The sequence below is a fragment of the Sciurus carolinensis genome, chromosome 1 (genome assembly GCF_902686445.1).
Source record: "Sciurus carolinensis chromosome 1, mSciCar1.2, whole genome shotgun sequence".
Classification (NCBI taxonomy): domain Eukaryota; kingdom Metazoa; phylum Chordata; class Mammalia; order Rodentia; family Sciuridae; genus Sciurus; species Sciurus carolinensis.
In genome coordinates, this window is record NC_062213.1 from 90952322 (window position 1) to 91054099 (window position 101778).

At 38.8% G+C, this 101778-nt stretch overlaps 1 protein-coding gene across 6 annotated transcripts; it reads left to right on the plus strand.

Annotated features, from left to right (window-relative positions):
* The first annotated feature begins 20708 nt into the window (after positions 1-20708).
* Positions 20709-87727, plus strand: Aim2 (absent in melanoma 2). 6 transcript variants are annotated; one of them, XM_047564501.1, is made up of 9 exons: positions 32051-32159; positions 36511-36667; positions 37018-37049; positions 73749-73869; positions 76991-77272; positions 82004-82155; positions 84628-85053; positions 86356-86544; positions 87374-87726. In XM_047564501.1, the coding sequence occupies exons 5-9, from the start codon at positions 77011-77013 to the stop codon at positions 87392-87394; spliced, it is 1050 nt and encodes a 349-aa protein (XP_047420457.1). In that variant the 5' UTR covers positions 32051-32159; positions 36511-36667; positions 37018-37049; positions 73749-73869; positions 76991-77010; the 3' UTR covers positions 87395-87726. The 6 variants fall into 6 exon arrangements, with proteins under 6 accessions (XP_047420488.1, XP_047420449.1, XP_047420457.1 ...); XM_047564512.1 differs by having other exon boundaries at positions 32054-32159; positions 36597-36667; XM_047564493.1 differs by lacking the exon at positions 36511-36667 and having other exon boundaries at positions 32042-32159.
* Positions 87728-101778: the final 14051 nt, after the last annotated feature.

Sequence of the window (101778 nt, forward strand, 5' to 3'; positions counted from 1 at the left end):
TGAGATTGGAACTTGGAAAATACTATTCTTGTTATTGACTTGAGGTAGGATAGGATGGAATTTAGAGCTGCCAGAACACTGGAAGTAGAGCAGGAAATCCCAGGAAGGAGGGAGGCTAGGGTGGAATTTTATCCAGTGGTGTCCTGGCAGCTCCTCTTCCTGTTCCTTCTTTCATAGCAATTAGCTATGTCATGGTAGAGAACTGGGACAAAGGGAAGGAGCTGGATATTTGAGAGCACAGAAATGTGGACTAGTTATTGTGGAGAGTGAGAGGATGATAATATAGCTGAGAGATGCAGAGTATTTACTAGGCAGTATTAAGGACTCATTTGGAGGGGATAAATGGACTCTGAGAAGCAGATTCAACTCACATACAGTACGTGTCCTCCTGTATGTCCAGCTTGTCAGTGTTAGCCTTAATAACATAGTGCTCTTGTTACTCTGTTCCCTAGTGGAGGAATGTTTCCGTGTGCATATAAAAGTGCATGTTCTACACAGGGTGTGGATTCCACAGTCTTCTGAGTTTGTGGTCAGAATATTTATGTCACAAAAGGGAGGTGGTTTTAATCCTTAGAGCGTAGGTGTGTTGAGTCCATTGTCACTTGTTTCTCATTAATTGGTTCAGGGCGCCACCTGCTGGAATGCTTGCTCATATTTACCAACCCAGACTTAACCGTTGCAGCATCTAAATTCTGTATTCTTGGAAGTCAGTGTTTTCACCTACAGCATCCTCCCCTGTGAATTGTGAGTTTCATATTTTGGCATCTATATTTGTGGGTCAAAGCAGTAACATTAAAACATGTTTTTTTCTGACCAGATTTTTCTCATTCAGTCAAATACCACATTTACCTTGTTTAAATTCTTTTGTTGTCTATAAAGTTTATCTGCAGTCTATTATATGCAAGAAGAGAAATAAAGGGCCATTATCTGAAATGGTATGAATAAGAAATAGGTTATCAGGTAAAGATATATGAAGTACCAATGGTACAGAGAACAGCCTTGCAAAGATTAAGTAATGTTTTATTTAGCAATATCTCAAATTTGGATTTGGTTGTCCACTTGATTTTTACCCCCAATTTTTCTCCGACAGGTTCCTTAACTACAATGTGTACTTTTTCAGTTTCCAAGCTGACCCTCAGTAAACTAGACTGCTATAAATGTGTTTTTAATAGTCTATATTAACCTGAATGCAGTGCTATTAAAACCTTTTCTCACAGGTCTTTAGGCCACACTACTAGCTCTCTCCATTTCTAGATGTTCACTAAGTCGTTTCTTTCCTTCTAATTTACTCATGCTATAAGAACAGGGAGAGATCATTCTAGCTGCTTCCTCTCTGGTAATTCAGTCAATAACTCGTAATTATGATCATCTTACATATACAAATTCAGTCACGATTCATACTGAATTTAGAGGCATACCAGTACAGAGTCTACTGAATCATTCTCTAAGAAAAAGAGCATTAGTTCATTTACCCACTCAGTCTTTACAAAGTGCCTGCTGTGGGTCAGGAGCTTTGAGAAGCTCCAGGTACCCAGGGGGAACAAGAGGAGCGTGACCCTGGCGCTTACTGGGGTTCTGTACGGTGTGGGAGTCAGGTGTTGATGAAGTTGTCCTGATACATTAGGGCAAACTCACTGTTAAAGGAAGTACTGGGGGTCCTCCTGGAGAAGTGGCATTAAACTATGAAGGGAAGAGAGAACAAAGACATGCCTGGCTGGCTCTGAGACTAAAGCCTAATGCCAAGAACTAGATAGGGTGGGGTGGGGTGGGGGCAAAGGCTAATAAATCTTTTTAAGGAGTTTGGATTTTACCCTAAGAACAAATATCAATGAATGATTTTAAGTGGGTGCATGCGGGAATGATGGGGGTGTCCAAATCAGACTTCTAGCTTAGAAAGATTGTTCTAGCTGGAATTGAGAGAGGGGCTGGAGGAAATCCAGTGTGGGGACTTGTGCAGTCTGGCATTGGCACATATTAGGTAAGTGGAGAGGGAGAAAGGGAATGAATGAGAGATATTTAAGATGTTGATTGAAGACTCCCTGGAAACTGCAGTGAGAGGTGAAGGGAAGGACAGAGTGCAAGATGATTCCTAGCTCTCTGGCTTGAGCAAATGGGAATTGCTCTTTGATGAGACAAGGAATACCACAAAAGAAATAGATTCTCAAAATGGTCAGGAAGGATGAATATTTTCACTTTGGACATATTGCATCTGAGGTTTTTAAGATGTGTGAGTAGATATAGCTCATAGGCAGCTGAATAGACGAGCTTGGAACTCTGAAGAGGAATCTAGTCCAAAGGTACAAGTTAGGAATGATAAGTCTGTTGAGGGTAAATTGATGTTATGGTCGATATCTCATAGAATCTAGGGTGAGAAGAGAAGAATGGCTAAGAAGGAACCCTGTGGAACCCATCATTTAAGAAATTGTTAGAGGAGGCAGAAGCCAGGAATTGAGACTGGCCAGGGAGACAAAAAGAAAGCCAGAGGACTGGTGCTACAGCCAATGAGAAGCTTTTCTCATTTCTGTTGCATGTGCAATAGAATCAAATATTGCTGATAAAGGACTATGTGTTCTTTTGAATTTAGTATTATTAGTATTATGTGGCTTGTCAAGGTATATCACAGTGGAGTGACAGAGTAGATTTCAGTGAGTTCACAAGAGAGTGGGAGATGAGGAAGTTGGAGGCATAAAATTAAAAAGTTTGTCATGAAATGGAATTTGGGGGTAAGGTAGGGAATGGAGGGAACAGTATGTTTAAGTAATATTTTTTCTTTTATTTTTTGCATAGGGAGTGGTTTGGAATGCTTAAATGCTCATGGAAATTATCCCGTAAAGAAAAAAAAAATGCTGAAGGAACAAGAGAGGGGATAGTCAACAGTTCAGTCCCTAAGAAGGCAGCCAGAGATGGTGATAATAATGATGATGATGATGATAATGATGATAATGATGATATTAATGAATTATTATATCCTTCTTTGTGCTGGTACCATTTTAAGAGCATTATCTTGAATCATTCTTACACAACCTCTCTGAGAGGGGAGCTACTGTTATCCTGTTTTTTGAAAAGTGGGAATAAGCCCAGATGGGTACTAAGAAGAACCAACACTAGACAGAGTGGGGAACTAGGATTTGCACCCAGACTGTCTAGAATGAGCCTTACACTATTAGCCATGGTAATTACTGTGGGATCCACAGCCTAGTTGGAGACTAAAATTGGAGGTATTCCCTTTTGCTACTGCCGCTGTTAGAAGGTTGATAGGGCACATATGGATATAGATAAGTGACAGCTTGGCTAGTTTTATTAATTTCATAGGAATGCCATAATAAATTGTGGTTCAAAAATAACAGAAATGAGCTGGACCCAGTGGCACATGCCTGTAATCCTTGTGACTTGGGAGGCTGAGACAGGAAGATTGCGAGTTCAAAGCAAGGTCCAGCAACCATGAGGCGCTAAGCAACTCAGTGAGATCCTGTCTCTAAATAAAATACAAAATTGGGCTGGGGTTGTGGCTCTGTGGTTGAGTGTTTCTGAGTTCAGTCCCCGGTACCTTCCCCTTGCCAAAAATAACAGAAATATATTTTCTCAGAGATTTTGAGTACAGAAATCCACAATGAAGATCAAGGTATAAGCAGGGTCTCATTCTCTCTGAACAGGTTCCTTGTTTGGGACTGCAAACCTTCAGTCTTTGTGTACATCTTTACATATCTCTTCTGTTTCAGATCGCCTTCTGCCTTTCTTCTATAAGGACACCTGCCATTCAATTTCAGGCCCACCTTAAATCCCTCCATTCCCTACCTTACCTTCCTGGCCAGTCTCATCTTTAGATCCTTGAGGAAATCACATTTGCAAAGATACTTTTTCCAAGGTTTTTCCAGCTTTCAAGGATTAGAACTTTGTTGGCGTCCACCATGCAACACACTATAGTTAGGAGACTAAGGAAGTTTCTGTCTTAGTGGAATCTGTTTTTTGAAGTAAGAATTTGAGTAGTTTTCTAACAGTGAGTCCAGATGTAGAGAGAGCGAATGTATGAAGAAAACGAAGAAATCTTGAAGTAATCACTGTTGAAATTGGGAGAGTCAGCTGACTAGGAAACATAGTTTGTGGATTAATGTGGAGAAACCAGATGAAGACTGTAATCATGAATTTATAGTTGAGTGATTTTCTGTACAGCGATTAGCAGCTTGGGTACAAACAGAGAAAGCTGAAGGTTAAAGGGCTTGGGGCCTTGGAGGAGGAGGTGTGAGTGGGAAGGAATGACAAAGGCAGAGGGGATTTAGGACACTGGCAACTGTTTTTTCTATGGAAGGCCAAGAAGTGAAGTTAAGTGGCCATGAAAGTCAAGTCAGGAGCCAAATAGCAGTGAAAACAGCGGGAGTAACTTAGTAAGCTAGCTGTAATGATACAAGGCTACTCTCTAAGTATGGAATATTTGATTATATTATTTTAAACAAAAAAAATCTGGATTAGTGATTGCAGTAGAGACAAAAAGAAGTTTAATGGATTTGGAAGAGTTGAAGAAAAGAGAAAGCAGGATATGGACAGGCCAGCCATGTGATGCAGTCATACAGAGAAATGGCAGGACTTGGGATGGAGAAAGCTGCTAATGGTGTGTGTGTGTGTTTATTATACACACACTATACATTTGTGCACATATATATGCACATACATATATAATATATATATGAGAGAGATTTATGATTTATTATAAGGAATTGGCTCATGTGATTATGGAAGCTAACCAAGTCCAGATCCGAGAAAGCTGGTGGTATAGTTCTGGTCTGAGCCTGAAGCCTTGAGAACTAGAAGAGCTGATGGTATAAGTTCTAGCCCAAATCTGAGTCTGAAGATGAGAGCAGACCACTGTCTTATCTTAAAGGCAGTCAGGCAGAGAGAAAGAATTCTTCCTTATTAATCCCTTTTCCATTCAGGTTTCCAACAGACTGAGGAAAGCAATGTGTTTTACTCAATCTACTTATTGAAATGTTTTTCTTATCCTGAAGTACCCTCAAGGACAAACCCATAAAAAAATGTATGACCTGGGCACCTTGTTTCTGAGGCGAATTGAAACCAAAAGTTAACCATCACATGTATTTCAATTACACATATGGTCTTAGCACATTAATATTGTCTCAATTATAAAATAAAGGGGTGAACCACATTATTTCTGAAGATATGCCTGATTTTTTTCTGTTTATTTATTTATTGCTTGTAGTACTGGGGGTTGAACCCAGGGGTGCTTAACTACCATTTTTATTTTTTATTTTGAGACAGGATCTCACTAGGTTGCTTAGGGCCTCACTAAATTGCTGAGGATGGCCTCAAACTTGTGATCCTCCTGCCCCACTCTTCTGAGTTGCAGGGATTACAGGCATGCACCACCAAGCCCAGCATTGGTAGAGCAACTTTTAACAGCACATGAAAAGAATGCTGCTGTTGCTTGAAATAGATATGTTGTAAAGGTGGGTCGCATATGTTTTGTAATGTAGAGTGCTCCAAATAAATAGTCAGTACTTTTGGAGGTAGAGGGTGGGGAGGAGGTGATGTGTGGAGGTATGGCATGTCTATCTAGCTTTGGGTCAAGGAATGAAAAGTGTGAATAGAGCAGCGAGTGGAGCCTTGGTTTAAATACTTCTGGTTGGAGGAATTAGGTAGAGGGAAGTCTCGAGGATGAAGATCTTCTTAGATTTGCACATTACAACTTCTTGGATTTTCACACTGTGTTCACTCTGCTTGGAGTGCTCTTCTTCTATTTCCTCATTAGTAACTTCAAACACCCTGTGTGACATCAGCTCCTCTGGGTAGCCCTTCTTGACTTAGTCCACCCACCCTATCTAGATCAGGAATCCACCAGTCCACCCATGACGTTCTTTGTGGCCCTCTGCCTCGGCACTCACCATACTGTGTTTACTTGACTACTATTTCTGTCTCATCAACATAGTGATTGGCACAGAAGAAGTGACAAATTCATTTATAAGAAATCATTATTTTTTTGCAAGTTTATGATAAATTTGTTATTGTCTTGCTCCTATCACCATATTTAGTAGCTGTTTTATTCCAGGCACGATCCCTAGAAACGAGGACATCATGATACAAAGTCTTGACTCTCTTGAGGCACCTGCTCTAATAGGAGAGATGGGATGAAAAGGAGAGCAATAGAATAAATAAGTGAATGGATGAAGTGGTTGCAAGTGGTTTGTTATGGAGTGAACAGAGGCGATTGCAATGGAGACAGATAGCTTTGGGTGGGATAGACAAAAAGTTTCTTTTGACTGGTGATGTGGGAGGGAAATAATACCATGAGTGAGGAAAATATTACTGTCTTGGAATAATCAAATAACAATGAAGCTAGAAGAATGTGAATTGGAGATTTGTGTTAAGATACATATTGATCAGATTCATTGATGATTTGGATATGGGTAGTGAAGAGAAGAAAAGAATCATGAATATTTCACTGAAGTAATGAATTCCCCAGAACTGATCTGAAGAAGTTTGGAAGAGGGAGAAAAAAACAGTCTTGAGAAAAAGTTCAGAGTTCCATTTGTATTTGGAATGTATATAAATTATTTAAGAGAAGTTTCCAGATGGACAGTTGGATATGCATTTCAAGTTCAACTCAGAGGTTTCAGATATAAACAAAAGAGATCTCCAAAGATTATGCATAAATCTCTGAGATTGATGGATCATTTAGGAAAAGAATGTAGGGAGGAGGGCTCAGAGTCACCTCTTTGGATATCTGATATTTGGCATCTAGGTAAAGGAGGAGGAGCAATTAAAGAAAACTGCAGAGAATCATTCAGTAGGAGGGAGATTTGGGAAGCAAAAAAGAAGGTTCCAAATTAGAGGGAGTGCTGTTGTTCACAGGTTTAGGAAGATGAAGATAGAGAACTTTACATGGCACGGAAGTCAGTAGGTGCTCTGGCATGTAGTTTCAGGGAGTGGTGGAGTATGCAGTCAGGTCTGATGAGGGTCAGAGTACAGGAAGTAGACACAGGATGTGTGAAGAACGGTGCTTATAAATGAGAATAGAGAAATGAACTCCTGGTTTTGCAGAGCTGTGAGTCAGTGAAAGATTGTTACTGTTGTTATATTCTTCATGGAAATAGCAGATTAAGCTGTGGCTCATGAAGATAATTCAGGAAAGGGATGATGTAAGAGTTGAAATCCTCTAGAATTTTAAGAAAAGGTGAAATCCAGAACCAGAGGGGGAGGATGAGCTTTTGGTGGGAAAGTTTCCCTTTCCTTCTTGTCACAGAGGGAGGAAGCAAAAGTTGAGTGGATATAAGGAGGTTAGTTTGCAGGTAAGAAGCTGTGGGGTTTTACATGCAGGGCCTTCTATATGCTCACTGAAACACAAGGTGGAATCATTAACTTAGAATAGGTGAACAAATTATGGGATCTACTCTTCTGATGACGATGAAACTAGTTTTTTTTATTACTAAGGTAGTCAATACCTATGTTTTTGTCTGTACTCCTTGAATTTTTTACTCCTGTTTAGTATGGATGGATTTCTATTCTATGCTTTTTTCTTTCTAAAAGTACTTTGTTGTGGTAGTCAATAGTTTTTTTTGATGAGGTTCAAAATGCTTCATCCTTTTTGTGGCAATAAATCTCACAAACCATGCTTTTAGGACAAGAACTGGTCAGAACAGTTGAGGAGGTAAGCTGGGAACGGTTGATGATTCTAGTTTATAGAGGGGCTTTTAAGAGGCTTTGGAAGAGATGGATATTTGAGAAACAGAGTATTTTTAAAAACAGTATAGAAAGAAAGGAAGGATGTAGGTGACATAATGGAAAAGTTTAAGTTTTCTATGCCTTTCAATATAAAATACTCATTTCCATTTTCAAAAAACTTTGAATGAAATTTATGTTACTAGTTGTCTTCATCTATTTTGACTGCTGTAAACCAAGTACTATAGACTGTTGGCTTACGAACAACAGAAATTTGCTCCTCATGGTTCTGGAGGCTAGGACATCCAAGGTCTAGATTTAATGTCTAGTGAGGTCTTGCTTCATGGCTCATAGATGGCACATTCTGGCTCTATCTTCAGATAGCAGAAGTGGGAACAACTCTTTACTCTCTCTTTCATAGGAGTCCTGGTCCCACTAGCAATCCCAACAGAAAATGGAGTTACTGAGTCATGAGTTACAGTTCTGCTCAGCTTTACAAGGGTATGCTTTATTGCTTTCCAAAATGATTCTATCGATTTTGTATTTTCATTACTACAAATACAAGAGATTTTGCTTCCCCCAATCTCCAGTCTCCAAATACCACCAATTTGTGGGTTAGGGTTTCAACATGTGAATTCCAGGAAGGCATAAACATTCAGACCACAGCATTCATTGAGGCCGACCCTTGCGATGTTACTTGACTCAGGGGGAGTCAGAGCAGATGCTAACCAAGGGGCTCCATGCACATTTGTTTACGTTTTTTTCAACTGTGAAATAGATTATAAAGACCCAGGGGTGTATATAATGCATATGAACAGTTTAAAAATATAATTACAACCACAAAATGAGCACTCCAGGTCCTACAACCAGCTTAAAATGAGAACATTTTCCTTTCCTTTTAAGACTGTTGGGCGAAGCTCCTCAGTGGCAAATGTCTCTCAGTTCCCAGGGCTAACTAGTAATTCCCAGGGTTAACTAGTTTTATCTTACCTATACCTATCCCCAAATAATATGCCACTTCTTTTTGCTTTTTATTTTGTCTTTTGTGGTACTGGTAATTGAACTCAGGGGTGCTCTACCACTGAGCTACATTTCCGGTTTATTTTGAGAGAGTATCTCACTAAATTGTCCAAGGTTGGCCTGTGAACTTGTGATCCTCCTGCCTTTAAACTTTAAATAAAGGGAAATGTATTCTTGCATGAGTTGTTTCTGCTCCCTTCACCATTATATTTTTAAGAGTTATACGTCTTCTCAGGTGCACTGCAGTTTGTGTTCATTGATGTATAGTGATCCAAGGTAGGAGTTTACCACAATTTATTAATGCATTCTGCCTTTGGTCGACCAGTGTTTTGTTTTCAGGTATTTTTTTCTATTATGAACAATGCTGCTGGAATGTATTTGTATCTCCTAGAGCAACTTATTTCAGGGTATATACCTGGGAATAGGATTGCTGAGTCATAGATTATATTCCTGCTCTGCTTCACCAGGTATGTTTTATTGCTTTCTAAAGTGATTCTGCCAATTTCAGGTGTTATTTTCATTACTGATAATACCAGATACTTCACAGACTGGAGGTAGAGCTGTTCCCTAGTAGCTCCTGTGGAGATAGGCAGTGAAATTTTGGTAGTGCATTTTCCTCTTTGTTTTCTTTCCTCCTTCCCTGACTTATTTTCAGATGGGATATATATTTTGTCACATGAATGTGTCCAGGAAGCTTCAAGGAAACTGATAATGTCAAAACCCAGAAAATTCAAAGTTAGAGACAGAAAAGAAGGGGTTATTCCCTGGCACCCATTTTTTTGTTTGTTTGTTTTTGAGGGTCTAGAATGCCCATCAAGCAATGGAGGGGCAGGGGTTTACTTGCAAAATTCTTAGCCCCGGAGTTGAAATGCTTTTTGTGGTCAGGAATTCCCATAGTCACAGTAGAACTGATTGTAAGAACTGCATGTTTTCTACTGTTTTTTTCCAAAAGGCTATGGAAATAAGGATGTAATTCTGCCAGAAATTCTGGTGTCTTGACTCTCAGGTTGGTCCTGACCTTCTGTTTCCCAAAATAAGAGATCTCTACACCTTTTTATCTTGCCTCTTTCCCTCTGGAGGGTCAGCCATGATCCATTCCCATTAGAAAATGAGTCCCTAATGCTCACAAGACCCTGGAAAAGTAGGTATTATTCCAACATTAGAAATGAACCAACTGGGGTTTAGAGAGGTGAGTGACACAGCTTCTGGGTTACAGATTTGAGAACCAAAGCCATGCCCGTCTGATTCCATCTGTGCTTTCTCTGTGGATTGCTCCCTGACCCCTCTGTTCTTTGTAATGTCATATATAATCATGTGATCCTGAACCAGGGTTTTATTCTGTCTGAGCTTTTGGAAAATAACAATTCTCATATTTTTTTTCCACTTTTCCTTTTTATTCTTTCTTATTGGTGCATTATGAAGGACACATAATAATGGAATTCATTGTGCCATATTAATACAAGTAAATAACAATATGATCAGTCTCATTCCCCATTACCTTCCAGTTCACATAGTTTTAATAAATGTTTGTTAAACAATAAAAGTCACTATGTGGATTTCTTATATCCTAGTAGGAACACTGTCGTTGGCCTACAAAGGTCTTCCTCCTTGATGTTATTATTGTTTTTATATGTGTCTCCTAAATCTACCCTCATAGCTTCTGGTTAAGCGTGAGTGTTATTATTCTGTACCCAGTATGTATCTGCAATTAGGTGGGTCTTGGCCATAAAGCTTGCTTCAGTATATTGTTTATCTTTTACTTTGCTTTCACCTGTTCTGCTGACAGAAAGCATACTTCCTCTCATAATGGTCAGAGTTTTTAGTGGAGGCTTTCACAGTGTATGCTGTTACCAACTCATCGCATACTCTGGCTCTGATATTTGTCCCTGAGACGCAGTCAGGCTTGGCGGCACAACCAGCATGCCAATACCCGGCTCCCCGGGGAGGCTGCTATCACTGCCTCCCAGGCTGTTTACCTCTCTAGTCACACCTCACCCTGCTAACAGGGGAGTCAGAAGCAGAGAGAAGGTGGTGTTCCAGTGTGCGAAAAACAATAAAACCAGTTTCTAACTTGGTGTGGCTTGGGAGGAGGATCTATTGCCACCACCTAAGATGCATCCAGAAGGTAAAGTTTTCAGACCTTTCTCCTGCACACCTTCTTGCAATTTCACGTGCCATCAGCACCTAACCTGACTCCATTTTCTCCAGCACTGAGGAGACAGGTGTGCTGGCTGTCAGTGGAACACTGATACACAAAGAATGTAAAGGCCGTGGTCGGAGGAGTTGTTCTTTGTGACCCCCAATACTTTACCCTTAAATAACGAACTGGAACAAAAGGTGGTGTCATGCCACCTGAAGAAAAGTGTTAGGGCCTTTGGCTCCAGTTCTTCTTTGCAATTGGTTGCAATCTTGTTCTATCCTTTAAGTTAGTTAACTGGGGAGAAATTTTCAAAGAATAATGAAGATTACTGAGGATGGCCATAAGAGATCAGAGGGTCATAGCCTAGAAGAGGGACTGGCAAACTTTTTCCATAAAAGACCTACAAGCTTGTTGGGCCCTCTTTCTCTGCAGACTATTATTCTTTGTTTGATTTGCAATCCTTTAAAAATGTAAGAACCATTCTCAGCTCAGATCCTTGCAGAACTAGGCCACAGGCTAGATTTGGCGTATAGTTTCCAGTTCCATAATCTCATCCTTGATTTTACAGGGAAAAAAAAAAAAAAAAACAGTTAATATGGTAAGTTTTGAGAGGAAGCAATGAGCAAGCATGAATAATTAGGAAAGAATTTCTGGAGGACAAAATGAGCTAAGAAAAAGATAGGAAGGATGGAGACTATGAGAAAATTGTTGGGAGGAACTAGGGACAGAAGAAAGGAAGATATGATAGGGGCTAAGATCTGCGCAGTATCTTGAATAAAGAGAATCTGTGAAAATGGAGAAAACAAGTTAGCTTTCCTCCTAAGCAGAGCTAGTGGCAAATACTCCCCAGCCCTGCTGTATAGCAGAGCAGATTCAAATGGGCTTTGAGAGGGAATTTACTCCCATCTTTTGAGTCATAAGGACAGTCCTCTATAAACTCACATGACAAGTCATAGCCCTTCACTTGCCTTCCTGTCACCTTCCAATGCTGTGGCTTAGTGCTTGTTCCATCAGTTCTCACGATTGGAAATAAAAGGCGGGTAAGGTGAAAGCTACCTTTCTGCAGCTTGGCCATGGTGGATGTGAAGGAGAGCAGCAACAGCTGTGGAAAACTTCCTGTGGGCTGGGAAGTACATGCAATAATATCAGCCATGCCAACTTCAGTCAAAATGTGATCTTTTGCCCTCCAGATAACCCACCCTCAGGAAGCAGGCAAGGTGGTAAAAGAGGAAAATCTGAACATGGATTGGGAGGTAATAGACCTCAAAGGGAAAAGAAGGAAAAGAATCTCAAACATGAAACCAGGTTAGAGCACAGATAAATAGGCTACTGTTTAGCTTGAAGATAGTTGAAAAACAGAAACTTCTAAATTTCTTCACCCAGTAAGTCCCAAGTTTTCAGTGCTGTGACTATTTCAGTGAAATCACCACAGGTGCATTCAAATAGATTGGAAATCATAATTTAGAGTTCCATGTAAAATTTGTGATCATTTACATTATCATAAATTTGATCACCAACATAATTCTATAATTTATTATCATTAATAGTATCATAAATATTTTCACTAATCTTTCACCTATTACTTTTCTCAAAAGAGTAGAACTCTAAAATCTTATTGATTTATTTTAAAGTTACCACAAGTGGTATATTTGTTGCTCAATTTAAGCTTCTTAGGTGTCCCATAAATGGGACAATGGGACATATGGGTTAGAAAATATTAGGTATCACAAGAAAGGACCCATGTCCCCCAGAATTAGGAGAAAGCACTGGATTAGGAGTCAGTGTATCTTGGCTTCAGTCTTGACTAGCCTCTTCTTGACTAGCCTTGTGCCTTTCAGGAAAGTAATTTAACTATTCAAGTCTCAGTTTCCTCATGAGGAAAATACAGATGGTACACTATTCCTATTTAATAATGATGTTTTTATTTGTATGTGGATATTAAGGAGCTTTGTAAGCTATAAATAACTGTGATAATGACAGAGACTTTATTTGTGTTAGTATTTCCTCGGTGGGATGACTTTACTTGTGCGTAGCAGGCAGTTACCTATTTGCTGTGATCTGAGGAGTGCCTAAAGGATCAGCTGCCTGTCAAATTTCTTCTAAATTGGACTGTGATAAAATGACTAACTCATCTTCATGAGGTCCAAAGTTTTTACTCAGGTAATTAAATTAGGAACACAACATGCAGATGTTATTGAAGGCAGGGCTCAACTCAGCTGTGGACATCCTAGCTCTTGATTAGCCTGATTCCTGGGAATGTCCTGAGAGAATGGAGCAGAATTGCTATCAAATACAGGGCTTGAGGAACTCAGGGTGACCTTGAGAACATGTGAGGGGAGAAAGCCATAAGAAAGAAGAAAGGCCTTTTGTAAATGACTTCATGGTTTTGACTTAGGCTGGTCTGTTCTGCACAGATCCAAGAGATGGCAGCCTGTGAATTTTTACCTTTGAAATCCTTCCCAGTGCCATTTTTTTTTTTTTTTTTGCCCCCAAACAAGCAGCTCTCAGGATAGTATCCTGACTAATTCTCCTAGAGCTCTTGTGTATAGACAGCTAACTTTACACAACAAGTCATGTTTCCCTTTCAGGACACAACCCCTCATTCCAGCCTCCCCAGTCTGTAGTTAGGACTAGACACCTGGCATGGTGGATGTGATATGTGTCTCTTATGGGCCACGCTGGTTACAACACAAATGTGCAATGTACTTTCTCCACTTTCTTTTTTCTTTTTGACTTTCTGGATATTGATGCCAGTGCTAATGCTGGCAACCAAATCTTGGAGATAGAACGGCCATATGAGTGGAAGGAAATGGCATTGAGTCACTGCTTGGAGTGACGCCACCAGACCAGAAACACTACGTCTGACTGGTAGATGAACAAAAAATCATTTTTCGTTTTAGTGTTTTGCCGCTGGGATTTTTGAATTTTCTGGAACTGCAGTAGAGTGTTGCTTGGGTTAATACAGTGACTGATGTTTGCAGATTTTCTTCTAGATTTTTCTATTCCCTACCAACTCTGATCTGCTAGCCTTTTTTCTTGAGATGTCACTCTTATCCTTTATCCTCTCTCCCGACATTCTTCCTATTCTCTTTTAGATCACATTTTCAAATGAATAATAAAATCAACAAAAAGCAAAGAAAATAGAGGAATAATGACAATTATATTATTATTTTTTTCTTGCTTCACTTGACTGCATGGTAGTACCTTGAGAGTCTGGCAAAAGTCCAGAACAGATGTTCAAAGGTACTTGGCTTAAACTTCTGTGCTGGATATAAAAAAGGTATAGACACTGAAGACCATAAGCTTTAATGGCATGATTTTTAAATTGAGAGCCAAGAAGAGAGCTTTCTCCATACTTCGCTTCCACAAAATTTGTTTCGTTTTCATTTCTTACTCTCCAGTTGGCAGAGTGCCCTTGAAATGTGGACTTTGTTAGCAGAGCACCCTGCAGTCATTACCTGATTTAGAAAATTGGCAGAGGGAGCTGAGAGAGTTGTTTCTACCTAAAACCAAACTGTGGGGCTGGAACTCAGGTTGAGATGCTTGGACAGGAGGGAAAACTGAGAGCCCTGGATTTGAAAAAAAGACAAAGTAAGTTAAATATCTTAAATAAGTAAGCAAGCAAAAACCTAGACAACAGCAACAAAGATTGTAAGTGCTTACAAAAGCATACTGAATGGATGTCTGAGATCTCATAATTTTCCCATTTCTATAGATTGTTTTCACAGATACACTAAAACTATGATTCACAGAGTTTGTACAGTTGCCACCATATATTATTTGAAAAGTGGTATTGGGAAAGACTGTGGTTTCTTAACAAGAAAATTACGCCACACTGAACTGTTTGAGGACTCCCTCAATAGTTTCTGTAGGCAATACAGAAGCTCACTTGTCTTGCATAATTCTTTAACTTTCCACAGCCAAAGTCTTGGCTCTTGGGAAAGAGCTTCCTATGATGTAATGGATTCTGGCTGAGAATCTCTGGGTTTGAATCTTAGCTCTGCAACTTTCTCTAAAGACTTTGGGTAAGTCATAAAACTTTTCTTTGCCTCAGTTTCTCCATTATAAAGTGAAATAGGAATAGGATCTACCACATAGACTTTACAGAGGGATTAAACTTCTGCATATGTTATCTGTCCTTTCTGGTTGTTGTTGTTGTGAGATACATGCATTTCCTTTCCTTTGAACTTTTGCCTGAATGGAAATACCCTCAAGCATTTAAAGGTGGTACCATCTTTTGGTGGCATATATTCCTTCCTTCCTTCCTTCTCTCCCTCCCTCCCTCTCTCCCTCCCTCCTTCCTTCCTTCCTTCCTTCCTCCCTCCCTCCCTTCCTTTCTCCCTCCCTCCTTCCTTCCTTCCTTCCTTCCTTCCTTCCTTCCTTCCTTCCTTCCTTCCTTCCTTCCTTCCTTCCTACTTTTGGTACCAGGAATTGAGCCTACCACTCAGGGGTGCTCTAACACTGAGCCACATCCCTAGCTCTTTTAGTTTTTACTTTGAAACAGGGATCTCACTAAGTTGCCCAGTCTGGCTTTGAACTTGGGATCCTTCTGCTTCAGTCTCCTCAGTTGCTGGGACTATAGGCATGCACCACTTCACCCAGCTTGGCAGATTTTCTGACCCACATCTTCCTCCCTTAGGGATGCAAAGTGACAGGAGAATAAAGTAGAATGCTGTTGGTCACCATGACAGGGGAAAAGGAAGGTGCTACAAAACACGCCACAAGTCTGCTCAAGTTTCACAGGCCCAAGAAAGTTATGTCACCATACCCAAATTTAGGAAATAGCTTTCTCTTCTGGTCTAGACCAGGGGTAAAGTACACTTCCTCCCTTTACTGATTTTGTGGTTTGTTTTGTCCAATGCAGTGTGGGTGGAAGTGTCAGCATACTGACCCAAGCAGAGGTTTTAACAGACATTCCATGCTTTCACTCTCTCTTTTGCACTCTCTGCTATCCAGTAAGAGAACAGCAGACTCCTGGGAGCCATTGCTTCTTTTTTCAGAGGTGTGGTTTGAGAGACATGCGGTGTCTGATACAGACAGAGCCAAGCAGAGCTATAACTGGGCCATCAAAATCAAAGACCTGTGAGCAAGAAATGTTTGTTGTTACAAGCCACTAAGATTTTGGATTGTTTGCTGCTGAAGCAAAAGCTGACTAATTCACTCATCATATACTTAGAAAAAAACAAAACAAATTGGAACAGAGTATGGGTGAATAGCCCAAATAACTACCACATTGCTTTATTTTCCCATTTAAAAAATTTAAACAACATATATTGTCTGCAGATATCTATAGAATACAGTACAATAATTTGAGACAAGTATATAATGTGTAATGATCATAGTAGGGTAATTAGCATTTCCATCTCCTCAAACATTTATCATTTCTACAGTGTCTTTGTGTGTGTGTGGGGGGGGGCTAGGTATTGAACCCAGAGACACTTTACTACTGAGCTACATCCCCAGCTTCTTTAACTTTTTATTTTGAGATAGGGTTTTGCAAAGTGACCCAAGTTAGCCTTGAACTTGCCATCCTCCTGCCTCTGTCCCCTGAGTTGCTGGGATTACAAGAGTGCACCATCATGCCTGCTACACATTGTCATTTAAAGAAAGAACTCTTATATTGCAGAAGATTGCCAGCTAAAGAATGTGGAAGGAATAATACCAGTAGAAATTGCCATTTTGTCATCCTGAAATAATTGATTACAGCAAGAATTATCAATGAATTTTGGAATCATTAGATGAAAGGTTGTTATAAAATATGTTTGGAGGAGGCCCAACACCCTACAGATTATTTGCTCTTTGCCAAGAGTGAAGTGTTCTTTGATATAGAGAAGTGTTGTCAAGTCATGCCAAAGTGACAGTGAATGTCTTGGCATTGTGTGCTTGCTGAGTAATACCATATGAAGGAACAGTACTACCTTTGATCTACCTTACCTAAAATGTTTCATCTGTGTTTAATCAAGACCTTAGTTCAGCTGGGCATAGTGTTGCACACCTGTAATCTCAGCAACTTGGGAGACTGAGGTTGGAGGACCCCAAGTTCAAGCCAACTTGGGTAACTGAGTGAGACCTTGTCTCAAAATTAAAAAAACTTAAAAGTCTGAGGATGTGGCTTAGTGGTAGAGTACCTCTGGATTAAATCCCCAGCACCACATTACATTGAAAGATTTTTTTTTTTTTTTTTGGTACCAGGGATTAAACTCAGGGGTACTGAGCCACATCCTATTTTGTATTTTATTTAGAGACAGGGTCTCACTGAGTTGCTTTGGGCCTTGCTAATTTGCTGAGGCCGATTTTGAACTTGCATCCTCCTGCCTCAACCTTCCAAGCCTCTGGAATTACAGGCATGTGCCACCACACCTGGCCACATTAAAGATCTTACAGGAGACACAGGTACATGTTAAATAATACTTTGAGAAACAGTAATACCCATGTAATGGGGGGTCAAAGAGCAACATGTGGTTTATTCTGTTGTATTAAAAATTAACAAAAAAAAAGCAAAGCAATTAAATGCAGTGCATGGTTCTTGATTGGATTCTAGTTTGGAAGAGTCAACTAGGAAAGGATTTGTTGCTTAATTTGGGATATGTAGCCTGGATATTGGAAGATATCAGGGTATTTTTGATATTTCTGGGTCTGATAAAGGTATCAAAGCTAAACTGATTATTCTTAGTTTAGGAAATGTGTGCTGACATACTTTGTGTTACGCATCATGATATCTAACCTAGTTTCAAATGGTTCATAAATAAATTTATACAGACATAAACATATATATAATATTTGCAATTAAAGCAAAGTATTCACTTTTTTTAACCTAAGGGAAGGATACATGCATGTTCATTATGTCTTCAAATTTCAGTGTGAAATTTTTCATAAGAAAGTTTGAAATAAAATGAAGGAAGACATTGGATGAAGTGGGGGAGGGTATACATATGAAATTCAAAATGTCATTCTGATCCAGAAGTCTAGCAAGATGAACATGACCTCAATTTGTTTTCCTTCTTCTGAGCTGTTTTATTTCAGGGTTCTGAACCTGGATGGTTGCTCTCAACAGTCTACATCCTTCATATTATTTCCTTGTACAAAGAACGATCCATAGATTTAGGGAAGGAGATCATTAATCACACTTTATTTTACAGGGTCCACCTGCAAAAACTATAACTGATCAGATAGCCTAATGGTTCTCAGTTTGAGAAACAGATGTTATCTATACAAAATGTGCTTATTGGACTTGACATGTTATGTTTCCTATATTTCTACCTCTTCTGCCTGAGTGGGTGTTTCTTCTTTTCCCTAAGGTTATTTTCATCTTTTCTTTAGACCTCATCCTTTCTGGATGCCTCCTGGATCTTTATCTGATCTTCTCTTAGCTTCACCCTTCCTGTGATTTCTGGTGACTCTTCAACCTAGTGCACACTCCCTCTGATGTGTTCATGCACACACAAACATGCATTTCTGTCACCTTCATTTAAAAAGCAACTTATTTTTCTGCCACCCACTCAACCTCCCAAGATGTGTTGGCCTACCTGTGTTCTTCCCTTGACAGCTAAATTTCTGTTAACTACAGTCTATTGCCATTTTCTGGCCACTTGCTCATTATTCTAATTTATTCCTGAAACAACTCTCACAAAAGTCACAAAAAAAGCAACTTGAAAGTCAAATCCAATTTCTATTTTCTTTACTCATCTATCTCTTTCTCTTTCTGCAGTTTTTAAAGAACACTCCATACTTCTTCCTTTTTAAAGTTTCTCCCTGTAGCATCCAGGGAACATTTGTTTCTTAAGAGTACCTAATACCTTTGGGTCTTTTTTTTTTTTTTTTTTTTTTTGGTACTAGAGATTGAACACAGGGACACTTAACCACTGAGCCACATTCCTAGCCGTCTTATATTTTATTTAGAGACAGAGTCTTGCTGAGTTGCTTAGTGTTTTGCTAAGTTGCTGAGGCTGACTTTGAACTCAAAATTCTCCTGCCTCAACTTCCCAAGTGCTGAGATTACAGGCATGGGCCACTGCAACTGGCTAATACCTTTGAGTCCAGAAGAGTTGAGGTGTTCAGGCCTCTCTCAGCAGAACTGGTCCAACTGGTATTGGACCCTTTCCTACCAAACCCAAGGCCACAATGGTTCTAGTAACCCAGGCTGCTGCCTTCTTCCAGCCTCAATTTCCTTCCTCCATTTTAAACCCTTTATGCTCATGTATTTTTCTCTTCTACTGACTGATACTTGCACTCAGCATAGTCTCTCACAGTGAGATGTTTTGGGATCTGTTTGGGATGTTTTCTTAGCTTTAACTTGATTTCCCATTACACAGTTGTTATTCCCTCTTATCCATAAGGATATTTGCTAAGACCCCTGAGTGTATGCCTGAAATTGCACATAATACTGAACCCTACAAATACTATGTTTTTTCCTGTATTTGCACAGCTATGATAAAGTTTAATTTATAAATTAGGTACGGTAAGAGATTAACCATAATAACTGTTATGATTTAGATATGAGGTGTCCCCTAAAAGCTCCTGTGTTGATGCAGGAATATTTAGAGGTGAAATGATTCAATTGGGAAGCCTGTAACCGGATCAGTCTATCCTCCTTTGAATGAACTGGGTGGTACCTATAGGCAGGTGGAGTGTAACTGGAGAAGTAAGTCACTGGGGATGTTCCCTAGAAGGGTACATCTTCCCTGTGGCCCCTTTTCGCTTCTCTCTCTCTCTCTCTCTCTCTCTCTCTGCTTCCTGGTTGCCATGAGATGAGCATCTTTCCTCTGCCATACCCTTCCACCATGATATTCTGCCTCACCTGGGGCCCAGAGTAATGAACTCAGCCATCTATGGACTCAGACCTCTGAAACCATGAGCACCAAATAAACTTTTCCTCCTCTAAATCGTTCTTGTCAGGCGTTTTGGTCACACTGCTGCAAAGCTAACTAAAAGAATAGCTAGTAATAAAATAGAATAATCATAACAATATATTGTAATCAGGGTTATGTGAATGGGGACTCTTTCTTAGAATTTCTAGTTGTACTGTACTCGCCTATTTTCTGGGGTAGATAGAAGATAATGGTTGACTGAAGGTGACTGAAACTAGAAGAGCAAGGCTACAGATAAGGGGATCATTGCATTCTCTTTTTTCCACTACTCTAAATGCCAAACTCCTTTGAAATATGGGATATTGTGTTAGTTAGTTCTTTCTGTTTGTTTGTTTGTTTTAATTGCATGACCAAAAGATCTGACAAGAACAAAATAGAGGAGAAAAAGTTTATTTGGCTCATGGTTTCAGAGATTCAGTTCATGATCAGGTGGCTCTATACCTCTAGGCCCAAGATGAGGCAGAACATCATGGTGGAAGGACATGGAGGAGGAAAGTAGCTCAGGACATGGTAATCAGCAGAGAGAGCTTCACTCACAAAGGTGAGTCCCCAGTGACCTACTTCCTACAACCACTGTATATGCCTACAGTTGTGGCCCAGTTGATCCACATCATTGGATGAAACCACTGATTAGGTTACAACTCTCATAATCTAATCAATTCACCTCGGAACATCTTGTGTTGTCTCGTACATGAGGATTTGGGGGACACCTCATACCTAAACCATAACAGATACAATATAAAATAAGAACTTTTGGCTTTCACTTCCCTCTACTCTCTTTGGCCAAGATCAAGTTATTAGAAAAATTGCTCAGGCTTGTGTGGAAAAGGAAACAGAAAGTAATGAACTTTGTTGGGTGGAGTTTTAAAATCCTGTAACAATTGGGCCCTCTCTTTCCCAGTGCTTGGCACCCAGCTAAATAAGTGCTGTCAAGCTTCCATGTGAAAGTAGCCAATGGCACTTTTTCCTTATAATCTATCAAAATCTCTCATGAAGGCCCACCATTAATTAGTGAAAAGCTCTATATGATGTACATTTCTACTGTGTAAGACACCTACTCATCTCTGAAACTCTGACTTAAGGACTGAGCTGCTATGCAAAGAGATCCCAGAGAGGTAAGGACTGAAAGAAGTTTTCTAGAAAAAATTCTGGGTACTAGTTGCTAATCAGCCAATTGTGAGGAAATAGTACTTATGGATTTCTGTGGTGGAAAGACTATTGACTATATTCCAGAAAAGAGAAAGCTGTAGGCAGTCAGATTCTAAACCTTCAGTTGACTAAAAGAACAGAAGTCATCTTTTATTTTACTGAAACTGAGACCTTAACAAAAGGAAATGCATTTGGCTGTGGTAGGAATTAAAATACATTGTTCAGAGGGTTGACCCAGACTAAGTCTAAAAGGAATTCTGATTTTCTGGGTGTGTTGGTCTGCAGGTGTCTTATTGATAGGACTTTATATTTAGAAGAGGGCTTTTGATTTCTGACTGAAGGACAGAGAAACTTAGGAGTTGGAGAGCTGTTCCTAGATGAAAGATAAGAACAATGGCATGACAAAATGCCTATGATATAACATTAGGTTAAAAACATCAGAGTACAAAACTCTATTATGCAGTATTCTGTAGTTAAAAAAAAAAGCCTAGTAGGTAAAATTTCATCCCCAAATTTAGATATTCAAGTGATATGTCTTTTACATTTTTTCTATTACATATTTTAATTTATATTTCTTTCAATTGATTACATGTCAGAAAATATATTTCAGTTCATTCAACATTGGACCCCACTATTCCCATAGCCATAGCTAAATTTCCTAAGGTTAAGAGAACAAATTAGATTCTTAAATGTTCTTTGAAGTTTGTTGAGATATCTTTTATATACCTATTGAATACAGTAAAATTATTTTTAAGTATTCCATTTGGTCAGAGTTGATAATTATGTTGTTCAACTTTGCTATGTTTTTGCTACATTTTTTAGCTGTTTGAATCATAAGTTATTTTGAAAGAAGTGTGCTATAAGCTCTTCACTATCATGGTAGATTTGTCAATTTGTTCATAGAGATCCATCTATTTTTATTTATATCTGTTGAGTCTATTTAATGAGGTGCATACATGTTTAGAATTGTTATTTTGTTTTGGTGACTTTAACATTTAATCATTGTATAGCAACTCTGTCCTTAATGATGCTATTTATCTTAAAGTCCTCTTTGACTAATATTGATATAGCTATGCTAGCTCTTTTCAGTTATCATCTGACTGATATAATGTATTGTCACATTTTTTTCCTTTTCAGCTCTGCAATATTTTCACGATTTAGTATGTCTTTTGTAAAAAGCACAAAAACTGCAGTGTGTTTTAATGCAGTCTGACATCCTGTTTTGACTGATGAGTTTAGTTTATATGCACTGGGTTAATTGATACATTTGGATTTTGTGTTACCATGTTGCTTATTTTTATGTTATATTTATTTTTTCGTGTTTGCTTTCTTCTTTTTAAAATATTTTAGTAGTAATCTTTTTAAATGGTTTTTATTGGTGCATTATAATTATATGTAATAGTAGGATTTATTGTGATGTATTCATACATGCATATGCATATATATAATTTATATATTTAAATTTAAAATTTTGTATTTTATAATACACACACATACACATACACACACAAATATATATAGACACACCCCTGATCTTTCTTTCATAAATCCTATGTCATGAATTTTGTGGGGACATGTCATTTTCTGAAAGCAAGAAAATTTCTTTCAGGTGTAACACTTTTTAAATAAATGTTTAAGAGTAAGTGCTCTATTTAACTGACGTGAATTAATATAACAAAACTAACCACTTCAGAGTAAACAATTCTGTGGCACTTAGTACATTCAGTGTTGTATAACTACCACCTGTATCTAGCTCCAAAACACAGCAAGGTCTCTTTTGCTTTGTTCTGTAATGTATCTTGTTGGGCCCTGGGCCAGGGCCTAATAATAAATTGTTTTGACTGCTTCAACAAGGAGAATTCTCTACCAGCCACCATCTTCCAGAGGAGATCTGGACTGTCCTTGGCCTTACTTCCTGCCTACTTTTCTATTAGAATGATCATCAGTCCAACCTGACATTGAAGAGCAGAGTAATATGCCCAGTTGTACCTGAGCTCACTGAGGGGATGGTTGTGAGCTTATGTTTGATGAGTGTGGCTTTGTTGCTTACTGGGATGCGCCTTGTCCTGCTGTTTATTATAGATTCCAACTACTAGATTACAAGAGAACCATCCCCAGCCAGAGTTGTTGTCGAAGCTCTACCTGCTTCTCCCACTGCCTGGAGCACTTTGTCGCGAGGATGTCTAATTCCCTAGATGGAAACTGAATGTGATTGCAAGGGTCTGCCACCCTCCCAACCCCCAACTCTTCCTCAATGCTTTCTAGATGCTTTCTGGATTTTTGAACCTGTTTGAGAAGGAGAAGCATGTTAACAGGTGATGCTTTCTCCACAGAAAAAGCAATATATGTCTGGTAAAGGGCTTTATCATAGTTTTCCTCTTGGTACAGGCTCCATTTCTATAATCTGGAGGGGCAGGAATTGGAGGAGAGACACAGTGTCCTTGTAACTTTTTGATTTTCGGTGAACAGGTTTTGGGCAACAGAGCTAATTAAGGTAACAGATTACTCTTAATCAAGCAGCTTCTCACAGTCTGGCCATAGGTTGACTAGTGCTGTAAGATATTCTTTACATTTATCTTTATCATCCTATATAATTCACTTCAAAGTTGGAAACAGCTGCATCTGAAGTTAGTAGCTGGGCTACATTTTAAACTGGAAATACGCATAGTTTTTCAAATGGTACTTCAGATCCAACAGAGCTTGGTATATAGCAAGAGCACAGTGAAAGGGACTAAGGGAAAAAAGAATTTGAACCTTTTTTGCATAAATGGTGTTTCTAATATAAATATGAATATAGCTATACACTCAAGTCTGGTGGCAGCTCAGATTCTTGTTCTCAGAGTAAGATGCCATAGAATAGCTCCTGAGATAGAGAGTTCATGTGGAAATAGGACCATGGTCTTAGTTTCAGTCACTTGCTCAGAGATCAGGGAAGAGACTGAAGGGAGGGTCCTAGGCTCTGTGTTTACCTTTTTCCTAGAAGCTGGTCACTGACAGGTCCCATGGCTTAGCAAGGTTACCTGCCCTCCTGGACAAGTACCTGAAGGACTCTCCTCTTCATAACTCCTACAAAACAATTTTTTCCCACCCCATGGGCAATTTAGAGTAGTAGATCTCAGTGAATTTCTTGAGTCTTTGGAGGTCTGTTTGAGGCAAGTTGGTAAAACATTAAGAAAACTGTCAGTTTAAATGACCTAAATTCAATTTCAGACTCCATCATTTATGTCTTAGTTGTTTTCCCTGTCTTTCTTTTCTCATTGATATTATCATCACTGGACCTATATTTTTGTTTATTTTTCCCACTAGACTCTAAGTCCCATTCAAACATGCAGTTTATTTGCCCTTTCTGAACTGTATCTCGTTGCCTATCTCAATCCTGGCAAGTTGTCTTTAATTATTTATTACATTAGGACTGTTTTCTTTTAATTTTTCTATCATAAATAATTCTGAAGTAAACATTTCATGTTTTCTTTATACTTCACTGTAATGTGAACATCTTCTCTATTTCACAAGCTATATCCCTTGAGTGCAATTATTATGTCAAAATTATAACTATTCATTATGACTCGATATGCCATAAAAATGGCTTTCCAGTATGTCCTGCAAGTTATCAGAATCTATTTGTTGTTTTTAACTTTGCTAAAACAATGGCAGTCAAATTTAATTCATTTCAAGGTCTTTAATAATGTTTCTTGATGGCATTATCTGTGCTTCATCTAAATTACTCTTAATCTGTCATAGAGGAGGAACAGTGTTTCTTCCATTTCTCTGCACTTGATGGCTTTAGAAGCATTAGGTATTACGGACCTTTATAACTTCATGCCTAAAAGATATTTGACTGCTGAAGAAAAGAACTTCATGGACATCCCATTAAAAGGCAGAACCAAAAAACAAAATGGGTTGCCTTGCTGCTTTTCTGTGTTGTCTTTCAAGTATCTTATCTTTCTTCTGAAGTCTAAGCAAGGAGATGACTCAAGCCTAAGTAGGGAGAATTTTCACCACAAAAAGCATAACTTTCTGCAAGTTCTTAACCAATTCCAGAGGATGTAACACTTTCCAGAAAGAAAAGGGTTAAGGAACTTCTTAGAGGTGGGAGGAACCTGACTAAAACCTAGAGTTCAAAAGCAATGCTGTTCTTCCTGCTGGGTCAGGATGAGTGGGGGGGTGGAAAGCAAGGCCAAAGGTGACCCCTGGTAGTTTCAACTTGAATTCATTAGACAGTAACAGACTTGAGTGAACAAGAAACAACAAAAACATTGACCTAAACAGTCATTTGATCTAATGTTTTATCTTTCTTATGTTTAAAACACCGAGGATTAGTACAATAGCTTTGCAAAATTTTGTTGACCCCAGGGTACTTCTGTCTACTCAGTAATACTTGGTGTGTGCTTCACAGCCCTGGAGCATAAAGTGACTCAATGTCTTCCTTGGGTTCTCTTCAAAGCAGTAGAAGTAGATAAGCAAAAAGTAGATGAAGGATGATTTCTGTGCCTCCACCCCACCTTTTATAAGCTTTCCCAGAAGATCCTTTTTGCAACTCTTTCTCAGTTAGTGTGTTACCTGGTGTTACTACTTATCGGGAAACCTGAGGAATACAGGAACTGCTTAGTTTTATTTTTCCTCTGTTTGCTTGGCACATTGAGACCACAGGATGTTTTAGAAAAGGAAAGTGAAAATTAATATGGAGTTGTATTTTGTGATACTGAACTGTCACAGAATCCAAATCAGAAGCTTGTCAGCTCTGCAATTCATATCACTGTGTAAGAGAGAGGAAAGGCAAGAATGAACATTAAAATGCAATGGGAGTTGGGAGTGATGAGATGTCCGGGGAATAAACAGTAATGGTGGACCCACAGAATTGTGAATATGGCATGTTTAGTGCTGCCAATGTTTAAATAATATTATGTGATATATAAATTTTGTGTGGTATATATCCGGACCCAGTAAGGATCTGTGGTCATTTCTCCCATTCCTCTTCTGAGGAACTGAAGAGTATTCTCTTCTTGGATGTTGCTGCTGGTTTATCCCTCCTTGATTTCATGAGCCAACAAGTTGACCAAATATCACACATGGTCTGCTCCACCCATATGTTGAGTAAACCTGGTATACAACCTGTAGGGTAGGAAAAGTAGAGACTTTTGGAATCTAGATCAGAAGGATTATCAAGGAATTACTGACTTCTAAAAAATATCTAAACTCTACCCAGATTCATCCATAGTGCACACTGCTTTCTTGCATGTAACCCCTTTCTTAAGGATTTTTCTGTCTGATCACTTGACAGTTTCTGAATATTAATTGACTAGGTGTGACTTCCCATTTGCTTCAAAGTTAAAACCAGAAGCCAGACAGGGTCTTACTCTTCTTACTCTTCTGCAACCAGAAGAGGTTCTCTATGGTTTCTTGAACTCCTGGGTGTGCCCCTGCCCAGAGTTTTTACATAAGTTGTTTTCTATTTCTGTAATGCTCTTTCCAGATACCTCCAAAATCAGTTCCTACATATCTTTGCTTAAACATTACCTTCTCAATGAAGCAGAGTCTGTATACCTAATTTAAGTCAAGTCATTCACTTCCCCCTACATCCTAATCCCCCTTATCCTCTCCAGTGTTTATTTCAGTAATCTACTCTGCCATATATATTTATTGAATGAATGAGTTTAAGGACAAGTGGAAAATTTACATAATCTTTGACCCATTTCCTCAAAAACTTGCCAAGTCCCTGGCGAGGTATAAAGATCTGAAATGTTAATAGCCTATGGTAATTTTACTAGTTTATCCTTCAAGTGGATATCTTTTACATTTTTATTTTCCAAAGTAGTATCAGAATTTTTATAGCATAGAATTTCAGTATTTTATCATAAGACTGTGTATTATCTTTTCAATGCTGTAGTCAAACTACCGAAGAACAACTTAGAGAAGGAAAAGTTTATTTGGGCTCATGGTTTCAGAGGTTCAGTCCATGATTAGCTGTTGCCTTTGCTCTGGGCCCAGAGCATCACAGTGGGAGGGCATGGTGGAGGAAAGTTACACAGCTAGTGGCAGCCAGAAGCAGAGAGAGAGAGAGAAAGGGGAGAGAGAGAGAGAGAGAGAGAGAGAGAGAGAGAGAGAGAGAGAGAGAGAGCTCTCCCAAGGAACCAGCACAAAATAAAAGCCTCAAGATCATACCCCCCAGTGCAGTAACCTCCTCTAGCCATACCCTACCTGCCCCAGTTACCACCCAATTAGTCTATTCAAATTAATAATCAATTAAATGGATTAATCTACTGACAATATTACAGCTCTCATACTCTAATCATTTCACCTTCTGCATTAACATAGAGCTTTGGGGGAGATCTCATATCCAAACAATAATAGACCAATTTAGGGGAAATTTAGGCTAATATAAAGATGGATGACTTGACTGAAATTATAAAATCCCAGAGAAACAACAGTATGTTTTGTCTGGGAGGAAAGCTAATCCTACAATGGTTCTAAAAGTAGAAGGCATTGATGTTGGCAGAGTGCTGTGTAGTTTCCAGAGCTCTCTCTGTCCCACTACCTTATTTAATCTAACTGATAGAACTTTCTCTTATTTCTATTTCATTGTTGGGGGAACAGAACCCCAAGATACTAATGACTTTCAGTGGCAGAGCAACTTTTTATACTTCTGGTCAGTGCTGCATTTTTACTAATGTTCCTTTCTAAATAAATTTGGAGTACTTCTTCAACAGCTGTGCCTTTTGGAATCCTGGAAGAAGTATTGATGTGACAGAAAGACTTTTGATCCACAGGATGTGAGATGATGTCACTGGAGTCCTAATACATAGCTGGACACCCTGGGAGCAAGGCTTAGGCATATTTCACCCAGATCCAAATGGACATTTGGTACAAACCTTCCATAAGAAAGAGAAGTATTTTTTTGTTGTTGTTATTGTTGTGGTTTGGTTATGGTACTGGGGATTGAACCCAGGGGTGCTTAACCACTGAGCTCCACCTCCATCCCCTGACAATGTCCAGCGGAGTCAATTTGGCGCAGGAGACAAACGAATAGCGAGGTTTCTGAATTCGGAATGGTTTATTGTAGATTCAGGAAACCCGGGGACTGGGGACTGGAACCTGGAACCTCCAATCTCAAACCTGGGGCCTCGAACCTCGAACCTGGGGCCTGGAACTTCAAACCCGGGTGCTCGGGGAGAGCCGGCTTATATGCCCTCCAGGAGGTGAAGGATAGGGCTGACGCCAATTATGCAAAGATTAGGCGAGGAGCTAGCTGCCCAATCATGGTAAAGGTCAAAACGAGCAGGGCGATGGGGAGCACTCGGGAACTTCCATGCACCCGTTGTGTGCGTTGTGTGCGTGGACTTAATTGGATACGGCCAATGACAAATCACCTGGGTGTGCTTATGTTAATCAACCTCCTCACCTACGATGTGATCAAAGCAACCTCTGGCTAGCTGCCAGGCGCCGTCCACACGGCATAGCCCCCAACGATCCCCCCCCCCCCTTTTAACATTTTATTTAGAGACAGGGTCTTGCTAAGTTTCTTAGGGTTTCACTAAGTTGTTGAGACAGGCTTTGTACTGGAGATCCTCCTGCCTCAGCCTCTTGAGCCACTGGGGTAAAAGGTGTGTGCCACCATACCCAGATGGAAAAGTTCTTTCGTTTTGACATAGCACTGTCTCTTCTAGAATCTTGTTGTCCCCACACCATGACAACTATGAACAAAATAATAGTAGCATTCAATGAGGGCACTAAGTATGATGGATAATTCTTGAATTACATACAATAGTTATAATTTGCTTATACCTCACATTAATTCTGTGTAGTAGATACTATTAGGTAATTTTTTTATAACAGGCCAAGAAAATATTTTTCAGCTTGTATCATAGGTAGAAATTGGTGAGATTGTGAACCCATGTAGCTCATGCTCTGAAAAAGTACTATTCAACAGAAATATATATGAGCACACAGGCAATTGTGCTCTAGTAAATACATTAAATACATCTAGTAAATACATTAAAAAAGTAAAAAGAAACAAAGTCAACTTAAAATTTTTGATTAAGCTCAATATATCTAGACTATTATCACTTCAATAGGCAATTACTATAAAATTATTAATAATTTCAGCTGCACATTTAGAGTGCTTGAGAGCCATGTCTGGCTATGGCTACTATTGGGGGCAGTGTGGCAGTGGAGTCCATGCCCGTAAGCACGGTGCCATATTACTTCAGTTGCTTTTGTCACTGTAACTCTGCTGGGATAATTTCTTTCCATCTAATCCTCATAGACTTTTCAGATCATCTGACATGCAGACAAGAATATTGGCAGTTCATCCTCCCAATGCATTAACATTTAAATACCCCAACCCGCACAGATACTAACCCCTACTTGGAGAAGGGTGAAAAGCTTTGCAAAACAAAACAGGTAGGGTTTCCCTGTCAGCTCAGCTTAATAAATACAAAAATTCAGGATGAGAATAGAGCTATATGTTACCAATCCTGGGGGGAAATAGTAGCCAGAACAGATTTTATGCCAGACCTCATTGCTTAATGAGATTCCAAAATAGCTTCTGCAATTATTTTTGAAATCCTCTCACGTCCTCCTTTTGTTGGTGTGGGCGAATTTGAGAAAGAGAAATGATTTGTAAGAAATTCAAAGGAGAAAAATACACCTACAATTTCTTTTAATGCTTCAAGTTTGTTCTTTAGAGAGACTATCGAAGAGCAAATAAAAAGAGGCGCGACATCTGCAAGATAGTGAAAGAGGTTCTGGAGGGAGTTGTTCTGCAGAAGAGCTGCAAGAGCTGTAGGAAGTCCTCTGCCAAGAGGGTCATGGAGCATATTCCAGCCAGGAAATTTGGGGACTGGTTGTTAATTCGAGCAGACACCAACCCAACAGGTAGGTGTGGTTGTGGTCCTGCACTCAGTTCAAGCATGTGACCTGAAAAAAGAGATGCTGTTCCTAGAACTGGGCACAGAGTGGCATGATGGGTCTGGTAGTCTGATCCTGAGAGGAAAAACATCAACAGTCAAGCAGGTCTGTGACAACCTTGTGGGAAGCGATCTGAGTTGTGCGTCACAGAGTGAGTCAGAGCCTCACATCCTGGGGGTGTACACCTTCCTTGCCTTTCACTGATGTAACATTTTGTCCACCCTGTTCTATAGCCACTTTCAGAAATTTTTTTTAATGTGAACAATCAAATTTGGACATTTTACTCTGACCGTATCTTATCTGCCTCTCCGACTCTCACCCACTTGTCTCTGTCCTTCACCTCCTTCTGCCTCATTGATATCTGCAGTTTGAGTTCTATTTTTTCAGTGTGTATTAGCCCAACTTGCCTTCACTGCTTTTCTGTTACACTTGGATTCCATGGTCCAGAACTTCAACAACCCCTCCCTGCATCTTTAATTCTGTGGTTCAACCATCCTTCTGTTGCAAGACTTCGACTGTCTGCCTGTTTTGAACCTTCTCCAGGGTTACTGAGCACTGATGGGGAAAATCACAGAGCCATGAAGCTCCTGTCATTATATATTTATGATTCCCAAACTCAACTGAGTTCTGACTTTCAAGCAAGCTGAAGTAGTCTCTCTTTGTCACCTATTCTTTTCTTCCACAGCACTCATCATAACCACAAATCATCTTAAGAGAGTGTGCTTATTATCTTCCTCTGTTGAGGATCTCTGAGGAAGATCCTCTATGAGACTCTTTGCTTATATTATTCTTCTGTATTTTCAGGACATGGCATATAGCAGGTGGTACCTGGTAAGTACTCAGAAGATATTTGTTAGACAAACAAGTCTCAGGTCAGACTACTGCTTACTGCCTGACTCACATAGAAGCCAATACTATGACACTGGGTTTTTGCCAAAATAAAGAGCTTTATTAAAGGTCTACTTCTAGTTAGAATGGCAAATATCAAGAATGCAAATAATAAATGTTGGTGAGGATGTTGGGGGGAGAAGAACATTTAAGCAGTGTTTAAGGGATTGTAAATTAGTATGACCGCTGTGGAGATCAGTATGGAAGTTCCTCAAAAGAATAGGAATGGAACCAATATATGACCCAGTTATGTCACTCCTCAGTATTTATCCAGAGGAACTGAAGTCATTATACTACAGAGATACATGCATGGCAATGTTTATAGCAGTTCAATTCTAGTAACCAAGTTATAGAACCAGCCCAAGTGTGTGGCACAGATGATTGGATAAAGAAAATGTGGTATACGTCCACAATGGAGTTATTCAGTAATGAAAAAGAATGAAATTATGTCATTTGCTGGTAAATGAATGGAAAGGGAGAACATCATGTTAAGTGAAGTAAGCCAGACTCAGAAAGTCAAGGATTGTATATTTTCTTTCATATGGGGAAGCTAGAGATAAAAAGGGATTTCATGAAAATAGAAGGGAGACTAGTAGAGTAGAGGAAGAGGACTAGGGGAGGGAGGAGGAGAAAAGGAAGGTACTAGGGAATGAAATTAACAACCACATTAAGTTATGTGCTTATATGAATATATCACAATGAATCACACTTTTTTCGTATAATTACTATCTCACAAGGAGACAGGCGGCATGCTCATATCTGTCTTCCCAGTTGACTAATGGCAAAGGAATTTAAGCTCCCAGGGTAAGAGGAAACTGAAGACTCTTTGAATGTAACCAGAAGTCTGGGTAGAACAATCCACACCCAGTACGCCTATACTGGTAGAACTTGTGAATAATTCTGGTTGTCTTACAGTTGTTGACAGCAACACTCACCTCTAAACTTAATCCTGGAGGTCTTATTCTCATTTTCCAGGTTCTGCTGCTCATGAACTTTTGTTTCTCCCAGGCACCCAAGGTCATTTTAGGTCAGGTCTTAGAGTTCCAGGCCTGCATTCTGAAAACAGCTTGCACAATTTTTGCAACAGGGAAGTTGCCATTTTACGTCTTGGTTTCAATATCACTAAGAAAATTTCCCCAGATCCCTCTCTCCCTCCTGAGTTTGTATTAGAGGTTTTTCTTTTGGCATCCTATGTTTCTCCATCATAACATATTCACACTGCAGTGGTTTGAATAAGTGTTTTTCCAAAAGTTCATGTGTTAAGGGCTTGGTTACCAGCCTGTGGCACTGTTGGTAGGTGGTGGAACCTTTAAGGGGGGGTGCAGTGGAAGGAAGTTAAGTCACTGGGGGTGTGCCCTTGTAGGTGATATTGGTACCACTGCTTCTTCCTCTCTCTTTTACTTCTAGCCGCCATGAAGCAAACGAGCTTATGCTACCACACGTTCTTGCTATGATATAATTTGCTGCCACAAACCCAAAGCAGTGGGGTCAGTTAATCGTGGACTAAAACCTCCAAAACTGTGAGCCAAAATAAACCTTTCCTTCTTATAATGTGATCATCTTAGCCATTTTGTTACAGTAATAGAAAGCTAACACACATGCCATGTTCTCATTATCTGTTTATTTACTTTTGTCTTTCTCTAGGTTGACAATAACCAATAGAAATTTGTATAGTGTTAGAGCTCTCCCTTCTCTGTACTGTCTAATATAATAGTAACTAGGAACTTAAAACTATCAAACACTGGAAATGTGGATTGTACAAATGAGGAAAATTTTTATTTTTATTTAATTGTAATGAGTTTTAAATTTAAATAGTCACATATGGTTAGTAGTGACTGTATTGAAAAGCACACGATTCTCATTTTTAAGTTCTATGATGGAAGGGACTGTGTCTGTACAGTTTAAATTGTTATTTCTCAGGTCCAGCACTGTGCCTGGCATTTGATAGGCATCCAGTATAAAGAAAGTTGGGCACATAATCTGTAGATTGTATGCCTCTTAGAAGTTGATCTTTTCTGTGTTAATATGGAGGTTGAATGTGAGAAAATTCTCCTTCAGAAGGATTTGGATGTCTATGTTTAAGAGATTTAAATTATTATTTTGGGGTGTGTGAAAGGTCTTAAATATGAGCTAACAATAGATGATTGGCTTAAGGTAGCTGAATTAGCGATTGAAATTGCTTATTCTGCCTCAAGTATGAGATTTTTTAAAAATGTATTTTCATAAATTGTCTGAAAATCTAAAAAATAAGAAAAATGACAATGATCTCTGCTGGGAATGAAACACTACTTCAGGATGGAGTGGGTATTTCTACTTTTCTTTTGTGGCTATTTGGTTGCAGTGCCTACAATTCTCGAGTGAGAAAGTTGGTTTTCCAAAACTATGCTATGTGCATGTATGACTATATCACAATGAATCCCACTTTGATGTGTGTTTATGATGCATCAATTAAAAAATGAACAGAAGGGAGACCAGTAAAGTAGAGAAAAGGGAACAGGTGGAGGGAGGAGGGTAAGAAAAGGGGAGAGAAACTCAGGAATGCAATGGAACACTTATGAATATTATGGGCACTTGTGAACATATTACAATGAACTCCACCATTATGTTTAATTATAATGCACTAATAAAAAACATAAGAATAAAAAAAGAAAATTGGTTTGCCAATTTAGTGATATGAGGTAACTTACACTTGTAGTTTACGCCATACAACAAGCATTATCTAAATATTCTATACACATTAACTTATGTGGTTCCTCCCAACAACTTTATGATTTGGGTACTGATATTATCTCCATCTGACAAATCAGGAAACTTAAACGTAGAAGAAAAAGTGTCTTCCCACAGTTACTTAGCTAAGTGGAAAAATGACGATTTGAACCCAAGCATTCTGGTTCCAAAGTCCATGTTTACTTGTATCATCTCTTGTGTAATCACACTTAACTATTTCTGTGTGCCCATCATAACTCTAAACTTGTTTGCTGTGGTTGTCAAATTGTATATCTACTTGTGGTGGGTGTTTTCTGAAGATGATGGTTTTGAGATGCAGAACAGGAGGTCAGGTGACTGGAATAAATAAGGAATGGGATGAAGTAGCTATAGCCCAGTGGAAAAGAACTCACCATGGAATTAGAAACCTCTACTTTCTGACTTATGAAATTTGAGGAGATATCATTTACCTCATTTGGCTACTAAAATGACATAAAATATGTATGCAACAGGATTTTATAAAATACAAAGAACTTCATCCTAAGTAGGGGTGGGTGTCTGCCTTATACTCTAATGTATTGGAACAGTGGCCATTAAGGACTGTCACACCTTAGAGGCTTCACATTTATAGTACAGTGGTTTGCCTGAGATTGAGGGAGAAATTCTGACTTTTCTCTCCCCTGAAGTTTTAGGGATTCATCCTGTAGGATGAAAAGAGAAGCCTAGGGACTTCCTACTTCTAAATTGATTTTCTTTCTGATACTCCAAGATTTTCTGTGCCTTTGAATTGTCTCAGTCCCAGAGTAACCCAGTGTCCAGGAAATCACCCAGATCAGAACAGGTGAGAGATTTAAGGTAGAAAGTTCTTTTTTTTTTTTTTTTTCTCACTAAAGCCATTTCAGTCTCTATGTAGCCCACCTATCCCAATGCCCTAGAAATGAACATTTCCTCCAAGCCACAAGGTAACCCAGATTATACTTCTGCTTTCACGACTACTAAAACTATGAATAATCTCAGCTCCTTGGTTGGCTCCAGTTTTGACTCTGTGTGGACAAGCCATGGTGTGTCCAAGATCAGCGCTTGCTGCTCTTGTTGTGATCCTAACTTGTGGAAGAGCTAATGGGCCAGAGGATTATGAAACATTAAGAGAGGTAGTTTTGCCTCTCAGTGAATTTAAAATGTGTCCTAAAACTGGAAAAGGAGACTGGGGAAAGTATCATCAAAATTCATACAAACTTTGAAGAGGAAATAACCAGCAATTCATATATGTAGATTATTTCCCTGTCATACATGGCTCGACTGACATTCATTCAACTCAGACCACTAGCTTGCCAGTGTGCAAGGTGATATTCACATGTTATCCTATTTCTCTTCACAACATTCCTGCAAGGTAGGCATTATGTCTTTATTTTGCAGACAGGAGTAAGAGTGGATGCCCAAGGCCAAGTAGCTAGTGAAAATAAGAACCAAGATTTAAAGATGTATACAAATTGTAAAGTCCCTACTCTTCCTACTATACCAAGTAGCCCTCTTGAAGCACAAATGAGAAGGCTTGGGCAATTAATTAAAGGAGAATCTTTTGAGCATGCGGTAGCAATGGGGATGGATCAGAGTTATGTAAAAAGTTTCAAAGTTTATGTTGTTTCAGAAATCCATAACCTTCCTTTTGGTAATGGAACCTTCCTAGAGCCCAGACCTACTCTACTGAGACAATTTAAAAGTTACAATTGAGCTTGTAGTAACTGGGGAGAGTTTATAAAAATGGACATGTATGATGTGATGCCTCATATTTTATTGTGATTTAATATATGAGCTGCTGATCCAATTCCATACTTTGTAATTTGTTCTCAGTTTGGTTCCCTCTTCTCACCGTCATAGAACTTACATAAAATGAGCATCTGTAGTACTGAGTGGAGGCATGGATGCTTTCCTTTTCCAGGTTCTTCCTAGGGAATTCTGGATAGTATACAATGTACCGTATTGCCAATTAAGTCATTAAAATTTCAAATGCTACTGGCCATTACAGATTTCCTGGCATCCATTACGATATTTTAAGGGTAAGTTTTCCACTTCCAGGCAAGCTTGGTGCCTTAAATATCTCCAGTTATACAAGCTTTCAACATTGATCAGAGTAATCTAGGTACCTTTCAAAATAGGCTACAAAGGACAGAAACAAAAAGTGCAGAATATAGTAGTGAGTATCCTAGAGCACACAGCCAGAGAACTAGAGGTATCAGAGGAAGGTCACATAAGCAGAGACCCTGGAGACTGGGATGGCAGATGCAGGAGGCAGGTCCTGAGCATTCCCACCCTGTTTCCATCTCCTGTGACCTCCACACTACCGAGAACTCACAGCTCAGGTGCATTTTCATAAAGTGCCTCAAAACAGATCTCAAGCAACCAAATCAGCAATTGATTGGAATTGACACTTATAACAAAACTCCATCTAGGCTGTATTTTTTTCCTGCCTTGGGGTACCCATTGAATTATTTTACAAATCCTTTATGATACAGAGAAAATGAGAAGGTGGATTTAAAATTTTTCTTTCTTTTGATTTAGATTGACTAAATAAATTGTGGTAGATGATAGAGCATGTATTACAAAAATAACCATACTTCCTATAATTATATATGTAATATATGCATATAATGTTTTATTATATATATTTTTACTTTTTATTTTCATAATGGTGGGATTCATTATGCCATGATTGTTCTTACACAACATTTGATCAATCTCATTTCTGAGAAAGATTCCCTTTTCTCCTCCTTTCCCTGATCCGCTTACTTTACTAATATCCCTTCTATTATTATTATTATTTTATTACTTTAATTAGTATACTATAATGATATATATTAGACAGGAATCATTATGATATATTTCTACATGGACATAGCATAATTTAGTAGATTTCATTCCTGGTACTTCTCCACAATTAACTCAGACAAGAATAAAGATCATCTTTTCAGATTTTTACATTTTGAATAGTGGGGTTATGAGTGTTGTTGTCTTTTTTCTACTTGGACTATGTTTTCTGTTTCACTCTTTTCCAATAATGATTTAAATTGCTTTTGTAACAACAACAACAAGAGCAAAAACAAATGATCTTAATAAAAGAAATAGCAGAATAATTTTTGAGACTTATTTTTTTACCTTTTTTACTAGCATAAGTAACCTTGACAAGAATAACTAGCTGCAAATAAATTACAGATACAGACACTAAAATTTACTAATGTAAAAATATTCCTCAGTTTTGGAAAATTGATTTTAAAAATGGAAACATTCAAAACAGTGGCAAAAGAGCTGAACAACATCCAAGTTAGTAAGTAATGTAATTTTTAAAATTTAATCTGCAGCCTGTATTTTAAGCTTTTATTTCTCTCTCTTCCTGATTTTTTAGTGGTTTGCTCTTTCTAGTGGTGTTTATAGACATGGAGGTAGCTGCCCTACACGTCAAGCTGATCCCTTCTGCTCCGATTTGAAAATTACAAAATAGTAAATTTCATGTAATGTGTCCTTCATATTTTGTTGAGAATGTAATATGTTATGCAACAGATATGCAGAAATGTTCAGTTCCCTCTTCATTTACTCAAATATAATTTCAAAAGGAAAATTTAAAATTTTGTAAAATTCGTGTTTTTGGATTTTTATCAGTTACCTTTCTTTTTAAAGGTGGTTGTCTACTTGCAACAGCATTTTGACAGGTAAGCTAAAGTGATTTTATTTGTGATTTATCTGTTTGTGGTTAATATAAAAAGTTAGATTCCTCAGTAGAGCATTTTCAGCATATTGGCAACATTTGGAATGAAAATATTAAAACTAATTCTTCGTATGAGACCAAAAAATGAGAAGGGTGCTGATATCTGATGGTGATATCATGAAATGCCAAACACATAAATTTATAAATTGAAAATTTGTTATTTTACTTATTCATTTGTAGTACCCAGCAATTTGTGTCAACCAAAGGTGGCAGTGGCTACCTCTGCCTGTTAGAGCAGCATAGGTTACATACGTTTTCACTCATTGCCAAAGTTAATATTTGGGGAATGTTTAGGTTTTTGAACATAGGTGAGGTATTTCTGCCTTTTTTCCCCATCTTAAAATTGATGTACAATTTACTAATTAGGAAAAAGTCAAGGTTATTTGAAAAGGAAGTAACTTAAAAATGATAGCCAGTCCTTTTCTTTTATGCTGAAAACACTGAAGAAAATTTTGCCAAATAGACAAATTACCTATAATCCTCACCATCCTAATGCACTGACTTCCAAAGTTTGATTTTTATAATACTGTTTTTTCCTTTTTTTGTTTTGTTTTGTTCAGATAATTAGTCTCAAGTCACCTATACTGCTTTACTTTTTTTTAAAATCTGGTACTGGGGATTAAACACAGGGGCGCTCCACCACTGAGCTATGCCTGCTCCACCACTGATCTATGCCCACACCCCTTTTTAGTTTTCATTTTGAGTCAGGGAGTCACTAAAGTTGCCCAGGATGATCTCAAGCTTGCAGTCCTCCTGCCTCAGACTCCTGTATAGCTGAGATTAGTGTGGCCACTGTGTCTGGCAGGCACCTATACTTTCTGTATTGACAATTTTTGTTCGATATTATCTATTTGTATTTAGGTTTGATAATGATGGCTGTAATCCTATTCCTACCTCCTCATAATTTGTTTAAACCATTTTCCTCTGACAAAAAGTTTTTTGGTTTTATGAGGATAAATTCTTGGAGTGGGTTTATTCAGTGAAATTATTTGACTTTCATGGTTATGTTGTCTTATTGCATTCCTAGAATTGTAACACCTCACAGTGTCCCATTTGTGTTGGGAGTTTTATATGTTGTTATTTAATAAGAGAGAAATCAAAGTTTCCCTAAATTGCTTTTGTGTGATTTACCTGCGTACTTCATACATTTATGTAAATAAATGTCTTAATGGTTTCTTAAAAAAAAAAAAAAAAAAGAACTGAACAACATGCCAAATTACCAATATTAAAAAAATCGGGGCCGGGCTTGTAGCACGGGGTGGCAGAGCACTTGCCTACCATGTGTGAGGCACTGGGTTTGATTCTCAACACTGCATATAAATAAATAAATAAATAAATATCCATTGACAACTAAAGAATATTTTAAAATATCTTCCTTCATAGAGAATGTTTGACTTCCTAAATTTGTTGAAAATCACATGGCTACACAAAATAATATCAGTAAGCACATTTGTAAGATGTGGGACTGTAGCAGCCTATCAAATAGCTATGTACTGCCCACCTAATTTATGAAATGAAATCATGTCCATACTTCAAAAACTTTGAGAGTTCACTGGTCTCGTCTACTTTCCACCCCATTAAAATGCCTACCGAATATTCTGGGTTGTCACTCTGCTGTTAAGTTTTGTGTCAATGAACAATGTTATTTAATTTTTTTACATATTTTATACTTAGAGAATTGAATCATATTATGCATATTCTTCTGTAAGTGACTGAGATTCATGGGTATTGTTGTATCTAGTTCATTTTCACAGTTGTATCACATACCACTACATGAATAAACCATTATTCATTTGCCCATTTTACAGTTTCTCTCTCTCAGCTTTAACAATCAGTGCTATTAAAAATTTCCCCAGGGGATTCCCAGCTCTGGGGCCCTTTCTCTTCAGAGAAGTCTATCTGTATCTCTCTTTTACAATAAACCTAATCCTTGCTTGCTAAAAAAAAATATTCCCAAAACTAAAAGTTCTATGTATCTTCAAAATTAATAGAGAATACCATGTTTTTATATCAAACAAGTTGTATCTCTTTGTACTACTAGCAGTGAATAAGATTTAGTTGACTTGTAGTAAATAATAATCCAATTTCCCTCACAAAATTCAATGTGTTCTGGCTACATCATTCCATTGACCCTGAGGAAATTCAGATGCCTTTTCACATGATATAGAAGGGAGGAGGAATTAAAGTAGCATGCTAAACCTTGTAAAATTTTATGTGCCATCACCAATATTTTTTTCTTTAGTAAATATCATGAAATTTTGTGTGCATCAGTATGAGTTAATCTCCTTTTACTATTTATTTATGCAGAAGCTAATTGGTGCGTTGTTAACATTTCAGACTCTGGAGTCAAATTACCAGGGTTCAAATCCTCTCTCTGTTTCTTATATCTTAGTAACCTATTCCCTTTTCACCTGGGTTTCTCTATCTGAATATGGGTACACAATTTTCTAGGATTTCTGTTGGGTCTGGAGAACATGGGGGATATTCACTATGTTCTCCCCTTTCCCAGAGGAGACAGTCTGATGATATAGTATTGGGCAGAGGTTGGGAGAGTCTTTATTCTGTGAAATTGTGGGGTGGGATTTGGGGGCTTAGTGCCTCAACTACTATCTGCTATTGCAAACTCCTAATGCTCTGTAGTCATAAAGTTTAGGTCATCTTGTGCATAGTATGTAATAACTTAACTGTTTTCAGTTAAGTTGCAATAATTGTCTGTGTCATTTTGATGATTGGCTTCATAGTTTTGCATCTTCAACTAATATTTGTATATTTTCCCATTAGACTTTTGTCAAGATTTACAATTATCTATTTAAATCTGAGTTCATATCTCTATTTCTTTCCCCTTTTTTATTTGTTCTTTTTAGATATATATGACAGTAGAGTGTATTATGACATATTATACATACATGGAGCATAACTTCCCATTTCTTTATCTGTACACGATGTGGAGTTACACTGGTTGTGTATTCATAAATGTTATGTCTGATTCATTCTACTGTCTTTCCTATTCCCATTTCTCCTCCCTTCCTCTCATTCCCCTTCTAATCCAATGAACTTCTATTCTCCACCCCCACCATTGTGTGTTAGTATCTGCATATCGAAGAGAACACTTGGCTTTTGGTTTTTGAGGATTGGCTTATTTCACTTAGAATGATATTCTCGAATTACATGCATTTACCAGCAAATGGCATAATTTCGTTCTTCTTTCTGGTTGAGTAATAGTCCATTGTGTATATCATATCTCTATTTTTATGGTAAACACAAAGAAGTGGAATTGCTAGGTTATAATAATTCACTTTCTTTTTCCAAGAATTTTTCACTGTAAGATTATTGATCTAGTGGGACATGGTGACACACACCTGTAATTCCATCTACTCAGGAGACTGAGGCAGGAGTATTGCAAGTTTGAAGTCAATTTGGCGACATCCTGTCTCAAAAATTTTTAAAAAGTGGGAAGCTGGGATGAAGCTCAGTGGTAATGTACCCCTGGGTTCAATTTCCAGTACCACAGAAAAGGACTAATTTAAGCATCTATTTCAATCATTTCTTTTCTTAATTCGAATACCAGAAATACAGCTGTCTCAGGGGATGTGTGTTCTTGGATCATCATCCTCTTTGCTTCCTGTGGACCTGACATATCACAAAAGCCCAGGGATAGTTTATCCTCTATTCTAGGTGCTCTTGAAGCCTGCTTCATGACAGAACATTTTGATACATGATGTCAGTTTCAGTGTCCATGCTCTAAAGATGACCTTTGCAATGGAGAGGGACAAAGGTGCCTAATTTACTTTGACAATGGCAGGCGTTTTGATGAACACAGATGCAGATACACACTTACTCCCTCTCTTCTCTCTGTCCTTCTCACCATTAGTTAGCACTTCTTTTACATGTCAGCTTCCTGAGTTCCTCTCCAAATAAAAGGGCAGCCATAGAGGCAGACCTTGAACTGATTGCCTTGATCCGTCCTAGTTTAAATGGCTCTCAATACAGAGATGATGGGCACCTCTGTAATGATTGTATTTTACAAGTATATAATTTTATTCATCATCATTAGTTACATGCTTTCTGTCCTCAAGAATATAAGATGGGGTTCTTTGCCCATTTATTGATTGGGTTGTTTGTTTGTTTGTTTGGTGTTAAGCTTTTTGAGTTCTTTGAATATTCTGGATATTAACACCCTCTGAGGTGCAGGTGGCAAAGATTTTCTACCATTCTGTAGGCTTTCTCTTCACACTCTTGATTGTTGCTTTTGCTGTGAAGAAGCTTTTTAGTTTAATGCCATCCTGTTTATTGATCTTTGATTTTATTTCTTGTGCTTTAGGAGTCTCGTTCAGGAAGTCAGTTCCTGTGTCAATATGTTGAAGTGTTAGGCCTACCTTTCCTTCTAGTAGGTGGGTTTTGGGTCTATTTCCTAGGTCTTTGATCCACTTAGAGTTGATTTCTGTGCAGAGCATAAAGGGTTAACTTTCATTTAACTACATATGGATTTCTAGTTTTCCCAGCACCAATTGTTAAAGAAGCTGTCTTTTCTCCAGTATGTGTTATTGGTGCCTTTGTCTAGTATGAGATAACTGTATTTATATGGATTTGTCTCTGTGTCTTCTGTTCCATTGTTCTTCTTTTTGGTGGTAGTACCATGCTGTTTTTGTTACTATAACTTTGTAGTATAATTTAACATCTGGTATCATGATGTCTTCTGATTCATATTTCCCACTAAGGATTGTTTTAGGTATTCTGGGTCTCTTATTTTTCCAAATGAATTTCATGACTGCTTCTTTTTTTTCTATGAAGAACATCATTGGAATTTTGATGGGAATTGCATTGAATTTGTATAGTGCTTTTGGTAGTATTCCGTTTTGACAATATTGATTCTGCCTCTCCAAGAATATGAGAGATCTTTCCATCTTCTAAGTTCTTCTTCAATTTCTTTAGTTAGTGTTCTGTAGTTTTCATTGTAGAGCTCCTTTACCTCTTTTGTTAAAGTGATTCCTTTCATTGTAGAGCTCCTTTACCTCTTTTGTTAAAGTGATTCCTAAGACATATGAATGATCAACAAATATATGAAGAAATGTTCATCGTTTCTAGCAATTAGAGAAATGCAAATTAAAACCACACTGAGATTCCATCTTACTTCAGTCAGAAGTAATTATCAGGCAATTATCAAGAAAATAAGTACCAAAAAATCTTGGTGAGGATATTGGAAAAAGGGAATGCTTATACATTATTGGTGGTAGTGCAAGTTGGTGCAAACCCTCTGGATAGCAGTATGGAGATGCCTCAGAAAAACTTGGAGTAGAATCACCATTTGACCCAGTTATCCCACTCCTCAGTATATACCCAAAGGATTTAAAATCACCATACTACTGTGTCATCAATGTTTATAGCAGCACAATTCACAATAGCTAAACTTTGGAACCAACCTAGGTGCCCATCAACAGATGAATGGATAAAGAAATTGTGGTATATATACACAACAGAATATTACTCAGCCATAAAGAAGAATGACTTTATGACATTTGCCAGTAAACAAATGGATCTGAAGACATGAAATAAGATAATCCCCCCAAAACAAAATTCAAATATCTTGACTGATATGTGGAAGCTAAACCATAATACAGGTGGGTAGGGGAAGAAGAGAAGTTCAGTAGATTAGATAAAGGGAAACCAAAGGAAGGGAGGGGGAACAGGAATAGGAAAGACAGTAGAATGAATCTAACATAATTTTCCTATGTACACATATGAAAATACCTAAGTGAATCCCCATTGTAACCATCCACAAAAATGGGGTCCTAATTAGAATAAAATATATTTCGTGCTTGTGTAATTTTATCAAAATGGATTCTACTGTCATGTACAACTTAAAAGAACCCCTAAATATAAATACATAGGAAATTTCAGGCATAGTATAATAATGTGTACTCTGATATCTAAAAAATAAACTACCTCCAAATGTAAAATAAACGTATATAGGGTAGTTTTGTGAATTGTGAATCTTCAGGAATCACATGATGTTATCTTCCCCTTCCCTGATGGGAGTAGGTGGAAGGAACTCAGACTGTGAGAAGCAAAAAGAAAGGCAGAGCCTACCACCGCACCTCATGACAAAGTGTCCGTGTGCACTGACTGCTCAGCTGTCTTCATGGTCATAAAGCCACACATAGTATGAAGGTATTAACAGTCTGAAGAAAAGCCTCTGTCCTCTGTACCTGTAAGACCAAGAACAACTGAATGTAGAAAATCTAACCTTGATCACACCATTCTGTTTCCTGTTTAATTAACCTTATTAAGTAATTTTTTCTTTTAAAAAAAATCTATTGGTGCCTGTTAATTATATAAGTAATGGGTTCCATTGTAGCATATTTGTACATGCACGTAACATAATGTGATCTATTTCACTACCCAGTACCTCCCCTTAATTGAGTCACTTTTAGTTACTTTTATGATTTTTACCTTGCTTATGACCATACAAACCAAGTCCTATAAATCTGATGTTGAGATTGAGGTTTTTCATTTAACTATTCATCTTTCTGTTTTACAGACTGTATCTTTATTCTAATGTTTCCATCCCAAGAAGAAACCGAAAGGGAGGGAAGGTCAATGGGAATTTACTCGGGAAAAGGGATCACAGGAAACAGTATTAGTGCTGAAAGCAAGGAGGCAGTTTTAGTCAGTCTTTGAGATTGAGGTGCTTCATGCTCATGGGGTTAGTTAGAGTAAGTTTTCCCAGTGAAAGCTTTTAGCATTGTTTTCAGAGAGGTTTACCCCAAAGGGAAACCAAAAATTTATGTCCTAACAGTTTCCCAGAGTTGAACTACGACTTTCAATATGTTTGATCCTGGATCTGTCTCTAGTCACCATAACTAGATGAGCAGCTCAAGATAATGCAAAAAACAAAAGTAACCTTCAAATGCAACATCCTATAAAGACAGCAAGAGTTTTTACTCTGAAGATTTAAGGTGAAATTTTCGACTGTCTGAAGTGGTCAGTAACTGATCAAACCTCTTTATTTAGAGATTAAAAACAAACCCTAAAATGAAAGGTGAGGCATTTAAGTAACACAATGACCATCAACAATGACATTATGAAATTGTGAAGTGAACACAGACTCCTGGCAGCATACGAGAAGGGATGATTCACAGATTTCTCAATTCATATATTATATTATTTTTACCTTCTGGGACGTATCTGAACTTTATTCCATGTGCCTTCTGGTGTATATCCTTACAGTACATTCTTGCACTTTAGTTAAAATGATAGTATTTATGAATATGGTCGAGAGTTGAGTGTTATCTTAGGTTAAGTTCCCAAGAAACAGACCTGAGATTTGCCTGCAGGTGTGTTGGAGGGTGCACTCAGGAACACCTACAGAGGAGAGAGGGAAACCGGGCTGGGCGGAAGGAAAAGTTGAACCACAGTGCACTCATAGTGGAGCCTAGAGTCAATCCCCTGGACACTGAGAGCTTGGATAGCTCCAATTCTCCCTCATTAAGGCAAAAAGGCTGTGACCTTGAACGTGGCCCTAGGCCAATTCCTTGAATTCAGGCTGCCTATAGGGAGAGGTGTAACGTTGGGCCAGGAATTCCTTCAGCACAGGGCAACTCTGGGAGACAGACTCAGCTCTAGGCAGCCTGTACTCCTGGAAGCTGGCAGAAGCAGTGCTTTGGCTGTGGGGTCAGGGGATCTGGATGGTAACAGTCAAGCTACTGTAAGTAAATAGTTCAGTAACTAGAGTAAAAGCCAGTGGAATTGGTAAGGCACAGATGAAAGACCAGTGATTTATGGGAAACCTTGAAGAATAAATTCATAGTAGGAAACGATAGGTATGTTGTGTGATTTTTGTGCTTTGGGGCCTCAGGGGCCATGTCCTTGAGTGGCCACTTTTGTTTGGGCTGATACATAATTTAAAGAACTCAGCAGAGCATTCTAGTTTTGTTTTCATTCTGCTAACCGGGGAATAAATTAATTAAGAGAACTTCCTAATGAAGAACCAGATAGTGGGGCGGAGCAGGGAAAACGATGTGGATTGTACAAACAATCCAACAGAAGAGCCTCTATCAGCAAGGCATGCACTTGGTATCCACCTCCTGTTCTTTGTGCTGATCCACTTGGTTTTCATCCTTTTGATTACAGAGTTGAGCTTCTTCCTTTGGCCACTGGGGGGCAATGTTTAAGAGTGTACTCTGACTTCACAAGGCTGAGGTTCAAACACTATTTTTTCCTTTCATTATTTGTATCATCTTGGGCCTTTCATGTAACATACTTACACCTCTATTTGTTTATCTGTATAATGGAGATAGTAATGGTGCTTACTTTGGAGGTTTGTTAGGAATACTAAATTCAAGTTATGCTTGTTAAGCACTTAAATCAGTGGCTCAATGACAGCTGGAATCCTAGGCAAGAAAAGGCCTTCCACATCTCATTATATGTGACAACTCAATCCTGGCTTTCTTAGGAAGGATTCTGTGTTATCTTGACAACTCAATCCTGGCTTTCTTAGGAAGGATTCTGTGTTATCTTTGAATGGAGGTCAAAGGAAGGAAGATACATGTGGTGGGATGGACGATGGACTAAAATGAAGTGTGAGAATAGAGATATATATTAAAAAGTTGCTTTTAACCATCAATACATAGAAAAAAAAAGCTTAGTTGATATTTGGACACCTTAGTTTCATTGACATTGAAAGTTGGAACTGGAACATCTTTCACCATTATGGAAGTGCATATTGATATTTAATTGGGAAAACCAGGCTGAAACTATAGGTCATGACCTTGATGTCATGAGCCAAAAAACGTCAAGCTCAACTGACTGATGAGGCTTCTAGTGTCTGGAACTCCTTCATCCTATGGCTGTGGGGCATGTTTATTGATAAAGCATCATGGTCAGCGTTCAGGAAGATGATGGATCCAGGTGTCAGGGACACAGCTTTTATGTCTCACATATATACACATCATTCCATTCTTCAGAGCCAGCTCATCACCCCTGGGACCTCAACTAAACCTGAGAACATCAGGACAATCCTATGCCTCTTTATACTTCTTCTCCCTCTTTCTGCTCACTTGATTTCCCAATTAGGATGGCTACCTGACTTATCACCAGTTGCATTAATTCTTTTCATCATTTTGCAATTTCCCCTCATCTACTTTGGTAAATGAGAAATCAGAACAAAGTAAGAGTAAACTAGAAATTTTCTAATTATGTAGAAAACATTAGAGGTCAAAAGACCACTTTGGCACTTACTGCAAAAATCTACCCCACTGTGCTACTTATCACCATTAAATTCAAAAATAGACTTGCCAGAATGAAGGAAAAGCTTAGAGTTGCCTTTTATTAACATGCAAATAGCATGATAGATTATTATCATTAAAAGTTCATTAATAAATGATTAATATAAATGTTGGGATATAAATTAAAAAAGAAAACCCTTGTCATCAGGTACCCTTTTGCAGGTCAGCACAGGAATGGTTCCTTCAGCCAGCCTTCCCATTGATATTTAAAGGTTAACTGAGTCTTGGGTGTGATGGATCATTTTTATTTTATTATAAACTCACCTGACTGCCATCACTGCTATCACCCCTGAATCAGGCTTGTCACTTGTATTATCAATATGAGTGACATTCAACAGACGTGGTCAAGGAAGAGGGAAGAATTGCAGGCTATGAAGCCAGGTCATTTTTAAAGTTGTGGTTCTATTAACAGTAAAAGGGAAGTCTAGATGAGCGGGTGCTTAGAATCCTCTGACAACTGCTGATTTAGGGTGTGTTGACTGACCTCTTCATTATACATCTGGATAGAAATGCATAGCATGTAGTTTTGAATGCACACCTTGAGTGGTAGGTTTGTGGGTTGAGATTGAGTCTTTGTGATTTGCATTTAACAAACATGCATTTAGGTCTTACTGTTTCAGTTTCTGATGATATTTTTCTTTCATTCGTAAACATGATACAGTTTCTGCCCCTGTGGCATTTGCATTTAAAAAAAAGGCAGAGATGACACTGAACAATGTCATGAAACAATAAGATGATGGTGATAGTATTAATAATAGGCCATACTTACTGAGTGCTTTCCATCTTTCAATTACTTTGTTTAGTGTTTTTAACTGCAATTTTTTTTTTTTTTTTTTTTTTTTTTTAGTTTTCATAACACCCCTGTGGATTAGGTACTATCAGGGTCTATTAGTAGCTATCAAGAAATAGGTTGAAGGGACTTCAATAGGTTAAGGGACTTGCCTAAGGCCACACAAATTGATGGAGCAGGTATTTTAGCTTGTATGGAATGGAGTCCTATCTTGTGCACTTCCTTGTCATGACAGGAAGCTCTGAGTATCCTGGGAATAAGCAGTAGGAACACTAAATTCAGGTTCATGCAGAGAGGGTTTAAAATGACTTTGGAGAAAGTGAAATATAGAGAGAGACCTGGATGTGAATAGTAATTAACCAAAGGAAGGAGGAAAATGAAATGAATGACAAGATCTTTTGGGGCAGGTGTAGCTTAGTGTGTGGGAAAGGACTGACCATAGACAGATAGATGAGATCACAGCAGGAGACCAGAGACCACCACACACACCTGTCAGATCACCTGTGTTCATGAGGTGGAAAGAGGAGGAACTTCTGACAATGTGGGCAAAGTCACAGAACTCAGAAGCTGGAGAGGATGTGCTCGCAGGAATGTTCTTTTGCCTCCCCCTTGTTGCCTTTTCACTTACTTCCTGTTTCAGTACATCAGGGCCCCATATGAGCAGAGCAAACCAGACTAAAAGTCATGGAGTGAGGGGTAAAATCTGGAGGAAATGAATAATGAATTATCTGCAGTGTGTTTCCTAGATCTGAGATAGAATTTACAACATCTGAACTCCATCTCTTCCCCTGGCTTTATTGAGATAAAACTGTATATACTGACAGGGTAGATGATTTTCCATGTAGTACATCTTGTACGTGCTTACTATAATCATGCTAATTTACTTATAGAGCTCACATAGTTCTCCTTGGGCTGTGTGCATGGGGAGAACATTTGAGATCTGTTCTCTGAGCCATTTTCGAGTCTATACTGTATTATTGATTCCCCATCCTCCTTGAAGTTCTCTCTACCTTGCCTTCCAAAACTCCACCAGCTCTTGCTTCTCTTCTCTAGTGCTCTGACCTTTCTTTGTAAGTCTCCCTTTCCCTCTTTCTCCTCTTCCTCACTACTGACTTGTCTGAACTCCGTGTGGCTCCAAGGCTGCCTTCTTATCACTCAACATGCCTTCTCCTGACAGTCTCATCCTATTCACAGCATCAGTTGCCATCTGTATTCTGATGCCAAACACATTATTGTCTGGAGTTCTGACCTTTCATCTGAGCTCCAGGCTCATATATTCAATTAAGCATTTCCATTTACATATCTCATGAGTACCTCAAACTCAGCACTTCCCACACTCACCCACAATCTTCTCACCTACTCTGACCTCCTCCTCCTCCTCCAGTGTCCCCTGTCTCTGTAATGATACCATCAGTCACCTACTTTCCTGGCCCAGAAATCCAGGAGTAGTTGAATCCTCATCTTTTTTGAATGGATTTCTAGTGGACATATGTCATATTTGGGGCTTTCAGCATTTTAAAGTAATTCACATGCAATGGATTTCACCTTCCAATCTACTTGTGCAGTCTCAGTTTCTCTTGCAGGACAGATAAATGCAGTGACCTGAACTTACCCTGTCTGACACTTCCAAGTGAGGCTTCAATTGGAGGTCCTCAATGTGAGAACCAGGCATCCCTGGGCTTCTATCTTGCTGATACAGCTGGCTTCAGAGGAATTGCTGTTCATGACAACAGAGCAATTGAAAAGTAGAATTCCTGACACAGAAGTGGCATGAGTGCCGCAGATACAGCGACTGCAGTGCAACCATGTCTCCACATCCTGTGTTTGGTGGCAGAAACAGTGAACTTAAGTTGTTCAGAAGAGTTCTGATGTGTGGTCTGTGGTGTGTGTAAGTGGATGCAGGAGGAGGTGTGGGAGCATGGTGTGTGTGGTGGGGAGGAGGTGTGGGAGCATGGTGTGTGTGGTGGGGAGGAGGTGTGAGGGGCATGGTGTGTGTGGTGGGGGAGGAGGTGTGGGGAACATGGTGTGTGTGGTGGGGGAGGAGGTGTGAGGGGCATGGTGTGTGTGGTGGGGAGGAAGTGTGGGGAGCATGGTGTGTGTGATGGGGGAGGAGGTGTGAGGAGCATGGTGTGTGTGGTGGGGAGGAAGTGTGGGGAGCATGGTGTGTTGGGCGGGAGGAAGTGTGGGGAGCATGGTGTGTGTAGTGGGGGAGGAGGTGTGGGGAGCATGGTGTGTGTGATGGGGGAGGAGGTGTGGGGAGCATGGTGTGTGTGATGGGGGAGGAGGTGTGAGGGGCATGGTGTGTGTGGTGGGGGAGGAGGTGTGGGGAACATAGTGTGTTGGGCGGGAGGAAGTGTGGGGAGCATGGTGTGTGTGATGGGGGAGGAGGTGTGGGGAGCATGGTGTGTGTGGTGGGGAGGAAGTGTGGGGAGCATGGTGTGTTGGGCGGGAGGAAGTGTGGGGAGCATGGTGTGTGTAGTGGGGGAGGAGGTGTGGGGAGCATGGTGTGTGTGATGGGGGAGGAGGTGTGGGGAGCATGGTGTGTGTGGTGGGGAGGAAGTGTGGGGAGCATGGTGTGTTGGGCGGGAGGAAGTGTGGGGAGCATGGTGTGTGTAGTGGGGGAGGAGGTGTGGGGAGCATGGTGTGTGTGATGGGGGAGGAGGTGTGGGGAGCATGGTGTGTGTGGTGGGGAGGAAGTGTGGGGAGCATGGTGTGTTGGGCGGGAGGAAGTGTGGGGAGCATGGTGTGTGTGGTGGGGAGGAGGTGTGGGGAGCATGGTGTGTGTGATGGGGGAGGAGGTGTGGGGAGCATGGTGTGTGTGGTGGGGAGGAGGTGTGAGGGGCATGGTGTGTGTGGTGGGGGAGGAGGTGTGGGGAACATGGTGTGTGTGGTGGGGGAGGAGGTGTGAGGGGCATGGTGTGTGTGGTGGGGAGGAAGTGTGGGGAGCATGGTGTGTTGGGCGGGAGGAAGTGTGGGGAGCATGGTGTGTGTGGTGGGGAGGAGGTGTGGGGAGCATGGTGTGTGTGATGGGGGAGGAGGTGTGGGGAGCATGGTGTGTGTGGTGGGGAGGAGGTGTGGGGAGCATGGTGTGTTGGGCGGGAGGAAGTGTGGGGAGCATGGTGTGTGTGATGGGGGAGGAGGTGTGAGGGGCATGGTGTGTGTGGTGGGGAGGAGGTGTGGGGAGCATGGTGTGTGTGGTGGAGGAGGTGTGGGGAACATAGTGTGTTGGGCGGGAGGAAGTGTGGGGAGCATGGTGTGTGTGATGGGGGAGGAGGTGTGGGGAGCATGGTGTGTGTGGTGGGGAGGAAGTGTGGGGAGCATGGTGTGTTGGGCGGGAGGAAGTGTGGGGAGCATGGTGTGTGTAGTGGGGGAGGAGGTGTGGGGAGCATGGTGTGTGTGATGGGGCAGGAGGTGTGGGGAGCATGGTGTGTGTGATGGGGGAGGAGGTGTGGGGAGCATGGTGTGTGTGGTGGGGGAGGAGGTGTGGGGAGCATGGTGTGTGTGATGGGGGAGGAGGTGTGGGGAGCATGGTGTGTGTGGTGGGGAGGAGGTGTGGGGAGCATGGTGTGTTGGGCGGGAGGAAGTGTGGGGAGCATGGTGTGTGTGATGGGGGAGGAGGTGTGAGGGGCATGGTGTGTGTGGTGAGGGAGGAGGTGTGGGGAACATAGTGTGTTGGGCGGGAGGAAGTGTGGGGAGCATGGTGTGTGTGATGGGGGAGGAGGTGTGGGGAGCATGGTGTGTGTGGTGGGGGAGGAGGTGTGGGGAGCATGGTGGTAGACTTTTTGTGAGTTTGCACCTGTCTTTGTTCATTCCGCATTTCTAGTGATCTCTGAGTTCATATTTTAATAAAATCTCCTTTTCCTTAAACTAGCAGGAGTAGATTTTGTTGTTTGTAGTAAGAATCTTTACCCATTCAATATTATTGATTTCTGGTAGATAGACTATGTTTGAGCTATGCTCTGGTATAGGGAAGGATGTGGTGAGTAAGAACTAGAAATGGGTTTGTCTGGAGGAGTTCAGGGGCTGTCCTTCTAGATTTTGTTTATTTGTTGTATTTGTATTCCTTTGAAAAGGGTTTCTGTATATTGAACATTCAATTCATGTCCAAATATTTTAAGAAGTCAGGGCAGAGCAATGGAAAAAACATCATCTTTTCTTAGATATCTGTTTTTTTTTTATTTGTTGTAATTAGTTATACTTGGCAGTAGATGCTTTTTGACACATCATACATAAAAACTTCTCATTCATCTGACTGTATATGATGTAGAGTTACACAGGTCATGTAGTCATATATGCCCATAGGGTAATAATATCTGATTCATTCTACTATAATTCCTAACCCCTTCCTTCTCTCCCCACTGTCTAGTCCATATTACCTCTATTCTTATTGTGAATTATCATCCATATATCAGAGAAAACATTCAGCCTTTGTTTCTTTGGTATTGGCTTATTTCACTTGGCAGGATATTCTTCAATTCTATCCATTAACCTGAAAAATGCTTTAAGGCTGAGTAATATTCCCTGGTGTATATACACCACATTTTCTTTATCCATTAATCTGTTGAAAGACATCTAGGTAGGTTCCATAGTTCAGTTATTGTGAATTGAGTTACTATAAACATTAATGTGGCTGTGTCACAGTCATATGCTGATTTTAAGTCCTTTGGGTATAAACCTAGGAGTGGGATGACTGGGTAAAATGGTGGTTCCATTCCAAGTTTTCTGAGGTATCTCCATACTGTTTTCTATAATGGTTGCACCAATTTGCTGTCCCACCCCAATTTATGAGTGTACCTTTTTTTCTACACCCTCACTGACATTTATTATTGCTGGAATTCTTGATAATTGCCATTCTGAGTGGCGTGAGATGGAATCTTAGTGTAGTTTTGATTTACATTTCTCTAATTACTAGAGATGTTGAGCATTATTTCAGATGTTTGTTGATCAACTGTAGTCTTCTGTGAAGTGTTTGTTCAGTTCCTTAGCCCGTTTATTGATTGGGTTGATTTTTTTGTTTGTTTGTTTTTTGGTGTTAAGTTTTTTGAGTTCTTTATGTATCCTGGAGATAATGCTGTATCTGAGGTGCATGTGGTAAAGATTTGGAACAATGTGTATCTTAACAGAAAACAGTAGGGTTAAAGTTCTGATTAAACCACAAATCATGAAAAAGTGATTTGACATCTCTAAGTTCCAGCTATATATATATATATGCATGAGGTGCTGGAATGCTCTATCACTGAGCTATACCCCAGCCCTTTTTATTTTTTAGTTTATGACATGGTCTTGCTAAGTTGCTTAGGTTTCTCATATTTGTAATCCTTCAGCTTCAGCCTCCCAATTGCTTGGAACACAGGTGTGTGCTACCATGTCTGGCAAGCACCCTCATTTATGAGCTGTGGTTAATATATTTGCCATATAGAGATGCTGTGAAGTTCCTTGAAGTAATCTGTGAAAGAGTCCTAGCCCTTAGTGGCTGAGTGATAAAGGTGTTCTTTGTGCCACAGGCAATCCGCGACTGTAGAAAATGGTCCAGGTGTTGACAACATGTGCTTGATTTGTGAAATATCAACCTCTCCATTGTATTGTCCTAATAATCCACATTTTATATTCTCACTTAATAAAAATCGGATTCTGAAAGGACCAGTCCAAGTACCTTTTATTCCCTAATGGATCCTTCTCAGTTTCATTTAGCTGGAAGTATTTAATTCCACTTCTGAAATATTATTTTGTATGTCATATTTGGAATTAATGGTACGTAGATCCTTAGGAAAAAAGAGCAAAAAGGTACTTCAGTGAGCATCAATCACAGCCTCTTAAATTTTGTCTAATCTTTATTTTTGGCAAATTGATATATTATGACAATAAAGAGTAGCTCCCAGCCCCATACCTCCTTACTCCCAAATTCCACTCATCAGCAGCAGCTACTTTTAGCCTTTTCTAATATTATGATGTGTTCCTTGGTTTTCAATTTTACTTATTATGTATTGATTTTCCTCAATAGATTATGAAATTGTATTTTCTTACAACTATCATTTCTTATGTTGCAAGACATTTGCATCTCCCAAGTATGTGTGATTCTCTCTTCCCATTTTCCCAGTATATTCATTTCACAATTTTTGGTTAAATCAATGTTTGGTGTGTTATATTTCTATAACCATGCAAATATAACCTACAGTTAAGTCCTGTAGTATGTTTACATTTGCTCACAGATACCACACATTTCCTCCTCCTTTGGAAATATTCCTTCTTGAATTTTCTGTACTCCTGTTTTAATTTGTATAACTTGCTCTGTATCCATATACAACTCAGGGTTCAGGGACTTCTCATCACTGTCATTCTGGGGTGTTATGGACTAATGTTTGTGTTTTCCCAAAGCTCATGTTGAAATCTTAACCACCTGTGTGATGGTATTAGGAAGTGAGACTTTTGAGAGGTAGTTAGGTCTTATCCTAATAGAAAGGCCCCAGAATGCCCACTTTTACATTCTGTCATGTAACAATGCAGCCAGAAGAGGAGCATCTATGAATCAGGATTCAAGTTTGCACCAGATACTGAATCTGCTCACAGCCTGGTTTCAGGTTTCTCAGCCTCTAGAACTGTGAGAAATAAATGTTTGTGTCTTAAGACCTCTAAGACACAAATGGAGGCTCAAATGGACTAAGACATGGGAATTTCTGAAAAATGTTGTTGCTTCCTTACATCTACAGGTAATTAATTACCACCTAGTTATGTAACACCAGGCTGAAAATTGTTTTCCTTCAAATGCCAAAATAATTGTTCCACTTTTACTGCTTCCAGTGCTGCTGTCAAGAAGGCCAATGCCATCTTTAATCCTTATCCTTAAATGCGATATCTTCTTTCTGAGGAATGTTTTAGGATTTTCAGTCTCTTTAGCGTTTGGTACTTTAAAAGATTTGCCTGGAACAGAAGAAAGATCTAAAATCAATCATCCCCAGAATGATATTATCATTAGAAAACTGGAAAAAGAAGAACAAATTAAGTCCATAGTAATTAAACAGAAGGAAAGAAATAGTACAAACCAGAGTTGAAATCAATGAAATTGAAAACAGAAAATCAGCAGAGCAAGTCAATTGAAACCAAAAGCTAGTTTTTTGAAAAGATCAATAAAATTGATAAACTAATCCAGGCTAGCTAAAAGAAGAGAGAACACCAATAACCAATATGAAATGTGAAATAAGGGATATCACTACAGGTCCCGTAGACATTGAAAAGCTTATAAGTGGATAGGATCACAAATTCATGTCCACAAACTTGATAACCTAGATTAAATGAACCAATTCCTTCCAAAACACAGTCTGCCAACACTCACACAGGAAGAAAAAAAGAATCCTACTAGATCTTTATTTATTAAAGAAATTGAACCAGTATTTAATAACCTTTCATAACAGAAAGCACCAGGTTCACTGAACTCTGACAAACACTGATGGAGGAAATTATACAGAGTTTCTACAATCTCTTTCAGAAGATAGAAGCAAAGAGAATACTAAGTTATTTTTAAGTTATTTTATGAGGGTAGAATTATCCTGATGCCCACACCAAACAAAGATATTACATGGAAAGAAAATTATAGGCCACTGTTTCTCATGAATATATATACCAAAATCCTCAGCAAAATATTAGCAAATTGAACCTAACAACATATAAAAACAATGAAAAACCATGACCAAGTCGGAATTGCCCTATATGAAAGGGTCCAACATTAGAAAATCAGTTAATGTGATCTATTCCATCAACAGGTTAAAGAAGAAAGATCACATTATCATGAGAATAGATGCAGAAAAAGCATTTGATAAAATACAGCACCTACTCATGAGAATGTAGTAAATTAGGGATGGGGAGACTTCTTCAATTTGATAAAAATTGTCTACAAAGAAATCCTATAGTTAATGGTGAAAAAACTGAAAGCTTTCCTGCTAAGATCAAGAACAAGGCAAGAGCCCTCTTACTACTTCTTTTGAACATACATGAAGTCCTAGCTAAGGTAATAATGCAAGAGAAGGAAATAAAAAGAGTATAGATTAGAAAGGAAGAAATAAACTGCCTTTGCACATGATATGGTCTTCTAAGAAGAAAATCTGAACACAAAAATTGGAACTAACAAGTGATTATAATGGTAAGGACACAAGATTAATACACAAGTGCATATTTATTTGACCAAGTTTGGAACACTGACAACACCAAATGAATAGCAAGCATGTGGAACATCAGGAACTCAACTTCGCTGCTAGTGGAAATGCAATATGGTAGACATTCTGGAAGACCATTTTGTGGGTTCTTATAGAACTAAACATACTTTTACTTTGTAATACGGGAGTAACACTCCTTGGTAATTACACAAAGGAACTGAAAACTTAGGTTTATATAAAAATCAGCACATGGATATTTATGGCGGCTTTATTCATGATTGTTCAAATTTGGAAGCATCCAAAATATACTTCAGTAAGAGAACATATAAACAAACTGTTGTGCGTCCAAATGATGGAATATTATTCAGCACTAAAAATGAATGAGATATCAAATCATAAACAGACGTGGAGGAAACTTAAACATACATTACTGAATGAAAAAAAACAACCTAAAAAGCCTGCATGGTATATGATGCCAACTACAGTACATTCTGGAAAAGGCAAACCAGTTGAGTCAGTAAAAGATCAGTGGTTGTTGCCAGGGGTTGGCGGGGGCAAGCATGACTAGGCAGACAGCACTGTTCATGTTATTGCTGTGGTGGAAGCTTTGTATTATTCATTTTCCCAAACCTAGAGAATGCACACCACCAAGTGATCCCTAAGGCAAACTGTGGACTTTGAGCCATGCTAATGTATTCATGTAGGTTCATCAATGGTAAAAACAATGGAACTCAAGGGTAACGAACATTCCACTCTGACAGGAAAGTTGACAAGGAGGAGGCTGTGCATGTGCGGGGTAGGGGGATTATGGGAAATCTCCATACCTTCTGCTCAGTTTTGCTGTGAACCTAAAGTTGCTGTTAAAAATAAAGTCTGTTTAAAAAAAAACAAAAAAACAAAACAAAAAAAAACCTAAGAAATAGGGGCTGGGGCTGTAGCTCAGTGGCAGAGCACTGGCATGTGTGAGTCCCTGGGTTTGATCCTTAGCACCACACAAAAATAAACAAATAAAATAAAGGCATTCTGTCCATTAAAACAAAGAAGTATTAAAAAGAAAAAAAAAACTAAGAAATAAAGTGATGCATCTTTCTATGTGTTATCCCATTGTTTACTAAATTAGATATTATTTCCTAGATAACTTTCTTTTCTCCATTTTCTCAGTTCACTCTTCCATGAACACTTGTTAGCTAATTATTCATTCTGACACAAACCTTTATTTTTTTTACCTTTTCTTTCCCTTTCTCCCCATCCCAATTGTCTTCTAGTTATACTTTTACAAAGAGATCTTCAACTTCATCTACTACCACTCTATTAACTATGATTTTTCTGCTACCACATTTATAAAGTAGATCTCTAAAAATCTCTTTTGTTACTGTTTCCTGTTCACATTTATTAGTCCTTCTTTTTTGATTCATTGATGCAATGCCTTTTCTTATTTCTGTGATGACTATTTTTTCTTCTACTCTGTACTCTGTCCCTATTTCTTTTAAGTTCCTTTCTCCCCTGGACACCTTTTAAGTAAGCGACTTTTCTGAATGTGATTATCTGTTTACTCATATTTGACTCTCTCACACACACACACACACACACACACACTAATTAGAGTTCTTGATGTGTGAATCAGGTTTATTTATCAATTAGTTTCATTATAGGGTTAGTAGGAAAGTGTCTGGCTGTTTGTCTTGGGGACCCAAAATGCCAGTTAGCCAAAGAGTTTTACTCTCTTGGGTCAGTCATGGCCGGTGGCGGGGGTGGGATGTTGAGACTTCTGCTTATTGTCCTAACCTGCCTGTTAGCACTCCAGGAGTCAGTGAGAAGAGGGCTTGGGGATCCCACTTTTCTCTGTATGGACTTTTACTTGAACCTCCATTTCCAGCATGTTGCCTCGGCTCCACACTTCTGCACCCAGTGACCCCCAGGGTGCCACAGTGCACCTGATCCTCACAGAGACCTTTAATAACTGTGCTTCCTTCCAGTCATTTATCCCACTGTTATGGAACCTGAATCTTTAAACCACTCCATCTCTTTGGGGTTGTGTAGTATGAGTATAATTAATTTTTTCTGGGCTCTCCTTCAGTGGGGAGCCTTTTCATGTTCACTCGGTTGGTTTTGCTGCATCCATCCATTTTTCATGTTCTAGAAATGTGTTGCTCATCCTTCTCATTGCTGTCCTTGTTGGCATTCTGTACTCTTATGTGATTCACTCATTCGTTCAACACATATTGTTTAGGTACCTTCTATGTGCCTGGTGCTGGGTTGGGTGAAGTGGGTACAGTGAGAAATCCCTGCCCTCGTGGGGCTTCCATTTTAGGAACAGGAGTCAGAAGACAGGTAAAATGGACAGTGTGTCAGATACTGGTCAGTGCCAATGTAGGGAGCGGGTAGAGAACATGCTGGTCACAGAGGCCTCAGTGATAAGGTGCTTCTGGCAGAAGTGTGGCAATAGGCCTTGCTGCGGAGATGAAGCAGTCCCTGCAGCTCTTGACCGATCACTGGTATGGTCAGGTGCTCTTCCTGTGCTCTCAGAGCATCTGGAACATGCTTTAGTAGAACCATTTCCATAATGTGTTATTGTCATTATTAAATTACATGTCTATTCCCGACTTGACACAACCACTCAACATCTGGAATCTTGTCTTACTAACTTTTTTAGTCCCAGAATCTAATACATCAATTAAGTGTTCAGAATGTCATTGTCGATTTAATGAATAGGAGATGACATCCTCATTCAACAGTGGACGAGAGTCAAGCCCCAGGACTCCAGCAAGGCTGACTCGCACAGGACCATTTCTTCGACATCTGTCACTCCAGCCCTTTCCTCCCAACCACAGAAGCCTCTCCTTCCAGCGGTGCTCTTCCACCTTTCCCATACTCTTCTTCATCTGTCCTTTTAAAATCCTTTTCTCAGTCTCAAATACAGGTCATCACCTCCCATCCTGGGTAAAACTGTTATAAAATATTACTGTATTTCTATCACTTTTTATAGTAATTTTGAATGATCATTCTTTGTATGGCTCTGTTGTAAGTTCTTGACTGACTGGTTTGGAATCACTCTATTCTGACAGTAGTCCTTTAGTGGACTCATTTTACACTTGAGAATATGGGCACGTTAGAAGGTTGTAATTTACCAGATATCACAGTTAGTCAATGACCAAGCCAGGATCTCTCTCTGACTGTACAGCTGTCAGTGTAGGCAGCAAGTCAACACAGTTGGGAATCCTTGAGGCATTCAGAAACACTGGTATGGGGAAAGTAGGCGTTGTTCCTTCAAAGCAGATGTCAAATGCAGGACATGTGGGTGGTCTTCCTTTGTTTCATAAGGTATGTCTCAATAGTAATCATTTTTAAGTTTAATTTGTGTAAGCAATTTTCCTTTCGCTCCACACCGCCAATTTTCCTTCTCTCCTAGATCATTCTTATCCATGTGACACAGGTGGTCATTCCTCCCATATTAGAAAAACAAGCAAAAAGACAAAACAAAAAAGCAAAAAAAACCCCCAAAACAAAAAACCTTCTCAATCTTATACCTTCTTTTACCCTCCATCACATTTCTTTAGCTCTTTTATAGCAAAAAAGTAGGGGTTTACTTTCTTCCTTTTTTCTCCATCTACTAGACTTAAACCTTTTTTTTTTTTCCCCATCTTTTGCCATCAAAATTAGTATTGTCACCAGGCATGGTGGGGCACACCTGTAATCCCAGTGGCTCAGGAAGCTGAGGAAGGAGGGTTCAAAGTCAGCTTCAGCAACTTAGCATGGCCCTAAGCAACTTAGTAAGACCCTGTCTCTAAATAAAAAATAAAAAAGGGCTGGGGATGTGGCTCAGTGGTTAAGTGCCCCTGGGTTCAGTCCCTGGTACCAATAAAAAAATTTTAAAAATGAAACAAATAAAATAACAAAAAAAAAAAAAAAAAAAACTAGTATTGTCAATGTCATCAGTGACCCCACATTGCTAATTCTGTGTCATTTCTGTGGTCTTTATCCTACCTAGCATCTCAGAAACATGTGACATATTTGATCTCTTTATCTTCCTTAACACTACGTTTCCTTATTTTCTTTGTCTCTCAGCACACACTCTCTGAAAGTCTCTAAGGCTGGCCATCCTTCATCCCCATGTCATAGGTATTGGAATGCCCAGAGGAATAACTTGGATTTCTCATTTCTCTCTGCATTTCTCCTTTAGTGAAGTCACTAATCCTTATGGCTTTAACTACTACTTCCTTTATGTAAATGACTCTCAGATTTCCATCTCTGGACTAGCACTCTCTCCTGAACTATATCTGAGTACCTGAAGTCCACTTGAAACTCTTAAGAGGTGTCTCCAACTTAACGTGTCCAAATTCATACTTCTTGTATTTCTCCTAACATATCTCAAATCTGCCCTTAGACATTCTTCCCCTTCTCAATATCAGTAGCAACTTGAGATGGGTAAACAGCTTGCTTACTTAGTCCAAAAATCTAAGTGTTTTACTTAACCTTCTTTTTTTTTTTTTTTGGCACTCCACACCTGCTCTATCAGGTAATTCCATTGGCTATAGCATAAACACATATGACATTAATTATATATTTTGAGTACAATCTCTCCTTGTATCTCCCCTGCTTCTCTCCCAGACCAGGGCACATTCGCCTCTCTGCCGGATTAGTGCAGTAGCCTCCTAACTGACCTTCTCACTTCCATCGTGTTACCATCAGGCACAAAGAATGATGTAAAAAACATAAGCATATCTTGCACTTCTCAGCTCAGAAACCTCTTGTTTCAATCAAGTTAGAGCAGATTGCTTTCCAGATGATTTATGAACAAGTTTAATCCTTCCTCTCCGACTTCATCTCCAGCTGCTCTTCCTTCCTGACCATCCTCCAGCCGCATGGATTTCTCTGACTTCCTTGAGTGTGCCAGGCACACCCATGTTTGAGGACCCTTGCACTGTGGGTCTTCTCTTCCTAGAAACCTCTCCACTCAAACAGGTGATTACCACCTCCTCACAACTCTGTTTACATTTTATCTTTTCGTTTTCTGATCTCTATCATCTCTGATAACTCTTTGTTTCTTTTCGTTTTGTATTTTTATTACAGCACATTAATTATACAGAGTAGTGGGTTTCATTGTGGCATTTCTGAACATACCTATAACACACTTTGATTATATCCCCCCATTACCCTCCTCTACCTTTCCCTCTCCCTCTGATTCCCTTCCTTTTCTCTAGTAGGCTCCCTTTTACTTTTCACATTACTTCTTTTTCCTCCAAAGATTATACATAAGAGAAAACCATGTGACACTTGTCTTTCTGAGTTTGCCTTATTTTGTTTAGCATGATGATCTCCAGTTCCGCCCATCTTCCTGCAAATGACACAGTATCACTCTTTTTGACTGAATAATGCTCCTCTGTGTATATATATTCATGTTCTTTGTTCTTTGTACCTAGGCTCATCCCATAACATATCTATTGTGAATTGTACTGTGATAAACATGGGTATGTAGATATGCTGAATATGGTATGTTGACTAATTCCTTTGGGGGTATATGGAGGAATGGGAAGCTGGATCGTATGGTAGTTCCATTCTTAGTTTTTGGAGGAACCTCTACTCTAATTTCCACAGTAGTTGTATTAATTTATATTCCTGCCAACAGTATATTAAATTTCCTTTTTTCCCTCATCTTCTCCAGTATTTATTGTTTTTTTGTATCCTTAATGGTAGTCATACTGCCTAGGGTAAGATGGAATCTCAATGCAGTTTTGATTTGCATTTCCCTGATGGCTAAAGATGTTGAAATTTTTACATATATTTATTTATCATTTGTACTTCTTTTCAGAAGTATTTGATCAGTTCATTTGCCCATTTGTTGGTTAGGTTATTTGCTTGAATGTTTTGAGTACTTTATATGTTCTCAAAATTAGTCCTGTCAGAAGAATAACTGGCAATTATTTTTTTCTATTCTGTAGTCTCTCTGTTCACTCTTTTTATTGTTGTTGTTGTTGTTGTTTTCCGTGCACAAGCTTTTTAATTTGACGCAATCGAATTTGTTGATTTTTGCTATTATAACCTGAAACTTTAGAGTTCTATTCAGGAAGTCATTGCCTGTGCCTGTATCTTGAAATGTTTCCCTATGTCCTCTTCCATCAGTGTCAAAGTTTCAGGTCTTACATTTAGGCCTTTGATCCATTTTGAGTTGAGTTTTGCACAGAACAAGAGATAAGGACCTAGTTTTAATCTTATACATATGGCTATGCAGTTTTTCCAGTACCATTAGCTAACATGTTTTTGGCATCTTGTCAAGAATCATATGGCTATGACTATGTGGGTTTATTTCTCTATCTTCTATTTCATTGGTCTATGTGTCTTTTTTTTTTTATGTAGTTACTATGCTGGTTTTGTTACTGTGACTCTGTGGTATATTTTGAAATTCAGTGTGATGATACTTCCAGCATTGCTCTTTTTGTTCATGATTACTTTGGCTACTGTGAATTTCTGGTTCTGTGATGAATGTCATTGGTATTTTGGTGGCTATTGCATTGAATCTGTAGATTGCTTTGAGTGACGTGGACATTAACAATGTTAATTCTTCCAATCCATGAACATGGAAACTCTTTGAATTTTTCAGTGTCTTTAATTTCTTTTTTTTCAATAGTTTATGATTTTCATTGTAGAGGTCTTTCACCTGTTAAGTTTATTCCTAGGTATATTTTTTGATGCTATTGTGAATGAGATTGCTTTCTTGATTTCTTTCAGTGAGTACATTATTGATGCAGAGAAAAGCTACTAATTTTTTTGTTATTCTAGTTATATATTTTTTCTTTTTATTGATTCTTTTTAGTTACACATAACATTAAGATTTATTCTGACAAAATTATAAAAGCATGGACTGCAACTTGTTCTGATTCAGTCCCCAGTACTTCCCCTTTCCTTTCCTTCCTCCCTTCCCCTGTCCCCTTCTCTCTATTCTTCTGATCTTTCTGTTGTTTACTTAGAGATTGTTTTTAAATTAGCATATTACTGCTGATTTTTGGAACATTGATTTTTGTATGCTCATACTTTACCAAATTTGTTTACCAGTTTTCAGAATGTTTTGGTGGAGTCTTTGGAGTCTTCTAAGTATGGAATCAAGTCATTAGTCAACAGGGATAATTTGACTTTCCCTTTCCTATTTGTATAATTTTTTCTTTCTTTCTTTTACCTAATTGTTGTGGCTAGAATTTCTAATGAATAAGAGTGGTAAGAGTGGATACTCTTTCCTTGTTCTTGATCTTAGAGGAGATGCTTTCAGTTTCTTCCCATTCAGTATGATGTTGACTGTGGTTTTGTCATAGATAGCCTTTACTAGGTTGAGAAGTGATCCTTCTATACCTAATTTATTCAGGGCTTTTATCATGAAGGGATGGTGAATTTTATCAAAGACTTTGCATCTTTCAAGAGAATAATGTGATACTTATCCTTCCTTGTATTTACTTGATGTATGTATGAATTGCACATGCTGAGCAATCCTCCCATCCTTAGAATGAAGCCAACTTGATATGGCAAATGATTATCTTTATATGTTGTTGAATTATATTTTTGCAAGTATTTTATGGAGAATATTTGCAGCACATTTTCATTAGGGATATTGTCTACCATTTTTTTGCCGTTGTGTTCTTATCAGTTTTTTTATTGTTTTATTTAGTTATACATGACAGCAGTCTGCATTTTGACTCATTGTGCATGAATGAAATGCAACTTTTCATTTCTCTGGTTGTACACAATGTAGAGTCACACCATTCATGTAATCACACATGTACATAGGGTAATGACGTCTATCTCATTCCACCATCTTTCCCAACCCCCTCCCCCTCCCCTCCTTTCCCTCTGCACAATCCAAAGTTTCTCCATTCTTCCCTTACCTCCTTGCACCCCCTGCCCCCCATTATGTATCGGCATCCACTTATCAGAGAAAACACTTGGTCTTTGTTTCTGGGGGATTGGCTTTTCTCACTTAGCATGATATTCTCCATCTCCATCCATTTACCAAGAAATGCCATAATTTCATTTCTCTTTAAGGCTGAATAATATTCCATTGGGTATATACACCACAGTTTCTTTATCCATTCATCTATTGAAGGGCATCTAAGTTGATTCCACAATCTAGCTATTGTGGATTGAGCAGCTATACACATTGATGTGGCTGTGTCACTGTAGCATGGTGATTTTAAGTCCTTTGGGTAGAGACCAAGGAGTAGGATACAAATGGTGGTTCCGTTCCAAGTTTTCTTAGGAATCTCCATACTGCTTTCCAGAGTGGTTGCACCAATTTGCAGTCCCACCAGCAATGTAAGAGTGTACCTTTCCCCCCACATCCTCACCAACAATTATTGTTGCTTGTATTCTTGATAATTGCCATTCAAATTGGAGTGAGATAAAATCTTAGAGTAGTTTTGATTTGCATTTTTTCATATGTTTGTTGATTGATTAATTATCTTCTTCTGTGAAGTATCTGTTTAGTTTCTTAGTCCAGTTATTTATTGGGTTACTTGATTTTTTGGTTTTAAGTTTTTTTGAGTTCTTTATATATCCTGGAGATTAATACTCTATCTGATGTGTGTGTGGTAAAGATTTTCTCCCATTCTGTGGGCTCTCTCTTCACGTTACTGATTGTTTCCTTTGCTGAAAAGAAGCTTTTTAGTTTGAGTCCATCCCATTTATTGATTCTTACTTTTACTTCTTGCGCATTTAGGAGTCTTGTTAAGGAAGTCGGGTCCTAAGCCGACAGAATGAAGATTTAGGCCTACTTTTTATTCTATTAGGCCAGAGGGTTTCTGGTCTAATTCCTAGGTCCTTGATCCACTTTGAGTTAAGTTTTGTGCAGGGTGAGAGAAAGGGGTTTAATTTCACTTTGCTGTATATGGATTTCCAGTTTTCCCAGCACTATTCGTTGAAGAGGCTCTCTTTTCTCCAAAGTATGTTTTTTGTGCCTTCGTCTAGTTTTGATAGCAGGGTAATACAAGATTCATAGAATGAGTTTGGAAGAGTTTCTTCCCTTTCTACTTTGTGGGATAGTTTGAGAAGCATTGTTATTAGTTTTTTTTTTTTTAAGTCTCATGAAATTCATCAGAGAATCCATCAGTCTGGGCTTTTCTTTGTTGAGAGGCTTTTTATTACTGTTTCAGTATCTTAGAAGCTATTACTTTATTTATGCTTTAGATATTCTATTGGTTTAGTTTTGGTAGATCACGTGAACCCAGACATTTGTCAATTTCTTCTACATTTTCCAATTTATTGGCATGCAGCTTTTCTAAATATTCCCTGTTGATTCTTTGAATTTCAGTGATATCTTTTGTAATGTCTCCTTTTGTACCTCTAGTTTTATTTATTTGGCCTTCTCCTTCATTAGTTTGATTAGTTTAGCTAAAGATTTGTCAATGTCATTTATCTTTTCAAAGAAAAAACTCTTCATTTCTTTGATCTTCATACCATTTTTTAAGTCTCTGTTGTATTTATTTCTGTTCTCATCTTTATTATTTATTTCCTTCTACTGATTTGGGGTTTGGTTGTTCTTGTTTTCTTTAGACTGAAGTGCATCATTGGCAATTTATTTGAGATTTCTCTCTCTCTCTCTCTCTCTCTCTCTCTCTCTCTCTCTCTCTGATGTAAACATGCATTGTTATAAATTTGCCTCAGTACTGCTTTTGCTGTATCTCACAGGATCTGGTATGCTTTTTCCATTTTCTTTTGTTTTTTAGGAATTTTTTTTCCCGTTTTGTCATAAAAGACAATGAAATTTTACTATCAAATAATATTTAAACACCCCACTCCTGAATTTTTCAATGACCCACTGTTTATTCAAAAGTGATCTCCATGTGCATGAATAATGTGCTTCTCTTGCTGTTGATTTCTAGTTTCATTCTGTTGTGATGAGATAGTACACAATAAATTATTGTGTGATCTCCTCTGTGATCTATTTTGTAAAAAGTTCCCTGTGCTGATGAAAATAATATGTATTCTATAGTCATTGAGTAAAATAATCTGTAGACATATAGTGTAAATTTACTTGGATACTTATTTGTTGACTTTTTTTTTTTTTTTTTTTTTGGTGTGGATGATCTAATGAGAGTCTGGTGTTGAAGTCACACTCTTATTGTATTTTGGGGGTCTATCTCTCCTTTCATGTCCAGTGGTGTTTGTTTAATAGAATTGGGTGTTCTGATGTTCAGTGCATATATATATTTGTAATCATTATATTTTCTTGATGAATCATTCACTCACAATATATAGTGATCATCTTTGTCTGATCTAATTAATTTTGTCCTGAAGTCTAATTTTGGATATTTGTATAGCTATTCCTTCTTGCATTTGGATCCCATTTGTTTGGAATATAATTATTCATCATTTCACTTTCAGTCTGTATGTTTACGTATGGGTGAGGTGGGTTTCTTATAGGAAGCATATTGTTGTGTATTATTTTGAAATCCATTCATGCCTGGCTTATTTTATTACATAATTATCTCCAGTTCCATCCATTTTGTTGTAAGGGGCAGGTTCTCATTTATCTTATAGTGGAATAATATCCCATTGTGTGTATAGACATTTTCTTTATCTTTTTGTTAGCTGTAACTTAGCTCATTTCCAATTATTGGACATTGTGAATAGAGCTGCAGTTAACATAAACATATACCCAACACTGGAGTCATTTCCTCTGAACATATACCCAACCCTAGAATCACTGAATCACTCTAACCTTTTGAGGAATCTCCACACTGTTTCTATAATGGCTATACTAATTTACGTTCCCACAGATGGTGTGCCGGAGCTCCTTTCTTTGCACGTCCGTGCTAGCACTTTTTTACCTCAGTGTTTTTGTTAATAGTCATTATTGTTGGAGTGAGGTGATACTTTACTGTGGCTTTGATTTGCATGTCCCTGATGATTGGTGATGTTGAACATTTTTTTCATATACTTGTTGGCTATTTGTATGTTTTTTTTTTAAATGTCTATTTTGGTCTATCATCCATTGGTAAATCGTTTAATTTTTGCTATTGATTTTTTTGAGTTCTTTACATATTCTGGATACTAACTTCTTGTTAGATGTGTATTTTGCAAATATTTTCTCCCATTCTGTAGGTTGTGTCTTCACTCTGTTGTCTCCTTTGATGAGCAGAAGATATTCTAGTTTTGTGTAATTACATTTGTGATTTTCACCTGTTCCCTGTGCTTTTAAGGTCTTTCTCCAAATATCCTGGTACATTCTAATGTCCTAAAGTGTATCCCCTATGGTTTTCTTCTAGTAGTTTCATAGTTTTAAGTCCTATGCTTAAGTCTGTAATCTATTTGGTGGTGTTTTTTTTCCATAGAGTGAGAAATACAGGTCCAATTTTTTCTTCTGCGTGTGGATATCCAGTTTTCTCAGCATCATACATTGAAAAGACTGCCCTTTCTCTACTGCATGCTCTTAGTACCATTGTAAAAAATCAATTGGTGTACATGTGTGGGTTCACTTCTGGGCTCTGTGTTTTGATACACTTTTCTGTGTCTGTTTTTATGCCAATACTTTGCTATTTTGACTATTACAACTTTGTAGTATATTTTGAAATTCAGATAGTGTAATGACCCTGCTTTGTTCTTTTTGTTCAATACTGCTTTGTCTATTCAGAGGATTTTTTGTGGTTCCACACAAATTTTAGCATTTTGAAAGGAATTGCACCAAATCAGTAGGTCACTTTGGGTGATATGAATATTTTTACAACATTGATTCTTCCGATCCTTAATTATGGTGTGTCTTTTTACTTTGCATGTGTGTGTGTGTGTGTGTGTGTGTGTGTGTGTTTGTGTGTCCTCTTCAATTTCTTTCATCCTTTTTTCTATGATTTTCATTGTAAAGATCTTCCATATCTTTGGTTAAATTTATTCTTTTTTTGCTATTGTAAATAGAATTGTTTTCTCAATTTCTAATTGAGATAGCCAGCTATTGCATACAAAAATGCTAGTGATTTTTGCATATTCTTTTTATATTCTGTAGCTTTTCTGAATTCATCTATTAGTTCCAAAAGTATTTTGGTGGAATCTTCAGGATTTTTGTAAATAAGATCATGTCCTCTTCAAACAGTGACAGTTTGACTTTCTCTTTTCCAATTTGGATGCGATTTATTTTTTACTCTTGCCTGATTGTTCTGACTAGGACTTCTAGAACTATGTTGAATAGAAGTAGTGAATTTGGGCATTCTTGTCTTATTCCATATCTTATAAAATGTTCCTCATTTTTTCTACTGACTATGATGTTAGCTGTTTATTTATTACAAAAGTTCCTTCTTATATTGAAGTACATTCCTTCTATACTTAATTTGTACAGAAATTTTATCATGAAGTGTTATTTGAATCTCATCAAATACCTTTTCTACATTTATTGAGATGATTGTTCTGTCATATATTCTATTGAAATGTTGTTTTATATTTTTTGACTTACATATATTGAACCATCCTTCCATCTTTGGGATGAATCTCACTTGATCATGGTCAATAATCTTTTTGATGTTATATTGGACACAGTTTGCTAGTATTTTGAAGATTTTTGTTCAGCATGGATTTTGGCTCATGAATTTTTTTTGATATGTCCTTATCTGGTTTGGGTATCAGAGTAATGCTGGCATCAAGAATGAGGTTGGAGGAGTTCTCTTCAGTTTTCTGGAAGAATTTAAGAAGAATTGGTATTAATCCTTCTTTAAATGTTTGGAAAACTCAGCAATGGAGACATCTGGTCCTGGGCTTTTATTGATGAAAAACTTTTTATTACTGATTCAGTCTCATTCATTATTGGTCTGTGCAGCTTTTCTGCTTTTTCATGATTCAGTCTTGGTAAGGTATATTTTTTCAGAAATTTGCCTATTTCTTCTAGATCATCAAATTTGTAGTCATATAGATTTTTTTACAATACTCTCTAATGATGTTTTATATTTTTGTGGTATCAGTTATAATGCCTCCATTTTTCATCAATGACTATTTTTTATCTCTCTTTTTCTCACTCTAGCTAAGAGTTTATCTATTTTGTTTATCCCTTTGAAGAAACAGCTCTTCATTTCTTTGCTTTGTAATGTTTCCATTTCATTAATTTCTGCACTGATCTTTATTACTTATTTCATTCTACCAATTTAAATTTTTTGTTCATCCTTTAAAAAAAAATTCCTTTCAGGTACTGTGTGTTTATTTGAAATCTTTCTGCTTTTTTGAAGTAATTGTTGTTTGCTGTGACCTTCTCTCCTAGTACTGCTTTTGTTGTATCTTACAGGTTTGGCATACTGTGTTTCCGTTTTCTTCTGTTTCAAGAAATCTTTTAACGTTTTTCTCGATTTCTGCCTTGATACATTGGTTGTTCAAGAGTAAGTAATTTAATTCACATGTATTTGTATAGTTTCCAAAGTTTTTCTTGATTTCTGGATTTATTACATTGTGATCAGAAAAAAATAACAGTATTATTTCAATTTTCTCAAATTTTGAGACTCCTTTTTTGGATTGTAATGTGGTCTATCTTGGAGAATGTTCAGTGTACTCTGAAGAAAAATGTGTATCTACAGTTGTTGGATGGAATGCTTCCTTAGGTACATTTGGTCTGGAATACCATTTAACTCTTGGGTTTCTTTGTTGATAATTCTGTCTGAATCATCTGTCCATTGCTGAAAGTATGTTGTTAAAGTCCTTTATTGTATTTGTATTAGAGTCTGTCTCTCCCTTTAGGTCTATTAATATTTGCTTGTATATTTGGATGCTCTGATATTGAGTGCTTATACATTTAGAATTGTTCTTTTCTCTTACTAAATTGACCCTTTTTTCAATGGTCTATCTTGTCTCTTAGATTTAAAGTCTATTTTATCTGATGTAACTATGACTACTCCTGTTTTCTTCTGGGTTTTATTTCCACTCAACATTTTATTCCATTCCTTTACTTTCAGTCTATGCATGTCCTCAGAGGTTTCTTGTAAACAACTTATGGTTAGGACTTAATTTTTTTTTTATCCATTCAGTGGTGAGTCTTCTAATTGGGGGATTTAATTCATTCAAGGCAATTTTTGGTAGATAAGTTCTTACTATATCCATTTTGTAACTTGTTTTGTGTTCCTTTTTTTTAGCTCCCTTTTTTTCTCATTCTCTTATGGTCTGCTTTTGTGGTTAGGTGATTTATTCTACTAGTGTGTTTTGATTACTTGTGTATTATTTTGTGTTTATTATAGATTTTTGCTGTGTGGTTTTCATGAGGGTTACAAAAACATCTTTTGATTATGACAAACTTTTAAAAATTATAGCATTATAATATGGTCATAAAGATAAGAAAAGTTAAGAGAGAAAATATACTAATTAAAAAGTCAACAAATACATTCCATTCCTTCATACATTTTGATTTTTTTGTTATTCAATTATTTATCTTTCTATTTTATCTCAAAATTAATGTAGTTATTATTTTTAATTATTTTTCTCTTTATTCTTCAGATTACATGTATGAATGACTTATACACCATGCTAATAATATTAGAACATTGTATAATTATTCCTATCAGTGAGTTTTATACCTTACTTTGTTGTCTTCCTACCCATGGGCCTTTCTCTCTCTCTCTCTCTCTCTCTCTCTCTCTCTCTCTCAAATCAGAGAGCTCCCTTCATCATTTCTTATAGGACATGTCTGGTGAAAATATATTTTCCCAATTTTTGTTTGGGAGTACTTTGTTTCTTCTTCATTTCTAAAGGCTCTTTGTTGGGTGCTGTTTTATCAGTTGATAATTTGTCCTTCTGTACTGTAAGTCTCTTGCCACTCTCCTGGTCTATAAAATTTCTGTTTCAAGGTGAATTGGGAGAATCTTGCTTTTATTTGTTTCTTTTCTCTTGCTGCCTTGAGACTCTTTTACCTTTAGACTTTGGTGGCTTGATTACTATATGTGTTGTTATGGACTTGGTTGAATTAAATTTGACAGGTCATCTTTGATCTTCTGGTTCCTAGGTTTTTGTTTTCTTATCTTGCCTACTATGATTTCTTTGAATGTTTTCTACTTTGGCATTCTCAAGTTCCTTTTGAAGCCCAATAACCCCAAAATTAACTTTCTTAAAGTTCCTATAAGCTTTCTTCATTCCTCCTCTTTCTTTATTCCTATCTTCTCCAACTGTATCCTTTCAAATATCCTTGTCTTTGAGCTTACTATTTCTTTCTTGTGTTTGATCTATTCAGTTACTGATGCCTTCTGTTGTATTTTTTATTTTGATCAGAGTATTTTTCAGCTTAAGGATTTGATTTTCAAAATTACTTCCATCTTTCTGTTAAGTTTCTATGTTATATTATTGAATCATTTCTCTGCACTCTCTTGAAGCTAATTGAGTTTCCTTAAAATAGCTGTTTTAAATAACCCATGCAGGAATTTGCCCATACTGCTTACATTCTGGTCTCTTTATTCCAGTTTATTTTTAATATTAAGTGAGGTCATAGTTTACTGAAAGTTTTCGATGCTTGTTGGAATATGATGTTGTCTGAACACTGAAGGAATAAGTGCTTGCTCCAGTCTTCCCAATCTGACTTTGTGCTTGTCTTTTCAGACGTTCTAATTGCTTTTTTTCTCTGCGCCTATAGACACATTCACTATTTTAGCACTTTATGTCCATCCAGGTTTGCCAGGAGTCAGCTATTTTTTTTTATCAGCATCACCCTTTATTAATTTTATGATTCAATGTAGATAGCTTACTGGAAAACAATTATGATTAGTAATTGTTATTATGTGGATAATAATAAACATTAACAGTGTCTTATTTTTTCTTCTGGATTTAGAATATGCTTATGTGTAAATTGAACATTAAAGTAAAACTTTGGAACATTGGGTGGTTCATTTGGTCTTTATGTTTTTTAAAATTTGTTCTATTTAATTATACATGACAGCAGAATGCATTTTGATTCATTGTACACAAATGGAGCACAACTTTTCAATTCCCTGGTTGTACAGAATGCAGAGTCACACCATTTGTGCAATCATACTGTATGCAGGGTAATGATGTCAGCCTCATTCCACCATCTTTCCCACCACCCTCTCCTCGCCTCATTCCCCTCTGCCCAATCCAAAGTTCTTCCAGTCTTTCCTTACCACCCACTGGCCCACCGTTATGTAAGGAGTGAGCTATTAATGTGTTGTAACTGTTTTGACACCAGACAATGATCCAATTTCATGTTATCCCAAATCAGCAGTTACTGTATTGCTCAGCATGAAGTAGGGCAGTAGCTAAAAAGGGCAGACCATCCATCCCCTCAAGTCTCTCTCTGGAGTTGGGATAGGCCCAGACATCTCATTCACAGTACCCAGCCTGAGGTCAGTTACTTCACAGCCCTGAGCAAAACGCCATGGAAGGACCTGCCCCAGGCTGCTATGCCATGCCTCTGGCCACCAGTGCCACCAAACTATGTCATACCCTGAGATCAAAGCCCAAAAGGACCAGAGCAGCACTAAGGAAGATGGCCCATGTTGATATGGGTTTCCTTGTGTTCTTGGGGCCCCAAACTGCTGCAGCCAGCCACAGGTGATGCTAAATGGAATACAGTTATGATAGACAAGGGCTGCGTATTTCTGCCCTGTAACAGGGCTGTTCCAGAGGCTGCATTTGCAGGTGCTGATCTGGGATGGGGGCCATTAGGACCTGCCCCATGTTAGGTTTCTCCAGCCCATCACTGAGTTCCAAGGCAAATTCCTATGCTCGTTACCTGTTCCTACCTTCACTGAATGGAGTCTTACTCTGTTGCAACCTGTGCAATGTTTCCCCAGTTTCCCAAAGTAGGCCAGGTGAGAGGATTAGAAATAAAGATTTACGAACACACAAATACAGGAGAGTAGGACCCGGTGTGAAAGCCAAGCCCTGATGAGGCTTGACCGACACCAGAGCGGGCTCCAAGTTTATTATATAGGTTCAAACATCCAAAGGATTTACTGTGAGAAAGCTTCTTCAAGATAAACAAAAATGGAATTTTGAACAGGAATAGCCCAATTATTAGCTTATCAGCTTGTGCCCACATCTCTACTCCCTCCTGGCAACTGGCATCTCAAGGCTATTGAGCATGCCCATATGGCTTCTATTTCTGGGCAGCTGGCCTTTGAACCCAGGGCTGTTTGAACCAATGAATTCTGTGAGGTGCAGAACCCCCTTTGAATGGGGCGTCACCAGTGACTAAGCAGTCTCAATTGGCATGTTTCCACCCAGAGTTCTCAGAAGGGCATTGCCTCTTCCTGGGATGGTTTAAAGAAACCTGTAATTCCTTTGCTGCTCCTGACATTACTCCATGTTGTTCTGACTAAGGTGGGATTAGGTTGGTGAAGGTGCAGCAATTTGACCACCAAGGCTGATACCAACCTGGGACACCTCTGAAGGACTGCTCAGTCTTAAAGGTATACATACTTAGCCTCATAGCACAACTGGCAGGGACACAGGCCAAAGCACCAGTCCAACCCCCTGGGGCATAAGACTCTGCCCAATACCAGAGCAGGTCTGGAGGCTCCATTTGTGAGCACTGACCTGATGATAGCTATGTTACCCAAGGTTAGGGGACAGGTAGTGGAATGGCCCCTTGATCACAAAGGTTGGTATTAGACTGGGTCACACCAGAATCTCACAACCACAGGGACTCATGCAGTCTCAGGGTGACAAGGGTGTACCTAAGCCCACTCTGAGGCTGTTAATCATATAGGCCAAACTTGTGTCTACCAGCATACAGGTAGCTGTCTGATGTCTGGCAGGTCTAGAAGCTTTGTCTGTGATCTCTAGGAGAGGTAGAGACACCTTTGGTTTCTTCCTAATACCAAATATCACGCCAACACACTGGGCTCTGAGCTCAAAGACAGTCTTATGCTGAATTTCATGCTCTGATCGCCAATGAGTAGAGCATTGCTGCCTGTTTTGTGGCCCTAAGTTGGGAGAGGTCTGGGGGAAGTAGTCAGTGGCCTGACTACACAAGTTTTCGGTGTCAGAATCAAGCCTGGAGGCAGGAATTCTGGGGCTCTGCTGGGCTCACCATGGGAGGCCTGGCACTGGGTTTCAGGTTTAAGTCCTGGTCTTAAGTCCTTCTCCTCCTTACAGGTGGAGGCATCTCTCTCCATATTACTTGGCGCTGGAGGGAGAAGTAATATGGGTGACTCTTTTCTCCTTGCATCCTTCAATGTGTATTTTCTTCTGGATATACTAAAACCAGGCACTCTGGTGTCTCACCTGGCTTCTTAGCTCTTGAGAAGTTAGTTGGGTGTGTGAATAGCTGTTCACATTGGTGTGTCTGTGGGGAGAGGATCACTGGAGGTTCTTATCTACTTTCTTGTGAAAAGGGTAAATGGTTTAGGCAAAGAAAATAATTGCCAATTATTATAATAATATTATCAGAGTTATAAGAGGGTTAGATATTTATTGAGTAGGTACCTTCCAAATCACAGGCAATAACATCAGTGTTTTTTTCTTTTAAGTGTTATCGCACATTCTCTGAACAATAAGAAGGCAGTTGGCAAAAGAAAGAGCAAACAGTCTGGATTCAAAAGATTTGAGTTCACATCTTCTTATTGCCTTTTACTAGCACTGAGGCCTCAGGTAAGCCATTCCATCTTGAAAAGCTAATTTAGCCTGTAATAATTGAGAGATTATAATAAATTGAAATGTATTTTTCAGACACATCATGCTGAGTACTTATACCTAGGGGTAGGAATTATCCCATTTCAGAGATAAATTGGCGCAACCTAAATATTTCCTTTGTACCATCCAGATTCCACGTGAAAACACTTCCTAAATTGCAAAACACAGTCCAGTGATCGGTTATTATGCATGATTCTTTATCATGATTCTCAAACCACAGTGTGTGAACTTTTGGGGTTATAAAGCCATCAAGTAGATCTGAATGCATTTGATTTGTACATAAATTTTACATTATAACAAATATCTTATTGTTTTTCGTTTTATTTTTTGTGGTGCAGGAGGTCAAACTCAGGACCCTGTGCATGCTAGGCAAGCACTCCATCAGGGAGCTATATCTGTATTCCAAGTACTTTAAAACAATTTTTTTTAAAAAGTGGACAGATATTATGGAGTAAAATGCTAATTTTACATTCATAAGATAAAAACAAAACTTCAGAGAAATAGCTCTTAATTTTCTCATTAAAATGTGATTATGTTATTATATAAGAGGGTTCTAGCAAGATTAATGTCATGTACACAAGTAAGAAGCATGCTGAGTTGACTATCACATTGTGGATACTTAACCAAAGTTAGCTTCCTTACTGCTTTCATCAGTAGGAGTGGGACATTTGAACAGATTGATTGTCCCAGATATTTCAAGGCAAATCTTTATTTTGAAAATGGTGCTGAAAATAGTTTTGGTTTTCACTTATTAAATCTACATGTGCAAGTATAGTTTCTCCAGCCCTTACCTATAGAAAAAATAATAAGGACATTTTAACCATAAAAATTCAGACTTTATTAACATTGTCTCTATGGATGGAGGTCCTCAGGCTTCTGAAATTCACCATTCATTACTTTCTTCTAATAAACATCATCTTTTGTTCTTCAGCTTATTTTTTCCACCTCATATGTTGCACTCTGGAAGTCAGTAATTACTAGTAATGTCAAGCATCTTTTTTTAATGTTTACTAGACATTTGAGAAAATTGCTTATTTATATATTTATATATTTTGCCCACTTTTCAGATAGACCTTTTGTTTTCTTATTGGTATGTGGTTCTCCATGTATTTGGAAAGCAAATCTTCTGTTAGTTACACACATTACAGATAGTATATTCCCAGTTTTTGCTTTTTATTTTCACTTTGTTTACTGTGTGTGAGTGTTTCCTACAGAGAGGTTTAGAATGTGCATGCACTTTAATTTAAATGACTTTAAATTTTCCTTTCTGGCATGTCCTTTTTGTGCCTTATTTAAGAAATGGCTTTGCCTCAATATGATGAGAAGTCTTGCATTTTCTTCAACGGTATCACTATCCCTATGCAGGTACTTACTCTAGCTAAATATATACTTTGTGTGTGATATGATATAAAGATTCAATATTATAATTTCTCATACATTTGTCTGAACACTTTTTATAACTGATCATCCTTTCCTTGTGATTTATAATGGCACTTTGATCAGATACCATGTTTTTATATATATATGGTTCTGTTTCCATACTCTATTAGCTAATTTTTTTCTGTAGCACTATTATATTGAGCTAACTATTATATATTACACACATAATAAATTAATTACATATACTACATATATAATAAATTCATTATATATATTTAATATGAAGGATAGTTATCTTGTTAGAATAGTGCTTCCTAATAAACATTTTAAACTTATTATGCAGATTTTAGGATCATCCTGTTAAGTTCTATAGAAAGCCCTTTGAGATTTTGCTTGGAGTTTATGGATTAATTTGGCAAAACTCCCACCTTCATTTTATTGAATTCTTCCATTCAAAATATCATACATATCCCCAATTAATTAGGTATTTTAAGTCTATCACTAAAGTTGTAATGCTCTTTAAAGCATTGCATATTTTTATTACATATTCTAAGAACTTTGTAGTTTTTTATTATTAGAAATTATACTGTTTTATTCAATGTTTTTCCCTTTGGATTATTACTGAAATAAAGAAATGTGGTTTTTGCATATGTTAATCTTACATTTAGAATCATTGTTAATTATTATTTCTAATATTTTGTGTATTATTTTTGATACCATACATAGACAATCATATTATGTAATATTATATTGGCATAAAAATCAACAAATCAATGGAACAAAGAATTAAAAAATGGACCAAATCATATATGAACAACTGATTTTTGACAAAAGGTGCAAAGATCAATGAGTGGAAAAAGAATATAATTAGGAGAAAACTAGTATCCATGTGAAAAACATGAACTTCGAATCAGACTTGCACCATATACAAAATGACTCAAAAGAGGTCGTAGATGTGAGTACCAAAAAGGCCAAACTATAAAATACCTAGAGGAAAATAGGAAAAAGTCTTCTGATCTTGTTTGGAAAAAATTTCCCGGACATGACACCAAAAAAATGTTCCATGAAAGAGCAAATTAATAAATTGGATTTTGTTTACTGTATACATACATCAAAATTTTCACATTGTATGCTTGAAATAAATGCACTGTGTTGTGTGTCAGTTTGCTTAAACAACTCTTTTAAAAGTCACAGAATGCATCCTGTTCTCTAAGATTTCCATATGCATTGTACCACTGCTGAAGATGTCCTTTCCCAGTAGTAGTGACCATTTTGCTTAGGAAGTTAAGACTTGTTCTTCACCCAAATCTCCTTTACTGTACTGTAGACATTTTACTCTGCCTTTCAGATGATAGTAACTTCCGGCTAAGGTGGAGCATACCTGTGATCCCAGTGAATAGGAAGGGTGAGGCAGGAGGATTGCAAGTTTGAGGCCAACCTTAGCAACTTAGTGAGACCCTGTCTCAAAATAAAACATAAAAAGGGCTGGGGATGTAACTCAGTGGTAGAACCCAGGGGTCCAATTCCCAGTACCTAAGAGAGAGAGAGAGAGAGAGAGAGAGAGAGAGAGAGAGATAGAAAGATAGAGAGATGCAGAGACTGAGACAGAGAAAGGGAAATATTAACCCCTCTCCTTGTTTATTTTGAATGTAAAACTACTTTTGGTGGTCTAACTTTATGTGTTTTGGGTTTCTTATAGGCTGACCCGAAAGTTGGGAGATGGAGAGTAAATATAGAGAAATGCTGTTACTAACCGGCCTGGATAACATCACTGATGAGGAACTGGATAGGTTTAAGTTCTTTCTTCCAGATGAATTCAAGATTGCCAAGAGCAAACTACAGACCGCAAATAGGACAGAGTTAGCCGACTTGCTGATTCAAAGTGCTGGTGTGGTGTCTGCAGTGGTGAAGACCATACGTGTCTTCCAGAAGCTGAATTATATGCAAGTGGCAAAAAGTCTTCAGGAAGAGAAGGCAAAAGGTACGTGGTGTACCCCACTTCAGCATCAGAGGGAGAAGACCCCAGGGCACATTGGATCTGTTTACCAACTCAGCTGTCCATTTGACCCCTTTTACTGTGAATTGCTAGAAGTGCATTTTAGACATTTTACAGACACAGCCCAGCAGGACTCTGCCCCCCTGGTTCCAGCCTCAGGGCTACCACTCACCGTTTCCTCATCTCCTCTTCGTATGTCTTTGCCTCCAGTCCACTTGCAGTGACCGTGCACACAGGGTGGATGGCAATAGTGCTCCAAACTCCATCACACAGTCTGGAATGCTCTCACACTTTACTGAAGAAAATTGGAGCACTGACAAGTCATAAACTGGGGTATCAGGCACCTGTGCCTCTCCTCCCAGACACCTCTTCTCCCCTGGGCCAGCCTGCCAGGGTCCCAGACTGCCTGTCTTTCTTCAAGAAAGACCCTATCCTTTTAGTTCAGGGATTCTGTCTCCTCTTTATCTCTAATGACAAGATAAATTTCCCAGGGCACAGTGGTTTATTTTATTCAATAAACTATTGATCAGTGTCCAAGAAATATCTCCTTTTTGTTTAGGCTCCTGACTGTTGCTTAAGAACAACTGATACATCCTGGCTTTATTGACAGAATGACTTAAAAAAAAAAAAAAAAAAAAAAGGTCAACAAAAGAACATCTTACCCAAGGACTCCCCAAAATGAGAAACTCTAAATGCTGTAATTTTAGAATTCTAATATATTATTTGTGCGTATAATACGAACATGGTAGTTTCTGAAACGTAATTTCTATGAAGGCTAAATGAGGCCATTTAAGAGATGATATAAACATACAGATATGAACTGTTACCTAAGGCAGTTTAAAAAAAGGACTGGTTGTGTGGCCACGCCTTCTATTTTCCTTGGATTGCTGAAATTAGGAGGTGTACTTCTTAGATATGGACACCAGGTGGCAATAACAGCACATAGTTGCTCCGTGTAACCAACTGCCCTGCATTTTGAGTGTGGGCAAACATAGCCTGTAAGTATGTTTCCATCCCCTCCCCACCCAATCCAGTGAAGAATTCATTCTTGCCTGGCATGGTGGCACATACCTTTAATCCACCTACTTGGGAGGCTGAAGAAGGAGGATTACAATTTTGAGGCCACCCTGGGCAGCTCAGTGAGACCCTCAGGAACTTTGACTCTGTCTCAAAAATAATAAAAAGGGCTAAGGATTTAGGTTAGATGTACAGCACCTCCCTCCTCCAAACCCTCAGAACCCTTTGGCTAAGGTAACATCAAATTTCTCTAACGGCATTCTTTATTCCATTTTGTGTTCTAATGATCCTGAGGTTTGATTACCATAATTAGCTAAAAATGATTCATATTGGGACCAGGCTAGAAATTCAGGAGTGACTGGCAGCTCTGGATGTTGTATAAGAAATCAGTTAATTTCTTTTATAAGTCAAAATTCTGTCCTTGGTTGTCTTTAGGCCTACTTTAAATGTACCAAATTTATTGTACCCCATGTTGCCTCTATTATGATTGGGAATCAGAGGGTTTTTTTTTGTTGGTATTTTTTACTTTTTCTTTGTAAGTCTCATTCTTTTTTGAGTGTTCTTTGTTGAATGTTCTGCCTAAGGTCTGCATGCTTCTGCTTATGATGTGGAAGGGAGGGGATATTTGAAGGATTATTATTTTGTGGGGGGGGAGGTACTGGGGATTGAACCCAGGAACACTCTACTATCCCCAGTCCTTTTTGTTTTTAATTTTGAAACAAGGTCTTGCTAAGTTGCTGAGGCTGACCTCAAATTTGTGATCCTCTGACCTCAGCCTACTGAGTAGCTGTGATTACAGGTGTGCACCACTGTACCTGACTTGCCAAAAGAATCTTTAATGACTCCAAGTCAATAATTAGTAGATAGAGAGACTTTTGTAGGAAGAAAGACAAAGATTAAAAGGATACTTAAGCATGATAAAAGGAAGTTGAGAGAACGTGATCAAAATCTGTGAAATTCATGTAAGATTAAAATAGAAGGTTGAAAATGGTAAATCAAATAGATGAAAATGTGAACCTGATTATTAAGGAATATGAGATGGATAGTGGGCAGATATACTCTTCCACAAACATTTCCTTGGTCCCACTATGTATGAGATAAAAGATGGCTGATGTGCTAGGGCAGGAGGACATGCTGAGCCCCTCAACCCCCCTGAGTCTTTTCTCTCCTATATTATCCACTTTGAAAGGGGGACTTTCATCTGTGTACCTCTCTGAAACCAGTTTCATGGAACTCACTTACCACTGGAAGGTCAGTTCCACTTCTGGAGCAGAGCTCCCTCTGTAATCCCTGTCAGAGGGTCAGGTTCTTTCTGCTGTTTGAAATGTAGTGACAGAGAATCTACTACAACAGAGGACAGTTCGTTCTGCTCTTAGCGCTCATCATTAAACCATTCCTTTTTCTCATAAAATCAAAGTGATCTTGTTACTTCAGCCTAGAGCTGCTCAAGTTCTGTCAGAAACAACATCCGGTAATTTCTCATGCCCTCTTCTGTCTGAGAGTGCCTCAAATAATTGAATATAACCATATTGATATATGGTTATTTTAAAATCAGAGTCCAAAGTTGCCTGAATAAAATATAACCTTACCCTAGCCCTGGGACATCCAAGCCAGACCCTATGTCTGCATTATGGTGACGCTGTGAGGAGCTAGCATGCCATCTACCTGTCCATCCATTCACCCTTTCACTAATATTGATTGAATTTCTGGTAGGCACCAAGAACCCTTCTGGATCTGGTGATAAAGCAGAGAATAAAAAGTAAATGAGAAGTTTGGTTGTGCTATTGTTTATGATGTTGCTGAATTCCCACACATTTCTGAGTGCCTTAAATTTTTTTCCTGTTTTTGATTTCTGGTTTTAGGCTTTCATGATTGGGAAAGAGTCTCACTATAATTTTAATCTTCTTATCTTTAAGACTTGTTTTGTGGCCTCATGTGATCACTCCTGGAGAAAGTTCTATGTACATTTGAGAAAAATGTGTGAATTATGTTGTTGGATAGAATATTCTTTATGTCTTTTAGATCCATTTCCTCCATAGATTAAGTCCAATGTTTTCTTATTTACTTGCTGTCTATATAATATGTCCAACGTTGAAAGAGGATATTGAAGTCTCCCACTGTTATCATATTAAAGTCAATCTTTTCCCTTTACATAATTACACACACACATACACACACACATACACACACACACACACCAGAGAAGATGGATATACATACATATATAGTATATGTATATCTATCTATATCTATATATACCATCTTGATACATGGAGAAATAAATATATATGCCTAGATGGTCAGTTCTGCTGTTTTTCTGCTTGAAATCTGTATTCAGGCAGATCCGCAGGCTGGGTTCTGAGGCTGAGAAAGTGGGAAAGGTTGTTGTGGTTGCTTTTGGGTCACTCTGACTGGGAAGGTCAGAAGCCATGCTCCACAGATATATGAGGTCTTGGTCTTGCTTCCCTGCCTGGGCCCAGGCAGAACTTCAGATTGTGCTTCAAAGCTAGGTGACATTACTTCTCAACCATTAGGACTGGAGAGGCCAGATGTTCTCCTCTGCAGATGTGCAGGGATACGGGCTTGCCTTTCAACCTGGAGAAGCAGGCAGGCTGTTAGGTGGAGTCAGTTGCTCCACAGCTTGTGTCTGGCAAGGCCAGATACTCCCCTTCAGAGGTCTCTGTGGAAGTAGGCTTGTGTCTCAGTCTGGTGAAGCATTATGCTGAGGTCTGAGGTTGGACGGGGTGAGGCAGCTCTAGGTGTTTCCCTCTGCAGATGTGCATAGACATGCACTTACCTATCAGTGTGGGGAAGGCTTACACAGAGGACCATGGCTGGGTGGGAGGCTGGTTAGGGAATTGAAAACCCACAGACCAGCTGGGCACTGTGGTGTACACCTGTAATCCCTGCCACTCAGGAGGCAAGGCAGGAAGATCATTAAGTTCCAGGCCAGACTGGGCAACTTTTTGAGATCCCCATCTCAAAGTAAAAAAAAAAACATAAAAAGGATTGGGGATGTAGTTCAGTGAGAAAGCACCCCTGGGTTCAATCCCCAGCACCCCAACCAAAAAAAGAAAACAAAACAAAAACCCAACAGACCTATTGACCATACTTCCTGCAGAACAAAGCTGTTGGATTCTGTCTCTGGTTTGTAGCCCCCATTGACCAGAATGTAGATCCCCCAAGATCCATGTACCCATCACTGTGATACCCACCCGCTTCTTTCTTTCTAACTGGGCCCCAGGAGGTCTATCACTGCCAATGCCTCCAGTGTACCTTAAGACATAAGTGAGTCTCCTGCAAAGCATCCCAGGGTGCTGGGGAATCAAATGCTCACCACACCTCTCTTTTCTCATTGTAGAACCTGTGGGTCTAGGGGAATTGTCTCTGGGTGGTGCTGGGCCAGTGTGGGGGAGGGGTGGCATGTAACAGTGGAACCATTCCTTTTCCTCCTGGAGGAGCTTTTCTCTGTTCTGTGGTCCTAGAATGTGTCTTGGTGGTGGTTGCACATGCCGTGTTGTCCGTGAAGTGGGCTTCTGTGAGGCGGTTGGATCTGGGAAGCTCTTGTTCTGCCCTCCTGCTGGTGTCATTCTTCTCATTTGTTCTTGAGAGGTAATGATATTTACATTTCTCAGCCAACCTTTGTCCCTGTCTTCTGGTTATGTGTCCTTTTTTTTTTTTTTTTCTTCTCCTAAATAGTTGATGAGAAGTACAAGGGAAATAAAAAGACAAAGGAAGCAAGCCTCACAAAGAGGAAAAGTCAAACTGAAATGAGTCCTGTGGTCTCTGCAGTCAGCAGAAAGGATGCCATCCAGCCCGGTGTGCCACCAGCAGCCTCTCCTCATGTGAAGGTAGGATGCAGTGAGCAGAGTGACCTTCATCCTTATGAGAGCACCTCCAGCCACTGTCCCTGTCCTTCCCCACATGAGGACCTCTGTTCTTTATCTCACAGCTTGCAATTAAAGAAAGGAAGACTATCATATGAAAATTGTGCTTCATTTACAAAAAGAAAACTGGACTCAAAATACTTATTGAGCTCCTAATCTCTAACATGCTCTGGACATTTTAGTACAGTGTATCAGAAGAAAACTCAGACAGTCATTTTCAGAAAGTATATTTTAGAGTGCTTTCAGTGTTCATGCCCATGAGTAGTAAAAGAAATAGAGTGGGGACAATTTCAAGTTCAGTGCATTCATGACAAAGGTCTCAGCCCATCCCACAGAGCACTCGGGAGCTGAGGATGCCCCTAGGGTTGTCACTATCTAGATGGGGTGGGGAAATGGCATGTATGCCTGCAGTGACACCAAGGCGAAGTGGCTCTCTTAGCTGAGAGAGTAAGACTTGTGGAGTGTCAGCCTCTGTAAGATTGCTTGCCTTAGTCTTGAGGACTAAGTTGAGAGCCATAGCTGACAGCCCCACCACAGAGTCCACAGACAGTTATGTATGATTACAATACACCAGTGAAATCCAGATGAAATTAAAAAAAAATTCAATTTCTGGCATATTCAAAACAAAGAAAGTGCTCAAAGGAAAAAAAAAAAAACAAATCCTTCAAATGTGCAATTTCACTTCCTGTGGTGTAGGTATCATGCAGTTTTACAGTTGTGTGAGCTATAGAAATTAATCCTATGTTTTCCATTCTCTTTGTGTAGAGCAGCCACTTCCTCTGGGCTTGGCCTAGAAACTTCTGAAGTTGTCAGGGAAACCATCTGCAGACATAAGTGGTGAATTTCAGAAATTGGTCATGAAAATATGCATTATTTAGTCTGGAAGACCTAACTAAAGATACCTGGACCAAAGATGAGAAATTTTGTAGTGAGCCTCAGGCAAGCTGATGTTTTCCTGCACTGGTCCAAATTGAGTCTATGAGTATGTCCCTCAGTCCCCTTATGGACTCATGCCAGGTGCCATCAGAGATCTAATTCAGAAACATTTGCACTTGGTCTTACATGCCTTTTTTTTTTCCCCCCTTTTCCTGCATTTTCCTTTGACTTTGGAGAGCAAATTACTTTTTAAAAGTAACATTTGCTTCTAAAACAGACACAAAAACTCTCACATCTCTGTTAATTTCAAAAAACATAGAGATGACAATAAAATTACTTAAAATCTTGTCATCTAGAGAGACCTATATTTGATGTTGGCAAATATGTCTGTGGCATGTTAGTACTATTTAATTGTTGATTTAGCCAACAAGAAACACATTGTACATTCTTGTTTAGACCTTGTCCTTTGTTAAGTCAATTGTAACCATTTATCATATTTCTCTAGCAATTTTAATATTTGCATAGTAATCTATTTTATGACTATACATTCTTATTTAATCAAATTCCTTTTATGGCATTTATTTTTATTTTTTAAAATGCATTGTGATTGTTTATTATTTACAGGGCAATAAATAATAAATACCCAAAGATACCCAAAGATCACATTCTCTTCAGTATTACTACTTTTCTGAAATGCTTAAGGTTTTACTATAGTAAAAATAAACAACACTGTGCAGTCCTGTGCCACTTAACAATAGGGACATGTTTTGAGAGACATGTCTTTCTTTAGTTAATTTTATAATTGTGTGAACACCACGAAGTGTACTTACACAAAAATAGATGGTTTGTGCCAGTCTTTTTTGTTTTATTTTTATTTTAAGTGATTTCAAATTTTTATAATAAAAAAACAATAAAAATTTTAATGTAAACTATAGTGTATCGTTCAGTATTTCTAGGGGTTAATCATACAGGTAGATTTGATTCTTTAATTAGCCTTTAATTTATTTGTAGGATCTCTGCCCTAGGTCTCTCTCTTTATTCACATTTAATTTAATGTGAACTTTTATTCTGCCCAGGACTATCCCTAGGAATTTGGGGAGACTTGTCAGGTCACTGAGCTCTGTCACCTTCATATCAGAGTAAAATGAGTATTCAGGACCATATAAGATAGAGCACAAGGTTACCTTATGCCCTAATGTAATCAGTAGAAGAAGACAAGATCAGATTTACTCTTTTGTCTTGGCAATGCTGCAGAAACCTGATGCACTCTTCACCCCCAGTAGGTGAAAAAGCAGAGGATTCAGATTCAGGCAATCTATCTCCAAAGCTTGTTACACTGGCCCATTTGTACACAGGACTTGAAATCTTTCTTTTGTAATCTCTTTCCTATCCAGATAATTCTAAGTTCAATTCTCTTCCTAACTGTCCCCTCCCCCCACCCCCCTCTCTCTCTTCCTTTGATTGCACCTCTCTTGGGCTGGCTTCCTAAGGTTTAACACTGAGTCCCCTCTTTCACCTCCTCTTTATTCACGGCTCATGTTTTTCTTCTGTGATCTTCAGCCTAAGCAGAAGCAGGTGGTGGCCCAGCCAGAATCTGTCAGAAAAGAAGAGTTGCAGAAAAGCCACATAACAGTCATGGTGCTGAAAGCAACGAAGCCCTTTGAGTTTGATACCCAGGATGGAAGAAAGGAAGAGATGTTTCATGCTACTGTGGCCACAGAGAAGGAATTTTTTTTTGTAAAAGTTTTTAATATGCAGCTAAAAGATAAATTCACCCCAAAGAGAATAATTAACATATCAAAATATTATTGGTGTGGTGGTTTTCTGGAGGTGAATAGTGCCTCACTTGTATTTGATGCTGAATCTGACCAAGAGATCAATGTACCAAAGCATATTATCAGGAAAGCTGGTGAAACACCAAAGATAAATAAGCTTCAGACTCAACCTCTTGGAACAATAGTGAATGGGGTGTTTGTAATTCAGAAGGTAAGTTCCTATGTATAGTTTGATATAATTGATTAGAAAGAATAAGGTATTCTCCACTCTGAGCTTTAAATAGACTTTAGACACTATTCAATTCCATGTTTTCTCTATCAACAGAAATCTAAACAAATAGACCCCAAAGTACTAAACAGTTGCAGAGTTAATATGCAACCCCCTCCCCCAAGTATTTTTATTCTCAAGGGGCCATCACAATCCCATTTCAACTTCTTTTTATCTTCATAGCTTCTGGAAAATGGCTACAATAATTTTTACCTTCTGTGATATTTTTCTGCTTTATATGTATACTATCAGTATTTTAAGTGATGATTTTATTAATGCAAAATAAGTCATTGAGTAATAAACTGAATTAACTAACCTGGAAGACCCATAAGTAGGGCAGGATTAAAGAATCCTAACCAAATGAAGAAACTAAAAAAAAAAAAAAAAAAAAAAAAGAGTGTGCAGAGACATAGAGACATATTGAAGTGAGAAATTGTGAAGTATTGTGTGCCAAGCCTCAGGGAACTCATCTGTGTGGCCACTTTTTCTGGTGTAGGACAGGACCTGACCAAACAGCAAGGGAAGCTATGACCTAGCATCCAGGGGCCAACCTCAGCTGTCCTGGGTGAACTGCAGAGGAGCTGATAGGAGGAATCTGTCCTGGACAATTTAAGCATGAAATGACCTTAGATAGGAAACCCATGTTCTTTCTTTCAGTTTTGAGCTTTCAGTCTGGTCAACCATCCACTACTATATTCTCATTTAGCCCGTAAAATTAAATCTCAAATACTATCAGTCTCCTGGGTGACTGATCAACATCATATTTCCTTTTGATCTAGACTTCATGGGGGATGATTTCTTGTCCTTGTCCTTGGTTTCTTACTCTGAATTAGATGTTTTTACTAGGTTCTGCATCATTGGCTCATACCTTTCCTGGATTTGTTACTAAAAATGAGTCTCCTACAACACCAGGATCTTCCTTTCCCCTTACTGTCCTGGCTACTGGCCTTGGAGCAGCCCCAAGTTTCCACTCATAAGTTTTTCCTCTGTGAGTCATCCTTGGCCTCCCAAAGGAAGAGGACTTTGGACTAGAAAAACGGGTACAGAGGCAACGTGCTTCATTGAGTCATGTCTGCCTCCTTTGTCTGAACTTTTTAGCATCTGTTAGATATAAGCTCACTAATTTTGAAGGTGGAATTTTCCCATATATTTCTTTCTGCCAGAACCTTCTGGTTGTCTGATATCTAATTAATGTGGCATCCCTTAATCAGCTTATCACACTGTGTGTTGGTTTTCTTTTTACAGAAAACAGAAAAAAAGGATCATGTACTATTTGACATCAGTGACAAAACAGGGAACATGGAAGTATTGGTGCTCACAAAACAGAACCAAATAAATTGCGAGGAAGGAGATAAGCTTAAACTTACATTCTTTGAGCTGTCAAAAAGTGGAAAAAAGTTACAGCTGAAATTTGGAGTTCATAGCTTCTTTACGGTAGGAACTATTTTGAGGAAAGTTAATGGAATGGGTGCTGTTGAACAGGGTATGATGTGGATATTTAGCCTATCTATATCTCATGGAACTGAGGAACCTCCCTTCTAGAAAATACACATCCTAGACACAATTAAAAAGTCTTGGGGGACCCAGGTTGTGGCTTAGTGGTAGAGCGCTTGCCTCGCGTGCGTGAGGCACTGGGTTCGATTCTCTGCACCACATGTAAATAGATGAATAAAATAAAGGTCTATCAACAACCAAAAAAGTAAAAATTAACAATTAAAGTCATGGCCTTCTCAAGGAAGAGACACCATGGTTCTCACAGAGGCCCACACAGAGTTCCTTGATAACACTGTGAGTCAAATGCAGACAGCTTGCCCACAGTTGTACAAATCATCCTGGCACATGTAGATGATGAAAGGAGACACAGACAATAAATACCTTGAAGGCAGATGTCCGAGCCAGTCCCACCATCCCTGCATCCTCCAGCTGAGTCAGTGTCATGTCCCTACTCCTGTTATGTCGTCACAATCCCCCATCCTACGGCCTCCACTTTGCTCTCTTCTCCAGGGCTCAATATCATTTGCACTGACTGCTGTCTCTCTTTGTAAGAGATGGACTAGAGCCTTGACAAAACGGCATGCATGCCCTTGTTAAGGAGAATGTAGATTTCATAATAGGTACACAGCAGGAGGGCAGTCCAGGAACGGATAATGCATTTTAGGAGGGAGGGAAGGAGAAAGTTACCTGTAGGAGGACTTAGTCACTGTGAAGAGAAGAGAGGTAACTGATCACTGCATCTCAATCTATTTAATTTTTCTCCATCCAGGTTATTAAGGCCAAAAAATAAAAATAAATGAAAGGATCAATTGAACTCAGTTTGTCTAAGCAACATTGAATTGAAGAATCCCTGATACACATTTTGACCTGCTTGTGATTGTGAGCTACCTGGGAACGCCAGTTCACAGGTTCCTTCCTACATCAAATTAGTCAGGATGTGATGATCGCTGGATAAATAACTCCAAAATATCAACATGTCATCATAATAAAAGATTTTCTCATTAGTTAGAGTCCTGGTTTGGTTTGGGGAAGGGATAGGATTCTGCTATGTATATATATTCAAGGACATTGCTATTCAATAAATATCTGTTGAATGAATAAAATTATTAATAAGAATTTTTACTACCTATAGTTATATAAGTCAATATGGATTCTATATATACATATATGAACTAAATATGTAAATTATTAAATTTATAAGAGAACAAATATGAAAGTTTTATAAACATGAAGATTGTTAACTTTACAAATAATTTGAGAAATATAATTACATAATTGCTAAGTAAGACTCTGCTTCCAGTTAATATGTAGAGAGTTGGAAAAGGAATTGTTCCCACTTTTATAACAACAACAAAAAAATAAGGTCAGATAATCTGCAACATCACAAGGTTTTATGAATCCACGAGAGAGTTTAGGTTGCAAAACAAGCATCTAATAAAAAAATCTAAGGAAAGACAGATACTTCCAGGGAGAGAGGAAATAGAAAAATTCTTCCAACCTAAGGCAGAGAGTGGACACAAGATACTCCAAATAGAGAATTTAGCTAAAATTTGTAATAAATTGAGGTTGATCAAAGTTGATGTTGGACTGGCATGAGAGTATGGAACTCCTGGGAAATGCAATCTTGAGAATTTGCACTCGCTGAAACTTCATGTATCTCACTGGATGGTCATGAGAAAGATTAGGGACAGGTCTAGGGGAGGCAAAGGTAAGCCATTGTGGGAAAGACATGAAAGCTTGACTGGATCCTTCCATACAGAATAAACATACCTCTTGGGGAATAGAATCAAACTCTAGCATCTTTAGAGCACAAATGAAGACTCTTTGAAATAGAAGAAGTTGCTCTCTTGGAGAAAAGAAAGAAATAGATTCTGGGTGTAGAATATTAAAGGTCTCCAACCTCCAATATGGAGGACATTTAGAATAAGAGGTGAAAATCCTACCCCTAAGATTCAGGGACCCAGTGTCTGCCAAAGACAGAGACTGAACAGGACAATAGCTTGCTCTGCCATCACTCCCCACAGCATGCAATTTACCACCAGGCAAAATCATCAGGCCACAGGTAACTAGAGCTAGATGCTAGGGGGTGTTGAAGGACATGTAAAGAGAAATTCCCTTAGGTTTGGGTGTAAAGGGAAGACATGAAGCTGAGCTAAGGTAGATACTGAGACACTGACACGCATAACTCTAGAAGAATTTTACTCATGTGGGGTGTGACCAACAATCGCAAACATGGCCTCACTCCCAATTAGACTTACTCAGCATCCATGGTAAAGTCATAGCAAAAGAAAATCCAGGTATGATATGAGGTGTTGAAACTAGCAAAGTATTTAAAATCCATGGGCAGCAGACATCATCAGATAGGCAATATCAGAAGCAAAATGAAAACTATGAGAGAATGAAATGAAAATGCTGGAAATGGGAAGAAAAGATAAAAACAACAGTTGCAGAGACACAGAATGCCTTCAGCAGGATCATCAGTGGATTTGATGTGGCAGAGGAATAAACTGATGAACCAAATATAGATCAATAAAAATTATTCAATTTAGAACACAAAGATAAATAAGTGAAAATTTAAAAGCAGATTATGAGCCAGGCAAGATGGCGCACACCTGTGATCCCAGCGTCTTGGGAGTCTGAGGTGGAAGGATTTCGAGTTCAAAGCCAGACTCAGCAAAGGTGTTAAGGAACTCAGTGAGACCCTGTCTCTAAATAAAATACAAAACAGGGCTGGGGAATGTGGCTCAGTGGTTGAGTGCCCCTGGGTTCAATCCTGCACTCCCCACAAAAAAAAAAAAAAAAATCAAGGAAAAAAACAGATTATGACCCAAGATTATCCCAAAAAACAGATTATCCCAAGTGACCTGGGAGTGCCTCGACCAGTGCAGCCAAACTCTCGGTTCCAGTGAGGGGCAAAGGGGGACTGGAAAAATAAAGATTCACCAACAGATTTTGAAGATTAAGCTGGGATCAGGTGGAACTCTGCTCTCTGATGGAGATGCAGATCTAAAGAGTTATGCCAACAATCTTTATTTATATAGGTCTCATTATCAGGTTACATACTATGCAACCATTATGCTTTGTATTCAGGAAAGTTACCGAAAATAGGACATCTATGTAGCTTTTCTGCAGTTCCAATCTACAGTTGCAATTAGGAGCATTGTGTAGCTCTCAAGGGGATATAGCTCAGTTATTAGAACGCTTGCCTTGCAAGCACAAGGCCCTGGGTTTAATCCCTAGCACTGCAAAAAAAAAAAAAAAAAAAAGAAAGTCAATTGCTAAAAGTTACTGTAAAGCAGGCAGGAACAGGAAAAGTGGAGCTGGTGAAACCTTATGGTTACCTAGCATAAAAATTCCTTCCTTCCCAGGAGCTTTGTGCAAGAACAAGGTCAGAGCTGATAAGACTCTTGCATAGAGCTCCTCATGCAGGACAATGCCACAGCAGCTAAGCATCCTGTGCCCTTGCACAGAAACATTCCCAGGCACCAGGCATGCCACAGCCATGAGGTCATCAGAAATCCCCAATCTCAGTCACTGTTCTCCCATCCTCTGTCACCACTCTCCATATGGGATAGCATCACACAGGTTAACATAACTGCATTTGGAGTCCCAGAAAGAAAACCAAGAGAAGATGAGGCATAAGCAATATCTGAAAGGAGATGAAAGTTGAACAACTTTCAAAACTATATAACAGACACCCTAATCAACACAAATCCAAGAATCTTAGAGAACATCTAGCAGAATAAGTAATAATAATAATAATGATACACAGTAGCAATAATAAACCATTATATATGTATATATAGCATGTATATATCATATTTGAACTCATAAAAGGCAGATAGAGCAAAAACCTTTTTTTTTTTTTTTTTTTTTTTTGATACCAGGGATTGAACCCAGGGGTTCTTAATCACTGAGTCAAATGCCAAATCCCCAATTTTGTTTTTAAAATTTTTTTCAAGACAGGGTTTCACTAAGTTGCTTAGGTCTTCCCTAAATTCCTGAGGCTGGCCTCAAACTTGGGATCCTCATGACTCAGCCTCCTGAGCCCCTAGGATTATAGGCATGTGCCACTGCACCCGACTAAAGCAAAAATCTTAAAGACAGTCAGTAAAAATGTCACACATACACATATACAGATGTGAAAACTATAGCAGTCTTTTTGTCTGCAACTATGTAAGACAAAAAATTATGGATCAACATCTTTAAAGTTATGTCAAACCAGAATTATAATCCCTGTAAAGTATTAAAACATTCAAATAGAAGTAAAGAGATTTTCAGACAGATATAGACCACTTATTTATAGTGAAAAGTAAAACACATATGTTAAGTGTTTTAGGCAAATGAACAGTAATATAGAAACTTGGATGTACATAATGGAAGTACACTGACACATGGCATAAATGAAGTGAATATAAGAATTCACTTATTCTTGTTATTTTTAAATGCCCTAAAAGAAGATTGATGTTCAGAAAGCAGGGCATGACCTTTTATATCTGTTAAACTGTGCAAGTCATATTGCCTATTCTACAGCTGCTTAGGTCTGCACTGGCTACAAAAGCCATAGATAATATTTAAATAAATGAGCATATCAGTTTTCCAATAAAACTTTATTTATAGACACTAATGTTTGAAATTTGTGTAATTTTTCTTATGTCACACAGTATTATCCTTTCCATCTTTTCTAAACATTTTAAAGGTAAAAATATTTTTTAGCTTGTAGGCTGTTTGAAAACAGGCAATGAGCCAGACTTGGACTATGGGTCATAGTTTGCTAATTACTGATCTCAAGCAAAAATACTAGCAATGTATTATTTATAGAATATCTATAAATATTCTTATATAATAATATGGCAAGAATAGCACAAAATATGAGAGGGAAGAATTATCAGTGTACTGTTACAAGCTCCTTATACTATGTAAAACAGCAATATTATTTGAATTGGACCCTATAATTAAAGATATATATTGTCTATCTTAAGACAATGACTGAAAATATTTTAAGAGAAATTTAAATAGAAAAATGACTATGATATGGGAGGAAGGATAGGCATATAGAACAATGGAAAATAAAATAGACCTTCACATATACAGTCTTTGAATTTCCTACAAAAGTCCAAAAACAGCCATGGAGAAAGGATATTTTTTCCCCAAAATTGTAGTGGAACAATTTGATATCCCAGTTAAAAAAATAATGAATCTGATAAATACCTCACTTTCAATATAAAGTTAACAAAAATATAACATTAACTCAAGTGTAAAAACCTAATACTATAAACTTTCAGAAGAAACAAAAGACAAAACTCTTTGACATTGATTTAAACAAAATTTTTTAATATGTGACACCAAAAGTACAATCTATACAAGGACTATTTTTAACAATTTGAAATTTATCAAAATGAAGTGTTACTCTTCAAAAAATACCATTAAAAGCATTGAAAAGGAAGCCCTAGATTAGGGCTGAATATTTGTTAGTCATGTAGCTGCTCAAGACTTTGCATGTAGAATTTATTAAGACCTCTCAAAATTCAGTAATATGACAAAAACCAGTTACATTTTTTTTTATTTATTTATTTTTTTTTTACGTTTACATAGGGTAATGATGTTTATTATATTTTTCCCCTCCCCCCACCCCTCCCACCCCTCCCACCCCTCCCACCCCTCCCACCCCTCTTTTCCCTCTACACAGTCCTTCTTTCCTTCATTCTTACTGCTCTCCTTAGCCTAACTCTAAACCTAACCCTAAACCTAATGCTAGCCCGTCCCACCCCCCATTATATGTCCTCATCCGCTTATCAGCGAGATCATTCGTCCTTTAGTTTTTTGAGATTGGCTTATCTCACTTAGCATGATATTCTCCAATTTCGACCATTTGCCTACAAATGCCATAATTTTATCATTCTTCATTGCGGAGTAATATTCCATTGTATAAATATGCCACAGTTTCTTTATCCATTCATCAACCGAAGGACATCTAGGTTGGTTCCACAATCTGGCTATGGTGAATTGAGCAGCAATGAACATTGATGTGGCTGTATCTCTGTAGTATGCTGATTTTAAGTCCTTTGGGTATAGGCCAAGGAGTGGGATAGCTGGGTCAAATGGTGTTTCCATTCCAAGCTTTCTGAGGAATCTCCACACTGCTTTCCAGAGTGGTTGCACTAATTTGCAACCCCACCAGCAATGTATGAGTGTTCCTTTTTCACCACATCCTCGCCAACACCTATTGTTGCTTGTATTCTTGATAATCGCCATTCTAATTGGGGTGAGATGAAATCTTAGGGTAGTTTTGATTTGCATTTCCCTTATTACTAGGGATGTTGAACATTTTTTCATATATCTGGTGATTACTTGTACATCTTCTTCTGTGAAGTGTCTGTTCATTTCCTTAGCCCATTTGTTGATTGGATTATTTGTATTCTTCGTGTAGAGTTTTTTGAGTTCTTTATAGATTCTGGAAATTAGCGCTCTATCTGAGGTATGGTTGGCAAAGATATTCTCCCACTCTGTAGGCTCTCTCTTCACATTTCTGATAGTTTCCTTTGCTGAGAGAAAGCTTTTTAGTTTGAATCTATCCCAGTTGTTTATTCTTGCTTTTATTTCTTGTGCTACGGGAGTCCTGTTAAGGAAATCTGATCCTGAGCCAACAAGTTGAAGATTTGGACCTACTTTTTCTTCTATAAGATGCAGGGTCTCTGGTCTGATTCCGAGGTCCTTGATCCATTTTGAGTTGAGTTTTGTGTAGGGTGAGAGATAGGGGTTTAGTTTCATTCTATTGCATATAGTTTTCCAGTTTTCCCAGCACCATTTGTTGAAGAGGCTATCTTTTCTCCATTGCATATTGTTGGAACCTTTGTCTAGTATGAGAAAATTGTATTTATTTGGGTTTGTGTCCATGTCCTCTATTCTGTACCATTGATCTACCTGTCTATTTTGGTACCAATACCATGCCGTTTTTGTTACTATTGCTTTGTAGTAGAGTTGAAGATCTGGTATTGCAATACCCCCTGCTTCGCTCTTGCTACTGAGGATTGCTTTAGCTATTCTAGGTTTTTTATTCTTCCAGATGAATTTCATAATTGCTTGCTCTATTTCTGCGAGGTACATCATTGGGATTTTAATTGGAATTGCATTGAATCTGTATAGCACTTTAGGTAGTATAGCCATTTTGACGATATTAATTCTGCCTATCCAGGAACATGGGAGATCTTTCCATCTTCTAAGGTTTTCTTGAATTTCTTTCTTTAGTGTTCTGTAGTTCTCATTGTAGAGGTCTTTCACCTCTTTTGTGAGATTGATTCCCAAGTATTTTATTTTCTTCGATGCTATTGTGAATGGGGTAGTTTTCCTAATTTCTCTTTCTGAAGATTCATCACTTATGTATAAAAATGCATTGGATTTATGAGCATTGATCTTGTAACCTGCTACTTTACTGAATTCACTTATGAGTTCTAAAAGTTTTCTGGTGGAATTTCCAGGTTCCTCTAAATATATAATCATGTCATCAGCGAACAGGGATAGTTTGAGTTCTTCTTTTCCTATTCGTATCCCTTTAATTTCTTTGGTTTGTCTGATTGCTCTGGCTAGAGTCTCAAGGACGATGTTGAATAGAAGTGGTGAAAGAGGGCATCCCTGCCTTGTTCCAGTTTTTAGGGGGAACGCTTTCAGTTTTTCACCATTTAGAATGATATTAGCCATGGGCTTAGCGTAGATTGCCTTTATAATGTTTAGGAATGTTCCCATTACCCCAATTTTTTCTAGTGTTTTGAGCATGAAGGGATGCTGTATTTTATCAAATGCTTTTTCTGCATCTATTGAAATAATCATGTGAATCTTAACTTTAAGTCTGTTGATATGGTGAATGACATTTATTGATTTCCGAATGTTGAACCAACCTTGCATCCCTGGGATAAAACCCACTTGATCGTGGTGCACTATCTTTTTAATATATATTTGTATGCGATTTGCTAAAATTTTGTTGAGAATTTTTGCATCGATGTTCATTAAGGATATTGGTCTGAAATTTTCTTTCCTTGATGTGTCTCTGTCTGGTTTAGGTATCAGGGTGATATTGGCTTCATAGAACGAGTTTGGTTGGGTTCCCTCCTCTTCTATTTCATGGAATAGTTTGAGGAGTATTGGAATGAGCTCTTCTTTAAAGGTTTTGTAGAACTCGGCTGAGAACCCATCTGGTCCTGGACTTTTCTTTGTTGGTAGGCTTTTGATGACCTCTTCTATTTCATTGCTTGAAATTGGTTTATTTAAGTTGTGTATGTCCTCCTCGTTCAGTTTAGGTAGTTCATATGTCTCTAGAAATTTGTTGATGTCTTCAAGGTTTTCTGTTTTGTTGGAGTATAGATTTTCGAAATAGCTTCTAATTATGTTTTGTATTTCACTCGTGTCTGTTGTGATGTTTCCTTGTTCATTCCGAATTTTAGTAATTTGAGTTTTCTCCCTCTTTCTCTTTGTTAGTGTGGCTAAGGGTTTATCAATTTTATTTATTTTTTCAAAGAACCAACTATTTATTTTATTAATTTTTCCGATTGTTTCTTTTGTTTCGATTTCGTTGATTTCGGCTCTGATTTTAACTATTTCCTGTCTTCTACTACTTTTGGTATTGGTCTGCTCTTCTTTTTCTAGTGCTTTGAGCTGTAGTGTTAACTCATTTATTTGTTGATTTCTACTTCTTTTTTTGAATGCACCCCATGAAATAAATCTTCCTCTAAGTACTGCTTTCATAGTGTCCCAGAGATTTTGATATGATGTGTCTTTGTTCTCGTTTACTTCTAAGAATTTTTTTATTTCCCTCCTGATGTCTTCTGTTATCCATTCATCATATAATAGTGTATTATTTAGTCTCCAGGTATTGGAGAAGTTTCTGTTTTTTATTCTGTCATTTATTTCTAATTTCAATCCATTATGATCTGATAGAGTACAAGGTAGTATCTCTATCTTCTTGTATTTACTAACAGTAGCTTTGTGGCATAAAATATGGTCTATTTTAGAGAAGGATCCATGTGCTGCTGAGAAGAAAGTGTATTCATTCTGTGTTGGATGGTATATTCTATATATGTCCGTTAAGTCTAAATTGCTGATTGTGTTGTTGAGATCTATAGTTTCTTTATTCAATTTTTGTTTGGACGATCTATCCAGTGGTGAGAGAGGTGTGTTAAAATCGCCTAGTATTATTGTGTTGTGGTCTATTTGGTTTCTGGAATTGAGAAGGATTTGTTTGACGTACGTGGATGAGCCAATGTTCGGGGCATAGATATTTATGATTGTTATGTCTTGCTGATTTATGCTTCCCTTAAGCAGCATATAATGTCCTTCTTTATCCCTTCTGACTAGTTTTGGTTTGAAGTCCACATTATCTGAGATGAGGATGGATACTCCAGCTTTTTTGCTGTGTCCGTGTGCATGGTATGTTTTTCCCCATCCTTTCACCTTTAGTCTATGGGTGTCTCTTTCTATGAGATGAGTCTCTTGCAGGCAGCATATTGTTGGATTTTTCTTTTTAATCCAATCTGCCAGTCTGTGTCTTTTGATTGATGAATTCAGGCCATTAACATTCAGGGTTATTATTGTGATATGATTTGTATTCCCAGTCAATTGACTCATATTTGTTTTTGACATGATTTGGTTTCTCCTTTATTTGGCTATTCCTTTAGGCTAGCGCCTCCTGTTGCTGATTTGCATCGTTGTTTTTCATCTCTTCCTCATGGAATATTTTGCTGAGAATGTTCTGTAATGCTGGCTTTCTTTTTGTAAATTCCTTTAGCTTTTGTTTATCATGGAAGGATCTTATTTCATCGTCAAATTTGAAGGTAAGTTTTGCTGGGTATAAGATTCTTGGTTGGCATCCATTTTCTTTCAGGGCTTGGTATATGTTGTTCCAGGCCCTTCTAGCTTTAGGGTCTGGATTGAAAAATCTGCTGATATTCTTATTGGTTTCCCTCTGAATGTAATTTGATTCTTTTCTCTCGCGGCCTTTAAAATTCTGTCTTTATTTTGTATGTTAGGTATTTTCATAATAATGTGCCTTGGTGTGGGTCTGTTGTAATTTTGTATGTTTGGAGTTCTATAAGCCTCTTGTACTTGGTTTTCCATTTCGTTCTTCAGATTTGGGAAATTTTCTGTTATTATTTCATTGAATAGATTGTTCATTCCTTTGGTTTGTTTCTCTAAGCCTTCCTCAATCCCAATAATTCTCAAATTTGGCCTTTTCATGATATCCCATAGTTCTTGGAGATTCTGTTCATGATTTCTTACCATCTTCTCTGTTTGTTCCACTTTGTTTTCAAGGTTAAATATTTTGTCTTCAATGTCTGAGGTTCTGTCTTCCAGGTGTTCTATCCTATTGGTTATGCTTTCTATGGAGTTTTTAACTTGGTTTATTGTTTCCTTCATTTCAAGGATTTCAGTTTGGTTTTTTTTCAGTATCTCTAACTCTTTATTGAAATGATCTCTTGCTTCCCGTATTTGGTCTTTTAACTGTTGATTGGTGCGATCATTTAATGCCTGCATTTGCTCTTTCATCTCCTCCTTCAATGCCTGCATTTGCTCTTTCATCTCCTCATTAGCTTCCCTGATCGTTTTAATTACGTACATTCTGAACTCCCTTTCTGACATTTCTTCTGCTCTGCTGTCATTGGGTTTTATTGATGTAGTATCTAGGTTTGTTTGGGACATTTTCTTCCCTTGTTTTCTCATAATGGTCAGTTGTCAGTGGGACCCTGAGATATTGCAGTTTTCCACTATTGGCTTATAGTGTCCCAGTAGATTTCCAGTGTATCACCTCCCAGCCTTCAGTAGCCTGATGTCTTGGAGGAATCTGATAAAGCAGCTCATTCGAAGAATACTGCCTCTAGCCCCCTACTGGTTCCACGTTTTGGAACTGGCTCTGTGCGGAAATGCTCTCACTGTGGGCCTGCACCGTGCAGCTGGCCGTGTGGGAAGAGCCCACTGCCGGAGTGTGGAAGACTACCTTGGGAAGACTCAAGCTGCCCTGCCCGGCTCTGCTAAGCCACCTCTATCTGGGCCTGCCACCCGGGCTGAGCTTTACCCAGTGGGCAGACTCACCCATGGCTCCACTTCAGTCCGAGTCTCTCAATGCCTCCCCTTCTTAACTCCTGGGTTGTGGAGCGACCGGGGGTGCAGTCTCCCTCTAGGCCGCCATCTTGGATCGCCCCGTGAAGAGAGCCCGCAGCCGGAGTGGGCAGAGCCGCCTGAAGAGGTCTCCGGCTGCCCTGCCCTTATCCCTGAGGCTGACTGCAGATCGAGGCTCTCCGCTGGTTCTTTGCAGGAGTACACTGCACTGCAGGGGCTCCGGGACTCGGAGCCTGCTCTGTTCAGACAGGCTCTCACTAGCGGGCCAGTTCCGTTCTGAGAACCTGGAGAAGCTGGCTGTGTGGGCGGGGCCCACCGCCGGAGTGCGCAGGACTGCCTGTGGATGACTCTAGCTGCCCTGCCCGGCTCCGATAAGCCACCTCTATCTGGGCCTGCCACCCGGGCCGAGCTTTACCCAGTGGGCAGACTCACCCGTGGCTCCACTTCATTCCGAGTCTCTCAATGCCTCCCCTTCTTAACTCCTGGGTTCTGGAGCGACTGGGGGTGCAGTCTCCCTCTAGGCCGCCATCTTGGATCGCCCCGTGAAGAGAGCCCGCAGCCGGAGTGGGCAGAGCCGCCTGAAGAGGTCTCCGGCTGCCCTGCCCTTATCCCTGAGGCTGACTGCAGATCGAGGCTCTCCGCTGGTTCTTTGCAGGAGTACACTGCACTGCAGGGGCTCCGGGACTCGGAGCCTGCTCTGTTCAGACAGGCTCTCACTAGCGGGCCAGTTCCGTTCCGAGAACCTGGAGAAGCTGGCTGTGTGGGCGGGGCCCACCGCCGGAGTGCGCAGGACTGCCTGTGGATGACTCTAGCTGCCCTGCCCGGCTCCGATAAGCCACCTCTATCTGGGCCTGCCACCCGGGCCGAGCTTTACCCAGAGGGCAGACTCACCCGTGGCTCCACTTCAGTCCGAGTCTCTCAATGCCTCCCCTTCTTAACTCCTGGGTTGTGGAGCGACCGGGGGTGCAGTCTCCCTCTAGGCCGCCATCTTGGATCGCCCCGTGAAGAGAGCCCGCAGCCGGAGTGGGCAGAGCCGCCTGAAGAGGTCTCCGGCTGCCCTGCCCTTATCCCTGAGGCTGACTGCAGATCGAGGCTCTCCGCTGGTTCTTTGCAGGAGTACACTGCACTGCAGGGGCTCCGGGACTCGGAGCCTGCTCTGTTCAGACAGGCTCTCACTAGCGGGCCAGTTCCGTTCCGAGAACCTGGAGAAGCTGGCTGTGTGGGCGGGGCCCACCGCCGGAGTGCGCAGGACTGCCTGTGGATGACTCTAGCTGCCCTGCGCGGCTCCGATAAGCCACCTCTATCTGGGCCTGCCACCCGGGCCGAGCTTTACCCAGTGGGCAGACTCACCCGTGGCTCCACTTCAGTCCGAGTCTCTCAATGCCTCCCCTTCTTAACTCCTGGGTTGTGGAGCGACCGGAGGTGCAGTCTCCCTCTAGGCCGCCATCTTGGATCGCCCCGTGAAGAGAGCCCGCAGCCGGAGTGGGCAGAGCCGCCTGAAGAGGTCTCCGGCTGCCCTGCCCTTATCCCTGAGGCTGACTGCAGATCGAGGCTCTCCGCTGGTTCTTTGCAGGAGTACACTGCACTGCAGGGGCTCCGGGACTCGGAGCCTGCTCTGTTCAGACAGGCTCTCACTAGCGGGCCAGTTCCGTTCCGAGAACCTGGAGAAGCTGGCTGTGTGGGCGGGGCCCACCGCCGGAGTGCACAGGACTGCCTGTGGATGACTCTAGCTGCCCTGCCCGGCTCCGATAAGCCACCTCTATCTGGGCCTGCCACCCGGGCCGAGCTTTACCCAGAGGGCAGACTCACCCGTGGCTCCACTTCAGTCCGAGTCTCTCAATGCCTCCCCTTCTTAACTCCTGGGTTGTGGAGCGACCGGGGGTGCAGTCTCCCTCTAGGCCGCCATCTTGGATCGCCCCGTGAAGAGAGCCCGCAGCCGGAGTGGGCAGAGCCGCCTGAAGAGGTCTCCGGCTGCCCTGCCCTTATCCCTGAGGCTGACTGCAGATCGAGGCTCTCCGCTGGTTCTTTGCAGGAGTACACTGCACTGCAGGGGCTCCGGGACTCGGAGCCTGCTCTGTTCAGACAGGCTCTCACTAGCGGGCCAGTTCCGTTCCGAGAACCTGGAGAAGCTGGCTGTGTGGGCGGGGCCCACCGCCGGAGTGCGCAGGACTGCCTGTGGATGACTCTAGCTGCCCTGCCCGGCTCCGATAAGCCACCTCTATCTGGGCCTGCCACCCGGGCGAGCTTTACCCAGTGGGCAGACTCACCCGTGGCTCCACTTCAGTCCGAGTCTCTCAATGCCTCCCCTTCTTAACTCCTGGGTTGTGGAGCGACCGGAGGTGCAGTCTCCCTCTAGGCCGCCATCTTGGATCCCAGTTACATTTTTTAATGAGCAATTCATGATACACATAAAAAGATGCTCAATATAATTCATTTTTAAAGAAATGCAAATTAAAAGTAAGGTGAGATGCCACTATACAATTATTAGAATGATTAAAATTTAAATTGATCACAGCAAATGCCAACAAGGATATGGTGGAACTGGAATTGTTCTAAAATCTGGTGGGGTTTTCAAATGGTACAATCACTTTGCAAAGGAGTTTTTAAGAAGTTAATATACATCTACAATGCTAAGCTCTGAGGAGAATGAAATGGATTTGAAACTTTCATGTATGGAGGAAATGGAAAATGTTATTGTCAGTTTAGGTAATAGCTTGACAATTCTTACAAACTTGAACGTGCACTCAAAATAGGACCTAGCAATCTCACTCCAAGTTTTTACATACATGAAATGATGATGTATGTTCAGACAAATATCTGCATATGAATATTTATGAAAGTTTTATTTGTAATTATGCAGAAATTTGGAGACCACTGACCCTCACTTAAGAAATGGATAAATGAACTTGTGGTTCATTACACTATTGAAATGTATTCAGCAATAAAAAGGAATAAATTACTGCCAAACACAAGTTCATGGGATAAATATGAAATGTATTTTAGTAAATGAAAGAAACCAGATTCAAAATTTCATATACTTTTGGGTTCCATTTTAGAATATTCTGGAAAAGTAATAAATGTAAGTAAACACTAGGTCAGAGGTTGCCTGGAGTATGGACATGGAGGAAAAGTTAAAGTAGATCTTAGCTTTTGTTAGAATGAACTTGATTGATGGATGGTTTGATGACTACCTGCATTTAGAAGATCTCATAGGAATTTCCATTATTGTCAATTTTACTGTATACATTTTATATCAAAATAAACAGGAAATATGCATCAAGTTGGAAGATAGAATTGTGGATTTTTAAATATTCATTTGATTTTTTTAAACATTTCTCTGAAATAATTTCCCATTGCCTAATAATAAATAAGATGAAACTTTTTTTAAAGACCCATAAACACTAGATCAGGGTTTTTTAAACAATGAATAGTTCTTATCTATAAGGTTATTGATTCCCAGGTCTGTGAATATGTCAGTGATTTATGATTATTAAAAACAATGTCTCTAGAAGTATTAATTGGTACTTCATCTTATATATTTGTACTTCATCAATATTTGCACTTATATATCTTATTGTTTGATTTAGAAATTCTACTTATATATCTAATCTGTTGTTTATGAGCTTTGAATAATTGTGTGTGTGTGTGTGTGTGTGTGTGTGTGTGTGTGTGTTGGAGGTGGAATCCAGGGTCTGACTCATGGTAGGAAAGTGCTGTACTACTGAACCTCCAGCCCTTGAAATTATTTGAGATTAGGAATACAAATCACCTGGAGTGATGAATGACAGTTAAATAAATTATAATAAATTTGTTATTAAAATAGTTTAGAAGTATAATTTACACGGACATGTTTTGATACAAAAATATTTCCAAGACAATTGTTAAATAAATGCAAGTTATAAACTAATTACAGTGGCTTTCTTAATTGTTTAATAGATGGTAGCTAATTGCTAAATACTTTATCTAGAATGCTTAATGGCCAAGTCAGCCATAACTATGATGTAAATTCTGTTATTAGCCTATTTTAACAAAGGAGAAAACTGAGGCAAGCAGTTCGGTATGCCTGTT

Excerpts from the sequence above, each read along its gene's own strand:
- Aim2 (XM_047564532.1), top strand. The coding sequence starts at position 77,011 with ATGGAGAGTAAATATAGAGAAATGCTGTTACTAACCGGCCTGGATAAC. Across the intron at positions 77,273-82,003 it reads TCAGGAAGAGAAGGCAAAAG|TTGATGAGAAGTACAAGGGA; the intron begins GTACGTGGTGTA and ends TCTCCTAAATAG. Across the intron at positions 86,545-87,373 it reads GAGTTCATAGCTTCTTTACG|GTTATTAAGGCCAAAAAATA; the intron begins GTAGGAACTATT and ends TTCTCCATCCAG.